Source organism: Pelodiscus sinensis, chromosome 7 (genome assembly GCF_052426305.1).
Source record: "Pelodiscus sinensis isolate ZL-2025 chromosome 7, ASM5242630v1, whole genome shotgun sequence".
Lineage (NCBI taxonomy): Eukaryota > Metazoa > Chordata > Testudines > Trionychidae > Pelodiscus > Pelodiscus sinensis.
In genome coordinates this window covers 66,582,667-66,718,430 of record NC_143058.1, presented here as the reverse complement: position 1 = coordinate 66,718,430, position 135,764 = coordinate 66,582,667, and the positions used below count along the sequence as shown (strand labels likewise).

At 64.3% G+C, this 135,764-nt stretch overlaps 3 protein-coding genes across 6 annotated transcripts; 1 reads left to right on the top strand and 2 right to left on the bottom strand.

The window, feature by feature from the left end:
* Nucleotides 1–40,838: 40,838 nt before the first annotated feature.
* COL18A1 (collagen type XVIII alpha 1 chain) lies at nt 40,839–86,068 on the top strand. Of its 3 annotated transcripts, none has more exons than XM_089779970.1 (42): nt 40,839–42,388; nt 54,182–54,726; nt 57,557–57,640; nt 58,324–58,383; nt 59,076–59,208; nt 59,457–59,590; nt 60,905–60,931; nt 61,620–61,835; nt 62,312–62,338; nt 63,023–63,085; nt 63,198–63,275; nt 63,610–63,663; nt 63,775–63,924; nt 64,809–64,871; nt 65,210–65,254; nt 65,937–66,068; nt 67,551–67,622; nt 69,961–69,987; nt 70,356–70,400; nt 71,033–71,095; nt 72,346–72,381; nt 72,835–72,924; nt 73,105–73,134; nt 73,243–73,269; nt 73,819–73,881; nt 74,406–74,480; nt 74,758–74,793; nt 75,543–75,596; nt 76,138–76,200; nt 77,244–77,309; nt 78,663–78,705; nt 79,077–79,139; nt 79,891–79,934; nt 80,694–80,825; nt 81,064–81,208; nt 81,359–81,438; nt 81,902–82,030; nt 83,290–83,325; nt 83,421–83,690; nt 84,038–84,235; nt 84,729–84,844; nt 85,132–86,068. In XM_089779970.1, the coding sequence occupies exons 1-42, from the start codon at nt 40,894–40,896 to the stop codon at nt 85,343–85,345; spliced, it is 5,523 nt and encodes a 1,840-aa protein (XP_089636096.1). In that variant the 5' UTR covers nt 40,839–40,893; the 3' UTR covers nt 85,346–86,068. The 3 variants fall into 3 exon arrangements, with proteins under 3 accessions (XP_089636096.1, XP_075790221.2, XP_075790219.2); XM_075934106.2 differs by having other exon boundaries at nt 40,843–41,518; nt 65,937–66,059; XM_075934104.2 differs by having other exon boundaries at nt 40,843–41,518.
* SLC19A1 (solute carrier family 19 member 1) lies at nt 85,876–97,592 on the bottom strand. Of its 2 annotated transcripts, XM_089779984.1 has the most exons (7): nt 97,333–97,592; nt 92,132–92,275; nt 89,970–90,275; nt 88,514–89,243; nt 87,734–87,926; nt 87,403–87,544; nt 85,876–86,904 (listed from the first exon to the last, which is right to left on the bottom strand). In XM_089779984.1, the coding sequence occupies exons 3-7, from the start codon at nt 90,144–90,146 to the stop codon at nt 86,716–86,718; spliced, it is 1,431 nt and encodes a 476-aa protein (XP_089636110.1). In that variant the 5' UTR covers nt 90,147–90,275; nt 92,132–92,275; nt 97,333–97,592; the 3' UTR covers nt 85,876–86,715. The 2 variants fall into 2 exon arrangements, with proteins under 2 accessions (XP_089636110.1, XP_075790232.2); XM_075934117.2 differs by lacking the exon at nt 92,132–92,275.
* A 6,876-nt stretch (nt 97,593–104,468) lies between these two features.
* Nucleotides 104,469–120,912, bottom strand: LOC102463243 (uncharacterized). Its single transcript, XM_089779557.1, has 7 exons — nt 120,431–120,912; nt 118,913–119,169; nt 115,979–116,092; nt 112,786–114,088; nt 112,457–112,577; nt 108,327–108,507; nt 104,469–107,536 (listed from the first exon to the last, which is right to left on the bottom strand). The coding sequence occupies exons 4-7, from the start codon at nt 114,078–114,080 to the stop codon at nt 105,981–105,983; spliced, it is 3,153 nt and encodes a 1,050-aa protein (XP_089635683.1). The 5' UTR covers nt 114,081–114,088; nt 115,979–116,092; nt 118,913–119,169; nt 120,431–120,912; the 3' UTR covers nt 104,469–105,980.
* Between the last annotated feature and the right edge of the window lie 14,852 nt (nt 120,913–135,764).

The following is a 135,764-nucleotide window of genomic DNA, read 5'->3' as shown; positions in this document are numbered from 1 at the left end:
AGGCTAGCTAGTTCGGATTAGGCTTCCGAGCAAGCCGCCCCATGGACAGGACTTCGCCCCAAGGTGCCTCGTGGGCCCCGGAAAGCGAGCTGGCAGTGGGTCTGAGAGCTGGCTCTCGCCAGGACAGAGCCCGCAGCAGGTGTGCGCAGGGGTTCACCCTGGCGGGGCGGGCTCTGGCAAGCAGGTACCTCCGCACCCCCGGAGGTCTGCCACTGCCCCACCGCCCGGGCCTCTGCGCGAACCCCCTTGGGGAGCGGGAGCCCCACCCAAATGCCCCATGGGCTAGTCTGCGCACAAAGCCTGCAGCCAGCGCAGCCCAGCCGGGGACAACGGTGCCCGAATGCCCGGCTGAGAAACCTGGGCCGGGACCTGTGGTCCTGGCCCGCGCCGCTGCTTAGCAATGGGGCAGCCCGCACGGGCCGGGACTCTCCCGTGCCGCACCAGTGGCTGCAAGTCCCAGAGGTCTGGGGTCCCTGTGGCCACCTGAGAACAAGGGGGTGTCTCAAACCAGAGCACAGACCCTCTCGGAGGCCTGGCGCGGGGTGGGGGGGCTGTCCCACCCTGCAGGGGCCCTAACCAGGCTGGGGGTGGGCCAGGCCTCCTTAAGTGGGGCCCTGTGGAGGGAGAGAGCAGTTACCCTGGAAGGAGCTGGGGGCAGTTGGACAGGGAGACGGGGGGGGAGGGGTGTCTGATGAGCGATGCCTGAGCCAGGGGAAGGGCAGGCCAGCCCACGGACTCCAGCGACCCAGGCGCAGCAGCCCCGTGCCCCTCTGTGGAGCCCGGCCGGGCAGGGCTTGGGGAAGGTCTGGCCGGAGGGCCAGGCACTCTGGCCAGAGTAGCCACGGGAAGCGTAAGGGGGGGCACTCACCTCACACGGGAGCACCCCCGTCAGGCCTGCACTGCCCCAGCCTGTTCAGCTACTCAGCCCCCCGGCCGAGACACAGGTGTGAAACCACAGCCCCGCTTGGGGCACCCCTCCAACGGGGGCGCATCCTGGCACCCTGGGAGTGGGGCCCCACTGCAGACAGGAGCAGTGCCTCCAGGGAGCCCCTCCCGGAGACAACTCCCTGCCCTGAGCTCAGGCCGTTATCCTCCAGTTCACGGTCTCTGAGCCACTCCCCCAGGATGGCCAGTTACCCCAGGGGCACTCCCCCTCAGGTCTAGGCTGCAACTGCCCTGATGCTGGCACTGCAGCTTCTTATATCATCCTTCCTGGCCCCTGATTGGCCAGTTTCTTCCCAGCCCCTCTAGCCAGCCTGGAGGACTTCTCTATGGCCCTTTCTAGCCTCAGGGCCTGGTCCAGCCTTGTATTGGGAGAAACGGAGGCACAGGAGTGGGCATGTTAAGGCAGCTGCATTGTCCCAGGGCCCTCCCTCTTCAGAGCCAAACACGTAGGCTGAGTTGTGAGCACGTCTGTGCCCTGGGTCGACAGGCTCTCCTCAGAAGAGGTAAGCACACGCAGGGCTTAGTTTGTGATGAAAAAGGTGCCGCGCTCCAGCTCTGCAGCATCTCACACACACCCCATGCCCCCCCACACCTCCATCCACACACCCCATGCCCCCCCACACCTCCATCCACACACCCCATGCCCCCCCACACCTCCATCCCCATGCCCCCCCACACCTCCATCCACACACACCCCATGCCCCCCCACACCTCCATCCCCATGCCCCCCACACCTCCATCCACACACACCCCATGCCCCCCCACACCTCCATCCCCATGCCCCCCACACCTCCATCCACACACACCCATGCCCCCCCACACCTCCACCCACACACATCCACACCCCCATACACACACACACCCACACACACTGCTCCCCCTCCCACCCCCGCCCCACACGCCCACACTGGAGTCAGCATTTCGAGGGAGTGGACGGGGCAGCAGGGGCTAGCCAGACTGGCGGCTGCTGAATAACCAGGCAAGACCCCCATGCATGTGTGTTGTTTTCAGTCCATTGTTCTGGAGAGACCCCCCCCCCGCTACTGTGTCACCCGCGGTAAGAGGGCAGCCACAGGCGCTCGGGGGTCAGATTCCGGTTGTAGCCTCTCTCGGGCTGATCCCCACTTCGCTGTCACTGGGAGGAGCAGGAGCAGGCCCTGCGCAGCCCCCAGCACCGCGCTGCTTCCTGGCATCCCACCGCGGCAGCACGGAGCCCTTTGCCCTCTCCTTCCCGACGGCAGCCTCTGGCAGCACTGCGGCCGCAGCGCTCCATCCAGCGCTGGCGTCACCCCCGGGATCCAGGGAGCCGGGCCACAGCGGGAGAGCCCAGGCTCCAAGTTGCCCAGCTGTCCATGGAGGCCAGCGGCCAGGGCAGGCTGCAGACCAGCCCTTCCGGAGCCACACCCTGCTGGTCAGCCCTTCCTCTGCCCCTTGCGTGTGTCACGGCTCAAAGTCTTGGCCCAGCCTGTGCCCAGTGTGACGTAGTGGGGGTACCTTGCTGGTTGCTATGCTGAGCAGTGGGTTGTGAGTGACCTCCACTGGCTGCTGCCTGCAGCACGGCCCAGCAGGGCAGGGGATGAGTCATTATGCAAAGGGGCTTCGAACCTGTCTGACCAGTGATCTCCCAGGGAGCGGAACAAAGGGAAGGGGAGTGGAGCCCTGGCGGGGGCAGGGCTGGAAGTGAGTTAGGGTATGTCTACACTACCCCGCTAATTCGAACTAGTGGGGTAATGTAGGCATACCGCAATTGCAAATGAAGCCCGGGATTTGAATTTCCCGGGCTTCATTTGCATAAACTGGGCACCGCCATTTTTAAATCCCAGCTGGTTCGAACCCCGTGCCGCACGGCTACACGCGGCACGAACTAGGTAGTTCGAACTAGGCTTCCTAGTTCGAACTACCGTTACTCCTCGTGAAATGAGGAGTAACGGTAGTTCGAACTAGGAAGCCTAGTTCGAACTACCTAGTTTGTGCCCCGTGTAGCTGCGCTGCACGGGGTTCGAACCAGCGGGGTTTTAAAAATGGCGGCTCCCCGCTTATGCAAATGAAGCCCGGGAAATTCAAATCCTGGGCTTCATTTGCAAGTGCGGTATGCCTACATTACCCTCCTAGTTCAAACTAGGAGGGTAGTGTAGACATACCGTTAGTTAGTTTCTGTCTGGGAACATGGAGGAGACAGCCTAGGGAAAGGGGCTGGAATTTAGGGGCCCAGTCTCCCCCATCTCAAGGGGAGCTGAGGCATCCTAGACCCGGTTCCTGTAACCAGATGATACAAAAAACAGGACTGTGTAGCACTTTAAAGACTAACAAGATGGTTTAATAGGTGACGAGCTTTCGTGGGCCAGACCCACTTCCTTTGATCTGGGCCACGAAAGCTAATCACCTATTAAACCATCTTGTTAGTCTTTAAAGTCCTACACAGTCCTGTTTTTTGTTTCAGCTGCACCAGACTAACACGGCTACATTTCTGCCACTGTAACCAGATGACATCTGTGTTGTGCTGTATCCTGGAGAAGCAATAAACTCCCACTATTCTACTGGCTGGTGGAGTCTGTTCGTGCCATTACGGGGGTGCAGGAGATGGGAAAAACCCGACGCGCCGTCACACCCGGGCTGTTAGCAGAAGCTCAGGGGTAGCAGCAGGATGTCTGAGGGGAAGAGCGGGGCAAGGACGGGCAGAGCTAGCTGCAGCGTCTGTCCTGCAGGCAAGGGGCACGGACGGGCAGAGCTAGCTGCAGCGTCTGTCCTGCAGGCAAGGGGCACGGACGGGCAGAGCTAGCTGCTGCGCCTGTCTTGCGGGCGGGGGGTACGGACGGGCAGAGCTAGCTGCAGCGCCTGTCTTGCGGGCGGGGGTACGGACGGGCAGAGCTAGCTGCTGCGCCTGTCTTGCGGGCGGGGGCACGGACGGGCAGAGCTAGCTGCTGCGCCTGTCTTGCGGGCGGGGGGCACGGACGGGCAGAGCTAGCTGCAGCGCCTGTCTTGCGGGCGCGGGCACGGACGGGCAGAGCTAGCTGCAGCGCCTGTCTTGCGGGTGGGGGGCACAGACGGGCAGAGCTAGCTGCAGCGCCTGTCTTGCGGGCGCGGATGGGCAGAGCTAGCTGCAGCGCCTGTCTTGCGGGCGGGGGGCACGGACGGGCAGAGCTAGCTGCAGCGCCTGTCTTGCGGGCGGGGGGCACGGACGGGCAGAGCTAGCTGCAGCCTCTGTCCTGCGGGCGGGGGTACGGACGGGCAGAGCTAGCTGCAGCGCCTGTCTTGCGGGCGGGGGGCACGGACGGGCAGAGCTAGCTGCAGCCTCTGTCCTGCGGGCGGGGGGCACGGACGGGCAGAGCTAGCTGCAGCCTCTGTCCTGCGGGCGGGGGGCACGGACGGGCAGAGCTAGCTGCAGCGCCTGTCTTGCGGGCGGGGGCACGGACGGGCAGAGCTAGCTGCAGCGCCTGTCTTGCGGGCGGGGGGCACGGACGGGCAGAGCTAGCTGCAGCCTCTGTCCTGCGGGCGGGGGGCACGGACGGGCAGAGCTAGCTGCAGCGCCTGTCTTGCGGGCGAGGGGCACGGACGGGCAGAGCTAGCTGCAGCGTCTGTCTTGCGGGCGGGGGGCACGGACGGGCAGAGCTAGCTGCAGCGCCTGTCTTGCGGGCACGGACGGGCAGAGCTAGCTGCAGCGCCTGTCTTGCGGGCGGGGGGCACGGACGGGCAGAGCTAGCTGCAGCCTCTGTCCTGCGGGCGGGGGGCACGGACGGGCAGAGCTAGCTGCAGCGCCTGTCTTGCGGGCGGGGGGTACGGACGGGCAGAGCTAGCTGCAGCGTCTGTCCTGCGGGCGGGGGGCACGGACGGGCAGGCAGGGCCCATTCCCGGAGCCCCTGCTGAGGGCTGGCACCAGTGCTGTGTGGCCGGCTCCGTCTGGTTGCCCTGCTGGTTTCCCCTGGCGCCGTGCAGCGGTGGCTCTCTGAGCGGTTTCCTGCACCCATTGGTCTGCCCGGCCGAGGGCCCAGATGCCCGCCGCCTGGAGCGCGCGTTGGTGATGCATGAGGAAAGCATTTGCCCTCACCACTTTCCCACGCAGCTATTTTTGTAGCCGTTCCTGTTCCGTTTGCAAAGCGGGGCCTTTTCCAGAGTGCGGATGAGTCACGGGGGGAGGGGTCACCCCTGGTGTCCAGGAACCAGTGCAAAGGGCAGTGGGCGAGTAAGGATTGGCCCAGGGACTTATGGCCTTCAAACTGTGCCCAGGGAGGGGGCTGATACGGTCCCGCCCGGAGCCCCTTCCTGACAGCCCCAGGCCTCTGCTTCACGCTGAGACACAAGGAATCCCTCCAGAAACCAGCCCCTCAGACCTGCTGCCGGGCCCCCGGCTGCTCCAACCCCTGGGCCTCACTGCCCCCCACTGCGGTGACGATCCTGCGAGGCTGGGCCGGAGCTGGTGGCCAGGCCACTTGGCAAGCCCACGCTCTCAGCTCACGGCAGTGGTGGAGAGGAAATCTGCAAAACATACAGCTGGGGGGCGCAGACAGGCCCTTCCGAGGGGAGCTCTCCAGGGCAGCACTGTCCCTCCCCCTCCGCTACACGTCTCCTCTGCAGCTGGGCTCTCCAGCCGGCCCCCAGTGCGGACGAGGCAAAACCCAGGCCTGGCGCTGAGCCGAGAGGTGGCCCACGAGGACTCCTGACTCTGCACGGGCCTCAGCCCCCCCTCTTTGCTCTCCACCAGCGTTGGCCCCTGCTGGGCTCTCGCCCTCCCACTGGACAGCGGCTGGAGCCTTCTCCATTCCCCAGGGCGCTTCTGGGGTGGGCACGGCAGCTGCCCTAGGCCTGGCACGCTGGCCGGAGGCTGCTTCTCCATCAAAGGCCGCACAAGCCACTGGCCACCCTGCGCTGGCCACGTCCGCCCTGGGTTAGCCGGGCCAGCTGGCTCTGCATAGCATGCGGGTGTGCAGCACGCAGGAGGGGGGCTGCCCCCCACATCCCGCTATCACCGCGTCCCGGCCCCCAGCCGAGGCGATTCGCGTCGCTGTTTATCCAAAGAGGATCAGTGCGCTAGGTAATTCTCTCATTCGCAGAGTGAGCTTCCTTTTGACCATCGCACTGGGCTTTGCAAATGTCAGCTACCCTTCACAGCGCCACAGGGGTTCACCACAATGCCACGGGAGGGACCATGAGTGCACCACAACACCGCAGGAGGGACCATGCACCACAACACCGCGGGAGGGACCATGCACCACAATACCACGGGAGGTACCGTGCACGGTCAGACGTACTTTCTACACGGGAAAGGCAGGTGGAGTTGCTCTGTGTGACTTGCAGTGCAAACACCCTGCCTGCACGGGGAAAATGAACACTTGCTGACAAGCGCTTTCAGCACTGGATCCGCCTGGACCAGCATCTAAGTGTTTGTGTAAATAGGACAAAATAATTGGCAATCACGAGTCAGGAAGTGAGATCCTCTCTCCACCAGCTGGTGTATAACACCTGTTTCAGAGTCGCTCCCAGCACACGGATACCTCTGCCATCCAGAGAGTGGACTCGGAGCCTGGCCACAACCCCCCACACCCTGCCTCCAGAGCCTGACCACGTCCAACCCCCTCTCTCCCCAGCCTGGCCACCTCTCCCCTTGGCCTGGCCACATCCCCCTCGCCCCAGCCTGGCCACATCCCCCTCCCCTCCCCTCTCCAGCCTGGCCACACTGCCCTGCCTAGCCTACATGAGCTGGGTTCACCAGCTAGCTCCAGTACTGTGGTCAGGCAGGCACGAGCAGCCCTGGGCTTGTGCATGAGCCAGCTACACCAACGCTCCCCCGGGCTCCCCAGCCCAGGGGATCCCCGCCCGGGCTGGCCCAGCGCACGGCGCTGCTGCTTGCGTCCTGAACCAGAGCCAGCGCCAGGCCCTGGCCTGCGGCTCCCATCCCGGCACCCCGCTGCTCCCCGCTGCAGGGCACGTGGCAGCCCCCGGGGTGGACCCAGGGCGCTCCTGAGTAGGAAGGTCTGGTTTGTGGCCAGCAGCAGCTCGGCCTGGCCTCTCCCGAGCTGTGCGGCTTCAGGCAGCCCGGTTTGAGAAACAGCCTGCCCGCAACTCGCCCCTCGCCCGGGGCCTGCGAAGGATGCCGCTCAGCCGGGTTCTTTCGGACTGGTGCTGGCCTCCCAGCTAGTCAGACCCACGCTGCCGTTCCCCTCTCCCACTAGCCCGCTCCCGGCTGTTCCCACGGCCCAGCCGCACTGTCCGGAACACCAGCGTCCGCCGGCCGTGGCTGCGCCGCCCTGGGGAGCCGCTGGGGGATGCGGTGGCAGCCGCTGCCCGAGGGATGCGGCTGCTCATTCCGGGCCGGCAGGAGCCGAGAAGTCAGCGCCCCGGCCGCTGGGCCCAGGCTGAGGTGACGCTGGCCCGGGGCGGGGCTGGCCCTCTCCTGGGGGTCAATGCCGGCTGCTCCCGAGGGAAAGCGGGGCCCCTTGTCTCTCTGCTCGCCTCCCTGACGCCCAGGGCCTCCTGCCCGTGGGGCGCCACCTTCCCTCCACGCCGCGCCCGCAACTCGCCCCTGCACCAGGGCCGGGCCGGGCCCACTTCCTCCAGCGCCTCTGGCCGGTCTAAAGCTGCCTCACGCCCAGCCGACCGGGGAGGGCTGTGTGGAGCTCGGGGAGCGAGCCTGCCCAGGGTCTCCTGCTGCCAGGGGTGTGGCGCGCCGGCCTGGGGGTGGAGGGGAGAACGCTGCTCTCTGCAAGGGGAGGCTCCCTGCGGGACCCGAAGAGGGGGAAGGAGCCAGACCGGCACTGCAGCGGGGCACTTCTCCCGGCCGCGCGGGAGCAGCAGGACTCTGCGAGCAGGGTGCTGTCCTGACACGCCGCGCGGAGGCCTCGCTGACAGAAAAATGTTTGCACTCCAGGGAGCTGCCGCTGCCGCGCTCCCGTCCCTCCCCCTGCCGCTCTGTGGGGCTGCCGCGGGGCCAGAGCCACGGCCTGCACCCCAGCAGCGGAGCCCTGTGTCCAGGCGTGGAGCTGGCAGGAGCCACTTTGTGAGCGGGGCAGACGGCCCCCGGCTGGACCCCAGGGCACGGGCTGGCAGGACGGGGGGTTCTCAGCACGGCACGTCCAATGGAGCGGAAGTGGGGGGCGGGGGAGGGAGGCACTGGGACCGGCTCAGACGCACACGACAAACTGCCAGAGTGAGGCGGGCCGGCGGGGCGCGGCTCGGGAACATGGCTCAAGCCACGGCGTCACACGAGCCCAGCCCTGCCCTGGGGCTGGTTGTTGAAAGAGCGTTTCTCTGCCTCGCGCCCGTGCCACGGCCACGCGCTGGTGTGAACAAAGGCCACCCTCTCCCGGCCACTTCGCCCCGCGCGGCTTGGAAACGGCTCCGCCAAGGGGCGCTGGGGCCAGGCAGGGGCCCAGCCAGGCCGATCGCACGCAGAGGCTGGAGGCCGGGCGCTCCTGTAAGGGGGGCGGTTCCTGAGCTTGCAGCACCTACGTGACTGTTCTGCGGCTACGCCGCCTGTCGCTGGGCAATCTGAGCCGCAGTGCTGGGGGAAATGGGGGCGGGGGGGCAAGGGGTTGTTCCACTCCTGCCCCCCACAGCACAGCCCCTCCAGCAGAGCCTGTGCAGCCATTGGCCCTAGCGATTTTTCAGAAGGGAGGGGCCTGGCCTCGCCCGGCTCGGATTGCAGCGGGGAGGAGGGGCACAGCTGGAAAGCACGGAGGGGCTTGTGACCCCGCCCTTTAACCCCCTCCCCCGGTAGCCTTCCCGTGCAGGCGGGCTTCCCCCGCGAGGGCGTGGCTCTGGCCGCGGGGCGCGTTTCGCAGGTGTCCGGCTCCTGCGCTGCTCTGAAGCGCTCTCCTGCCGGGGACGGGTTCCGTCCTGGGGCTGGGCGTTCCGAGCAGGCAGGGCAGCGGGGGCCCCGTTCCCAGAGCCATGCGGGGAGCCGGGGGTGCCCTAGGAGCCCCAGGAAGCGCCGCTCTCACCCTGCCTGGCGCAGGCCGTGCAGCCGGACCCTGGGGCGGGCGACTCGGCGGGAACGCCTTCCCCCTGCAGAGCGAGCAGCAGGCCCGCCGCGCTGCCTGGCCACACGCCAGGGTGAGTCCCCGGCGGCGGCGCATCGTGCTGCTGTGCTCTCGAGGCTCCTGCCTCTCCAGCCTCCCGAGATCCGCACATGCCAGCACCATTTTCTGCATGTGCCACAGGCTCCCGGCTGTGACTGCAGGATCCTGCGGCCGGCGGGCACTGAAGTGCTGCAGAACAAGCCAGGGCGGATCTCGGGAGGCTGGCACGGGCCTGCGCTGGAAGGGTGCGGTGGCACAAGCCGTGACCCGTCTGTGTTACGTGAGGAGAGGCGTGCGGGGCACGTGGCCTGGGAGCTAGCACATCTGTGCCCCAGCGACCGTCTGTGTCTGCGCACAAGCCCGCCCTGCGGCTGACCAGACGCACAGAGGCGCTGTTTGCGGGACGCCGCAGGCCCTGCTAAGACACAGGAGCGGCGCCGCGCTAGGAGAACCAGCTGCTTTGGGTTAGGCACAGCAAAACCAGCACGGCAGTGTGGGGAGCGCTGCTAACTGTGCCACGAGAGCAGGGCCGCGGGAAGTGTCCCACAGACCGTGGCCTAGCAAAGCAGGGGGCTGCCCAGGCCCTGCCTGCTGTGGTCCCACATGGCCGCTAGCCAGGGGGCAATGAGCGTGTAAGCCCCACGCCTGCGGGGCACTGAGACCTCTTACAGAGAGACACTGAGTCTGCTCTGCAGCCTGCCTGGGAGCCAACTGGCTTTCAGCTCCTGCAGAAGAGGCTCCTGCACCAAGCCCCAGGGCCCGGGTTCGGTTCCGCCCTCGGAGTTACCAGCACTTAGTGTCAATTGTCATTTCACTGCCCCCCCCCCCAGGTTAAATTAATGCCACGCCCCACAGAGCAAGGTCACCCCATGCACCGGCCCAGAAACACAGCCATAGAGACCTCAGCATGGCAGTGCTGGGTAAGGTACAGACTGCTCCTGAACCTAAAGGGGAGAACGGCCCCCGAATTCCTCCCCCGAGACAGCCAGGTCTGGTTCTGACGTCATATCGCCTTCAGGGGCCAGGAGAAATCGATTCCTCGCTCACCAGGCCGTGCAAGCTGATCCCCTGGGGCGAGAACAGGAATTCCCACGCACTGCGCCCCCCACAAGGCCAGTCTGGGCATGGCAGGGCTACGTGAGCAAGCCTCCTCGGCAGCTTCCAGCCCTTCTCCCCGTGCTTGGAACAGGCGTTCCAGTCAAAGCACGTGGGTGCCCCTCTCCAGAGGCCTGCAGAGCGGGTGGGAAAAGACGGCGGGCAGGTTTTGCCAGCTGGAGCTCTTCTCGGACAACCTCCTTCGCCGTTCCCCACCGGCGCCGTCCACCAGTCCATGGCAAGCCTGCGGCATTGGGATGAGTGCTCAGAGAGGAGAGAATCATCACCTTGGCCCCTTTGGGGGCACAAGTCTCTGTCGATGCTTCATCAGATGCATCCTAAGGCAGCGTGGCCGGACGGAAGAAAAGTCGTCAGTGTCTCTCTCCTCTGTCAGCGTTTTTCACGGGCAATTGTCATGAATTCAGCTCCGTCGGCAGGGTGCACTCTTCCTTCCTGGCCACGGTAACCGTTCACGGGACAACAGCTCCCAGATCGCTCTCCTACCTTCAGCGGGGGGCTAGAACGTGGATGGTTCTGTCACTTGCTCCGGTTGGCAAGTCCCCAGACCCATTCGCAAGGCGGGCAGAGCTCTTGGAATCTCTTCCAAACTCTTGCCCAGGTTCTCGGGCGACCAGGCTGTCTCGTTGTGGAGCCTTCGCAGGTGCTGGCCTTCGCACGCTGCACTCGCTTCATGCCCACGAAAAACCGAACCCGTCTCAGGACTTACCCGTCTGCTCCTGCTGAGCGCCCCTCTCGCACGCACGTGACCACCTGGCGAGTGTGAGGGATTTGCTGCTAGTGCCGGTTGTCCACGTCCATTGCACCCTGACACCACACTGGCACCATCGAAGCAAGGACAAAACTGTTGAGGTGAAGACCGGGGCAGGGAGATCTCTCAAAAGCTGCGGGCAGTGAGGCCTTGGCCGATGCCAGGAAGCCTCTTCGTGGCTTTGTCAGCACCCGAGTGGGCGCATTTTTGCTAGTCACAGCACCTCCTGGCAAGTCCCTCTGCCTGAACTGGGACATGGCCTCGCCATGTTGCTGATTATCTTCGCAATGTTTTCTACCTCCTGAAGTGGGTTATTTGCCTGGGAGGGTCAGCAGACACGCCCTGTGCATTTCAGGAGGGGCTGTCAGCACCTCGCCGGCTGCTGGGTCTCGTCCCACTGCAAACGTGAGCAGCTCGATGCAAATCCCCGAAGAGCGGCTCCGAGAAAAGGCCAAGTCCTTGAAGTGCCTGGCATCTTGCTCGTCTCTCAGAGACAACTAATCTGTAACAGAGCAACAGCGTCGCAGTTTCCGTGTTTACTCAAACCTTTGCCTCCAGGGAGCTGCTTTTGCAATTGCAAAACCCAGATTTGATAAAAACCACCGCAGCCCCCATGCCGCCAGCACTGCCATGCGGCCCCCAAGGAAACCAAAGGCGGACCAGCTCCCCCAGGGACACTGCCAGTCTAGGCCTCCCCCCCGATCTGCAAGAGCATCCCCATCTCCTGGGCTCCCGCGTGTGTTCCAGCAGCCCCCCCACCCTCCAAAAGGAGCATCTCTCTCACTTGAAAGGAACTGCCTCCTCTCCCCCTCCCAGCTGGGCCTGGCCCCACAACCTCCAGCACCGAGCATTGGCCCTGTCCCTACTGCACTGCTCTGCACCCTCTCTGGAGAGGCTCTCTCAGTCACACACTTTGTGTTACAGCCACTAGGCAAGGCAGTGCCCACCGTGCAGTGCAGTGACTTAGGCAGGGCAGTGCCCACCGTGCAGGGCAGTGACTTAGGCAGGGCAGTGCCCACCCTGCAGGGCAGTGACTTAGGCAGGGCAGTGCCCACCGTGCAGGGCAGTGACTTAGGCAGGGCAGTGCCCACCGTGCAGGGCAGTGACTTAGGCAGGGCAGTGCCCACCGTGCAGGGCAGTGCGACACCCAGGCTGGGACCCGGCTGGCTCACCTGAGGAACGCCGCAGCGCCCGCCTGCAGCCCGTGTGACGCGGTGTGGGGGTTCAGGGCAGGTGCGGCAGCGAGGCCCGGGGCCGCTGCTCTCTCGCGGCGGGGGAGGGGGTCCCAGGCCAAGCGGGGCGGGACGCTGAGGGGCGGCGCTAGGACCGCGCGCCCGCCTCCCCGCGCCGCTCTGCCCTGCCCTGCCCTGCCCCGCCGCCACACGCGCGCAGCCCGGCCGGAGCGCAGCGCAGCCCGCCATGCGCGCCAGGTGAGCGGCGGGAGGGGGCGGCGCGGGGCCCGGCCCGGCCCGGCTCGGCTCGGCTCGGCTCGAACTCTCCTCTTCTCTTCTCTCCTGCAGGTGCCCCCCGCGGCGGCTCCCTCGGATCCTGCTCGGGCTCGGAGCCCTCCTGCTGGCGGCCGCGGAGCCAGGTAGGGGCGCGGGGCCCTGCGCGGGGCGGGCAGCCCGGCCCGCGGGGGATTCCTGGCCCGGGGGCCGCTGCTGGCCCCGTTTGTGCGGCGGGGGCCGGCCCGGGGCGCCCCGACGGCGGGAGGGCGGGGCGGGTCCCTAGTGCGCGCCGCGCTGCCGGGCGCTGGGTCCCCCCCGTGCGCCGCCCCCCGGCCCGCTGCTCCCCGCTAGGAGGCCGCCTCTGCCCGCCGGCACCCCGGGCTCGGTGCCCCGCGCTTGTGCAGCACGTGCCGGCGTGCAAAGCCGGGAGCCCGCCCGTGCAAGGGGAAGTGGCCGGGGGCGGTGAGGGGCTGGCCGAGGCGGTGCTCAGAGACGTGCCCACGGAGGGCCGTGCCCACGGGGCGGGTGGGGTTTGGGCCCCCTTGGCCTGCTCACCGGGGGCCGCCCCGGGGCTCCGCATCCCCACCCGGTGTCCGGAGCTTGGCCTTGGGAGGCAGCAAATACTCGTGCACCATCCCCGGGGCGTGGGCGGGCTTGTGCTCGCCACAGCCGGGCGGGGGAGGGGCTGTGCGCACTCAGGGTGGCCAGGAGGCGCTGCCCGCAGCCGCTTGGGAGGCCGGGTTGCTTCTCCCCGAGGGGTGGAGGTGCGCAGGGGCTGGGGCTGTAGGAGGTGCGGGCGGAGCGGGGCGCTGGCCGATCTCCCTGTGCCAGGCACCCGCTTGGCGCGCCGTTCCGAGGGTCCAGGGCATTGGAAGGCTGGGCTGCAGAAGGGACAGTCTGCACCCACGGGTGCTCCGAAAGGAGAGCCGGCCCCGCCACAGCAAACCCGCCGTGTCTGTCCCCGGGACGCCAGCCCAGCCTCTCCTGGCAGCGCATTGCCCCTTGCTCTGAGGGGCGTGCGGCGGGCAGAGCACAGGGGCAGACGTGCTGGGCCTGGCTGACCACACTGCGTCCCGGCGGGGAGGGCAGCCGCGAAATGCCGCTGCAGAGCTCGGGGGGCGGCACAGGCCTCGGGCTGCTGGCTCAGAGACAGGCGAGTGTTGGCAAACGCTGGGCATTGTGCCTGAGAGCGCCCGGGCTTCCGAGCGGGGCGGGGGCGCCGATTCATCTCGCAAACCCGCACGGAGAACCAGCCCAGAGACGTGGGGCCTGAGCCAGGCACGGGCCCGGCTCCCGTACAAAGCCTCCCCCATCTCTAGGCCTTTCCCTTCCCTCCGGGCTGTCCCGTCCTGGCAGCAGGCACTGCCCGAGTGAATGACGGCTGCCCTCCCACCTCTCCGCAGGGAAGCCCTTGGCTCCTTCCAGCACTTCCAGGCAGGCCCAAGGCCCCGGCCTCGCATTAGCCGCCTGAGGCAGGCCTCGTGCAGGCAGGGGAAGCTGCTGGTTGGCCTGCTTGGGGCGAGCGCCCCGCTTTCAGCCCTGGCTGTCCTTGCTCACGCGTCAGGCCTGCGCAGCGACAGCCCGGCAGCGGGAGAGGGCCACGGCCGGTGCGCGGCCTTGCAGGGAATTCCTTTCCTAGCAGAGCAGAGAGACCTTCCTTCCACTGCCTGCTGCAGCCCCTCCCGCGGGGCAGAGCCTGCCCCGTAACCCTGCCCCCTACCGCTGTGGGCTTGCTGCCTTGGAAGGGCCACGAGCACCTTGCAAATAGGGGTTTGACCAAGCGTGGTTCCTGGTGCTGCGGCTGCCCTGTATCCCCCGGGACAACTTGTGCTTTTACCGTCTCGGCTTCCTCTGTGCGTAGCCCCTTTGGCTGTGGGGCAGACTTGCGTGTGGGGGGAGGGCTGTGCTCAGACCTCCGCGGTCCCGGGGCCAGGCCAGCGATCTGTGTGGCCCCAGCGAGCGCCGGCGGGTGAGCTCAACGCTCCGTGTGCTTGTGCGCGCGCGTGTAAAGAGATTCCCACGGTGACGTGGCTGAGCGAGTGTTCTCCAATTGGCGGCTAGCGTTGCAAAAGCACCCGGCTTGGTGACTAGGGAGAGTGGGGGGTAGCCGGTTCAGCCCGTGCGGCTCCTGTGCGCTCTGGCCTAGGGCGCCCGTGGCTGAGCGCCGAGGGCTCAGACCCAGTCCCCGAGGGCGATTCCCTGGGCTGCTTTGCGCTCTCTCCCCCCGGGAACCGTGGTCGTAGCTGCTGCTTGGACCACCGGGAGGACCCGCCAGGCTGCCGTCGGTGGGCTGCGTCCCCGTCGTCTGAGAGCAGCCCAGCATCTTCTCCCATAAGCGCCCCGCTTCGTCCCGCGGGGCTTTGTTCTGCCGCGTGCGGGCCCGGGCCCCCGCCGCTCGCTTGTCTCCTGGACCGGCATCCTGGGAGCAGAGCCGCTCGGGCGAGCGCGCCCCACGCGGGAAGCGCAGCCCGTGGGGGCGTCTCCCCACTGCCGGGTGCCAACGCCCCCTTGGCTGAAGGGATGAAGTGTCGGGGGCGGGCGACTTTCCAGAGTTGTTTAAAAACTTGTCTGTTAACATCCTGCAGCCCCAGGACGAGGGCGCCTGCTCTCACTGCCGTCTTGCTCGGCCGGCCTGGAGCGGTTCTGGGGAGAGGGGCCTGGCCTGGCAGCCCCCCCAAGAGGAGCAGGCAGGCGAGAGCAGGAAGCCAGGCAGCCAGAGGAGCTGACTTTGGACCCGCAGCAAGGCTGGAACGTGCTGGTGACTAATGATTCATGGCCTGGGGAGACGAATTCCTCTGGGAATAGCTCAGCGGGCTGGGGCAGAGGCCCTGTGCCAGGACTCAGCCACGCAGGCCAGTGGATTTGGGCCTTGGGCCAGCGTGACCCACAGGTGTAGGGCTGGTGCAGGAGGCCACGCTGCTCGGAGGGGCCCAGCGCCCCGGGGGCCTCTGCTGGGTAGACTCAGGCTGCGAGGGTCCCGCCCGGGCCCGGGTAAGGCCTTTCGCTGGCCTGCGAAGGTGCCTTGTTTGTCCAACTCCCTCCCAGCGGCTGGCCCTGCTCTCCTTTCTGTGCTGCCCCCAATCTCCCCGCCCGGGAGCAGGTGGGCTGCTCGCCGCCTGGAGAGTGCGGCCGGCGGAGATCCTCGTGTCTCCCCAGCGTGCGCCTGGCAAGGGCAGCCTGATTCTGCTTCCCCCGAGCCTCGCGGGAGGGCTAGGAACAGCCAGCGCCACCCTGGGCGTTAGTGCCGGGGGAAAGGGCAGACGAGGGCGGCCGTATGGGCTCAGACCAGTGCTCCTCGCCCAGTGCCGTGGCTTCTGACAGCGGCCGGTGCCAGGTGCCCCAGCGGGCGCGAGCAGGCCGTTGGCGAGTGACCCCTCCCGTCTCCCGTTCCCAGCTTCCGGCAGACGGAGGCTCGGGACATCCCAGCCACAGATGGCAGCCCTGCCCTGCCCTGCCTTGCCCTGCCCTGCCCTGCCCTGCCCGGCCAGGGGCCGTTGGTGGACCTTTCGGTCTCTTTTGAGCCAGTGGTACCTTTGGCCTCCACCAGCTCCCTGGGCAAGGAGTTCCCCAGATTGACTGTGCCTTGGGAGAAGCAGCACTGCCGTGGGTGTGTGTGTTTCAGCTTGCAGCCTGCTAATGTCATGGGATGGCCCCTGCTTCTTGTGCTGTCCAGTAAATAGCAATTCCGTGCTCGTTTCTCCGTGCCAGGTGCGATTGCATGGATCTCCACCGTCTCCCCCCGCGTCTTTTCCAAGTGCTCAGTCCTTGTGCCTTCAATCGCCTCCTTCCATCCCCGTCGTTTCTGTTGCCCTTTTCCGAGCCGTTCCCCTTCTGATCTCTCCAGGGGTGGGGTGAGCAGGGCTCCGGGCGGGCGGCCCCTGGATTCCACAGCAGCCGCGCGATAAGGCACGGATCCATGCCCTGGCTGAATCTCTTTTCCAGTCCCTATCCAGTCAGAGTTGCAAAACAGGTTTGTGTCTCTCCAGCTGGGAAACTCAGCATTGTGAGGGAGCACAAAGGAGTCATTTACATACAGAGTCTGCGGGGGTGTGAAACCCACAGGAAGGCCAAGCACCAGAGTGGGGGGGGTACCCTGCCTCTGGGCAAAGTCAAGGCGCTTTGCGGGGCCTCAGGAGAAGCAGGGGGGATGCCCTTTACCCCCTCCTGTCGCATTCAGGCGCGTGGGACCTCTGCCTGCCGGGGGCACCTGGAAAGGGTTGGCCTGGACCAGCCAGCCCTGCTCCCCCCAACCCCCTCCTGGCCAGCCCCGCCTCCCGCCGGCCGGTTCCCCCTCATTTCCCCCCAGCCAGCCCTGCTCCCCCCAGCCTCCTCCTGGCCAGCCCCGCCCCCCACCGGCCGGTTCCCCCCCATTGCTCCCCAGCCAGCCCTGCTCCCCCCAACCCCCTCCTGGCCAGCCCCGCCCCCCGCCGGCTGGTTCCCCCTCATTTCCCCCCAGCCAGCCCTGCTCCCCCCAACCCCCTCCTGGCCAGCCCCGCTCCCTGCCGGCCAGTTCCCCCCTCCCCGTTCCCCCCCAGCCAGCCCTGCTCCCCCCAACCCCCTCCTGACCAGCCCCGCTCCCCACCAGCTGGTCCTCCCCCGCATCTGAGATCAAGTGTGTCCAGTATTTTTTTTGAGCCATCCGGTAACCCTACGTGCCTGCCGTGCTGTGCACCACACCCCGCTGTGGACGCGAGCTGCAAGGACCCTACTTCTCCAGCCAAAGGGCGCTTCGTCAATGCCAGAAAGGTGCCGCTGAGTGTGTGCCGCTCCGTACCCGTCTGGCGTGGTTAGTGCTGCTGCGGTACCCGGACGGCAGGCGCTGGAGCTGGGCCTGGGGCAATAGCACGTGCAGAGAAACCGGGCAGCTGTCCGAACAAGTCAGTGACTGAACAGGCGCTTGGCTCTGCAGGCAGGCCCAGCCAGAGCCCGGCTTGCTTCCGGACCCCTGGCACAGGGCGGCTTCCGTAGGAGATGCCCTGCCACGTTCCGCTCCTTTCCGCGGGCGGGCCTGTCATACCTGCAGTCAATACCCGCGCCTGTATGTCCACGCGCCTTCTCTTCCAGCAGCCCCGCAAGCGCCTCTATGCGCCTCTGCAGCCTGCTTTGGAAGGAGTCTCCCGGCCCGAGGCTAGTGGCTAGTGTCCCCTTTGGCAGGTGAGCCGAGGGAGTAGGCAGAGCGTCCAGCGCCCACCTCAGCTGTACAGTGTGTACAGTGTTACCCCGCTGCACGGACTCCGCCATCCTTCCGAGTAGCCACTGCAGTGCAATACCAGCGACAGATCTCCAGGGACAGACGGTTATTCTCGTCGGAGGTCCAGGGTGCGCTATTTAAATCCTGGAGCACTTCCAAGATAGCACTGCTGACATCTGGGGCTGCGGACTGTTTTAATCCTGGGTATTTCAAAATGGTCAAGGCTCTAATTGAGTCTCTGGCCTCAGCTGGCTGAGGATTCTCTCTTCCATTTGGCTTGGAGCATTTGGTGTTAGCCATAAAGGGTTTGTGAGATGCAGAGTAGGCGGTGGTTTTTTCCGCAGCAGACCATAGATCTGCGGAACTCCTTGGTGCATGTTATTGAGGCAAGTAGCTTAGTACGTGAGAAGAAAGAGGCAAGAGGTTTCTAGGAATACAGAGAGCCTTCCAAATTGGACTAACAAGGGCGAAAGTACGAGAGCTGCCCACTTGTCTGTTCCAGGGCGTAAGTTGGACGGGAAACTTTCCACCCTAGAATGGCATGGCACAGCTCTGCATATGACAGGGTTTTCGCCTCCCTCTAAGGGTGCCCTTAGTCCTGGGGTGAACAGGGTGGATGGCTGGTCTGTTCTGCGCGATGGCTCCCAGGCCCCTCCCCTCCCCTCCCCTCCCGCACTGGGAGCTGCCGCTGCACGCCCGTGGGGGAGAATTGCTTGCTGGGCGAGGCACGATGGCCACGCCCTGTCTCAGCTCCTCAAGCTGCTCCGACGGCAGTGGGCAGGCCCCACGCTGCTTTTCTGCCCCCCCTTCCCTGGCGCACGAGGGGCTGAGAGAGTGTGCTCCCGCCGGCACCGGCATCGGCATCCCGTGGGCATGCTCTGCCGTTGCTGTGGCTGGGCTAGCGCGGTGAGCTGCGCCGCCGCTTGACGTGGGCTCCGTTAGCGGGCTTTAGACGCGCAGGCGGCGGTCTCTGAGCCCAGTGCATGAGTGAGGGCGCACGAGGGCACTTGTTCCCAGAGGCGGCTTGCGCCGGTGCCCGTGAATGGCGCCTCTGTCCCGCCCTGCCCGACGGCGGCTACGCGAGTTGCGGATTCCCCGAGGGGCCCTGAGGCCCGTCGGTGGGTAGGCAGCGCGCCCGTGCAGCGGCCGCCTGCTACCAGCCATGGTGCTTTGGCGAGTGGCGTGGCCGGGCGCTTGGGAGATGGACGGGGGTGGCTGAGGCGTCTCGGTGTGAGGGCGTACCGAGCCACCCAGCGCGGCTTTGCCCAGGCATGCCCATGTTCCAGGCGCGCTGGAGAGAAAGCCCCCTCCTCCGGGGGGCACCAGGCCCCCCGCCGGGCTAGACGCTGCATGTCGGCTGGTAGGGGCAGCCTGGGCGCTGTTGGCTTTGCGGCGGTGGGGAGGCCTCGCTGCTGATCCTCGCGCTGGGGCACAGCTCCCAGAGGGGATGCAGTCTGGGGCAGCTTGCTGCCTGCGTCCCCGCGTCCATCTCCACGCCGGGCAGCTGGCTCCCCAACCAGGCGCGGTGCCAGGACTCCCCAGAGGTGCTGCCGGCTTTGCATCGCCGCTTGGCTGCCGTCGCGCCCGGAGCCAGCCAGCCAGGAAGGCTGCTGCCCTCCCGCTCCCGTCGCCCCTGCTGGAGAGCCCGAGGAGCTGTGTCTCAGGGCCCGTTGCCCGGGCCGGTGGGAGAGCGAATGAGGGAAGCGGGTGGTGAGAGCTGGGACTCGGGCCGTGCGGTGCCCCGGCCCTGCACGCGCAGCTCCCCCGGGCCGTGGAGTAGCGCCCTGCCCGAGGAAGGACTGCTGTGGCTCCGATCTGGGCCAGCCGGCCCTGTGCTGTCCCGCCGAGCTCCCGGCAGGACCGGCTCCTCTCAGCCGCCTCCGGGGGCTGCGTTCTCTCAGGCAGGGCGGCTGAGGAGCTTGGCCTCGACCTGGACACGTAGGGCAGTGGGCTGGGAAGACCCGTTGGGTGCACGTTGGCTGGGCCCGCGGGGCCTGGGAGCCCGGTTCGCCTGCAGCCGGAGGCCGTGGCTAGCGGGACGCGCGTGGCTCGTTCGGCGGGAGACTCCAACTGGGGGAGGGCGAGGCTCTGGCTGGCACTTCCCCAGTCCCTCCAGCGCGCCGCTAGGAATGTCTGACCTGCCCCATGGCCCCGCTGGCTGGGAGGGCTCGGACACCGCCCTGACACATGGAGCCGGCTGCAGGCAGGTCGTCTGTCCGGTCTCCGGTCCCGCACGACGGCTGTGTTCCACGTGTCCCCACGCACCAGTGCGAGGTGCCTCCTTCCCTTCCAGAAGGCAGTGAAAGGCACGAGTGGAGGGCCCTCTGCGAGCACTTACACGTGCATGCCTAGGCCTCCGTGAGCAAAGCCACGCACATGTGTATGCAGGCGTGAGCATCCCGCTGCGGCTCGGTGCAAGTCCGGCTGGCAGATTGGGGCCCCAGAGTCGGCTTCCCTACAGTAGCAGGGCAGGATGTGAGTCAGGCCGCTGGCCCCGGCGTTTCCTCTGAAATCTGGCACCCGCTTGCCCGAGTGCTTTCCCAGATGGGCTCCTTTCCGGGCCAGCCTGGCTAAGCGGCTGGAGTGTGGGCAGGGCGTGGGGGGCTGGCCACGCCGGCGTGGTGGGCACAGGGCCGCTTCACACCAGGTCCCTTGGGCAGCTCCCCGCGCCCGTTTGCCTGCTCCTGTCTAGCTGATGCTGTTGGGTTTCCAGCCAGCGACGTCTGCGGAGCCCCGGGCGCTCGACGAAGAAATGCCCGGCCGTGTGTGCTGCTGTGTCTGGTCCCCGGCAGCCCCTCAACGCAGGGCAGCGTGAGCCCAGCAGTGGGCACTGGCACAGGGGCCTGCCCCCGTGAACGGGACACGGTCTGGCAAGCCCCAGGAAACATTTCCTGAGCGGCGCCAAGCCGGCCTGCGGGTGGCGCTGTGGGGGGGAGGAGCCATGGGGAAGGGAGGGGCTAGAGGTGGCCACGCGTTCCTTGTAGCGCCCTGCCCCTACGGAGCAGATTTCGTCCCAGCCTCCCCTAGGCACTGCCACAGCCGCCGGCAGCTCCAGGCGCTCCCACGGGAAGGCCAAGGCGTGGCTCGTTGCCATCCCTTGTTCCAGCCGGCAGTAAGGGCGTTGCTGACCCGCTGCCTCTGCCGGAGACCGGCCCAGTACGTGCCGGCGGGAAGGCCAGGCCCAAGGACTGGGCTCGGCAGAGGGCCAGTGCTGGCCACGGGCAGGGGCGCTGGGAGGGTGAGGCTGGCGTCTCAGGCGTGCAAGGGGCAACGTTCAACCCGTGCAGAGCCATGCGTCTGAACTGGTAACCGGTTACCTGCTTACCCGGCAAGCGTCACCCGTACCGTGGACCTGACCCGGAGCAGGCCCTGCCGCGCTGGGGATCCCGCTGGGGTTTCACAGGCCTCTGTCTGGCCCCGTCGGGCTCCACTGGGGGCTGCCCAGGGGAAGCGGCATGTAAGCGAGAGGGGCCCGTTCCTCCCCGTGCCTGGGCTGGGCAGCCTTGGCCACTCTGGGCACAGGTTTGCCGAGCGGGCGGGAGAAGGGGCCTTCCGGGGCCGTCACAGGCCCCCCCCCCCCCCCCACAGCCACTGCTCCAGTCCAGGGCTGTTCCACGGCCGCGTTCCGGCGTGGGGAGAGCCTGTCGCGTCCTTGCCCGCCTGTCGCTCTCGGCGGCGCTGTGCCGAGGCGGGGAGGGGCCCCTGCGTCCTCCCGCGCAGTCACGCCAAGCCCAGCCGCCCCAGTCCCGCTGTGAGTCCCAGTGTTCGGGCCTGCGTGGCCTCGGAGCGCGTCGGCCTGGAGTGGGTGCTTGGCACTTGGCTGCGTTACCGCGGGTTTGCGCTCCGCCCCACAGCCCTGACAATCCTGGGGCAGGCCTGGGCCTGCCAGTCATGCCCCGTCCCTGGACGGTTCTCCAGTTCTCTGCCTCCCCGGAAGCTCCTCTCCCCCTCCCTCCGTTCGGGGAGGCCCTCGCCCAGCAGCTGCAGGGAGCCAGCTAGGCCAGGGACAAAGTGGGAATGTCTGGAACACGACGCCTGTGTGCCTCGGTTTCCCCTGTATTCAGCACTGCTGCCCCGCGTGTGGGGGGTAGGGCTAGGTTTGCTTTGGGGCACGCTGGGGGCGGGGCGGTTGCCTAGCAATCTGAGCTGACTGAAGGGTCGCTAAAGGGCCTGGCTGCGGCCCCGCACTGCTGGGAAATCCCGGAGGACAATGGGAAGCCCAGTCGCCAGGCCAGGCCACCTAGCAACCAGCCAGCCGGAGGGAGGGGGAGGCCTGCCCCTCCGCAGGGAAGCAGGGCAGAGCCCCGGCCCCGGCGCAAGCCTGAGCAGTCGGGCAGCCTGGAAAGTTTTCTCAGGAGTTGGCAGGGCAGGGACCCCTCGGCTCCGGGCTCCCTGCTCCGGAGCACGGTGGGGCAAGGTGTGCACATTTGCGCGCTCCCCTTCCTTGGGGGGCAGACTAGCGGCCGCATTTCGGGGTTGGGATCAGGAAGCAGGGAGGACAGGCTGCGGTTACCTGGAGGGTGCCAGGCCCTTCCCTTTGGGACCTGTCCCCAGGGCGCGGTAGTGGCCGCCTGTTTGTACGCCTGTCCCCAGGGCGCGGTAGTGGCCGCCTGTTTGTACGCCTGTCCCCAGGGCGCGGTAGTGGCCGCCTGTTTGTACGCCTGTCCCCAGGGCGCGGTAGTGGCCACCTGTTCGGCCGTGGGGTTTGATCGTACACCTTTCCCCAGGGCGCGGTAGTGGCCGCCTGTTTGTACACCTGTCCCCAGGGAGCAGTAGTGGCTGCCTGTTTGTACACCTGTCCCCAGGGCACTGTAGTGGCCGCCTGTTCGGCTGTGGCGTTTGATCGTATGCCTGACCTCAGGGTGTGGCAGTGGCAGGCTGGCTTTGGGGGAAGGGAATTCTCCCCTCTCTTCCCGCGCTAGGGCGCGAGTGTGGCCATGGCACTCCGGGTGCTTTCTTGGCTGAAGGGCCAGGCTACCCCACCGAGGGACCGTCAGGTGCCTCCGTGTCTCCACCTGGGCCAGGCTTCAAAAGGAGGGCTTGGCTGGAGCAGTCGCTGCCTTCCTGGGCCCAGAGAACCTACGGTACCAGCCTGTGCCAAGTGCCCATCGCCCTGGGACCCGTGCCCTGCGGCTCCTCTGAGGCGGGCCTGCGCCAGCCGGGAGGGCCTGTTGCCATCGGAGGGTTGCTGTTTGCAGTGCGCGCTGGGCCGGGGTGGGGAAACGCGGGGCAGGGTGCGGCACAGCCCCCGGGCCAGAGAGCAGCCTGCCAGCTGAGCCCGCAGCAGCTGCTGAGTTGAATTTCCCGCGGCGCTGGGGGCAAGCGAGGCCCTGGCATGCAGGAGGGGCTGCCCGGCAGCGTTCCCAGGCCTCTCCCCTCCGCTGGCCTGAGGAGCGGTGGGGGCGGCGATCGCCTTTCAGCCTTGCCTTGCTAATTGCAGGCTCGACATTGTCCCCGTGCATGAAAGAGCCCTTTGTGCAGCCCGGTTGCCGGGCAAATCCCCGGCTGGCAGTCGCCTGCAAGGCCTGCGTTTCCCTGCGCACATCCCCTTCCTGGCGCAGGTAGCCTGCCCCCTGCCGCGCCCGCAGGGACCACAGGTAACCACCCAGCCCGCGGCTCCGCCCCGGCAAGCCAGGGCAAGGTCGCAGCCAGATGCTAATCTGTAAGCGCCGTGTTCCTTCCCTCGCCCGCATCCCGCCAACTCCGCCCAACAGACCAGGCTGGAGCAGGCGGCACCAGCCCTGTGCCCGCTCTGGGGCGCAAGCGGCTTCTGGGCAGAGCAGCTGGATGCGGGTCCCTCGTGCGTGTGGGGGATGAGGAGACCCCTTCTGCAGTGCTGGCAGGAGAGGGGCGCCCTGGGACCCAGGCCTTGCCTCGGGAGAGGACCCCTTGTCCCAGGACGGGTCGAGCCAGGGGGGTTCCAAGTCAGCGCGAGCCAGGCTGGGTCCGGCGCCATGGTCTGCTGCACCATGGTGCGCGGGCGTCTTCCAGGCCGTGCACCCCTCGGCTCGCTGTCGCCCAGCCTCCCAGCAGGCCGCGTGGCACGCGGAGCCCCAGCTGTTCCCTGCCGGGTGGGGTGGGGCCTGCGGTGTGTTTCGTGGTGCTGTGGTGAGCGCCAGAAGGCAGGCGGTGTTCCGGCGGCGGCACGCCGGGGTGCTCTGTACGGCCGCGTCTGAGGAGGGGCTGTGCCCGCGCTGCTCCGGGCCTTTGTGTCTCTTGGTTCAGATCACGGCTCGGGGGGCTGGGGGTGCAGTAGCAGGCGCCCTGGGAAGGGGACAGCCCCGGCCGCGTGGGGCCAGGTGAGACGCGCCGCTCCCTGGCGGGGGCAGGGACCAGCCATACTCCTCTCAGATCCCTTGTAGAGAGCTGCCCCTTTCTCCACCCCGGCACCCCCCCCGGGTTCTAGCTGTCCCAGCCCCCCGGTCCTTCTCCAGGAGACTGTCCCTGCGAGCAGAGCCCTCCCCTTGTGCTTTCGGGGGCCAGTCCCATCCCGTTGCCCTGGCGCAGCCAGACCTCCACCTGGCTTCACGTTACCGCCAGAGGAACCGGCCCGTTCTCCAGAATCGGCCAGTGCATTCTGGGAGACGTCCTTGTCCCAGTAGTGGCAGGAGGCGCAGTTAAAACATGTCGGCCAGTCCCAGCCGCACTGACTGTGCCTGCCCCTTGGGAAGGGGCCCTGCGGCTCCTGGGAGGCCAGTGGGTGGCACAGACGCAGGCGGTGCCCACGGCGATAAACGCTTGCTGCCGGCGCTGGCGCTACGGGCGGGTCAGCTGTTGGTTTTCCATTTCCTGGTGCCGCCGTGCTCGTGTGGCAGCTCCCAGCGCTAGGTCTCAGGGGCAGAAGGGTGCGGGCCTAGAGCCTGCGGGCCTCGCGCGTCAGTCTGGCTGTAGCATGCGGGGTTCCTGGCGTAAGTTACCGCCAGGCTGTAGGAGGAATCTGTCCGGAAGCAAGCAACCCTGCCGCAGCAGCCTTGCAGCACATGCGGGGCAGTGCAGCGCGTGGCCGGCGCCTGCGGGAGGGCGTCTCGCCCTGCCCCTGTGCCTGCCCGCCGAAGGGCTGTCCTCTGCCCCCGGGGGCGCTGGGTGCGAGGGGAAAGGTTGGAGCTGACGTGGCAGAGGCCTGGCTAGTGTGAATCGGGAACGGCTGGTTCGCTCTGCTCCGTCCGCGGGAGGGGACTGCAGCTCGGCCGTTCCCGTGCCCACCAGAGCCAGGGGGCTGGGTGCCATGGCTGCGGGCGGCTCTTGTCCCTGCTGGAGTCAGACTGGGCCTTGGCGGCCCGGGGAGCATCCCCCGGCATAGTGCCCCATGTGCTTTCCCGCGGGGTCCAGAGTGCGGCCCGGGGAGCATACCCCGGCACTGGGACCCTGCATGCTTTCCCGCGGGGTCCAGAGTGTGGCCGGCATGGCCAGGCCCTCCTGGCGCGCTGGGAGTTGGTAGCGTCCCGTGGGTCTAGCGTGCAGCTGTCGCTTGTCACGTCCACAGTTCCTTTCGATTAAGCCCGTGGCCCGCGATGGGCTGGCGAGTCTCAGGAGTGGTTTGCGTCGTGCAGCTGGAGACCAGGCCTCCTGCAGCTGCTGAGGAGACTGCGCTTGGCTGAGGGAACTTGCTGATGAGGAGATTGCACAACCTGCCGCCCAGGCCGGGCAAGGGGTCCCTGCAGGCTCCCGTTTTACATCCTGCTCTGAGGTCTGTCCTAGCTGCCTCCCGCTTGTGCCAGATCCTAATAAATCTGCAAGTGCCGGCGTGCGTTCCCTGCGCCTTCCGTTCCCACGCCCCTCCTGCCGGGAGCAGGGTCTCGCCTTTCCTTTGAAATGTGCAGGCTGCCCCTTGAATTGGGGGGACTTTCGAAGCCCCGAGGGTGGTAATGGCAAAGGCGAGCCTGTCCGCAAACACCTCTGCTCTCCTGCTGCGTGGTCGCCTGCTCCCCCCGCGCCCGAGTGGGGCTAGCCCTGGGGCACCTTGCCAAGGCCGGGGGGATTCTCCCTCCGACGGGATGTGGGTCCTACCCATGGGTGCTAGGAGGCTGTGGGGTGTCTCTGGCTGGCGCTAGGCTGCTCCCCAGGATTCCTTCTGACCTTGGCGTGGGAACCCCTCCCAGTCTGCTCTGGGGGCAGGGGAGAGGGGTTAGTCTCTGCAGTGGCCAGGCTTCCTGCTCTGTAGAGCAAGTGCGATTGGTGCTGGCGCTGTTCCCCGCCCGGCACCCCAGCCTGGCCCTTCCATCTCCCGCGCGGAGCCTGGCTGCAGCCCGCCCAGCGGCATGGGAGAGACGGCACCCGGCTTGCCGCCCGGGGAAGCGCCTCCTCGCCTGAGGCGGACAGCGGCTGCGCGTTCCTGCGCTGCCCGGCCTGGCGCGCTGGAGCAGGAGGGGCAAAGCGCCGCCCCAGCAGTGACGAGCCAGGCCTGGCCGTGCCGCTTGGAAAGGGGGCTGGGCGCTGCGGGAGACGCTTCCGGGCACCTCTGAAGACTCCAGCGCCGGCGAGCGGGCCTCTGGCTGGAGACCAGGCAGCGAGGCTCTGGGGGCTCTGCCTGGAGCCAGGGAGCAGCTGCTGCCCATGGGGCTGTAAGTGGCTGTGTCCCGCCTTTACCCTCGACCTGCCTCTGTGGCCAGCCCAGGCTTCTGAGTGCCAGGGAAAAGGCCACCCGGTCGCCAAGTGAGACGCTGGAGGGAAAACGGGCATGGTGTGGCCGTCCAGGCGTGGCCGCGAGGGCTGGGCGTGGCCAGGGTCCAGAAGAGCATGCCCGTGCCACACGAAAGTGGGAGCGGCTGCCTCTTGGCTTTCATCAGGAAGAGGCAGCCATAGGCGCAGTGGGCTGCGGCCAAGGGTGACTCGCTGTGGCCCCTCCCTTGCCAGCAGGCGGGCAGCTGGTTCGGTGGCTCGAAGGCTGTGCGAAAGCCCCGGGGTGCTCCGGCCGCTGCGCTGGCTTGTGTCTGTGGGGCAGCAAGAGAGGCAGAGGCGGGGATGTTTCCAGGGGTGTTTATGCTTTGTAGTGGGCTTTGGGGGCTGCCTCCTAGCATGGCAACTGCACACGGGGGGGACCAGAGGCATAAGTCTTGTCTGAAACAAAGACCCTTAATGAAGAGGGCACATGGGCCTCAGAACGTATTTGGGACAGGCACTAGCTGGCACAGCTGCGTTAGGGGCGATTTGGGGCGGGCACGGGCTGGCACGGCTGCGTTAGGGGCGATTTGGGGCGGGCACGGGCTGGCACGGCTGCATTAGGGGGGATTTGGGGCGGGTGTGGGTTGGCACAGCTGCATTAGGGGGGATTTGGGGTGGGCATGGGCTGGCACGGCTGCGTTTTGGCGGATTTGGGACGGGTGAGGTGTGACGTAGCGGGGGTACCTTGCTGGTCGCTGTGCTGGGCAGTGGGCTGTGAGTGACCCCCACTGGCTGCTGCCTGCAGCACGGCCCAGCAGGGCAGGGGATGAGTCATTATGCAAAGGGGCTTCGAACCTGTCTGACCAGTGATCTCCCAGGGAGCAGAACGATGGGAAGAAGGGGAGTGGAGCCCTGGCTGGGGGCAGGGCTGGAAGTGAGTTAGTTTGGTTTCTGGCTGGTATCATGGAGGAAGCAGCCTAGGCAACGGGCTGGGATTTAGGGGCCCAGGCTCCCCCATCTCAAGGGGGGCTGAGGCATCCTAGGCCTGCTCTGGAACCAGATTACATCTGTGCTGTGCTGTATCCTGGAGAAGCAATAAACTCCCTCTAGTCTACTGGCTGGTGGAGTCTGTCCGGGCCGTTACGGGGGTGCAGGAGACGGGAAAATCCCAACGCGCCGCCACACGCGGCTGGCCGCACACGCGGCAGACAGCAGTTGTCGTTGGCGTGCCCTTGGAATGAATCTCTGAGAGGAGCAGCAGAGGCCTCGTGTGAGCCTGTGCGTCTCGCTCTGTGCTTGGCTGGCTCGAGGGCTCCGCGGGAGCCAGCCCCGTGGCTGGAGGGGGCTCTGGATCAGAGCCTGAGAACTTCCACTTGGCTCGGGACACAGACCCACGTTGCAGCACTGCTTGTGATGTCATGCAGAGGCCAGTGGCCATTTATATTCCTGACCCATCTTCCCTTCCCTCCTCCCGCCTGCTCGCTGGCCCCTCTTTGTCATCCAGGGTCCTGTGGGGAAACACAGTATGTGGCAATGGAATTAAAGGTCAGGTTTTTGGAAGATAGCTTGAGGCTTTAATCACGTAGCAGCCATTAAACTTAAACCAGAGATTGTCTCATGAAACACAGCATGAGGGGCAGAGTTAAGGTGATATGGGCAGGCTTCATTTGGACACTCACTTCCTAACTTTCAAAGGGTTGGTATTGCAGCTTAGTCTTTCACATAGTTTTTATATGCAACTTCCGAGGGCTTTTAAAAGAAAAAAACAAAACAGCGATGTGCAGCAGTACGGGACCCTGGGACTCCCTGCCCCCCATTTAGACCTGCCTGGGCTGTTGTGCAAAGCCCTGCTGTTCCATTTGAGACAGGCGTTCTGAGATGCAGCTAACCCTGCACCTCGTTTGAGGCATGGCTGCTGCGTGCGTGGAGGTAGTGGGGAAAGCGAACCGTGATTAGACTCCCCCCCATTTATCCTTGTTAGTCCTTCTTAGTGGCTTTGGAAGTTCTCGGGGCGTGTCACCAAGAGGGACGCGGCCACAGCCTGAGGGCTCCCCTCCCCCTCCCTTTCGCTGCTCTGACAGTGCCCGGGCTGTGGACAGCCGTGGCCCTAGTAACGCTGACCCCCGCGAGGGCCCTAGGCCCAGAAAACAAAGGGCCGGCTGTGACAGGCTGCCCTGTGGGCCTCGCTCTCCTGTGCCGCCTGTGCGTCACCAGCGGGCATGCGTCACACCCGCTGAGGCTGCTCCCGGCTGCGGCCCCGGCCGGCGCTGCACAGATCTCGCGGAGAGCATGCCCTTGCTTGGGGCGCGGGGCCCAGCCCAGTAGGGGTCACTTGCTCTGTCACCACTGCGGCTCCAGAAATGTGCCCCCCACTTGCCTTTGGCTCAGGGTTTCTCTTCAGCGTCGGGTAGCGTAAGGGGCAGACGTGTCCCCTCTGTTCGTTTCAGCCCACGGCCCGTGGCACGAGGGATGTGCAATCCCAATCCGTCAGTTACGTGGTAGGTCGACCTCGTGATGTGGCTGTTCCTTGAAGCCGTCTGCTCCCGCCCCTGTGCTGGGGCTCGTCGTTGCTTAGCCAGACTCTAAAGCCTGTGGCTGCCCGGGCTGGCTCCGCGCTCCCTCTTGCCTGAGCTGTGCCCGGCCGGCCGCCCAGCACCACAGCTGTTCAGCCCCCAGGGGGCACTAGGGGAAGTGCCACGCGTGGCCGTGGGGGCGCGTGGTTCCAGTGCTGCAGCTGGCCCAGTAGGGGGCGACGCCCCGTCTGCCCGCCAGTCGCGCTGTGGGTCGGGGGTATTGCTACCGGGGAGGGGCCCTGGGAGGAGCCCTGTGCCGGCGTTGGGGCGGGCTGTGCTGGACGTTGCGGTGCTTGGGATAACACTGCCCAGCGTGCTGGGTGCAGCGTGCCGCCGGCGCTGCTCTGAGGCTGGGGAGGCCGTGGTGGGTGCCGCGGGTACGCAGCCTCAGCTGGCACACGAGCGGCGTAAGCCGGAGCCTGGCTGGGGAGCTGCCAGCTCGGCTGGGCACGGGGCGGCTCAGCCCCGAGGGGATTGATACGAGAGCCGGGGGCGGACTCTTGAGGTGGCATTCCAGGCATATCCCGGGGCTTATCTCGGCGCTGCGGCGAGCCCCGGGCCGAGCGGTGAAGCAGCACAGCACCTGCCGGGCTCCGTGAGGGCCGGGGCGCTGGTCTGGGGCAGGGCTCGCCGGCTGGTGCTCGGCCGCGCTGTGGGAGGGCGGGTGCAGCTTCGCGGGAGCAGCGCTCCCCGGTGTCCTGGCCTGTCTCAAGGAAACCTGCAAAAAAAGCTGTCGGAATCCCGTGGCCTCCCCTTCTCCCGGTGCCTCGCCTCGCCTCGGCCTGCCCCGGCTGGGACTTTGGGTCCGGGGGGAGGGGCCAGCTCTAGGCTGGGGCAGGGTTGGAGCAAAGGGGGCAGGCTCTGGGGGGGAGTTTGGGTGCATGCGGGGACTCTGGGCTGGGATGGGGTGGGGGCAAGGGGGTGGGCTCTGGGGGGGAGTTTGGGTTTGGGGGTGGCTCTGGGCTGGGACGGGGTGAGGGCAAGGGGGTGGGCTCTGGGGGGGAGTTTGGGTCCGGGGGTGGCTCTGGGCTGGGATGGGGTGGGGGTAAGGGGGTGGGCTCTGTGGGGGGTTGGGTCCGGGGGTGGCTCTGGGGTGGGGGCAAGGGGGTGGGCTCTGGGAGGGAGTTTGGGTCCGGGGGTGGCTCTGGGCTGGGACGGGGTGGGGGCAAGGAGGTGGGCTCTGGGGGGGGTTGGGTCCGGGGGTGGGCTCTGGGCTGGGCTGGGGTGGGGGTAAGGGTGTGGGCTCTGGGGGGGGGGGGGTTGGGTCCGGGGGTGGCTCTGGGGTGGGGGCAAGGGGGTGGGCTCTGGGGGGGGGGGGTTGGGTCCGGGGGTGGCTCTGGGCTGGGGCAGGGGCTGGCTGTGGGAGGGGGCTGGGGTGTCAATTCTGATCGGTGGCACAGCCGGGCTGCTGCTAAGGGGGCTCCCTGCCCGCCCCGGCTTCACGCTGCTCCCGGAAGGGGCCACCCCATCTCCAGGCTTTGCCCCGCAGCTCTCCTGGGCCCCAGTTCTCTGTGTGTGGCCAGTGGGGGCTGCAGGGCTGGCGCTTGCAGGCGGGAGCAGCATAGACGGCCCCCAGTCGCAAGGGGCGGATGGCTGGCTGCTTCTGGGGCCGGGCGGGCTCCCTGCCTTAGCACAGCCCTGCTGGAGGCACTGAGCCATGGGGAGCCCCCAGGATGGGCTGGGCAGTGACCCCTGGGGCACCTGCAGCAGGGTCCAGGATGAGGGTCACCCCGCGGGGTGCAGCTGGCCTGGGTGTGGGGCTGCTGAGGATTAGGGGGGCAGCGGCGGCTGCTGCGGTGACACTGGAATGGTCTATTTAGCCAGGAATGTGGCTGTGGGCGGCCGTTTCCGCCTCGCGGTGGGGACAGCACGGTGGAGGCAGCCCCGGGGGGCTCGGCCCAGCCGGCAGCGGGGCTGTACGTGTCTTCGGCCCGGCCCCGCTTAGCCCTTCTTCCTTGCTGAGGCCAGGCCCCCGGCTTGGCCCGCAGGCTGGTCTTAAAGCTTGGTCCCTCGGCTGCTGGGCGCAGCACGCGACGGAAGCACGTCTGCCCAGTCGCCAGCCTGCGCCGCCGAGGGAGGAGCCCTGTCCCACGGAGGGTCTGTGGGGGACTCCGGGCTGTATGGATGGGGCTGGAGCGGCCACAGCCAAAACCAGGCTCCCAGCCAAGCGGCAGGCCGGCTAAGGCACGTTGACACGGCCCGGGGGTCTCCACTGCCTGAGACGAAGCAGGGGCGGCAAAGGAGCCGGGCTGGGAGCTGCGTCGGTTGCCCGTTGACACGGCTGCCCTCTGACACCCCAATGCCGGCCGCATTGCAGTCGCTCCCCTATGTGCCCCTGCACCGCTCTCCCTGGTCGCCCGCCTCCTGCAGCGCGCCGCGGTGTCTGCACGCAGGAGGTCAAAGACCTGAGATGCAGCAACTCCCTCGGGGGGAGGAATAAACAAACAGCCCGTGCGGAGTCGGAGCAGCTCGCTCCTGGGGCGCCGCAGATCCCACACGCTTTGGCGCGAGAGACTCCAGCTGCGCCCCAGCCCAGTTACTTGCCCCCTCTCCTGCCCCCCCAGCCCAGTTACTTGCCCCCTCGCGCCCAGGGGCAGGTGGCCGGCCTGCCCTGTCTCGCATGTGCGCCCCCACTTCTGGGTGGAGCGGGGCAATTTGGGAGTGGCACGGGGGACACTGGAGCCCAGAGAGCTCCCCGTCAGGAGGAGGCTGCTGCGGCGCCCTGGCTCGCCACCCTGAGCTCTGTGGGGCAGGCGGCTCATTGCCAGCGCGGATGGGAAGCACGTTCCTGCTCGCTCGGCCCGTTGGCATTTGAGCCGGGGCGGCTTTCCCGGACAGAGTGCTGCGGACGGGCCCGGCTGGGGGACAGAGACTGGGCGAGCAGGCGCTTACGTAACTTCTGCGCGGCTTTGCCATTTCCTGTGTTACTCCGGGTTGTCTGGCAATTGACACTTGCCGAGGGGGGTGACTCTGGCCGTGCAGGGAAATGCTGCCTGCTCCGGCGAGCAGCGGGTGCTACAGGAGAGCCTGTTACTACAGCCAGCCGCTGGGGCTGGCAGGTCTGCCAGGGAACGCCCTGTGCAGGAATCCAGGCGTGTGGCCAGGCGCCTGCACGGGCGGGTCCCTGGGGTGCGACCTGCAGGGACCCCGCCCGCCAAGGGGAAGGGACCCTGGGAAGAGCTGCGGCCGCAGGTGCTCCAGCTTGGAGGTTGGATGGCAAACGGGGGCTGTGGAGGCGGATTTCAGCTCCCGAGTGGCTGTTGCACTGGTTGGAGGGGAGTAGTTTTACCCACGTCCATTAGGGCCAGGCACGGGGTGGCGCGGAGAGAACTCCTGCCGCGTTCATCCGTTGGGGGGTGTGGGGCCGGGAGCGCTCAGCTCTCTGCAGAGTGGGTCCAGGAGCCGGGCCTGTGGCTCCCTCCAGTGGTCTGTCCCTGTAGCGTCCGGTAGGGCCGGTCCCTGGACCGCATGGCACGGGGCGCCTCTGCAGCCACCCACGACCGCCCGGCGCTGCACACGACGGTGACCGGTACCCTGCGCTCCCCACCTCTGCTTGCAGAGTGCCAGCTGCCCGGAGACGTCTTGGGCCGCCGTTGGCCGTCCGCACGCGGGTCCGAGTCCGTGCTGGGCTGTGGGAGCCCGGCCTCCAGGCTGGTGCATTACGGTTACCTTCCGCGCCGCCAGCCCCCTCCCCTCTGCCCCCCTGGCACCTGCTCCCTGCCTGTCCACGCGGGCGGTGCCCAGGATGCTCCGGGGCCACGACGAGGCAGGGAAGTCACCAGGGGAGTGTCCAGCCACTGGGGTCGTGTCTCTTCCGTGGAACTTCTCCCTCACTGCCGGCCTGGCTACTTCCCTCCGCTGCTGGCGCTGGCTCTGGCGGCGCTCGGGGGCCTGCGTCCCAGCTCTGAGCCGGGGGGGGGGGGAGGCAGCGCCCAGCACGGAGGCCCTGCCGCGTTGGCCCTGGGTTCGACAGCCATCAGCAGCCTCTCTGCACGCAGCCTGGCCCAAAGCAGCTGAGCCTACGGCTGCTGGCCCCGAGCCAGGGCAGAGGTCCTAGGGCTGCAGCGGAGCCTGCCTGGGCCCAGCAGTGGGCCGTACAGCCGCCGGAGACCAGGGGCCCCCGGAGCACGGTGCTGTCGTTTCTCCCCCGGGCCCCACGTCAGCCTGTGTTCCAGGGCTGCGGGGCGCAGGCCCCCCTTTTCTCGCCCAGCCCCACTCACCCTCCTGGGGGCAGCATTTGGTCCAGCCTGCCCCTGGGCTCCTCCCCACACACCAGCGTGGCTCGCGGCGCTGCACAGAGCAGCCGCTAGAGGGAGCCCGCGGGCCTGCGAACACAACTGGCTGGGCCCGCAGAGACTCTCCTCCGTGCCGGTGTCCTGTGCCAAGGTGCTGCCCGCCAGGCCTGGGTGCCAAGCTCTCCGGGGCCGGAGCCGCCAGCTGCATGCACGGAGGCTGAGCCCCCTCTCTGTGTCCCCAGCCAGCCCTTTGGCAGCTGTGCAAGCGGCTTTGCGCCGGAGGCTGGGGCCCTTTGCAGGCAGATGGGCCAGTAACACCCCGGCACTGGTCATGGGAGGCCCTTCCTTTCCCGAGTTGCTGGGCAGAGCGTGCAGGGCGCCAGGCGTGGCCGGGGCGGGGGGTGCTGCCGAACCCCGGAGTGGGGCCAGCTGGGCAGGGCGCGGGGCGCCAGGTGTGGCTGGGGCAGGGGTGCTGCCGAACGCCGGAGCAGGGCCAGCTGGGCAGGGCGCAGGAATCGATGTGCGTGGGAAAGGAGGGCCTGGCATTCTCCCAGCGCGGCTGCCAGGTGCCCCGCCAGCCAGGCCTTTCCGTTCCCTCTCCTCTGGGGCCAGCTGTTGCGCCGAGACACGGCCGGTTAGGGACCCGATGGGAGCCAGAAGCAGCTGCCGAGGCCCGGGAAAGGCTGAGCACGGCCCCTTAGAAAGCGGAGCGCTCGCTGGGTGGGGGCTCCCTTGTGGCCCTGGCATCCGAACCTTTTCCCGAGCTGCGGGCTGGGCGGGCTCCGGGGAGCTGAGCGCTGGGTGGCTGCCAGCAGCGACCAGTCCGCTCGGCGGATTGGCAGAGCGCCGCGGCTGGCAGCAGGTGTTTCCATTGCTGGTGCGCAGAACAAAATGTGTTCCGCACATGGGTGGGAAAACATCGTGGGCGCACTGCCCCTGCTCTTAGCCGCACCCCCCATGTCCCAGTGCGCAGTGCTGACTGATATGCCTTGGGACAGGCCACGTGTGCCCCCCCCACCAGGTGACCAGTGTCTCGGCGCGTGCTCAGCTGCAGCGGAAGCCAGACCTTGCAAACCCAGCAGCTTCGGCTGCCCGCGTCCCGGAGTGCTACCGGGTGGTACCGGGGCGCTCGCTGGCCCGTGCCAGGATCCACCCTGGCTGAATGGGGGCCTGCGAGTCTGAGCGCTCCAGGGAGAGAGCAGGGCCAGGGCGCTGGGCTCCGCTACAGGGTGAACAGGAGGGCAGCGGGAGAACAGCCTGCCACGCGAACTCAGAATCTCTTTGAACAGCACCACACCAGCGCGCCGCCCGCCTCGTCCCTGTGCAGGCCCGCTGCCTCGGCTTAGCCCGTGTCTTGGGCACGGCCTTGGCACCTCCCCGCGCCGCTGTGGCCGCCATGCCTGTGCCTACCCCTGCCCCAGGAGCCGTGGGACGTGCCAGAGGGAGCTCCGGCTGCCCTGCCGCCAGTGGAGACCAGCGCGCTGGGAATGGCAGCTGGGTGGCATGGCCAATGTGAAACATCTGCTCACGCCCCGCTGGCCTGCTCTTTCTAGCAGCTTCCGGCACCCCCCGGGCTAAGCCTCTGCCAGGCCGTGCATGGCGGGTGGGCGCCAAGCCCTTCACGTGGCCCGTGGCGCTGGCCGGGCCCTTCGCCTCGCTTCCCGCCCGCGGTCGGAGGTTTGCGAGTGGGTGCCTGGGCCCTCGCTCTGGTTCCTGGAGGGGTTTCCTCGCCGTGGGAACTGGCCACTGCAGCGGAGGAGCTGGCCGGTGCGGCTGGGCGTGGGTTCGGCCGGGGAGCAGAAATCTGGAAAGCCGCGCTGGCCTGGGCTGCTCTCCATCTGGGCCATGCCCAGCGCCCTCGCGCCCCTCCCTGCTGCGGGGATGAACCAAGCGTGGTCCGCGGGGACGTGCCTGGCACCGGGAGCCGGCGGGGAAGCGGCTGAGGGGAGAGGCCGTTCTCACGGAGCCCGGCGGGGGAGGCGCTTTGGCTCCGCTCGGCCGGGGGCTCCCAGAGGAAGAGCGGGAGCCGGGTGTCAAGGCCTAGAAGTGGGGGAGGGGAGGGGCTTTGTGCCTGACTGTCTCTCCAGCAGCCCCGGGCCTGCTTTGGCCAGGCCGCTCCTGCCCTAGTGCCCGGGAGGCCGGCTCCCCGCTCAGGCACCCGAGGATTTCAGCTGCTGCTGCGCTCAGTCAGCCCTGCCCCCCGCCCATGGGGACGTTAGCGCAGCCGGGGCTGGGCAAGGGGCTGGCAGCCTGGCACGGGGGGAGCCCTTTCTCCGCGCCGTTCCCGGGGCTGTCCCCGTGCCCGCCCCGGTCGGTGGGGCCGCGCCAGCGGGCTCCTCGCTGGGAAAGGCCGGGGGCAGCTGGAAGTGACGTGCGGGGGAGGAGAGGTGCCCGGCTGGGCCGGGAAGGAGGGGGTGCAGTCGCACCCAATGGGTCTCCTGTGCCCTGGCGCTGGGCAGGGAAGAGAGTCACCGGTTACCGACAAGCGGCTGCCTACTGGTTTCTGTTGCTGGTTCATCTCTGCCCGCTCCCAGGAGCTGGCCATGCAGCTGCTGCCCTGGTGTGCGCCAGGACTGAGAGCCCAGCTGGCAGCTGGTCCGGGATGGGGCCAGCAAGGGCCATCGCGGGAGCTGGCGGGGACTCCCCTGCAGTCGTGGGTTTCATGGCTCTAGGCTCACTGCTCAGAGATTCTTTCCACCGCCCTGCTGCCCAGCAGCGGAGCCTCGGGAGAGGCCTGGCCTGGCTGACCCGGGCGCTTTGCCCAGGGGGAGGCGCTCACACTGCAGGAAGCTGGGGCGGGAGGAACATGGGGGTCAGAGGCTGCTTGCGGGGCAAGGAGCCCAAAGCAGGGCCCTGTGTGCAGGAGGTGTCCTCTGTAGCTCTGTGCCGTGGGCCTGGGTAGATCCGCTCCCAGCATGTCGCTAGAAGCCATGGGGCTCTGCCCAGACCAGCGGGCGAGCCCGAAGGATCCAGCCTTTGCGTCTGTCATGGCGCCCACGTGCGTGGCCCCCGGCGGAGGGGCGGCCCGAGGCGTGTGCCGGTCGGGGGCCTACGCCCGGCATGGGAGTGCTGCCCGTGCGCTCCCTGGAGCAAGTGGCCCTGCCGACGAGGGGCTTGTGCAAAGGGAGGAGGCGCTGCTGCGTGGGCCCAGAGCCCTTCCAAGCCTGACCGCTCGGCCCGGGGGGGCGGGTCCCCCAGGCTGTGGGGAGTCGCAGGGGGAGCCTGGCGCCCTGTGGCCCGAGGAGCAGGCCAGGCGGGGCGTCTAGCCCATCGAGCTGCCGTGTGCCGTCTGAGAGAGGCCCGGGCCAGCCTCGGTGCTGCTGCCCCTTTCGCTACTGCAGAGCCCGGAAAGCCCCTCCCACGGTGCTGCCCGAAAACGCCCTTGTCTGCCGCTCCCTGGCTAGGAGCAGTCGGGGCAGGCAGCTGCTGGAATCCGGGCTGGCGGTGCGTGTGGCGTGACTGCGGCCCCCGGGCGCGACAGGCTCGCAGGGCGTCAGGAGTGTGCGAAGCCGGCAGTGCCCGCGGGGCGCGGAGCCAGAGACTTGTTTGGCCCATGGTGGCGCGGGAGCGGAAGGCTGAGGAGAGGCCGGCTGGTGCCACGGGGTTTGTTTCCGTTTTCCCCATCGTTCCCTGCCCGTAGAAGCCCAGTTTTCCGTGCCCCCCGCACACCGCTCAGAGGAGCCCCGCCGGCGGGTGCTGGTCTGCGGGCAGCTCCCTGGCGCTGGAAGGAGAACGCCTGGAGCCGTCTCTCGGGAGCCACGTGGCTGAAGCACAGGCACTGCCGAGGGCCGGGCTGCTGTGCGCAGGCTGGGCTGGGCAGCGACCCTAGTGCAGGCCCGAGGTGCCGGCGCCAGGCTGGGCCACGAGGAACGGGTTCCTCTCCTGCTGCCGGCCGGACGCCCGCCCCGCTACTCCCTGGGGCATCCCTGGCCCCGGGCATCCCGCTGGGCTTCAGAGCGGCCCGTGCCAGAGTATCCGCCTTGTGTCGGCGGGGCGTGAGCCGTTAAGTGGCACCGTCTGTCCCTGTGGAATTGGCCTCGCGCCGGACTGAGCCCAACGCCCGTCACACACTGGTGCCCAGACTGGATCTGCTGCCCCTTCGCCCGAGCATCCAGCTCTCTGAGCTCTCCAGTGGGTCGGTGTCCCTCGTGGCGGGCGCAGAGACAAGACGCCCAGGGCCACGGGCGCTCTTCCGGCCACATCTCCCTTCCGCGTTGGCGGTGTGCAGTGGGAGCTGGCGGCGGGGGCACCAGGTCGCGCACAGCTAGCAAGGGCCTGTCTTACCTGCTGGGAGTTTGTGTCGCCCCGGTGTTGGAGGCAGCCTGCTCCGTGGCTTAGCCGTGGCGGGGAGCGTTCCCACGCAGCTCAGGCCTCTACTGGACCTGGGGCAGAGAGACGCTTGCCCAGCGCTCTTCCCCCGGGGGCTCCTGCCCGCCCAGCTGCCCCTTCGGAGACAGGCGATGCCTTGGCCCGCGCTGCACCGAGTGGTTGGGCTGCAGCAGACTGCACCAGGTGCCGTGGCTCTTCCTTCCCAGCCCCGGGGCCGGGCGTTCAGGGGAGTCAGCCGGGGCGAAGCCCGGAGCTGGGGACGGCTGACCTGGGGGCAGAGGCTGGGCCGGAAGGGGCAAACGAGGCAGTGTAGGGGGTGGGGAAGGGAGGCTGCTGCTCCACAGGAGAGCAGAGGGGGCCAGACGCGGGGTTTCGGGTTGGGGAAATCTCCCTGGAGCTCCGTCACAGGGACAGCCCCCGTGCAGGAAGCTGTGCTGGCCGGCTACAAGCCGACACGAGCCCCTGGCGCCGGGCCGGTGCCCGTAGCGCTGAGACGACCCTTTCTTGCCACGTCACCCACGGGCCGGTGTCAACAGTGTCCCCTCCGGGCTGCCCTGCCACTAGAAACAGGGCTGCCTGGGGCGCTGGGCTCCCTCCTGAGCTCTCGGCCTGGGCAGGCGGTGAGGGGCCCCAATGGGAGGAGGGAGCTGACTCCGCAGGGCCTGGGGGCAAGAGAGGAAGGCTCCCCGGGGGGGCTGCCGCCTGGAGTCGGAGGCTAATGGAGTGTGGCGGGGAGGGGTCTGTAGGTGCCGGGGGGGGGGGGGCGGCGCCCATGCTGTGGGGGGAGGGGCTGGAGAACTCGTGGAAACGTGCGCTGCAGTCCAGAGCAAAATGCTAGTGCAGTGGCCATTCTGTACAAGCGCGTGCGTGTTGGTCCCTGCACAGCTGCTCTGTGGCCCAGCTGAATACCCGATTGTCAGGGGCGTGGGCCGGCTGGGTGTGTAAAAGAGCCCTGCTTTGTTCTCCCGGCACTCGCCCTGAGGAGCTGTACTGACCCCAGCCAGACCAACGTCCACCCAGCCCCGGGTCCTGTCTGCTCACAGCGGCCAGGGCCAGGTGCCCGGAGGGAGGGAACACAACAGGGAATTCACGTGTGATCCTTCCCCTGTCACTCCCTCGAGAGAATCAGAGGCCAGGGACCCCATTCCTACCCAGCCTGGTTAACAGCCATTGATGGACCTAACCTCCATGAATCTAGCTAGCTCTTTTTGGAACCCTGTTAAAGTCCTGGTCTTCACAGCTTCCTCTGGCAAGGAGTTCCACAGGTTGACTTAGTCTCCTCCTCTAGTCTCCTCTTTTCTAAGCTGAAAAGTCCCCGTCTCTTCAATCTCTCTTCTTACGGCGCCATTCCAAACCCCTCATCGTTTTTGTTGCCCTTCTTGGAACCTTTTCTGAACAGGCACCTGTCTGGCAGGGCTGGGGCGAATGGGCAGGCAAGTGCTGGTGTTGAGAGAAGGGCGGGGACCCATCCCTGCACCTCGCCAGACAGGCTGCAAGGCCTGTGTGCCGTACCTCCACCCATGGCTCCGGAGGCAGCCACCCTGCTGGCAGGCGTGAGATTCGACAGCCGCGGTCGTTTGGACGGCCGTTAGCGGAAGGTGGTGGGGGCAGAATCCGTGGCAGGTGCGTGGGAACGTGCGACCCGGAGTGCGGGATTGGGACCCTGGTGCGTGTCGGGGGGGGTTCCGAGAGGTCCCAGACGTGGGGGGAGGGTAGCAGTGGGCTCTGCAGGCTGCTCCGGAAGTGACCCCCCCCGCCATCTCTCAAGCAAGGCACAAGTGCAGCATTGTTCGGGGCAGCGCGGCCGCGCAGCGGCAAGGCCCAGGGAACGGCAGAGGAGAATGCCGGCGGAGAGCGGACTTGTGGGGAGGGTTGCGGGGGTGCTGCCGAAAGCAGCGCCAGGCTGGGCGTTGATGTCTCAGGGGATGCTCTTAGTCGGAGCACGCTGCTGCCAGGGGCTGTGCAGGGCAGAGGCGCGGGCGGAAGGCTGGGCATGGCGTGGCGAGTGGATTGGATGGGGTCAGGGCACCACGGCGGCTCCCAGCAGCTTGGACTGGGGCCTGCACCTTTGTGGGTGGCTTTCCGAAAGTCTGAGCCTCCCATAGAGACTGTGGCTGGCTGCTGCCATAGGCGTTGGGGCTGTAGCCGGGTCTCCCCTGCGCACGGCGGGCCGGGGACGCGGACGCAGTTCCCCCGGGGCGGGGCTGAAGACTTTCGGTGGCTTCCTCTCACCTGGGGGCCACTCGCCTCGTCGGCCTCTTGCCGCAGCTGAGGCTGGCTGGGAACGCGAGGCCGGACATGTGAGAAGCTTCTGCCGCGAGAGGCCGCTGCGTGTGGGGCGCGAGGCGGGAAGGAGAGACGTGGCGCCGGAGAAGCAACCTGCTCCCATCGCGCTGCAGAACAGCCGCTAATCCCCTTGCGCCGCGGGCGAGAGGGAGCTACAGGGGCGGGGCGGGGAGTGGCTGAGGAACCCGGAGGGGGCGCAGAGCCGGCTGCGGGGTGCTGGGCAGAGAAAACCCCTTGTGTGCCTGGAGCTGGCCCCCGCCTGGTCCCTGTGGCCGCGGCAGGGACGGAGCTCTGGGGTGCCGGGTGGGCAGGAGCAGGGCTTCTGTCAGGCTGGGCCCCTCCCCAAATGTCTCCCTGGCTGCCTGGGCTGGGGCTCCGGGCGGTTTCGCTGCGGCGCACGGGTGCATTTCACACCCCTGGCCGAGTTGCAGGGTGTGAATGTCCTCAGGGGGGCGGCCTGTCAGCCGGCGTCCGCGCGGCTTGTTGTTCTGCGCTGTAGTGGCTGGCGCGTCGGGCTCCGGGGCCGCTTCGCCCCTGCCTGTGCCGTGCGTCTGGCCTGCACCACACGGCTCGGGAGCAGCCGCCACTCCCCCGACTCCCGGGATTCGGCCCCGAGACGCTGCAGGGTGATTCTCTGGGTCTTCGAAAGCGGGCGGGGCAGCGAGGGGCCCTTGGGTGGAAAGGTAGAGCGGGGGGGCACGGGCAGGGAAGGGCAAAAGAGGCTGAGTGGGGGGCGTGCACTGCACGGCAGGTGGCGGCTGCTGGGGCGCGGCGAAGGCCGATGTTCACGCCCCGGGCTGGCGGCGCGGCGAGTCCTGCGCGTCTCCGTGCCGTGACCCAGGGAGCCGAACTCTGCCCCGATCGCGCCTCGCCCCGCCCTGGGGAAGCTCTCGGCTCGCTGGCGTGGAGCCAGGCTGGACTCCCCTGGGGGCAGAGCGCTGGCTGGCGGCAGGGCACGGGACACAGCTGCCCGCACGCCCCGGTTCTCCAGAGCGCCACAGCAGCCCGCAGGGCAGGGGCCTGGCCAGCCCCCGGGACGTGCGAAGCTGCCTCGTTCCCGGGGGCGCAGAGGCTCCGAGCAGCCCGCTCCGGCCAAGCCTGCTGAGGGGGGATGCCCCAGCCAACACCTGCGGGAGCCAGGCCAGGGGTGCACCCCCGGAGAAGCGGCTGCCCTGCCCCTGGGGCGGCTCCTCACCACGGCCGGTCGGACAAGCGGCGCTGCGGGCGAGAGGGAGTTAAAGGCGCTGGGCAGAGGGGAGAACCCTCTTGTGCCCTGGAGCTGGCCCCCCGCCCGGTCCCGGCTGTGAGCAGGGCTGGGCCGGGCTCTGCCTGGCCACTCCTCCCTGGGCTGGGGCTGGGGCTGCGGAGCACAGAGCAGTGCGAGCTGTCCGGGAGGCAGGGCTGTGTCCATGGCTCCAGCCGGGCAGCGCCTGAGCCTCCTGCTCTTGCTGGCTGCCTGCGGTTCCATGGCCCAGGCGCAGCTCTTCAGCTGGCTGTGGGGGGGCCAGAAGAACCCTGCGGTGCCGCTGCCCCCCCCGGCGAAGCCCGCTCCAGGGGCACAGACAGCGGAGCCGCTGAGCTCTCCCACGGCCCCAGCAGCGGTGCCGGTGACCACGCAGCCGGGGGACCCCGCATGGAACACAGAGCCGGTCACGGGGCGGGCGCCAAGCGCTGCCCCCAGCGCCCCCGCCCTGGCGCCCCTGCCCGGGCCCCAGGAGAACATCACGGGGGTGGGGGCGGAGATCCTGCACGTCGCGGAGGGCATCAGGAGCCTGGTCCAGCTGTGGGGTGAGGGCAGCACCCTGAGGACGGGGAACACCGGGGGACAGACAACCGCGCACACCCGCCTGGCTGCTTCCAGCTCTGCCGGGGGGCCGGCCGGCCACGGGAACACGACAGCCGCCTCGCCGGGGCACGGCCAGAGCCTGCCAGGGACCGGGCCACCCGAGCCTTCGCCCGCCGGGCCAGCGAGTCCTCCGCCCGCCTGGAACGGGACTCGGGCCCCCTTGCGGATGCCAGCGGCGGCTCCTCCAGGTAGTGCGGCCTCCCCGGGCGGAGGTGACTGTGGCGAGGTGGGGTCTTCCCAGGGCCCCCTTTCGGCGGAGGGGCCGGAGGGTGCCGCCCCCCCCCAGGTGAGGGCCGCCCCAAAGCGAGGAGGAGTTTCGCCGGCCCCCGGCGCGCTGGATTGGCGGGAGCTGCGGAGCAATGTGGGTGGGCGGGCGGGTTCCCTGGACCCCCGACCCTCCCATTCAAAGCGCTCGCGCTCCCCCGGGCTTGCTGCCCGTCACAGCCGCACAAATCCCCGCGACCAATCCGGACAGAGCGCTGCCCCTGCCGCCGTGCATTCTGGGACAGCCCTGGCCGAGCCCGGTGCGAGCCCGCCCGGTGCCGCGTCTCGTGCGAATGCAACTCACTCTGTGGACTCCTTCGCTGCCCGTAACGCCGAGTCTCTCGAGTTCGATTTACTAACCCCCACTCTGCGACTGTACAACAGCGGGAGCCCGGGGCTCGCTCCCCCCTTCCCTGGACTGCCTGCCCCCGCCGGGAGCTGCCTGCCCCTCCCCGCCGGCCTGCCGGTGTGCAGCAGCCGGGCCAGACGCCGCTTCCGCCTGCCCAACTATTTCCAGCATGCCAGCGAGGTGGAGATCCGGGCGGCGGTGCATGAGTGGGAGGGGCTGCTTGCCGCGCGGTGCCACCGCTTCGTGGAGTGGTTTTTCTGCTTGCTGCTGGTGCCGGCGTGCAGCGCCTCCGTCCCCATCACGCCCCCGCCCTGCCGGGGCTTCTGCGAGGCCCTGCAAGACCTGTGCTGGAGCCAGCTGACAGAGGGGCGCCTCCCCATCCCGTGTGACTCTCTCCCGGCGGAGGATTCGGGGTATCCCTGCGTCTTTGTTAAGGTGGCCGCAGGTAACACTTCCTGCCCGGCTCCCTCTGCCCTTGCTGCCCACGCAGAGCCCCCACCCTCCTTCCTTTGGGGTGTCTGCGTGGGCCGAGGAAGGGGGGTGCCTGGGGCTGCCCCAGGCCTCACGGGGCCCATGGCTGCTCTCGGCCAGGAGCTGCCCTCCGGGGGCTGGCACCAGCGGGGAGCTCAGAGCGCCCGTCTGGCGAGGGTGCCCCCGGCCAGATGCCAAAGGAGGAGGATGGCAGGTGGAAGGGGGCAGGTGACCCCCCCCCACGAGACCTCCCACTCCTCTAGCTGTGGGCCAGAGGGGAGCCCACCCAGCAGCCGGCACTGCCCGTTCCCAGGTTAGACGGGCACCGTGTGCGCGGCAGGGCTCGTGCCTGGCCGGGTGCTCCAGGGCCAGGGAGCGCGCTGGGCCCGGGGCCGGCGACCTCGTGTGCACTCCGCTGTGCCGGCTGCCTGCGTGGAGCCCAGAGGTGTTCCCGGGGCAGCTGGCCACACTCCTCTGGCGGGGGTTAATGATTGGCCCGTCCGCAAACGTTTGGGAGCAGGTGGCGGGCTGTTTGCTTTGCAGGGGCCGCCCCAAGAAGCGTGCGTCTCCGGCCGGCCACGCGCTGACTGGGCTCCCCAGGGCGAGGGACCCAGCGAGCGTGCCGCTGGTGGGAGAGCGGGACTGCCCCGCGCGCTGCAACAGGCGCTCTCCCCACGGCGCCTGCCGGCGTGCACAGAGCGTGGCCCTGCCGCCGCCAGCCCCCCGGTCGTACGGGCTGCGGGTTTCACGCCTCTTCCCCCATTTCCTACCATGGGGGGCGGGAGTCGACTGGACCCGCTCCGGGCTCTGCCGGCTCCTTGTTCCCCGGGCTGTCGTGCCTGGGAGCTGGCTCCGGACCAGGGCTTGGGCTGCCTGGCAGGGCCGTGGGAGGCTGCTGCAAGCAATGCCTGCTTTTTTCTGCCGGGATACTGATCTGCCTGGGGAGGGGTCCCGCCAGGCCTGGCCTTGCCTTGGCCGCTGCCCCGCCATTGAAGAGTCCTGGCGTGGGGCCGGCCCTCACAGTGACGCGCTCCCAAAGCACGTGGGGGGCTGGGAGGCAGCCTCTGGTGAGAGGGCAGAGATGGGGTGGGAGTAGGGACCGCGCCAAGCAGCCGGCCCGCCAGGCCCAGACCAGGGAAAGCCAGTGCGGGCACGTTCCCTGGCTGGCCTCTGCTCCCAGGGTGCCCGAGGGTGCCGGGTCCGGGTCCTTGTGGGCTTACTCCTGTGCCTGCCTCTCCCCCCACCCCCAGGCTGTGCCAGGCAGCTGTGGGGGGCTGGCACACAACAGCGCAGAGTCTCCCCTGGGCTGGGCGGCTGCAACTCCGGGGCTCTTAGGCCAAGCCTGGGAGTAGCAGCCAGGCAGCAGGACCTTACAAATCCAGATCCTGGCTCTTGCCGTGGCCCATGGGACCGGCCAGCCGGGCTGAATAGCTGGGGGACCCCAGAGAGGGAGGCGTGGCCAGAGTGCGCCCGTGCTGCCTGGCTGGGGGGTGCAGTTCTGCAGGGAGCCACAAATCTTTCTCCACCACGTGCAGTCGCCTGTCACCATGCACAGGTCGTTAGCAGCAGCAGGGCCAGCGACATGTCTGGAAGGCCAGCCCTCCGGGGCCGGGCAGCTCGGGAACACAGTGGGGCGGAGCGGGGCAGAGTCTGGAAAGCCAGCCCCCAGGGCCAGGCAGCTCGGGAATCTGGCGCGGCGGAGTGGGGCAGTGTCTGGAAGGCCAGCCCCAGCAGCTCGGAATTGCACGGTGCCGCTACACAGGGTGTGGCCGAACACGGGGGCCGGAGGCGGGGCAGCAGGTGAGAACTCCCGGTAGGCTGTCGCTGCGCGGTGAAGCCGCACTCTAGCGCTCCTTTCTCGGCGAGGGTGGCAGCTTCCTTTGCTTCGCCAGCCCCAGAGGCGAGCGTGGCTAACTCTGTGTGGCACCGGTACGGCCTCACCGGGCGCACGCTCTCTGCTCCTGCTTCTGTCGGGCTTGGGGGCGTGGCAGCTGCATCTGAGTCTGGTGGGCAGTGGGCTGGCGCCTGGCCCCTGGCACTCAGATGGGACGCTCCCCGTTGCTGGTGCCTGGTGACCACCACACGTGGCGTTGGCCACGGAACGAGGGTTTGTCCGTGTCTCCCGGTGGCTGTCGAGGCCTGTGGGGTTTGGCGGGTCCGGCAGGCCGTGATGCAGTGGGACCCGGTGTGTACAGACACGGGTAGGAACGCTCCATGGCAGGACAGAGGCTGGATGTGCAATGGGACCGGGGAGCCGGCGCCCTGTCGAGCCGTGTCCCTGGTGCTGCGGAACGCCAGCGGGCGGAACCGAACCCACAACCCTGGAGCTTGGTGCAGGAGCCTCTGCTGCACCGGCGGGCTCCCAGCTCCGGCTGTCGCACAGACTCCTCCTCTGAGCAGCCTCAGTGCCCCACGGGCAGCGGTGGTGAGTTTCGTGTCGGGTCAGACCGCGCCGGCCCGCGCCGTTCGTCTGCAGCGTGTCCCGAGGCCGGTGTGGGCCCGGACAGGAGCCGTCCCTGGGACGTGCCCACATGCAGCGAGGCTCCGTTTCACACCCACCACGGTGCTGGGCCCTGGACCTTCGCGGCCCAGAGGCTCCGTCCTGGTGGACCCTGCCTGCCAGGGGTCCCCGCATCGGTTGTCCAGGGAGTGAGAGCCTGGAGCGGTGCCAGCTGGGGAGCGAATCGCCCGGCTCCGGGAGCCAAGTGACTAGGTGCGATCCGGGAAATGGCACATGCCTAGGCCTCGGGCGGGCTGAAGCGGGGCCGGCGCGTGCCTGAGGCGCCACAGCCCGCAGAGAAATGCAAGAGCAGAGTTTGATTGTTACGGAGCCGTGCGACCATTCGGGGGCGCTGCTTCACACTGACAGCCTGGGCGAGTTCTCTGCTGTCGCCTCTCCCCTTGCTTGTGTCTCGCAGTGCACTGCAGTTGGGAGCATCTCGTCCACTCCAACCAGGCCCGGGAGAGGCGGCGCCCCCGGTCTCGCTGCACCGGCGGGTTTTCTCCGTTTCCATGGCGCGCTGGGGGCACTGAAAGGGGGCTCAGGCTGCCCCACGAAGCGGCGTGGCTCCCCTCTCCTTGGCGCGCTGGGGGCACTGAAAGGGGGCTCAGGCTGCCCCACGAAGCGGCGTGGCTCCCCTCTCCTTGGCGCGCTGGGGGCACTGAAAGGGGGCTCAGGCTGCCCCACGAAGCGGCGTGGCTCCCCTCTCCTTGGCGCGCTGGGGGCACTGAAAGGGGGCTCAGGCTGCCCCACGAAGCGGCGTGGCTCCCCTCTCCTTGGCGCGCTGCGGGGCAAATATTTATCCTGCCTGTGCGATCAATAATTTCCAAAGGTCGACGGTTGGGATCAGAATGTGCCGGGGCGACTACCGCGCGTCCCAGTGCGTGGGGAGCACAAGGCGAGTGTGAGCATCGCACGAGCGTGTGAGCCATTCGGCCGTGACACAGGAGGCTCCCCCTCACCCTGATAACGGCGGGCGGCTTCCGTGCAAGGAAATGTGCCTTGGCTAAGCCCGGCCGCCAGCAGAGCAAGCCGCTGGCCCTGTCACCTCCTGCTCCCCAGGAACGGCCGGGTGGCGGGGGGGTCTCGATTGGCCCCTGCCGACGGGCCTCGTGTAGGGCAGAGCCAGCTCTGCATTGTCGGGGCTGCAGAAGCGGAGCAGAAGGCCGAAGCTGGGGGCGAGGTGGTGCTGCTCGTGGTGAGGCCGCCCACGCTCGTTCAATCGAGAAGGGCTGCTCAAGGGGAGGTGGAACAGCTGCCGTCCAAGGGCAGGTGCTGAGGCCTGGGACCACTCAGCTTGGAAACTGGACCCAAGGGGGCATGTTGGAGGTGTGGAGACAGTGAGGCAGGAAGGGTTGGTTGCTCCTTCGCATGACATAAGAACTAGGGGTCATGAGATGAATAGGCAGCAGGTTTGAAACAAGCACAAGGAAGCACTGGTTCACACCGCGCACAGCCAACCTGTGGAACTCCTTGCCAGAGGATGCTGTGAAGGCCAAAGCTGTAACAGGACTCAAAAAAGAGCTCGATAAATCCGTGGAGGTTGGGTCCATCAGGTGTCCCTAGCCTCTGTTTGTCAGGGGCTGGGAATGGGCGACAGGAGAGGGATCACTGGATGATTCCCTGTTGTGTTCACTCCCCCTGGGGCAGCTGGCATTGGCCGCTGTGGGCCGATGGGACCCTGGGTGAGACGGGCCTTGGGTCTGACCCAGCCTGGCCACTCTGTGTCCCTCCTTTCGGGTCCTGTTTACACAGGTGACTGCCACAGAGCCTGGCAAGCGGGTCTGCCATGGGCAGCTGCGTGAGAACAGCTACTGAGCAGGGAGGCCTGCAGAGAACAGGAGCCGAGCACTGTGACGCGCAAAGCTGTGTGTGTGTGGGCGTTCCCGGGGGGGTTGTGCTAAGCACTGCCCGTCTCTGAGAGCTGGGGGGCCGGGTTGTGCTTTGGGGGGACAGACGGGCCGGATAGTGCTTTGGGGGGACAGACGGGCCGGATAGTGCTTTGGGGGGACAGACGGGCCGGATAGTGCTTTGGGGGGACAGACGGGCCGGATAGTGCTTTGGGGGGACAGACGGGCCGGGCCGCTCTCCGGGAGCGTGTCACCTTCCAATGGCGGGCGGGTGGGCGAGTGGGTGCTGGCGTTGCCGGCACGGTGGCTGGTTAGCCTTGCGCGCGGCTCGCTATGCCAGCACGACACTCCAGGGCCGTGTGCCAGAGGCCTCCAGGTGGCCGGAACGGAGCCCCAAGCCCCCGAGTACTTGTGCCCCCCAGCTTGTGGGCCTGGGAGTGGGGGCCACACCAATCAGCTGGGGCTGTCGCTGGACACCAGCCTCGGACCCCCGTCTCGGATGGAGGAGCCGGGCGCTGCCGCTGCCGTGGGGTGTTGTGGGGGCCAGTGCTTTACAAAGGCAGAACCGCTCTGCCCCTGGGCTCTGGGCGTGCGGGAGAAACTGCGTCCCCGCCAGCTGGAGCCACGCGTCACTGCCTGCTGGGGGCCAGTGGGCGCGCTGCTGCCGGCTGCTTTGGGGGGTTACGGGCTTGCTCCTCTGGGTTCCCTAGTGCTGGGCCACGCCTGGATCCCGTGAGACGCGGAGCCAGAGCCGCCCCCGGCAGAGGTTTTCCAGCCTTGCTGGGGAGAGCGTCGGCAGCGGGGGGGCGGGGCAGCCGCTGTTCCCTTCGTGGCTCCAGCCGGGGGCAGATAGTTGCTTCGCGTCCCCAACTTCCTGGCAAGCCTTCCCTGCGCGCTGCCGGGGCTGCAGGACAATGCGCTGTTGTCGGCGGCAGCCCTGGGGTCGCAGCTGGCCTGCGGCGCGAGCCCCCATCTGTGCGGTTCTGCTGAGCGCAGCCACCCACCCTGCTGGCAAGCCCCATCCGCTTCCCCTGGCGCCGCCCAGTGCCCGCTCTGCCCTGCTGGGGCCGACCTTGTAAGCGCTGCCTCTGCTCGGCTGTGGGGCGCGCCGTGTGGCAGGAGAGCCCGGCGTGTGGGGGGCAGGATGCAGCTGGCAGCCCCTTTCCCTGCACGGCGGGGCTGGCGCTCGCGTGCTAAACGTAGCGGGTGGGCACCGTGTGGCCAGGGAGAACAGGTGGCGCCTCAGACTCCTCCACGTGACGGGGGGCTGCCTCCCTTCCCGCAGCCCCCCTCCTGTGGGCAACAGGGTGGGGGAGCCAAGTGGAGCAGCTGGAAGTGCGCCCGTAGCCCCCTGCTTCCTCAGGCAAGCCCACAGGGGAGAGCGGCACGTGGGTTCCAGCGTGGCCTATTCCAGCCGTTCCAAGGACCCCATGCGGGAGCAGGGGACGGGTTGTTTGACCTTCAACACAACCCAGGCCACAGACCCCAGAATTCACGGCTGCTTCCAGTCCAGCAGCTGCCCCTCAGGAGCGCGCCTCCCTCGGGGAAACGGCCGGGCTCGGCTTCCCGCTGCCCCGCGATGGAGAGCCCCCCCCCCCCCCGTGTCAACGCTGCCGCTCAGGCGCCCAAGCCCAGGTCTCTTGGGTCCGAGCGCCGGGAGCTAGCCTGGGCGTGTGGCCAGGGTGGTCTGCCCTGCGTGGGCTCCCCTCGGTGCATCGTGGCGAGGGGCGTGGCCAGGGTGGTCTGTCCTGCGTGGGCTCCCCTCGGTGCATCGTGGCGCTGTGGCCAGGGGCGTGGCCAGGGTGCTCTGTCCTGCGTGGGCTCCCCTCGGTGCATCGTGGTGAGGGGCGTGGCCAGGGTGCTCTGTCCTGCGTGGGCTCCCCTCGGTGCATCGTGGTGAGGGGCGTGGCCAGGGTGCTCTGCTCTGCGTCGGCTCCCCTCGGTGCACTGTGGCGCCGTGGCGAGGGGCGTGGCCAGGGTGCTCTGTCCTGCGTGGGCTCCCCTCGGTGCATCGTGGTGAGGGGCGTGGCCAGGGTGCTCTGTCCTGCGTGGGCTCCCCTCGGTGCACTGTGGCGCCGTGGCGAGGGGCGTGGCCAGGGTGCTCTGCTCTGCGTCGGCTCCCCTCGGTGCATTGTGGCGAGGGGCGTGGGTGGCGCAGGAGCCTTGCAGCTGGCCCAGCGAGGAGACGGTCGCCCGACCTGAGTGGGAACACGCAGCGCCGGTCGGAGCATGCTGGTTCAGGGCAGTTGGTTTTGTGGCACGTGGCCCCCATTGAGGGCCAGGAGGCGCTGCAGTGCTAGGTGCTGGGCCAGAGACGCCTGGTGCGCCACCTAGTCGGCGCGCGGTAGCTCTTGCCGTCGCAACTCACAGGGCGTCCCTGCCACAAAACCAGCCGCACTTTCAGAGCAGGGCCGTGCTCTCTTGTAGCTCCGAGCGCCGAAGAAAAGCACCTGAAGCCACGCAAGCCCCACGGCCCTTTGTGCCGTCGCATCAGGGACACCCCCAACACTGCATCCCGTCCGCAGCCACAGGAGACTCCGCCGGCCAGGAGAACGGGGGGTTTGTTGCTTCTCAGAGGTACCGCACGGCCCGGGTTCCACGTGGGCATCGGCGTGGGGGGCCAGCAGCCTCTGACCCTTTGGGGCAGGGACACGGGCCCTGAAGCGCCCGCACTTGCTTTAGTCCCTTCTCTTCGTGTTTGCCAGCCCAGACTCAGACTCAAAGGCGAACCCCTCGGCCCCGGGCCGCTCCCGCCTCCGCTGTCCGGCTCCCGGAGCCAAGGCGAGTCTTGGCCCCAGGGGTGAGACGCTGACACTTCCCCAGGGAGTCCTCCCTGGCCTCCCCGCTCATGCAGAGAGAGGTGCCCGCCCCACTGCAGCACCCCTGCTGCGTCACACCCTTCTGTGCAGGGCGTGTGGCATGGCCACGAGTGTCCCGTGTGCTCTGGCAGGCCGAGCAAACGTCTTACAGACGCCCTGTTCCCTGCTCCGTCGCTTCTGGCGCCAGGGGGACGCTGCAGCCACCGGCTTCGTCTTCGTTCGCTATTCTCAAAACCTCCCTGAACGGCGTCGTGCTGAGCGAGGCCTGACACCGGCGCAGCTGCCGGCTGCATCCCGGACGTCTTCCGCGGCCAGGATCCGCCTCTGCCAGCCCTGCCCCGAGTCCAGGCGCGGCTCTGTCCCTCTCGGGCGCGGGGGGATTGGTCGGGCGGCGCCCAGGGCGCTGTGGCGGGCGCTGGAGTGCCCAGGGGAGCAGGTCGCGTGGCAGGGCGGCGGGGGATCGGGGCGGTGAGCGGGGAGTTAAATGTTGGGGCCGTGCAGCCTCCTGCTCCACTGACCTAGGCTGGGAAAAATCTCACACCCGCCGTGGGCGCGGGGCGCTGGCGGAGCAAGAGCAGTGCGCTGCCAGCTGTGTGGCCGGGCTGCCAGAGCCCCTCCTGGAGAGGCGGCCGCGTGGGCCGTCCTGCAGCCGGGAAGCCCGCAGGCTCCAGGCAGGCAGTTGGCGCAGGGGCCGTTCCCAGGCAGCGGGGGAAGGGGGCGGGGGAGGAGAGGCGTTCGCGCTAAGCCTCTCGTCCATGCTGCCCCGAGCAGCCTCGCTGTGTGCTCCCGCCGGCCCTGCCCGGGGCAAGTCGTCCCTCCGGCGCCCCTCCCGCCCTGCCCGGGAGTCAGACCCAGGGCCTGAGAGCAGGGCAGACGTCCCCTGTTCCCCACAGCCGGCCCAGTGCTAAGCATGTGCGCGTTGCCCATCTCACAGGCTCTTGGCGGCCGCGGGTCCTGCCCCTTCCTGCCACAGCATCCTGCCTTTCTCACCAGACTTTGTCCTGAGCTGCCTGCCTGCCATGGGCCGGAGCTGCTCCGTCTCTGCGCACCCTTCCCTGCACCCTGAGCCCCGGAGCCGCTCCGTCTCCACGCGCCCTTCCCTGCTCCCCCAGCCCCGGAGCCGCTCCGTCTCCGCGCGCCCTTCCCTGCTCCCCCAGCCCCGGAGCCGCTCCGTCTCCACGCGCCCTTCCCTGCTCCCCCAGCCCCGGAGCCGCTCCGTCTCCGCGCGCCCTTCCCTGCTCCCCCAGCCCCGGAGCCGCTCCGTCTCCGCGCGCCCTTCCCTGCTCCCCCAGCCCCGGAGCCGCTCCGTCTCCACGCGCCCTTCCCTGCTTCCCCAGCCCCAGAGCCGCTCCGTCTCCGCGCGCCCTTCCCTGCTCCCCCAGCCCCGGAGCCGCTCCGTCTCCACGCGCCCTTCCCTGCTTCCCCAGCCCCAGAGCCGCTCCGTCTCCGCGCGCCCTTCCCTGCTCCCCCAGCCCCGGAGCCGCTCCGTCTCCGCGCGCCCTTCCCTGCTCCCTGAGCCCCGGAGCCGCTCCGTCTCCGCGCGCCCTTCCCTGCTCCCCCAGCCCCGGAGCCGCTCCGTCTCCGCGCGCCCTTCCCTGCTCCCCCAGCCCCGGAGCCGCTCCGTCTCCGCGCGCCCTTCCCTGCTCCCCCAGCCCCGGAGCCGCTCCGTCTCCGCGTGCCCTTCCCTGCTCCCCCAGCCCCGGAGCCGCTCCGTCTCCGCGCGCCCTTCCCTGCTCCCCGAGCCCCGGAGCCGCTCCGTCTCCACGCGCCCTTCCCTGCTTCCCCAGCCCCGGAGCCGCTCCGTCTCCGCGCGCCCTTCCCTGCTCCCCCAGCCCCGGAGCCGCTCCGTCTCCGCGCGCCCTTCCCTGCTCCCCGAGCCCCGGAGCCGCTCCGTCTCCGCGCGCCCTTCCCTGCTCCCCGAGCCCCGGAGCCGCTCCGTCTCCGCGCGCCCTTCCCTGCTCCCCCAGCCCCGGAGCCGCTCCGTCTCCGCGCGCCCTTCCCTGCTCCCCGAGCCCCGGAGCCGCTCCGTCTCCGCGCGCCCTTCCCTGCTCCCCCAGCCCCGGAGCCGCTCCGTCTCCACGCGCCCTTCCCTGCTCCCCCAGCCCCGGAGCCGCTCCGTCTCCACGCGCCCTTCCCTGCTCCCCCAGCCCCGGAGCCGCTCCGTCTCCGCGCGTCCCTTCCCTGCTCCCCGAGCCCCGGAGCCGCTCCGTCTCCGCGCGCCCTTCCCTGCTCCCCGAGCCCCGGAGCCGCTCCGTCTCCGCGCGCCCTTCCCTGCTCCCCCAGCCCCGGAGCCGCTCCGTCTCCGTGCATGTTTCCCTGCTCCCCAGCCCCGGAGCCGCTCCGCCTCTGTGCATATTTCCTTGCTCCCGGAGCCGCTTGCGCTCTGCGCACGTTTCCCTCCTGCCCGAGCCTCGGCTGTGGAGCCGTCCAGGCCCTGGGCTTGCTTGCACGGGCAATGCCTGGCTGAGCATCAGGGCGGCTCCCTGCCGTCCCCTCGCTCCAGGTCTCCCCCAGGCCCGTATCTCATGGCTCGAGCACAACCCTCGCTGCGACCCCTTCGCAAACCACTGCCCTTGCCCGCCACTGGCAGCTGAGTATTCCCCGGGCAGCCTCTCCCTCACGCTGCGGCGCCCGCCCCAAGCCCCCTGCCCACTGCATGGCCGGCCAGGCCCGGGGGTCACTGTGGCCCCGCCCGGGCAGTGGGTGAGAACAGCTCTTCCCGCACCGCCTCCCGGGGCATGGGGCAGCTGGGTGCGCTGGAGAACCCCCTGGCCCCGGCCCCATCACCCCAATGCTTGCGGGGCGACTTTAGCAAAGCAGCTGCCTGCTGGGCCCAGTGGCCGAGCTGTGAGCCAGCCCACGCCCCCTCTGCTCGGCCCGTCGTTTCCCAGCCCTGGGGCCCGGGTTTCTCTCCAGCCGCCTGGCGGGGCCGTGAGGCCGGAGGGGAAGGAAGGAAGGGAGCGTTGCTGCGCCCCTCTCCGCAAGGAAGAACTTTCCAGCGTGGCCCCGCGGCAGAGCGGTGAGGGGCGGCCACAGGGAATCCCAGCGCGCTGGCCAGAGGAATTCCGTTTTCCGTCCAAGAACAAATAACTGAAACTTCGCTGAACCAGGTGCTGGGGCGAACGGGTCCCCAGAGCCCGGCGGCTGCCAGGAAGCAGCAGATGCTGCTCCGCGTGAGCATTCGTAATGTGCCGTGGCTCGGGCGGGCGGCGTGCCCTGGGAGCCCGGCGGGGCGGGGCTGTCGCTGCTTTGCGACACGCTCCTCTGATGGCGTTGGTGGGGCGGGGGAGAGCACCGTGCACCTGAGCTTGCTGGGGCACAGCGGCCTCAGACAGTGAATCCAGTGCAGGCAGCCCCACGACACCGCCAAGGCTGCCGCAGCCTCTGTGCTCCACGGGGGAGTCTCCCAGGGAACGAGGCGCCTGTTGGGGCCCGCTGCTCGCTCGCCCCGGCTGCGGGGCAAGGGTAGCGGTGCAGGCCGGGTGTGGCGGGGGCAGGTGCGCCTTGGGCCCAGCCTGTGAGCTGTAAGCGCTGGCAGCCGCCCCCCGGCAGAGGAGGCAGTGGAAGCGGAGGGGTGGCCGGGCCAAGGTGGGGATACGCCCTGTCGTCCATCGCAAACACGAGCATGTCCCGCAGGCTGCCGCGCTCTGGCCTCTGGCTGCCGGCCCTGCCCGCGGCCTCTCCCCTGGGCTCAGCGCTCGGTGCCCCTCCATCCCTGAGGCCAGGAGAGACACGGGGCAGCCGGCACCCCCCGTGGCCCGGAGCAGAGTGAGGGGGAGGGCCACGGCCAGCCGTCGATGAAGGGCGCTGGCGGAAGCGAGCCCAGCACTGCCCACCGGGCACCATGCTGCGTACGGCGCTCGCTTTTGTCGTGGCAGCCCAGAGTGTAGCCGCTGGCTGGGCCCCCGTTCAGCAGGGTGAGAGCGGGGCTCCTGAAACGCCCTTCGCACCTTCCACCTCCGGGGCTTGGCCGTGGGCCTGGGCACCGCCGCGCCGGCTGCGTCCCCTGGGGTGCCTCAGGCACGCTGGCTCGTTCCTGGGGCAGGCGTGGAATTTGCTGTGCAGCGACAGGCCGGCGGCAGGGCTGTCTCCGCGGGGGCTGCAAAGAGCAGTGCTTGGAAAGAGGCCCTGCAAGCCGCCTGTCCCTCACCGATTGGGCACAGCCCTCGGGGCTCTCCGGCCGGCCGCGCACACAGCCCCGCCCGAAGCCAGGGCCGGTGCAAAGCGGAGCAGAGGGGGTGGGAGCGAAGGCCGCGATCCCCGCTGACACGTCGGCTAACCGGCCCTGCTGCTCCCCGGTGACCTGTTCTCATCCCCAGCGTGAACCTCTCAGCCGCGCTCCCAACCTGCTCCCCAGCGCTCGGGCCAGCGGGCGGCCATGCTTGCCGCAGCTAGCCCACCCCAGCCTGCAGGGAGGAAGGAGCGCTTGGGAACGGTGGCTACTCCTGGGGCGACCGGCTAGCGCTGTGCCTCCGGCAGCGTGTGGGCTCTGCACGGGGCCTCCCTGGCAGCGTGGTCCCAGCCCAGGCTGGGGGCCGTGGCCTGCTGCGTGGCACCCCGACGGGCTCGTTTTGACCGCTCCGTTGTTCCCCTTGCAGAGAACCTGAGCACGGAAGTCAGTCTCCTGCAGCTGATCGGCGACCCGCCACCGGAGGAGATAACCAGGGTCGATGGCCCGGACAACGGGTTCGCCTACGTCTTCGGGCTGGAGGCCAACACGGGGCAGGTGGCCCGGTACCACCTGCCTAGCCCCTTCTACCGAGACTTCTCGCTGCTTTTCTACGTGAAGCCCACCACCCCCAAGGCCGGCGTGCTCTTCGCCGTCACCGACGCCTCGCAGACCCTCATCTACGTGGGCGTCAAGCTCTCCGCCGTGCAGGACCGGCAGCAGCAGATCATCTTCTACTACACGGAGCCGGGCTCCGCCAGCTCGGCCGTGGCCGCGGCCTTCTCCGTGCCGGCCCTGGCCCACGCCTGGTCGCGCTTTGCCATCAGCGTGCGGGAGGACGAGGTGGTTCTGTACCTGAACTGCGAGGAAGCCCGCCGGGCTCGCTTCGAGCGCTCCCCCGACGAGATGGAGCTGGAGGATGGGTCCGGGCTCTTTGTGGCTCAGGCGGGAGGCGCCGATCCGGACAAATACCAGGCAAGTCCCCTGGCGCTGCGGTCCGTGGCCTGGGCGGGCGGGCGCGTGGGAGGGGCGGGTTGTTTTAATTTCTCTCGATCCGACTAGCATAGCAACACTGCCGGGAGCCCCGAAGCTCGGCCTGCCTGGGGCCGTGCGCGCTGGGAGTCGGAGGGCTCAGCTGGAGCGGAGGCTGCGGTGGGGTCGGCGGGATTCGGCATCGGGGCTGCCTGGCTCGTGAATGGGTGGGAATGAAACTGCCCTCTCCCTGGGAGCGCTGGCGTGAGGATAGAGCGAGCCCCCCGATCTGCAGCTCCCACTTAGCGCCTGGTCCGCGCCACGCCCTCCGGCCCGCGCACGCCAGCGGTAACGTGTGCAAAGCCAAACTCCAGCGCTGCTCCCCCGGCTGGAGGTTCGAAAGGGCCCCGCGCCGGAGGGACGGCTCCCCGGGGAAGCGGACGGCTAACGATCGGTCAGACCGGGCGGCTTGTTCTCGGGTTGTCGTGAGCCCTGCGCGGGCGTGTTAACCTTTCATCTTCAGTAAGAGCCGTGGGCCGGTGCCGGGTGATGCCAACCCGTGACCGGCGGAGAACGCCTTTGGGAAGGCAGGCGCCGGGCCACACAGCAGCGCATCTCCGAAGGGGAGCGGGTGGGGGCGGGGGCGTTGGTAGGCGCACACGTTTCCCAGCCCCTGGGCGCAGTGAGCCCTGGGGGCGCAGGGAGGTGCCGTTCGCAGGGACCCATGCCCAGGTCGTACCCCAGCTGCGCAGTGCGGGGGGGGGGGCGGTTTGCAGCGAGGCCGGGGGGATGAGATTCACCGTGAGGCCAGGGGGATGAGATTCACCCGGGCGTATGCGCCCTAGCGCCCCGTGCTGGCCGTCGGGCCCCACGGTACAAGCTGCCCCCCAGAGAGTGCGGGGCCAGGGGGCTGCTCCGGCCTTGGCGCAAGAGGCTCTGATTGCGTAGTGCGGACGTGCCCTGCACTGGGAGCATTTGGTGCGTGTATCGGGGGGGACGCGACCTGCCTGGCTGCGCCCAGGGCCCCGCCCCCCTATCCTGGGAACCGCCCCGGGGAGACTCCCCCGTCATGTGAGCGTGGCCCCTCCCCTCGTGGGATTCCACCAGGGCCACGTCCCGCCAGAGAGCTAGTGAGGACACCCTGAGTTGGGGGGCAGGGGCCGGGCGCTAGAGGGCCGGGTCGTCGCTCCAGGAACGCGGGTGGCTGGAATTCTGGCTGCGGCCCATCCCACCTTGCCTGGGCCGGGCGGCTGGGGGCAGTTTCAGGGGAGCCCATTCCAGCCATGCGGTGGCGCTGTCCCAGCGCTGGGGCGGGCGGAAGCTGGGGCCCTGCGCGCTGCTCGGGGACTGGGTGCCCCGGCGGGGAGAATTCGCCTGGAACGGCCCTCGAGCGCCCGTGTGCCTCCGTGCCGCCCCTCTCCGGTGGCTGGGCCGTGTCCTGCCAGCGCCATGCGCTCCACCCTCAGTGTCTGCTAACGCTGCGACGGCAACAGTGCCGCGGATTGGCCCCACTCTGCGCCCGCCCCCCCGCTGGTGGGGGCCCTGCGCCGCGCTCGTGGGGAGTCCTGGCGCCTTCGCTCGGTCCCTCGGTCTGCTGGTGGGCGCGCCAGGCCCCTCCTGAGGGGAGACGCCTTGTCTGGCGAGCAGAGCGTGGGCTGCCTGGCCACGTGGCTGTGTCAGGCACCTGCCTGTGACTCCGGGGGGGCCGGCAGCCGGAGCCCAGGGGCTCTGAGCTGCTGTGTGGGATGGGCCCCTGGCGGCAGGCGGGCGAGCAACCCGGAGCGCTGCCCCTGGGCTCCGGGGTGGCGGCCGCCCGGGGTGACTCTGGCGCAGTTTGCATGTGCGGGAGCCGTGGCAAGGTGCTGGCTGGCCAGCAAGAGCGGATCAAGGGCCGGCGCGGGTCAGAGCAGCAAGACGATGTGGGGGGCTGTTCGGAGACCGAGCTGCAGAGCTCTGTAAACACCCGGTTCCGGGGAGGAGGAAATCCAAGGGAGGAAGGCCCAGAGCGTTTCTGGCTCCTGAGCAGCCGGGAGTGGAAAACGAGGTTGGGGGGGCTGGGGCCTGGCTCCGTGGGCCGTGGCTAGAGGAGGATTCGGGGCCCGGGCCGGCCCATTTCTCGACCCACGGCCCCTGTGCCCAGGCTGGGGGGTTGCCCGGTCCCCACGGGCGCAGGGCGGTGGTCTGCCTCGGAGCCGTGAGAGGGGCCTTACTCCAAACAGGGAGCCGTGCGAGTGGGGAGGGGCGCTGGGGTGTCTGCCGTGCCCCCCCACAGGGAGCGGAGCCAGCGGGCACCCGAGATCTCTGCCTTGCCTGGCTCTGGGATGCTCCTTCCCGCGCCTGCCAGGCTGCGCTGCCCCTTGCTCACCCCAGACCTGCTTCTGCGGGCTCCGGGGCCTCTCGGGGCTGGAGCAGCTGCCGCCCAGAGGTTTGCTGTCTCTGGCCCTGCACGGCGTTCCGGGGGTCTCCCTGGGCCTGCGCTGCCTCGCCTCCCAGGCTCGGCTAATGGGGCTTGTGTGCCCGGCGGGGACAGACGCGTCGAACCGCCGCCTCGGGGCGTTTGCGTGGTGCAGCCCCGCCCAGTGGCCCAGGCTGTGCGGAGAGGTGGGAGGGCTGGCGAGAAGGGGTTGGGATTCACACCCGCACGCTCCCGAGGGACAGCGCGAGCCAGCCCGGAGGCAGTCTGGCGGGAGAGGTCAGAGAGCCGGGGAACGCCGTGGCCGGAGAGCCCTTGCACTCGCCAGCTGCTGGCGCCCTGGGAGCCTTTCCCACCAGGCCTGGGCTAGCAGCCGCCTGGGATGCGTGGCGTGGGGCTGACTCGGCCCGTGTCTTCCAGGGGGTGATTGCAGATCTGAAGCTGAGCGGTGACCCGCAGGCGGCTGAGCTGCAGTGCGAGGAGCAGGAGGAGGACACGGATGTGGTGAGCGCTGTCTGCCATGGGCTGGTGGCGTGGCTGTGGGGGGCTTCCACGGAGGCATGGGGAGCTCCCCGGGCAACCGGCCGGTGGCGTGGCTGTGGGGGGGCTTCCACGGAGCCATGGGGAGCTTCCCGGGGAACCGGCCGGTGGCGTGGCTGTGGGGGGGCTTCCACGGAGCCATGGAGAGCTTCCCGGGGAACCGGCCGGTGGCGTGGCTGTGGGGGGGCTTCCACGGAGCCATGGGGCGCTTCCCGGGGAACCGGCCGGTGGCGTGGCTGTGGGGGGGCTTCCACGGAGCCATGGAGAGCTTCCCGGGGAACCGGCCGGTGGCGTGGCTGTGGGGGGGCTTCCACGGGGCCATGGGGCGCTTCCCGGGGAACCGGCCGGTGGATCGGAGGACTAGGCCCCCGGCGGATGTAACCTCTGGAGCGTTTTCTCCGCCTGTGCCTGGGCGCTGGGGCCGGCCCCAGGGAGGGAACGGGCTGCTAGTGCCGTGGAGCGCCGGGCCCTGACGTCTGCGGCGCGAGGTCCCTTTTCCTGCGCCGGGTCAGTGGTGTCGGCGCCTGTGGGTGTCAGCGCGGAGCCCGGGCCGGCGGGAAGGTGAGGCCAGGCATGGCCGGCCGGGGGCACCCCGCTCCGCGGTGCTGGGCACGTTGCCGCTGACTCTCTCCCCCTCGGGTGCGCAGGCCTCTGGAGACTTCGGCAGTGGCGCTGAGGAAAGGCCCCGTCTCTCCGGGAGGGAACGGGTGAGTCGGCGGCCAGGGCTTCGCTTTTCCTTTCCAGGTGCCAGGGTGGCGGCCGGGCCTGCCTTTTCCCGTGCCCCCAGGCTCCAGGCGCTGGCAGGTGCCACCCCTCCCCTGGCAGCAGTGGGGGGCCAGCCTCCGGCAGGGCCAGGGCACCGGGTGCTGCGGGGACACACGTGTCTGGACACAGACGCTGCTGCCACCTAGTGGCCACAGAGGCGCAGGCGGGGCAGGAAGTGTTTCTCCTGCACTCGCTCCCAGCAGGCCCGGCTGGAATGGGACGGCTGCTTCCAGCCCCCAGCAGCCGCACGGGGGGGACACGGTTCAGGGCAGCCCGGGGCTCTGGCATCTCTAGTTCCTGGGGCCGGGCGCAGTGTGCCCCGGGGCCCCTGTTTGTGACTAACGCCGTGTCCCCCGGCCCCGCCCTGGCCCGCTGTGCGGTGCAGCGCTAACACGAGCACGCCTGGGGCGAGGCCGCTGCGTCCCTGGCCCTGTGCGCGTGGGGGCTGGGCTTTGCTCTGCTCCGGCCGGGGGTCACTTGGGGCAGTCCCATGGCCGGGGCTCCCCATGCGGGCAGACGGGCCCGTGGCCCCCGCTACTCCTGCCTGTGCCCCCCGCAGGCCAGCAGGGACTCTTGCTGGGCTGCCCGGCCACCCCGCTTCTCACTCGCTTCTTTCCCTGCCTGGGCCGCACAGGGGGCCCTGCCTGTCGCGCGGCTCCCGGAGCCGCCCCCCGTCACTGCGCCCCCCACCGCCGGGCAGAGAGTGGAGCCAGGCAGCACGGGCGAGCCAGTGCCCGGAGAAGGACCACCGCCCGTCCTGACAGGAGGTAACCGTGGTGTCCGCCGTGTCGCCCCGGGGCAGGGGGAGCCAGAGGGCAGGAGCAGGGCGCGGGGCGCAGGCTGACGTTGGCAGAGCCAGGGGGGCGGGCTGCCTCCATGTCGCTGCGGCCCATCAGGAAGGGCTGCCCACCCGGCACCCCAGCCCGGAGGGGCTGTGCCGTGGCCGGCCAGCCTGGGCTCCGGTTCGGCAGCCGGCCCGGGGGCACCCGTAACCGTGCCTGGCTCTTCCTTCCAGCCAGGGCTGGTCCCAAGGGGGCCAAAGGCGAGCGGGGGGAGAAGGGCGAACGTGGCCCCAAAGGGGACTCCGCAGCTGGCGGGACTCTAGCAGCTGGCGGGACTCTAGCAGCCGGTGGCACCAAAGGCGACAAGGTCAGTGACAGCTCTGAGCGTTTCTCTAGAGCACCAAGCATGTAGCAAACCTCAGGCGCCTGGCTCCCGCAGGCACCTGGCGCCCAACCCCGTCCCCCTGCCCCGTGGCACCCAGCGCCTAGCCCCCCCCACCACGTGGGCGCCCTGTGGCACCTGGAGCCCAGCCCCGTCCCCCTGCCCCATGGGCACCCCGTGGCACCGGGCGCCCAACCCCGTCCCCCTGCCCCGTGGCACCCAGCACCTAGCCCCCCCGCCCCGTCCCCCTGCCCCGTGGCACCCGGCGCCCAGCCCCGTCCCCCTGCCCCGTGGGCACCCCGTGGCACCTGGCGCCCAACCCCGTCCCCCTGCCCCGTGGGCGCCCAGCCCCGTCCCCCAGCCCCGTGGCACCTGGCGCCCAGCCCCGTGGCACCCGGCCCCGTGGCACCGGGCGCCCAGCCCCGTCCCCCTGCCCCGTGGGCACCCTGTGGCACGTGCTGTTTGTGCAGGGGCAGAGCAGAGAGCTGGGCACATCTATCCCATTACTGGCTGTAGCGCAGACAGATGGGCGGGGCGGGGTTGGGCTGGGGGTGGGAGGGGGAAGATGCAAGCCAGGCAGCGAGAAGGCAAGACCAGGACTGTGACTGGAATGAAAGGCGAAGGCAGGCGGAGGGGGCGTGTCCAGAACAGCTGAGTAGCCCCTCGTGCAACTAGCGATGGTGCGAGACGTCTCGCGCTCCGTGCACTCCGTGTCCCGGACGGCTGAGCGTGCGGCTAGCGATGGTGCGAGACGTCTCGCGCTCCATGTCCCGGATGGCTGAGCGTGCAACTAGCGATGGTGCGAGACGTCTCGTGCTCCGTGCACTCCGTGTCCCGGACAGCTAAGCGTGCGGATAGCAATGGTGCGAGACGTCTCGCACTCCATGTCCCGGACAGCTGAGCGTGCGGATAGCGATGGTGCGAGACGTCTCGCGCTCCATGTCCCGGACGGCTGAGCGTGCGGCTAGCGATGGTGCGAGACGTCTCGCGCTCCATGTCCCGGACGGCTGAGCGTGCGGATAGCAATGGTGCGAGACGTCTCGCGCTCCATGTCCCGGACGGCTGAGCGTGCGGCTAGCGATGGTGCGAGACGTCTCACGCTCCGTGTCCCGGACGGCTGAGCGTGCGGCTAGCGATGGTGCGAGACGTCTCGCGCTCCGTGTCCCGGACGGCTGAGCGTGCGGCTAGCGATGGTGCGAGACGTCTCGCGCTCCGTGTCCCGGACGGCTGAGCGTGCGGCTAGCGATGGTGCGCGGCATGTCTGCGCCGTGCCGTGATGTTTGCTCTGTTCTTCCACAGGGGGAGAAAGGCGACCTGGGCGTGAAGGTGAGTGCGGGGCTGGGTCGCAGGGGGCAGGGCCGGGGCCGGCCGGCGAGACAAGTCGCATTTCACTGTGGAGCTGAGCGGGGGTCGGCCTTGTGTCGGTAGCAGGGCTTCTGCACACCAGGGACACGGCCCCGGAGCCCGGTGTGACGTGGGGGGGGGGTGTCTGCTCTGTGACCCGGGTCCCCCTGCGCTGGGCTGTGATTCCCATGGACTCACCCACACGTGGATTGGCCCAGACACCTGGGCCCAGCCCGGGCAGTGAACAAGGCTCTTCCCGGGGAGGGGACAAAGAGGGGGGGGGGACGGCCCCTGGCTGGGGGCAGGGCTGGGAACTGGGCAGTTTTTGCAGGAAAAACATGGAGAGGAGACTAAGCTGGGGGCTGGGGGGGCTGGACCCCTCCCCAAGGGGACTGAGGCTGCCTGGCCCCGACTCCTGTAGCCACGTCACGTCTGTGCTGTGTCCTGGAGAAGCAATAAACCCCCCTGTTCTACTGGCTGGCGGAGTCTCGTCTTGCTGGATGCAGGGGGGGATCCCCAAGGCACCGCTACACCTGGCTCCAAGGGGCCCTGGGCCGGGCCCAGTGGCTGGGGCAGGGGAATCGGCCGCTCAGCCTCCGCAGAAAGCAGCGGGGGGCGAGCTGGGAGAGCCGGGGCCGAGTGCAGGAGTCACTTCCCCCTTTGCCCCCAGGGCAGTGCGGGATTCGGGTATCCCGGCTCAAAGGGGCAGAAAGGCGAGCCAGGTGCCCAAGGATCGCCCGGACCCGCCGGCCCGCCTGGGCCACCCGGCACTAGGGTGCAGCGCCCCGATGGCTCTCTGGTGGAGCAAGTGGCAGGGCCGCCCGGCCCCACAGGCCCCCCAGGGCTGCCCGGGAAAGATGGCCTGCCTGGCAAGGATGGAGAACCTGTGAGTACAGCCTCGCCCAAAGTGGGCCGGGGGGCGGGCGGGGGTGCGCTGGGCCGGGGGGCGGGCTGGGGTGCGGGCGGGGGGGGGCGCTGGGCCGGGGGGCGGGCTGGGGGGCGGGCGGGGGGGGCGCTGGGCCGGGGGATGGGTTTGGGGTACGGGCGGGGGGGCGTTGGGCAGAGGAGCAGGTGGGGGGGGGGGGCACTGGGCCCTGTCCAGGAGTGGGGGCAGCAGGAGAGGCCAGCCTGGCGGTTTGGCGCTCGCTGTGGGCGAGCCGGGCGTGCCGTGGGAAGAGGAGAGCTTGGGTCCAGTGGGGAGGGAGAGGTGGGGCTGCGTGGGTGCAGGGCTCCGCGGTAGCCACAGCTCCCCAGCGGAGGGGGCCTGTGTCCGGGGGGGAGGAGGAGCGGGGCCGGCGCGGTCCAGGTCTATCGGCCGCCTTGCGCAGCCTGTGGCGTTAACGCCGATGTCTCTGGCTTTAGGGCGATCCTGGGGAAGACGGGAAACCCGTAAGTGGCACCGTTCGCTTCCCGCTGCCGGGGGCTGCCCACACACACTCGGGAGACTGGCCGTGCAGGATTGCGGGTCCTTGCCATATCGTGCATGCGCCCTGGTGCTCCCTGCCAACCTGCCCCCCCTCCTGCAGCACGCCCCCCACCTCCCCGCAGCATGCCCCGCCCCCCCCGCGGCACGCCCCCCCACCCCACCCTGCAGCACGCTCCGCCCCCCCTCCTGCGGCACGCCCCCCCACCCCACCCAACCCCACAGCACGCTTGGCTCCAGGCCTTGCCGGCCGGCAAAGGAACACAGCCCAGAATCCACCTACGGTGCCGCCCTGAGGGTGCCTTGCCCTGCCCTGCACGGCCAGGCCTCGGCGGTGGCCGTGGGCCCAGGTCCGGGCGCCACAAGGCTGTAGGCAGGCGAGAGAGTCCAGGGCCCAGCAGCCAGCGTGAGCCGGAGCGGAGGGAGCCGGGAGAGCAGAGGGCCGGGGCCGAGAACAGTCGTCAGGCGGGGCAGGGCTGTGGGCTCCGGGTCTCTGCCAGCCGAGCCGAGGGAGGTGCGGGGCGAGGGCCAGCTGCCCGGCAGTGCGGGGGCTGTGAAATGCCCGTGGCTGGGGGTTCCCAGACCGGGCAGCCGGCTCTAGGGGGTCCCTGGCCCCGCCCGGCTCCGGCTCCGTCTCTGTTCCCTTGCAGGGTGACGTTGGCCCCCAGGGCTTCCCTGGGACTCCGGGAGACCCGGGCCTCAAGGGCCAGAAGGTGAGTTGTGGGCTGCGGGGCGGCCGGCCGGGCTCTCCCTGCCCTGCGTTGCTTGGGCAGCGTGCAGGGCAGGAACGGGCCTGTCCCCAGCTGTCACCTCTTCTGTGCCTAGGGGGAGCCGGGAGTCGGGGCGAGAGGCCCCCCTGGACCGCCCGGGCCACCCGGCCTCTCCTCCAAGCAGGACAAGCTGGTAGGTTGCTGCGTCCTGCCGGGGGCACAGATGGGCCGTGCCGGAGCTGCCGATCGCTTGCCAGTGGGGACGTGGGCGCGGCCGAGCCCTCGGGCTCACCCTGGCAGGGAGCTAGGCAGGCGTGTCGGTCGCGCGGGCCAGCGATTCCCCGTGGCTGTGGCGCCAGAGTGTGGGCTGCCTTCGCGCGGTGCCCTTGGCGGTTGCTTCCCGGCGCGCCGCAGGCTAGTCTCCCGTGCTCTGCCGGCCGGGCGCCTGGCGTTGGTGGCGCGCTGCCGACTCGGGCCGGCCGGCGGCACCGCTGAGCGCGGGGGCTGCCCGTGTGCTTCTCTTGCAGACGTTCATTGACATGGAGGGCTCGGGCTTCGGCGGCGACCTGGAGAGCCTGCGGGTGAGTGGGGGCGGGGGGTGGTGCTGCGGGGCCAGGCGTGGTGCTGGACGTGGCACCGCAGGCGTGAGAGAAGGTGCCACGTGCCACCGACCGTCCTGTTCTCTGTTGCAGGGCCCCCGAGGCCCGCCAGGGCCCCCTGGCCCTCCTGGGGTACCCGGCCTGCCAGGGGAGCCAGGAAGGTTTGGGAGGAACAGCACTGACTTGCCGGGCCCCCCCGGCCTGCCAGGCAGAGATGGTGCCCGTGGAGCCCAAGGCCCACCGGTAAGTGTGGGGGGTGCTGGGGTGCTCCAGGGCTGTGGGGGCCCTGCCGGGGTTAAGGGCAGTGCCCCCGTGTTTCCTGCCGCAGGTCTAGGGCCCGTAGGCCAGGCTGAAGGTGCTAGAGTGGGAGGACAGGGGAACTGCAGCTTGCTGGGACTTGGAGCACAGCTGGTGGGGGTGGCTCGAGCTGGTGGCGGGGGGAAGGTGTGCAGCTGGCGCAGGGCGTGGCAGGGCCGTGGCGACCCTGGTGGGAGTGGCCCATGCCGGGGGGGGGGGGGGGCGTGCAGCTGGCGCAGGGCGTGGCAGGGCTGTGGCGACCCTGGCGGGAGTGGCCCATGCCGGGGGGGGGGGGGGGGGCGTGCAGCTGGCGCAGGGCGTGGCAGGGCCGTGGCGACCCTGGTGGGAGTGGCCCATGCCGGGGGGGGGGGGGGCGTGCAGCTGGTGCAGGGCGTGGCAGGGCTGTGGCGACCCTGGCGGGAGTGGCCCATGCCGGGGGGGGGGGGGGCGTGCAGCTGGCGCAGGGCATGGCAGGGCCGTGGTGACCCTGGGGGGGGCGTGCAGCTGGCGCAGGGCGTGCAGGGCTGTGGCGACCCTGGCGGGAGTGGCCCATGCCGGGGGGGGGGGGGGCGTGCAGCTGGCGCAGGGCGTGGCAGGGCCGTGGTGACCCTGGCGGGAGTGGCCCATGCCGGGGGGGGGGGCGTGCAGCTGGCGCAGGGCGTGGCAGGGCCGTGGCGACCCTGGCGGGAGTGATCCGGGCAAGGAGATGCCATGTGGCAGCAGCCTGGCATGGCGGAGGCAGCGGCCGTTCCTCGTGCCCATGGAGCCGTGGCCGGAATGGGGCAGCTCTGGACCGTTTCCGCCCGCTGAGCGTCTCTCTGTCCTTGCAGGGTCCTCCTGGTTCCCCTGGAAGAAATGGGTCGGCTGGCCAGGCTGGGCCGCGAGGAGAGCGGGTATGAGCCCTGCTGGCGTGGCGGGGCCTGGGCCCGCACCACAGTCTATACCTCCCCGGCTGGGGCGGGGCAGAGCTGGGGGTAGAGCCGGGCCGAGTGCCCCAGGGCGGGGGGCTGGGGGTGGGCCTGGGCCAGCGGGGGCCTCCCTCAAACGGGTGGGGCCGCGCTGGCAGCTGGGTAGCCAGTGGGCACCTGTGGGGGTTGGGGAGCTGCAGACGCGCCAGCCCCAGGGTCCGGGCCCAGCAGCCTCCAAAGGGCTTGGCCCCCAGCTCGCCGGGAGCTGCCCCGGCCGGCCAGCGGCGCACTGACTACTCTCTCCCTTCCCTGCTTCTTCCCAGGGGGACCCCGGCGCCCTCGGCCTGCCCGGAGCTCCAGGACCCAAGGTACCGGAGCCCCCACGAGGGGGGGGGGGGGTCTGTCTGCTCCCGCGCAGCCCAGGCTGCGGTGTCAGGTGCTGCTGGCCAGCCAGGGCGCAGGCGCAAAGGGAGCTCGGGCAGGCGGGGGGTTGGGGACGCAGCGGTGGAGGGGAGCGGGGGGGATGTGGCTGTGGGGTGGGCAGGCGGCTGCAGGATGAGGTGGGGGCGGGGCCGGAGGACGCAGGGGACGTGGTGTGGGCTTCATCTTTCTGCCCATGAGAGCCCCACACCCGCCCACCTGCCCTCCCGGCTTCTCTGCGGCTGCGGGCAGGGGGAATGCGACTGCGGGGTGGGGCCGCGGGGCAGGGCCTGGGAGGGGCTGGGGACGTGGCTGGGGGGCTGGGGACGTGGCTGCAGGGGGGGTGCTGTGGACGGGGGAGCGTGGCTGCGGGCAGGGCCCGGGAGGGCTGGGGAGGAACGAGGACGGGAGCTTTGCAACCCCGGGCTGGTCCCGCGCTGCAGAGCGCTGGCCTTGCGATCCGGGGGCGGGGACGGTCCCGGAACAGGCAGGGGGGCAGCCGCTGGGTTTGTGTCCGACGTGCAGCTCGGGGCGGGGCGGGGGCCCCAGGCTGGAGGAGCCCGGCGCTCTGCCCAGACGCGCCCTGCGGCCTGGGAGCGCTGCATGACTGCTCCTTTTGTTCCCGCGCAGGGCAGTAAGGGCGAGGCGGGGCTGGCCGGCGCCCCTGGGGAGACGGGGCTGGCCGGCCTTCCGGGGCCCATGGGACCACGTGGGCTGCCAGGTCCCCCCGGCCCTCCCGGGCCAGGCTACGAGGTGGGATTTGTAAGTACGAGCTCGGAAGTCTTACGCTGCCATCGGTCAGCAGGTGCCCCACGGGGGCCCCTTGCCCGGTTCTCTGGGGGTCACTCGGGGTGCCCGCGGGGGGCCCTTGCCCAGTGCTCTGGGGGTCACTCGGGGTGCCTGCAGGGGGCCCTTGCCCTGTGCTCTGGGGGTCACTCGGGGTGCCCGCGGGGGGCCCTTGCCCAGTGCTCTGGGGGTCACTCGGGGTGCCCGCGGGGGGCCCTTGCCCTGTGCTCTGGGGGTCACTCGGGGTGCCCGCGGGGGGCCCTTGCCCTGTGCTCTGGGGGTCACTCGGGGTGCCCGCGGGGGGCCCTTGCCCAGTGCTCTGGGGGTCACTCGGGATGCCAGCAGGGGGCCCTTGCCCTGTGCTCTGGGGGTCACTCGGGGTGCCCGCGGGGGCCCTTGCCCTGTGCTCTGGGGGTCACTCGGGGTGCCTGCAGGGGGCCCTTTCCCTGTGCTCTGGGGGTCACTCGGGGTGCCTGCAGGGGGCCCTTGCCCAGTGCTCTGGGGGTCACTCGGGATGCCAGCAGGGGGCCCTTGCCCTGTGCTCTGGGGGTCACTCGGGGTGCCCGCGGGGGGCCCTTGCCCAGTGCTCTGGGGGTCACTCGGGATGCCAGCAGGGGGCCCTTGCCCTGTGCTCTGGGGGTCACTCGGGGTGCCTGCAGGGGGCCCTTGCCCTGTGCTCTGGGGGTCACTCGGGGTGCCCGCGGGGGGCCCTTGCCCTGTGCTCTGGGGGTCACTCGGGGTGCCCGCGGGGGGCCCTTGCCCGGTGCTCTGGGGGTCACTCGGGGTGCCCGCGGGGGGCCCTTGCCCGGTGCTCTGGGGGTCACTCGGGATGCCCGCGGGGGGCCCTTGCCCTGTGCTCTGGGGGTCACTCGGGGTGCCCGCGGGGGCCCTTGCCCTGTGCTCTGGGGGTCACTTGGGGGGCCCGCGGGGGGCCCTTGCCCAGTGCTCTGGGGGTCACTCGGGGTGCCCGCGGGGGGCCCTTGCCCGGTGCTCTGGGGGTCACTCGGGGTGCCCGCGGGGGGCCCTTGCCCGGTGCTCTGGGGGTCACTCGGGATGCCCGCGGGGGGCCCTTGCCCTGTGCTCTGGGGGTCACTCGGGGTGCCCGCGGGGGGCCCTTGCCCTGTGCTCTGGGGGTCACTCGGGGTGCCCGCGGGGGCCCTTGCCCTGTGCTCTGGGGGTCACTTGGGGGGCCCGCGGGGGGCCCTTGCCCTGTGCTCTGGGGGTCACTCGGGGTGCCCGCGGGGGCCCTTGCCCTGTGCTCTGGGGGTCACTTGGGGGGCCCGCGGGGGCCCTTGCCCTGTGCTCTGGGGGTCACTTGGGGGGCCCGCGGGGGGCCCTTGCCCTGTGCTCTGGGGGTCACTCGGGATGCCCGCGGGGGGCCCTTGCCCAGTGCTCTGGGGGTCACTCAGGGTGCCCGTGGGAGCCGTGTTTGCATCTCACGGGGGTTTGTTACCTCAGGGCGACATGGAAGGCTCGGGGTTGCCGTTGCTTTCTGCCACGCCTGGAGAGCGCGGCCCCGAGGGGCCACAGGTAGGTCCCCTTGCCCGGCCGTCAGTGGACCCCGGCTCTCCCTGCCGGAGGAGTCTTCCACCCCGCCCCGGAGACCCGGCATTGCACAGCGCGGTAGCAAGGACGCTAGCCCCCTAGGCTGCGGGCTGCGTGTCCACGGCATGAGCCAGCTCTGTGGCATGGCCACCACAGGCCGGCTTGGGGGTGCACGTCCCTGGCGGGCCACCCTGCTGGGTGAGGTCCGTGCATTCCCCCCATCCCACCCACCATGGGCAGACCCCCCGGGACAACTGAGGCAGGGAGTAAATGTATTTTATAAATACATTAAAAGCAAGAGGAAGACCAAGGACAGGGTAGGCCCACTGCTTAGTGAGGAGGGAGAAGCAGTAACAGGAAACTTGGAAATGGCGGAGATGCTCAATGACTTCTTTGTTTCGGTCTTCACCGAGAAGTCTGGAGGTGTGCCTAACGTAGTGAATACAAGCAGAGAGAGGGTAGGTTTAGAAGATAGGATACACAAAGAACAAGTTAAAAGTCACTTAGGAAAGTTAGATGTCAGCAAGTCACCAGGTCCTGATGAAATGCTTCCCAGGATACTCAAGGAGCTGATAGAGGAGGTATCTGAGCCTTTAGCTATGATCTTTGAAAAATCATGGCAGACGGGAGATTCCAGAAGACTGGAAATGGGCAAATATTGTGCCCATCTATAAAAAGGGGAATAAGAACAACCCAGGAAACTACAGACCGGTCAGTTTAACGTCTGTCCCAGGGAAGATAATGGAGCAGGTAATTAAGGAAATCCTATGCAAACACTTGGAAGGTAATAAAGTGATAGGGAATAGCCAGCATGGGTTTGTGAAGAACAAGTCATGCCAAACTAATCTGATAGCTTTCTTTGATAAGATAACGAGCCTTGTGGATAAGGGAGAAGCGGTGGATGTCATATACCTAGACTTTAGTAAGGCATTTGATACGGTCTCGCATGATATTCTTATTGATAAACTAGGCAAACTTATTGATAAACTAGGCAAATATAACTTAGATAGGGCCACGATAAGGTGGGTGCATAATTGGCTGGATAACCGTAGTCAGAGAGTTGTTGTTAACGGTTCTAAATCCAGCTGGAAAGGGATAACAAGTGGAGTTCCTCAAGGGTCTGTTTTGGGACCCGTGCTGTTCAATATCTTCATCAATGATGTAGATATTGGGATAGAGAGTACGCTTATTAAGTTTGCGGATGATACCAAACTGGGTGGGGTTGTGACTTCTTTGGAGGATAGGGACATAATTCAAAATGACCTTAGCAAGTTAGAGAAATGGTCAGAGGGAAACAGGATGAGGTTTAATAAAGAGAAATGCAAAGTGCTCCACTTAGGAAGGAACAATCAGTTCCATACATACAAGATGGGAAGCGACTGTCTAGGAAGGAGCATGGCGGAAAGGGATCTAGGGGTCATAGTGGACCACAAGTTGAATATGAGTCAACAGTGTGATGCTGTTGCCAAAAAAGCAAATATGATTCTAGGTTGTATCAACAGGTGTGTTGTAAGCAAAACTCGTGAAGTCATTCTGCCGCTCTACTCTGCACTAGTTAGGCCTCAGCTGGAGTACTGTGTCCAGTTCTGGGCGCCACATTTCAAGAAAGATGTGGAGAAATTGGAAAGGGTACAGAGAAGAGCGACAGGAATGATTAAAGGTTTAGAGAACATGACCTATGAAGCCAGGCTTCATGAACTGGGCTTGTTTAGTTTGGAAAAAAGAAGATTAAGGGGGGACATGATAACGGTTTTCAAATATCTAAAAGGGTGTCACAAGGAGGAAGGAGAAAATTTGTTCCTCTTGGTTTCTGAGGAGAGGACAAGGAGTAATGGGCTTAAAGTGCAGCAGGGGAGGTTTAGATTGGACATTAGGAAAAAATTCCTAACTGTCAGGGTGGTCAAATATTGGAATAAATTGCCAAGGGAGGTGGTGGAATCTCCCTCTCTGGAGATATTTAAGAACAGGTTAGATAGACATCTGTCAGGGATGGTGTAGGTGGAGCTTGGTCCTGCCTTGAGGGCGGGGGGCTGGACTCGATGACCTCTCGAGGTCCCTTCCAGTCCTATTATTCTATGATTCTATGATTCTATGAGTGTGCAGCCAGTGGGGGCAGGTGTTCGTGGGGCGGGGTGCTGGGAAGAGCCGTGCCCGTCGGGGGCTGGCTGGGGCTGAGTGACCGCGCCCGGGATGTGACGTCCTGCGGCCCAGGCTGGTGTTGCTGGCCGTGAGACCACAGACAGGCGCCAAGGTCGCCGGCGGGGGGGGGCTGCGAACACGCTCGGCTCCTTGGCCTGAACCCGTCTTGTCTTCCTTCACACAGGGGCCCCCTGGACTCCCCGGACTCAAGGTGAGAGCCCTGGGAACGTGGGCGCCCCAGCTCCCCAAGCTGGCCTGGCTGCGCCGCCCCCAGGCCTCTTAGACGGGCGCTGGGAGAGGGGCCAGTCCAGCCCCCGTGCTCGGCCGCACCCCCCGGGGTCCTGCGCAGGGGGTTCCCTGCAGGGCGTGCGGCTGCATGGAGTCCCTGGAGCCAGGGCGTCTCGCTGGCGTAACGCCTCTGCCTGCGAGGACAGACCCGCCCTGGCCTGGCTCTGCCCCCTCGCTGGGAACTAGCCCCCAGCTGCCTCTGTGCCCTGAGCACCCCTGCAGAGGGGCATGGAGCTCTCGGCCCTCGTGCCTGCTCTGTGCAGCTGCTCACCACCGGCCTTTCTCTTGCAGGGGGACGCCGGCAGCCCCGGCCTGCTTGGCTTGCCAGGACAGAAGGTAGAGTCACTTCACGCAGCTACACGAACTGCCCGCATCCCTCTGAGCCCTAGCGGGAGGGCCTGGGAGACACCCCCTCTGGGTCAGCTGAGGACCAGGGCGGGGATCAAACGCGCAGCCGCCGGGACCCGGGGCAGGGATGGAGGAGACGCGCGGCTGCCGGGGCCCGGGGCGGGGATGGAGGAGACGCGCGGCCGCCGGGGCCCGGGGCGGGGATGGAGGAGACGCGCGGGGGCCCGGGGTGGGGATGGAGGAGACGCGTGGCCACCGGGGCCCAGGGCTAGGGATCAAACGCGCGGCCGCCGGGGGTGGGGACGGAGGAGACGCGCGGCCACCGGGGCCCAGGGCGGGGATCGATCGCAGCACGTCCTATATGCAAGCTCTGATCACGCATTCTCCAGCTCACGGTAGCTGCGACTGTCTCTGGGGCTGGGGGGAGGTCGATGTTCAGACGCTGCCCAGTGTTGTCAGGCAGACTGGAGCGTGTGGTCTGGTGAGACTGGATGCCCCTAAACTCGCATGTGGGCCTAGAGCAAGGCTGCTCAGGGTGGCTGCTGGGGGGCCCTGTGGAGTCACACCCCGAGGAGCCAAAGGCAGGACCTCGGTGTGCTCCCACTGTCTGTGTGTTTCAGGGGGACCATGGTACTCCAGGCGTGGACGGGCGCCCAGGGCTGGAAGGTTTCCCAGGACCTCAGGTGAGTGTTGGGGGGACCCCCCTGCCCGGCCTGGCAGCTCTTAGGGGCTGACTGCTACACAGTCGGGTTGTGGGTACAGCCTCTGGTAACAGCCGGGCCTGGGTTATTCACTGCCACACCCATGGATCGCCTGTTGTGACAGTGCATTGGGGTTCCCCCGACTTCTGCACCCCCGTAATGGCACAGACAGACTCCACCAGCCAGTAGAACAGAGGGAGTTTATTGCTTCTCCAGGATACAGCACAGCACAGATGTAATCTGGTTCCAGGGCAGGCCTAGGATGCCTCAGCCCCCCTTGAGATGGGGGAGCCTGGGCCCCTAAATCCCAGCCCGTTGCCTAGGCTGCTTCCTCCATGATACCAGCCAGAAACTAAAACTCTCTTCCAGCCCTGCCCCCAGCCAGGTGCTGGTCTCTGCCCTCCTCCCTGTGTGTCCCTCCCTGGGAGGCTGAGGCTGGGTGTCTGGGTTAATCCACCTTTGGGAGAGTCAGTGAGAATCTCCCCTCCCAGCGCAGGGGGACCCCGGTCACAGAGCAGACAGCCCCCCCATTACGCCGCAGCTGTGCACGGGCAGTCAGTCGGTTCAGACAGCCGAGGCCTGGGCTGTTCACTGTCATGCCCTGGTTAGTGACCCCATGGAGCGCCTGTTCCTTGGGCAGCCGCGGTCAGGTTGTAAGTACAGCCGTCTGACAACTGGGCCTGGGCTGTTCACTGTCACGCCCTGGTTAGTGACCCCATGGAGCGCCTGTTCCTTGGGCAGCCGCGGTCGGGTGCTAAAGGCCTCGCCGCAGACGGCTAAAGCTCATCCGCGGAGCAGACCTGCGCACCGTGCACCGCCTGTCCCTGGCCATGGCCTCCACCCTGTGGGCTCAGCCCTGTGCCACGCGCCGGCCCGGCCCAGCCCCGCTCCCCCACGTACAAGTGCCGCGCTCAGCACCCCAGGGGCCCGTTCTGCCCCATGTCCCGGGGTCTTCGTGGGCTCGCCTGCGCGATGGCCCCTTTCCCTCCAGGGCTGTGCCCCCCCCCCCGCGCTCTGGGGGAACCCCGGTTGCCCCCGGAGACGTCCCTGAGCCTGCTGCGTGTCTGCTGTCTCTGACCCAGCCCTGGCTGTGCCCGTGGCAGGGCTGGGCCGGCTTCTGCACGTGGCCCGAGGGCTCGGCGCTGTCCGCCCGGCGCCAGCAGCAGTGTGGGCTAGCTGGGTGCTCTGTGCTGGGCGCCATGTGAGCCGCACTCCCCTCGCTCTTGTTGCAGGGACCCAAGGGCGAGCGGGGTGGCCAGGGGCCCAAGGTGAGTGGTGTGGGGTGCTGGTGTGGGGCTGCCGGCTTTGGGGTGTCATGGCCCCGCGTGGCTCGCTCCCTTCCCACCGGGCCAGCTGCGGGGGAGCTGGGAATAGGAGGGGGGCAGGCTTGGGGCCTGGGCCTCTGCTTGTGAGGTGGGAGCCAGCTTTGGGGGGCTGCTTGTGAGGGGGGACCCTATGATGGCAAGGGGAGCAACAGGCCCCATGGTTGCCGGGGGGCGAGCTTGTGGGGAGGGCCCATGGGGACGATGGGGGGCCGAGGGGGCGAGCTTGTGGGGAGGGCCCATGGGGACGATGGGGGGCCAAGGGGACAAGCTTGTGGGGAGAGCCCATGATGGCAAGGGGGTCGGGCTTGTGGGGAGGGCCCACGGCAGCAAGGGGGGCCATGGGGGCGGGGGCATTCTGGGCTGCGGTTAGCTCACAAGAAGGATTGACGTTGCCAGGGCGAGCGAGGCCAGGACGGCGTGGGCTCCCCTGGCCCCCCCGGGCCGCCCGGCCCCCCGGGGCAGGTCGTCTATGCGTTGGGTGAAGAGGTAAGGACACGTCGCCCCTGCGGCCCATACGCCCGGCTCTGGGGCCTTTGCCCGCCTGTTCCCTCGCGGCTGTCGTGCCCGGCTGCCCTGTGCCAGCTGGCGCTGGTGCTGGTGCCGGCGGGAGAGTTGTGCCGCCGCGGCGAGGCGGGGCAGCCGGCTGACGTGTCTGTTCCTTTTCAGGAAGCGCTCGCTGCTCTGCCGGGCCCCGAGGTAGGTAGCCCTGAGCTCCCGGCCGTTCGCCCTGCGGCCCCCTCCCTGCCCCCGGCCACGCCGATCTCCGGGCCGTGTGGGGCTGACGGTGCCTCTTTCTTTCCCCAGGGCAGACAAGGCCGCGCCGGCTTCCCGGTGAGTATCTCCGTCTCCCTGGAGAGCCGAGCGGCTGGGACAACTGCCAGCCCTGTGCGGAGGGGCCCTGCCCCCCGACCTGACGCCCCAACCCGGGCACGGCGCCCAATGGGGAGGGTCTGAGCCAGACCCTGGGGGTGTAAATCGGTGTAGCCCCCTGGACACTGGCCCCTCTCTGCTGTGATGTGGCACCAGCCCCTCAGGTGGGGGGGATGTGGGGGGCTGCCGGTCAAGCCGGCCGGGCAGAGGGTCGTTTCTGTGCCTGCCATGTCCCAGAGATGGGGAAAGCTGCTTGGGGCGCGGCTTCCCCTCCCCTCCGTGGGCAAGGCACGCGGCCGGGGCTGCCTGGCACCCTCTCAGTTGGCGGGCTGTGCTGGGCGGCCGAGGCTGCCTCTGTGCCTGCTGGTCCCCAGGCAGAGGCGGCTCGGTTCGGCCGCGGCACGGCTCTACCCGCCTGCCCTGCCTCTGGGGAGCCCCGGTGCCGGGCACGGAGCCGTCCCTGCGTGGCGGCACCGTCTCCACGGCGACTCCTCCCTGCTTCCCTTTCAGGGCCCGGCGGGACCCAAAGGAAGCCCAGGAGACCCAGGGTTCCCGGGCGCTCCAGGACCCAAGGTAGGCCGGCCCGCCGGGCCCCGCTGCACGCTGCCTGTCGGAGGGCGGCCAAGCCCTGGGCCCTGGGCAGGCAGGTCCTGCTCTCTGGCTGCCGGCCCGGTACTGCCCTGAGCTGGAGCCCATGCCCGTTCTGGGGCCGCTGAGAAGCTGAGGGGCAGGGCAGAGCCCAGGAATGGTCCGAGGGTTGGAAACCTGCCCTGGCACGGTGGGGTCCCTGGATGGAGGGGGACCTGCCCCGGGAGCAGCCAGTGGGTGGTCTGGCAGAGGGAGGGCTCATGGGCCCCCAGGGCCGGAGGCTGGCGCTAGACGCGGTCCGACTGGGAATAGGGGGACGGAGCAGCTTCCCGGGGCTGGGGGCGTCTGCGCCGGGAGTCGCTGTGCGGCAGGGCTCCCTGCTGGCTGTAGCGCTGCGGGTCGTTTGGGCCGTTCGTTAGCGGAGCCAGAGCCCGGGCGGCAGCGGGGGTTGGGCAGGGGCGGGGTGGCATGTCTCCTGACTCCCGCTTGTCTTTACCTCCTGGTGCCAGGGTGAGAAGGGGGAGCCCGGAGCCCTCGCCGGCCCAGACGGGACGCTCAGCGCAGCCGGCGCGAAGGGAGACAAGGTCACGCGCCGACTCGGGCTCCCGGCCTGCCGCGGGGTGGGGTGGGCGCCAACCCAGTGCCCTGCCAGTCTGCAGCTGCTGCGCTGCTCGCGCCAGTGACCGGCGCTGCTGTGCCACCCCTTCCACGCGCGGGCAGGAGGTGCTGTCGGTGCGGGCGTGGTTTCCGTGCCCAGGGGTCTGTCCGGGCTGTGCCCTTGGGGGCTGGCGTTTGCCAGGGGCCGCGGGGTGGCCACGTGCACATCGTGACGCTAACGCTTTCCCTCTTCTTCGCCTGCAGGGCGAGCCGGGGCTGGTGGGAGCCAGGGGCCCGACAGTAAGTGCGCAGGGACGCCTCTCTGCCCTTGTGTCGAGCGGGGGCTGCCTGTGCCTGCCGGGTGTGCACCACGGCTGGGGTCACGCTCAGGCGTGCAGGGGGCAGCTCGGGGGCCCAACGCGAGCCCGTGTGGGCCGTGCTCGGGGGCCCAGGTCTTGCCCCACCACCCGCGGCCGGGGCGGGTTGCCAGGCCCCAGCCGGCCGGTGGGCGACCACCCCGGGTCCGTGGCTGGGGCTGAGCCATGTGCAGGGCCACGTGCAGAGCGGCATGGGAGGTGGTTCTGAAATGACTGAAGCGGGGGCGGGACGAGAGGGCGATAAACTCACGACAGGCCCCCCGCCCCGCGGCCCTGTCGGTTCTTGCCGGAAGGGGGCTTGCGCCGACCCACCGCATGGCGCTCCGTGTCTGCGTTGCCACGGCGGGGTTGGCTTGGAACTTGCAGACTAACTGGCCCGCCCTGCTGAGGCTAGTTCCCCTCCCCCCACGCAGGGCCCCCTGACGAGAGGGAATTGCCCCCTCCCCGACCATGCAGCCTGACCCCTCGGGGAGCCCCGAGAAGAGCCGGATGGGGGCGGTTATCGGTTCGCATGCTCGGAGACCTGGCCCCAGCGGGAGCCCCAGGCCAGGCTGGAGGGGCGCTGGTGGTGCCTGCTGGCCAGGGCTGCGTGAGGACGAGGAGGGGCGCATGGCCGGGCCCTGAGCCCTCTGAGCCGGCACCGTCTGACTGCTCCTTCGTCTCTCCCTGCAGGGCCCACAGGGGCGACCTGGACACAAGGGGGAAATCGGCTTCCCTGGCAGACCGGTAAGAACCTCGCTTGGCTCCTGGCGCGCCGCTGGGCTTGCACTTCCTTGCACCAGAGGCCCTGGAGCCGGCTGAGCATTGCCCCCGGGGAGCAGAGCGGCAGAGCCTCTGCATTGGGCCCCGCTGCTGGGCCCGGCCAGGGAGGGTCCCGGATCGGAGAGGGGCCAGCGCCCCAGGCCAGTGGCCTGGCCACGGCCTGCAAGTTCCTCCTGGGGACCCCGGCGTCACGGCCAGGCAGTGGCGGGCCACGCGCCCATGGCTGGAAGCCGAGCCCAGAAGTAAGGTGTCAGCTTGCCCTGGGACCGTGGCGGGTTCCCTCCCCGACAGCGACTAGCCCAGCCTGGGCTCCTGGCTCCCAGCACCGGGCGCTGGGCCCGGCGGAGTTGGGGGGCTCACAAGCATTTCAGAATTGCTGGGGCGTCCCTCCGCCGTGTCTCGTCCCGCCGATGGCCGCGCAGCAGGCGTGGGCTAAGGCAGCCCGCGTAGGGGCCTCTGCCATCCATGGCCGCACCGTGACCCCCGGGCTGCTCCGTGTCTGCAGGGCCGGCCCGGCATGAACGGGCTGAAGGGCGAGAGGGGCGACTCCGGAGGGCTGGGCTTGCAGGTGAGTGCCGGGGCCTGGCAGGCTTAAGGCGGGAGGGGAGGGCTGGGCCGGGTGGAGGGAGGCAGGGCTGCTGGTCGGAGCAGCGGGGCGGAACACGGTTTTGGGGAGCCCCGCCCCCACAGCCAGCCAATGGGAGTGTAGGTGAGAGATGGGGGGGGGGGGGGCGGTCCGGAATGCGCCTGTGCATGTGGTGTTGGCATGGGGCTGGGTTTGCTTCGCAAAGGGGAACAGGCCCGGCCTGGCCCCTGCGCTGCGGGCTCCTGCTGCTGAGCCCCGGCCGACACGCCGCTGGGTGCAGCGAGCCCTGGCAGCCCGAGAGCCTCCCCCGCCCTTGGCCGCCTGCTTGGCCCAGCCCCTCCCGCCACGTTCAGGCCCCGGGGGCTGCTGCTTGTGTGTGTGACTCCCCGCTCCGTGTGCTGCTCCGGCTCCCCGCTCCCGTGTGCCACGGCCCGCCCGTTGCTCCCCGCCCCGTGTGCTGCTCCCGCTCCCTGCTCCCGTGTGCCACTCCCCACCCGGCCCCGCCCGCTGCTCCCCGCTCTGTGTGCTGCTCCCACTCCTCGCTCCCGTGTGCCACGGCCTGCCCGCTGCTCCCCGCCCCGTGTGCCGCTCCCCGCCCCGTGTGCCGCTCCTCACCCGGCCCCGCCCGCTGCTCCCCGCCCCGTGTGCCGCTCCCCATCCCGCATCCTGCTCCCACTCCCCGTCCCGTGTGCCGCTCCCACTCCCCGTTCTGTGTGCCCTGCCCCGCCCTGCCCGCCGCTCCCCGCTCTGTGTGCTGCTCCCACTCCCCGTCCCGTGTGCCGCTCCCCACCCTGCCAGCTTTGGCCCCGGGCGCTGGACGCGTGTGGTGTTCTCCCCTGGTGCCTTCCCCAGGCCCGTGTGTGGGGCTGACAGCACTGTGACCATAAGTCCTAACCCTGCTCAGCCCCCCGGGAGCCAGGCCTTTGGGTCTGTGGTGTTCGGAGGTGCGCAACCTGTGGGGGTCTCGGTTAGTCTGCGGGGTGGTGCAGCCTCCCAAACCCACTGGTGCTCTGCTCTCTCTGCAGGGTCCTCCTGGCCCCCCTGGGCCTCCCGGCGCCCCGGGCAGTGTGGTGTCTGTCTACGACAACAATGTGAGTGTGCGTGGGCGCGCCCTGCTCTGGGGATGCGTCGCGCGCCGGCCAGGCCATGCCCAGCGTCCGTGGGCGGCGGCGGGCACCCGGGCCGGGCTCCACTGCCATGCGCGTGGCTGGGAAGGGTGGCCCACGGCCCGCGCGCTGGGGGGTGGAAGGGCGAGAACCGGGGGCACGCTGGGGACTCCCTGCCCCGCGGGGTGTCCGGCGCCAGCTTGGCTCGCGGGATCGTTCAGCGGAGAGCCGGCCCCTTTCCAAAGCCCGTGCAGACGGGGCATGGCCACCTTGCCCGTCCTGCTCAGCAACTCCAGCGGAAGTGCCCCCAGCCAGGGGACCCGCTGCCCCCACACGGGCAAGTGGGAGCAGGGAGCTTGCGTCCGCCTTGCCCAGGGCTGGGGAATCCCCTCTCGGTAGCCTGCCTCTGCCTCTGCCTCTTGGGCACCAGGCCGGCCTACACCCGGAGCCGCCGATACGCCAGCTGCAGTGCCTCTCGGCCCAGACTCTGCTCCCACGCCGGCACCCAGCGCCCGCTGACTCGGCCCAGCCCGGTGCAGCGTGTGGGGCTGGGCGAGCGCCAGGGTCTTGGCCTTTGTCGGGGGCTTGTGGACCTTGCACCCACGTGTGCGGCAGCAGGTCGGAGGGGAGCCCAGACTGAGCCCAGCATGGGGAGACGGAGTCGCAGGGGGCCCCAGCAGCGGGAGTGGGGGAGGCAGGGATCCCCAGCAGGGGACACAGGGGGCCCCAGCAGGGGGCGTGGGGGAGGCGGGGATCCCCAGCAGCGGGAGTGGGGGAGGCAGGGATCCCCAGCAGGGGGTGTGGGAGACACGGGGGCCCCAGCAGCGGCAGTGGGGGAGGCGGGGATCCCCAGCAGGGGGCGTGGGAGACACAGGGGGCCCCAGCAGGGGGCGCGGGGGAGGCGGGGATCCCCAGCAGGGGGCGTGGGAGACACGGGGGGCCCCAGCAGCAGCAGTGGGGGAGGCGGGGATCCCCAGCAGGGGGCGTGGGAGACACGGGGGCCCCAGCAGCGGCAGTGGGGGAGGCGGGGATCCCCAGCAGGGGGCGTGGGAGACACAGGGGGCCCCAGCAGGGGGCGCGGGGGAGGCGGGGATCCCCAGCAGGGGGCGTGGGAGACACGGGGGGCCCCAGCAGCGGCAGTGGGGGAGGCGGGGATCCCCAGCAGGGGGCGTGGGAGACACGGGGGCCCCAGCAGCGGCAGTGGGGGAGGCGGGGATCCCCAGCAGGGAGACACGGGGGGCCCCAGTAGGGGCAGTGGCTCTGTCGGTCCTGGGGCCGCAGTGCAGGTCCCCTGCTAAGGGTGCCGTGCGCTAACCCGAACCCTTTGTGTCTCTCCAGGCGTTCAGTGACTCCGGCCCCCCCGGCCCGCCAGGGCTGCCGGGTAAGGATGCTGCCAGCAGAGCAGGAGGGGCGCCGTGCTCCCCTGTCTTGTGGGGCCCCGGCCAGCTTTGGAGAGCGCAGCGTGGCGGGGGGGGGAGGGTGGCAAGCGCCTGGCAGGCGCCACAGGAGCTGGGGCCGGGCGCGGGGCAGGCGGGGAGCAGTTGGCCCGTGGCAGCACCCCGCCCCGGGGGAGGTCAACCTCTCGGGGCGCAGGGGACCCAGAAGAAGCAGAAGAGGCGCGTGCGGGTTTGCGGCGCAGTCGGCGTTCTCTGTGGCAAGCGCCAGGCTGCTGTCCAGCCACGTCTGTGCCCTGGCTGGGGGCCTTCCCCGGGGGGCCGAGTGACGCTCTAGTGAGTTCCTGTGTCTCCTCAGGCTACCAGGGCGCGCCAGGGCAGAAGGGTGACCGAGGTGAGCCAGGCCCCCCAGGGCCGCCAGGTAAGTGAGCCGGGCGTGGCCCTGCCTCGTGGCTCTGCAGGTCTGTGCCCATCTGGCCTGGGGCAGTCTCAGCCCAGGACGGAGCTGCCCAGCGAGGGGAGCTGGACCCTGGCTCATTTGTGGTGAACGAGGCAGGGCGGCTCTTATGGGGAAGGCAGTGGAATGCTGCCCTGGAGAGCTGGGGTGTCTCTGCTACCGCGGTCCTGTGTGACGGGGGGCAAGTCATCCGGTTTGCTCCTGAATCTGGGGGTGCTGAACTTAGGCCCGGGGGCCCGAGAGGCAGAAGTGCTGAGCTCAGGTCGGAGCTGGGCCCTACAGTGCCATGGGGTCTCAAACTCGGCACTCCAACTTAGTGGGTACCTCAACCACAATCTGTGTGCCTGGCCCCCCCGTGACATGGGCGTGATGCAACCCCGTGCGAGGGGCGTGGGTGGCAGAGCGGTGGCTGCCGAGAGGCACCGGATCGTTAGGTTCACAGCCGGGTTTGGACAGCCAGCGAGGCCAGCCGGGATAGGGGCTCATGAGCGAGCACTGTCCAGCCGGAGGAGATGCCTGTCCCAGACTGAATCGCCGTGCGCACCCCACTCGCATGGGCACCCTTGCCTCTGGCTTTGCCTGCCTGCGGCGTGCTTGGCTTTGCGCCTCAGGAGCGCGCTGGTCACGTGCTCCGAGCCGCTGGGCCACCCGGCGTGGGGAGCCGGCCGCAGCTGTAGGGGGCAAGGCCCCTGACGCTGATCCTGTCTCTTCGCAGGCCCGTTCCCCTCCGAGCTCAGTGACTTCCGATCCACCATCCAGGTAAGGGCCGGGCCCAGGTGAGGGGGTGCCCCTACGACTACCGCCCTGGTGGCCGTGCCGGTCGGGGGCTGGTCGGCGCCGGGTGTGGGGCTGCCGTGCCGGTCGGGGGCTGGTCGGTGCCGGGTGTGGGGCTGCTGCTCTGGTGGCCGTGCCGGTCGGGGGCTGGTCGGCGCCGGGTGTGGGGCTGCCGCCCTGGTGGCCATGCCGGTGGGGGCTGATCAGCGCCGGGTGTGCAGCTGCCGCCCTGGTGGCCGTGCCGGTCGGGGGCTGGTCGGCGCCGGGTGTGGGGCTGCCGCCCTGGTGGCCGTGCCGGTCGGGGGCTGGTCGGCGCCGGGTGTGGGGCTGCCGCCCTGGTGGCCGTGCCGGTCGGGGGCTGGTCGGCGCCGGGTGTGGGGCTGCCGCCCTGGTGGCCGTGCCGGTCGGGGGCTGGTCGGCGCCGGGTGTGGGGCTGCCGCCCTGGTGGCCGTGCTGGTGGGGGCTGATCGGCGCCGGGTGTGCAGCTGCCGCCCTGGTGGCCGTGCCGGTGGGGGCTGATCGGCGCCGGGTGTGCGGCTGCCGCCCTGGTGGCCGTGCCGGTGGGGGCTGATCGGCGCCGGGTGTGCGGCTGCCGCCCTGGTGGCCGTGCCGGTGGGGGCTGATCGGCGCCGGGTGTGCAGCTGCCGCCCTGGTGGCCGTGTCTGTCGGGGGCTGGTCGGCGTCGGTGTCGGGCTGGGCTGGGGGCTCCGGGCGGCTCCGACTAACGTCAGTCACCTTCCGCAGGGCACGAGAGGAGAGCGGGGGGACCCTGGACTGAAAGGCGAGAAGGGGGAGCCAGGCGGGGCAGGACTATATGGACCCAGCGTCTCTGGGCCCCCAGGCCCTCCGGGGCCCCAGGGCTACCCTGGCCTTCCGGTGAGGAGGCTCCGTTGGCGGGGGGGAGGGGAAGGCTGGGCACCTGGGTGGGGGGGCAGCGTGATGGGGCAGGCAGCCGGCACCGTGGCCCTTTGCAGGGTGGGGACTCAGGGAGGGGCCCGTATCCTGGGGCGGGGGATCCCTGAGCCTGGGGGCCACCGAGCACCCCTGTAGGGAGGGGTGGGGGAGGCTGAGTGGTTGTGTGTTAACCTGAAGGAGACTCCCTTGTGCATCCCAGGGTCCCAAAGGAGACAGCATTAGAGGCCAGCCTGGCCCCCCAGGGCCTCAGGGCCCCCCTGGCATTGGGTACGAGGGGCGGCAGGGCCCCCCTGGCCCACCTGGGCCCCCTGGGCCCCCCTCCTTTCCAGGACCCCACAGACAAAGTGAGTATGTGCCCAGAGAGTCATTTCTGTGCCCCTCCCGCACACTTCTGCCCTGCATCTCCCCCTCTCCCCACTCCCTGGCCAGGCCTGAGGCCTGCCCGGTTGCCAGAGGGTGAGACGCCCGATTCCCAGCCCCTTCTTCCTTTCCAGCGCTCCACATCCCTGGCCCACCTGGGCCGCCAGGGCCACCGGGACCGCCAGGGACCAGCGGGGCGTCGGCCTTCTCCGGGGTAAGGCAGCGAGCGGTCCGCTCAGGGCCTGGCTGGGGGCAGAGGGGGCAGTGCTGTGGGGACAGTGCCTGGGAAGGGAATTGCACTGCCCCACAGATTTCTGAATTGGAAATGGGCAGAGCCAAGTGTTTCCTGAGGTAGGGGCCTGTGGAACTCCTGGCCACAAGGTCTTGCAGAGCCAGCGACGCGCGGTTACCACGGCAACACGCCAGCAAAGGGCCTCAGCCCTGGTGCCGCCATGTCCTTGGGCGCAGGAAGGGGCCGTTCTCGGAGGCAGAATCGTCCCCAGGAGTTTCACGCCGCCCCGAGGCCTGTGGGCTGGAGTCCGTGCAGCGGAGCCGGAGGCCGCTGGGCGAGGCCATGTGCCCGCTGCTGAGCCTGCGCTGCGAGAGCCGTTCCACGGTGCCCTCTGCCCCCATCCCACCCTCGCCGCGGGCCCCGACTGACCCTGCCTGCCCCACAGCTGCAGGTCCTGCCAGCCTACCAGGCCATGCTGAGCGCCGCCCCGGAGGTGCCCGAGGGCGGGCTGGTCTTCCTGCAGGACAGAGAGGAGCTGTACGTCCGCGTGCGCGGCGGCTTTCGCAGGGTCCGGGTGAGTCCGCCAGCGCCGCAAGGGCAGGCTGCTCCCCACCGCCCCCCACTGCTCCCCACTGCCCCCCGCCCCCAGCCCCTGCCGCCCCGACTGCCCCCCCTGCCAGTCCCCGCCACCCCAGCTGGGCCTCCTGAGCCAGCGTTGGCAGCCTCTGCGGCCCCCTCACCTGCTCAGCAGCCCCCTCGTCACTCCCAGTGCCCACTCAGTGGCCCCCTCACCGCCCCCCATCCACTCAGCTGGCCCCCCCAACCCCACCCGATCAGCCACCCACTCATTCTCCCAGCCCACCCACTCAGCAGCCCCCTCACCACTCCCCCACCTGCTCAGTCACCCCCTCACTCCGCCCCAACCCCACCTGCTCAGCGGCCCCTGTGGTGGCGCGTCGGGGACCCCCGAGCCTGTACCCCGTCCGCAGCAGGGTGTGACTCCGCCAGCCAGGAGAACGGGGGGTTTGTTGCTTCTCCGAGGCACAGCCCAGCCCGGATTCCACGTGGGCATCGGCGTGAGGGGCCGGCAGCCTCAGACCCCTTGGGGCAGGGGACACGAGCCCCCAGCACCCGACTTAGCCCCTTCTCTTCCTGTTTGCCAGCCCAGACTGCCCCTTCCCAAGCCACCGACCATGCCCCCCCCCCCCGGGAGTCCTCCTTTTGTCAAACCCCTTCCCCTGGCCACGTGAGAAACCTCCGCAGGCCATGGGCTACGAGCTGGGGCTCAGGGCGTCCCCGCTGGGCAGTGCTTACAGCCACCGGCCAGTAGGGGTCACCCCGGCACCAGGCACTGCCCAGCCACAAGAGCAGACAGTCCCCCCACCTGTTCAGTGGCCCCCTCACTCCCCCCCAGGTCCCACCCGCTCAGTGACCCATTGGTGGGAATCTTCCCTGCAAGCCCCCGCCCCTCCCATGCCCCACCCCCTCATTTCCCCCCAGACCTCACTCGCTCAGCAGCCTCTTGGTGGGAATCTCCGCCCATCCCATGCCCCCCCCCACTCAGCGCCCCTCCAGCAGTAAGCGCAGGCTGAGCTGCAGCTGTGTGGAGCTGGCGCTCTGTGCCGCGGGGGTCGCTGGTTCTGTTCCCTGTCAGCTGGGTGCTGGGCGGCCGCCCAGCCGATAGCTCCGAGCCCCCGGCCTGCAGCCGGTGCACATCCGCACGTGGCCGGGAAGGGTCACTGGGTGGCCTGTGGGCCACGAGCCACGTTGGAACGGTCCCGTTTCCGTGGGCTGGACGCGGCTCCCCGTAACCAGCGCCTTGCTTTGTTTCAGCTGGAGGAACGCACTTCGGTCTCCAGCGCCGGGCTGGTAAGTGAGCCCTGCCCCAGGGCACGGCCGCCCGGCCGACCTGGCCACTCCTGTGCCCCGCGGCTGGGCAGTGAGCCTCGCACCTCTCCCCGCAGGACAACGAAGTGTACGACAAGCCACCAAGTGCCCGCTACCCGCATGGCGGCGCTGCCTCCAGCTTCCAGCAGCACCCGCCCCCGCCTCCGCCCCGGGAGCTCGACCCCTACTCCACCGCCCGGCCCTGGCACGCGGACGACAGCATCGCCAGCCACCGCCGCCCCCCGGAGCACGCGCCCCACGGCGCCCAGCCCCAGCAGGAGCCCCTGGAGGGCCGGGGGGAGAGCGCCCCCTCTGCCGTTCACACCCACCACGACTTCCAGCCCGCTGTGAGTACCGCCCCAAACGCAGGCGCTGCTTGCCCCGGCCAGAGATGGGGGCGTGAGAGGGAAACGGCCCCCACGCCGGCCAAGGGTCACGCTCAGCTCCATCGGTCCCCTAACCCATCCACACCCCTAGCTGCCAGCCCCAAACCCTGGCAGGGGGCTAGCACGCAGGAGGCGTGGGGAGGGGCAGGGCTGCTATGGCTGGGTCCAGGGGGAGACACGGGGAGGGGCAGGAGGCATGAGGGCAGGAGGGGTGAGGAGGGGAAGGGCAGGCGTGCTACGGCTGGGTCCGGCAGAAGGCAGGGGGACGGGGCCGAATGGCCGCTGGACCCCTGGGACTTCCCTTCCAGCTCCACCTGGTGGCGCTGAACACCCCGCTGAGCGGCGGCATGCGTGGCATCCGCGGCGCCGACTTCCAGTGCTTCCAGCAGGCCCGGGCTGTGGGGCTGACCGGCACCTTCCGCGCCTTCCTGTCCTCCCGCCTGCAAGACCTGTACAGCATTGTGCGCAGGGCTGACCGGAGCGGGGTGCCCGTCGTCAACCTCCGGGTACGTGCGCACCCCGGGCAGAGCCGGCTGGCGCTCAGACAGGCTGGCGGAGGTGGGCATGGCCCAGGCTGCAGCTGGGCAGGTGCCTGGCCCTGCCCTCCCACTGAGGCACATGTGCGGGGCTCCCTGTACGCTGAGTGCTTGGGCCACCGCCCAGGAGAGGTTCCACAGCCGCCCCGCTGATTAGCAAGGAGCCCTGGCCAGCAGCGTGTGTTTCTACTGGTGGTGCACATCCACACATGCCTCGGTGCACACAACACTGTTTATTCCGCGCACTGAGGTAAAAACGAGAGGGACCATTGGTGTGGGGCCTGCCTGCCCCCAGACGGGTGTGAGCCCTCGCCTCGGCCAGCAAGGGCCAGCGTGCAGGTGCCACTGCAGGCGCGAGGGCTGCGGTGTTTAGTGCAGTGCCCCGTGGGCCCCATGCAACGTGCTGGGCGGCCCCCGGGGGCTGCTGCGGTCCCAGGGCAGGGACTAGCTTTTCTCCCCGCAGGACGAGGTGCTGTTCGGCTCCTGGGAGGCGCTGTTCTCGGGCACGGAGGCGCCCTTCCGCGCGGGCGCGCGCATCCTCTCCTTCGACGGAAGAGATGTGCTGAGAGACGCTGCCTGGTAGGGGCCGGCGCGGGGGGGCGGGGCAGGGCAGGCCTGCTGGAACCAGCAGCAAAGTGGGGAGGAGACCTGGGGCTAGTGCCTGGGGCTGGGCTCTGCGGCCCCAGGTTGCGTGGTGGGGAGTGCACCGGGCTGCGTTCCTCCGGCTGCCCACGGGTTGGGCGTGGCCCGCGCAGTGCATGGGCAAGTGCTGGAATCGCCGGGTTCGGTCCCGCTCCCTGTGGGGTGCCCCGGGGTGGTTCCGGTGCCGGTGGCACATGCCCATCAGCTGTTGCCGCGTGTTGCAGGCCGCAGAAGAGCGTGTGGCACGGCTCGGACGCCAGGGGCCACCGGCTCTCTGAGAGCTACTGCGAGACGTGGAGGACGGACGACGGCGCAGTCACGGGCCAGGCCGCCTCGCTGGCCTCGGGCAGGCTCCTGGAGCAGAAGGCCAGCAGCTGCCAGAGCGCCTTCGTCGTCCTGTGCATCGAGAACAGCTTCATGACCTCGTCCAGGAAGTGACCCGCCCGCTGCCCGCGCCCAGAGGCAAAGCCAAAGAGTACTGAGCTGGCTGGGAAGGCCAGCCTGGCGCTGGCCCGCTCCTCGGACTGGCCGTGGGGCTCGCCTGCCCCTCCTGCTTAACTCTGCGCCTGTGGGAACGCCCGCTGCTGGGGGTGGAGGACGGCCACAGCCTGTGCCACACGGTCCCAGAGCAGGGCTGGGGCTGGCAGCGTGCCCTCCGCTGGCTCCCCCTCCCTGTCACAGGCCAGCCCCCCAGCGCCTGTGCCAAGGGGTCCCCCGGCAGAGCCCTGCTCCCCACAGCGAGAAGGGCCTCGCCCCCGGTGAGTAAGATGGGGGGGGGGCTCTTTTGGCAGCAGCGGGGTTTGTCGAATGGAGGCCGAGTCCCCGCCCTGGCCATTCTGGGCAATGCCTTCCCCTGGCGGGTCCCCCAGCTGCCGCGTGCCTTAGTCGCGCCAGGCCCCCGGCTCTACCCTTTGCGTTCGGCGCTGGGGAAGCACTGTGGAAAGGATTCGTACTCAGTCCTGGCAACCTGAGGTGCTAAATTGTTAACTAGCTTCTTTTTATTGTACCGAGACATTCCCACAGCAGCTGGGCCAGGCACAGTTCCTGTCGTCTACTGTACTTGTGTAACGAACGCACTGGAAAGCCTGTGGATTTCTATTTTCTCAGTTGTGTTCTTTATGCTGTTTTCTAAGGCACTGAATAAAGGAGTCTCCTCTTGTACTCCCGGCTGTGGGGGGGGGCGTGGAGCCAACAGCACGTTTCACGAAGCGGCTTTTCGTCTCGCAGCACGGCCCAGCACTAAACGTGCTTCATGCTCGCCATGAGCCGCTCGTGCAAGGGCTGGCTGTGTCCACCCTGCTCAGCAGGGGTCTCGGGTGGGTCACAGTTGGTTCCCTGGGCGGCACAGGCCCTGTTAGCCACGGAGCTAGCTCTTGGCTCTCTGGCTCGGCGGGTTATGGTGGTGTCAGGCAGGCGGGCACAGGCTGCCAGCCATGGTCCCACATGGGCCAAGCTGCAGGTGACAGGTGGCTGCGGCAGCCCTGCCATGCAGGACAAGGGGCAGCCGGGGATTCAGCACTTGTGCACTGGGCCACTCAGCTGGCAAAGGAAGGGGCCCGGTGCTTACCTCTGCTGCTCTGGCAGGTGGGGAGGGCTGTCTCAGGGCCCTCAGGGAAAGCCAGGGCCAGGCAGTGTGACCGTCCCAGGGCCGAGCCCTGAGCCTGGCCCAGTGAGATGGGCCGGGAGCACCAGGCTGGGTTTGCCCGGTGCAGCCTCTGCCACCCATGCCGGCCTTCTCAGCCGCGGTGCCCCTGCGAGGACATGGGGGGGCTGGGTGTGCGCACAGCCGCTCCCTGGCATCAGCTCGCTTAGACGCGCACACTCCCTGGCTCCGAGCTCCTCTCCTGCCCTGGCACCTCTTCAGCCAGGCTGCACAGCTCCTTGGCCAACACCGGCTCCTGGGGCGCCTGGTGCCGGCGGTGCATGATGGCCACGCACACGGCCAAGCCCAGGTACACCGCCGCCAACAGCGCAAAGTAGGCAGCGTAGACGTAGAACTGGGGGGAGAGAGCAAAGGTCACAGCCTGGACCCAGCGGCGGGTAGCACCTTGCCCCCCAAGAACTGCCGGGGGAGGCCTGCACCCTGCTCTCTAACACGGACACGAAAAATTGGCCCAAACAACCTTCACTCTGCCCCTGTCTAGTGCCCTGTTTTCCCCTCAGCCATTCCCGTGACTTTCTCCTAAGCAAATACTCGTTGCTTGGGGCATTTGGCAGCCTGCAGGCTCGGACCTGGCTCGCAGGCAGCAGGAGCCCCTCCCCATGCAAGCGGGCCAGGCTCTGTAAAAGCAGGCCCTGCCGGGAGGTTAGCCCTGCCGGCCTCAGCGCCTGACTCCGCCGCTCCGGGGTGCTGCTGGGCGCAGGGCCCACCTGCTGGCCTAGGCGAACTCTGCGTGTGGCGCCACCCAGCAGGGGCTGGCCTGGCTGCGAATGGATGTGAACGGACGGGTCTAGGGCGGACGTCGGACCCAGCCCGGCTGGGGCTGCCCCCTTACCTGCGGCCGCACGGCCAGGCCCAAGCCCCGCTTGTCCGCCACGACAATGGTGATGAGGCTCTTGAGCACGGTGGCGAAGAAGGTGTTCAGGCCGAAGACCAGGGCGCACAGCTCTTTGGAGAGGGAGGCAGCGATCTGGAAACTGGCAGAGAGCGAACCCATCAGCGCGCCCGCGGGGTCCCCCGAGCCGCCAGCCACTCACCGGGGTCTGCATCCCCAGCGTGAGTGCGGGCGGCCGGCCTGGCCAGCTGCTCGCCCAGCGGGGCCGGCTGAGGGCCAGGAGTGGGACGTGCAGCTGGGACCTGCCCCCCGCGGGCAAGCTCCCACTCACATGGCAAGGGGCACCAGGAACTGGTAGGAGCCGCGGAAGAAGATGTAGGCGACGTAGCACAGCCAGATGCTGGAGGTGGTGCTCATCAGCAGCAGCAGCCCGGCCTGGAAGGCCGTCACGCCGCCGATCACCAGCGCCGACCAGCGCGCCCAGCGGATCCTCACGTAGCCCGCCGCGAAGGCCGTGATGGCCCCTGGGGAGACAGGCGACAGTGACGGCTGCCCGTGGGGGCCGTGGTTTCTAGGGGCCTGCAGTCACAGCCCAGCCTGCCCGACACGGAGCAGGGCCCAGACCACGGGAGAGCAGCTGCCTGGTGTGCAGCCCGCCCCTCCCTTCGGCCCGCCTGGGGCCGTCACGGCCACTCTGGCAAAGGGCTCCGTTCAGCCTGCACCTCCGACAGCCGCAGGCAGTGCCTTTCCAAGGGCCGCCGGCTCCTCCAGCGTTGAAGACACTCATGCGCAGTGCCCCCTGCGAGCTGGGCGCTTGTGCAGCTGCCCAGGAGAGATTCCAGCTGGGGCTCCTGGTGGTGCCCATCCGCACGTGCCTCGGTGCACAGAACAAAATTCATTCCGCACACAAGTGACAAAAATGAGAGGGACTTGGGCACTGGGCGGCCCCTTTGGGGATGAGTGTACGGCACTCGGGAGCAGGGTGAAATGCCTCTTCCCCCCACAGGGCTGGGCTGCTCGTGCACGGAGTCACTGGCGGCACGCTGCGAGGGGTGCCCACAGAGCCCCCTTGGCACAGCGCTCGCTCAGCAAAGGGGCCCAGGCCACGTACCCAGCAGCGTGGAGGCGGCGTCCACGCCCCCGTTGTAGACCTTGCTCTTGTCCACGGCCGGGTGGATCTCTTCCCACAGCAGCTGCACGTAGTAGAGCATCAGGTAGTAGCCGGCGGAGTTGAAGATCCACCAGAGGGACCAGAGGCGCAGCTGGGGCAGCCGGGCCATGGGGCCGAGCTCCCGCAGCATGCGGACCAGGGCCCAGCCGTGCCAGCGGGCGGCCGGGGGGGGCGCCGGCTGCATCTTGTCCAGCTCCGGGGGCGGGGCGCCGGCGCTGCGGTTGAAGAAGAGGCTGCGCCGTGGCTTCGCCAGGAAGAGCGTGAGGCCGAGGCCCAGGAGCATGAAGCCCAGAGAGACGTAGTTGAGCGTCATGAAGGACACCCCGCCCACGGAGAGGCAGAGCTGGCCCAGCACGGAGCTGGTGAAGACGCCCAGGAGCACGGCGGCGCGGGAGTAGCTGGCCACGCGCTGGTAGCGGGCGGGGGTGACCAGGGAGAAGATGTAGGAGGAGTAGGCCACGCGGGCCGCCATGGTGACGCCGTAGAAGAACTCCATGAACTGCATGGCCAGGATGCTGGTGCCGAAGATGAGCAGGAGCCACACAGAGATGTGGCTGAGGCTCTGCAGCACCAGCACGGGCTTGTAGCGCAGGTAGTCAGTCAGCAGGAAGACAGGCACCAGCACGGCCATGTAGGAGTAGGACAGCACCGGCGTGATCTCATTGGTGACCTGCAGGGCGAGGCAGACCCCTCAGCGCAGGGCCAGGCACCGGCACTCAGCAGGTGCTGGGGTCAGGCCCCCAGCGCGCCCCCCCCCCCCCCCGACCTCCTCCCTGCACCATCCCTGCCTCCTCCCTGGGCGCCATCGAACAGTAGGGAAGGTTCCTGTCCCAGCAGAGGGGCTGGGCTGGCATGTTCATCCCTCCCCAGCCGACGGGCGTGCTGGGGTCACCTTGCACACATGTGCGCGCGAATACACATGCACACACAGCCGCTGGCACGCATGCGCGCACACATACACACACACAGCCGCTGGCGCGTGCATGCACACACACACAGCCGCTGGCACACGAATGCACATGCACACACATACATAGCCGCTGGTGCGCGTGCACACACGTAGCTGCTGGCATGCACGCACACAGACGCACAGACAGCCACTGGTGTGTGCACACAAATAGCCGGTGGCACATGTGCGCGCACACACACACACACCCCTCCCCACTGGCGCGCGCACGCGCACACAGGCGCTGGCCTGCCGGCCCGCAGGAATCTCTGCGTACAAGGTGCACACCTGTCCCAGGGAAGCCAGCCAGCCTGCAGACTGCACCCCCCCGCCTGTCCCACCCCAGACACACCCGTCACTGGCAGGTAGCTCGTCTCGAGTGCCCACCCCACCCTCCAGAGCCTGGGCGCACGGGGCTGTACGGCAGGGGAGGCCCAGCAGCCAGCTCACCTCCTCCCTTGTGAAATTCTTGTCGGCTCCCAGCAGGTAGGGGGTGATGAAGCTCTCCCCGGGTCGGATCTGGGTCATGAAGCCGTAGAAGCAGAGGTAGCAGAGGAGGAACATCCAGCGCTGGTCCTCAGCTGGCTCCGGGGGGGGCTTCCCAGAGCCCCCCTCCTCCGCAGACATGGCTCCGCCGGCGCCCCTCTCCGCGGGGTCAGAGCCTAGGGGCCGGTTCCCGGGAGGCCGTCAGCCAGGCCGAGCCGCCGTCCAGCGGGTCTCTCGAGAAGCTCCCGGATTTCGGTGCTGCTGGAACGTCTGTGGACACAGCAGAGTTGGGCGACAAATCAAATCCCCTGCCAAATAACTGCACACACACCCCCACCCCCACCCACCCGGCACGGTCTCCCGAGGCCTGTTTCGAGCTGCACGTCGCAAAACCCAGGAGTGAGACTCACTCTCTTTGGAGAGGCGGGCAGCCCACGCCGAGGGGGAGGCCCAAGACCCACGGCAAACAGAACCGCAAACCCCAGTGAGCTTGGCTTGCAGGCTGTGCCGGCTCCTTCGCTAATGCTTGCAGATCCCCACCCAGCCCCGCCCTCCGGAAAGCGTTCCTCCCCGCGGTGCTGAATCCCCTTCGGCCGGGGGACGCGGTGCCCTGTGGGCTGGCTGCCAGCTCTCCTGCAGTCCCGGCGCGCCACTTCGCTACGTGCCCATTAGAGCACCACCAGGACGCTTCAGACTGTTCCCTCAAGATTTAATCCCTGGCGCTCTCGCAGGCCGACTGCACTAGCGATCTCACGCCCGTCACCCCACAGTGACGCAGGAGAAAAGTAGAGGCCCTTTGCTTCCAGCGGAGACAGCAGATATGGCTCGGACCGGCTTCAGAGCCGCCTAGGACTCCGGGTCCAGTCAGAGGGCTGCTGCCCGTGTTACATATTGGCCGTGGGGTGAAGGGACATTAGACAGGCCAACAGAGTTAGTTTCCCCTTTAACGATCGTCTCGTCCCTGATGTGTGCACACGCGACGCAGAATCGGTCTTCAAAGAACACTATTACGGTTGCAAAATCAAGCTCTCAGAAGTTAGGGATTAGACAGATTAAGGTTGCCTGGGCAAAAAATGAACCATGGTTAGGGATTTTCCCCTTCACTTGCTTGTTTTTCCTTTGGTCACTCAAATGTTTTTCCAATGTTAGGATGTGTAGAAGGGTCAGAATGTTTATCAAAAAGTGATAGTGAAAAAACCCCACAGAGATAATCCATGTTATTGCATTCAGTGAGAAAAGGGGGAGAGAGGAACAAAACAACCCCCCCACATTTTTGGCTTTGGAAGAAATCCAGAAAACCAGGGGAAAATCCTAAAAGTTTCTTGCCGACGTTCTGAGTTTCAAATCAAGGTCATTTTGGCTGGGAAACAATTGCGACCCCCTCTAGTTACGAGCAACGGGGGCACGCAGCATCTCGCAAGGCCTGTCGGACGAGCCGAGCGTCACGCCTCGGGATGGAAAAAGGGTTAAACGCACTCACCAGGTAACCGTTCCAACCCGTTAACCGTTTTTGCCCGAGGGGGGCAAGGGGAGGGAAGGGCCTGAGCCTCCAACTCGTCTGAGGGAGTGGGCTGTGCCCACGAAAGCGCCTGACGGCGTCGATCTAGTCTCTAGCGTGCCACGGGATTGCTCGTTTATTCTGACGTGGGCAGTCTGCCTACTCCCCAGGGAATGCACTTGAGGGGCTGGCGGCTGAGGTCTCTGCCCTGCGGAGCGAGGGGGCCAGCACGGAGCGTGGCTGCGAGTCCGCGAGCTTGTGGGCTGACCAAAGCGAGACTTCGGGAGGGTCGGGGAGTCAGGGGTTACTCGGCACCCCACGTCCACTTCAGACTCAAGCAGAGACCACTGGGAAATTCCTCAGCATCCGCAGATGCTGCAGCAAGTGTTCTGCTCAGCAGGCTCTGAGCTGGAGTACCGCCCAGAACGGGGATTTGTGAACTCGCTTCCTGTCCCAGGCCCCTGGCTCCAGCCCTGAGGACCAGGACGGGGGGAGAGACGCAACATCCCCCTACAACATATGCCCCCCCTCTCAGTCACCTGCCCGTTGCCAGAGCAACCGGCATTCCCTGGGCGACACGTCGATCAGCGCTCAAAGCTTCATCCAGGAAACCACGATCCCGTCTTACCTGCACCGAACACGTGGGTGGGAATTAACCACAGCCACTCGCGGAAGAAATCGGACGCCCTCGTGGACAGCTCTCTGCAAGCACCTGCTCTAGGGGCCAGACCGATGGGACCCATCCGGAAAGGCAGAGAGAAGGCCACGGTGCCTGTCGATAGAGCCATGGCGTGCCTACACCTCGATTCCTGCTTGCAGTCCTGGCCGCCCGTCTCGCCAAAGACGCTCCAGACCCGGGAACGGTCCGGAAAAGGGCGCTGGACACGAACGGGGTGGAACAGCTCCCGTGTGAGGGGAGACAAACTAGAGCCGGCACGCTCAGCCAGGAAGCAGGGAGGTGAAGCAAGAGGCTAAGGAAGGGATATTTGCCCCTCCACGTAGCACAGGAACCATGACTTGAGGCGGTAGCGGGTTTTTATAAAACCCAAAGGCAACGAGGAGCTACAGCACCGACAGCCAGCCTGGGGGACTGGCTACGGGGGGTGTCGTGAAGGTGAAAACACAACAACGTTCTAAAAAGACCCACATACGGTCAAGGGCCCTTAGCCAATATGGTCCGGGAGACGGCCCCTGCTCTGTTTGCCGGGTGATGGGCAGGATCAGCATGGTCTGTTTGCTCCCCCAGGCACCTGGCACTGGCCATACAGGGAAGAGAGGATGCTGAGCCAGATCCAGCATAGCTGCTGTTATGGGGCCGTGAGACTCTTCCATCTGTCCTCCCCCCCCCCCCCCGCCACGCTCAGGGCAAGCTCTGGCCACCTGCGAGCACAAAGCTGAACAAACATTCCAGGGCAATAAGCCGCCACCCCCTTCGCAGCACGCGGAGTGCGGGGCCGGCCTGCTAGAGCGGCAGGAATGTTTTGCTGCCATCTCGAGGCCTGGCCCCCGGGCCCGGCCCTGCCGCTGCTATTTACGAAGCCCTGGCGCCGCGGGCAGACCCGGCGTGTGCATGACTCTGGTAACAGCGGGGCGGCCGACCCGCGCAGCGCCACAGGGCTCTTCCAGCCGCAGCCCTTCGTTTTCAGCACGGCCTCTCGGTGCCGGCGTGCGGCTGTCAGAACGGTCCTGTGGGCAAAGCGGCACCGAGGCAGCTGGAATCAGCTTCCCAGCGGACACTCGGCCTCCCGGTCAAGGGAGGCTTCTTTCACTTTATCTCCAACCTGTCCTGCACGCCCGGTCTCCACCGGTCAGCCAGGTCCAAGCCCCAGCTTCATGTGCAAGCCCTCCGCTCCCCAGCCTCACGGCTCACTGCATTGCACCCAGCAAGGTGGCTTGAGCGACACAACCAGCCATGCTGCTGGGGCTCACACAGGGCTGGGATGACAGACCTGCACTCAGCAGCGAGCCACCCTTCCCCCTCTCGCCAGCCCGCACTGCACTGGCCCCCGAAAAGCATCTCCAAGGAGGGTGAGAGATGCTCAGACCCCAGGCCCGTCCAGCCTTCCTGCGGCCCGCGAGGGAGCACAGCCTGAGACTGCTTGGGCTAACGCCCGCCAGAGCTATGTGAGCAAACGTGCAACACTTGCACTCACGTGCACCAGTCTGTGCACCGGGGGGCTTGCTGAGACACAAACCGGCTTTGGGACTTTGCCCCGGCTCAGCCAGGAATGTTCATGCACAAAACCTGGAGAACGAAGGGAAGGAAGCCAAAGGAGCAGCTGGTATCTGGGGGCATCCTCCTTGTGGGTAATGCCAAACGGCCCCAGCCCCGCACCCGCTTCCGCACGTGGATAGCTCTGGCCGAAGTCCACGGCACCACTTGCGCAAGAGAAGCGGCTGGCTCTGCAAGCGCCCTAGCGCCGTGCTGACAAAGCAAGCCAAGGGACCAGCCGAAGCGACAGGCCTATTCAGGGCTCTCCCATCTCCTTTCGGTGTGTGCGCCCAGCACCCTGTGCTCTCATACCACCATTAGCTACTTGGCTACTGACCCAGCCACGCCACACGGCCCTTCCGGCCAGGTGGCTGGGGCAGCCAGACTCCGGCTGAGGGCGAGGGTTGCAAAGTTCTGCCAGGCAGCTGGGGGAATGTGGCCCCCCTGGCCAGGCACAGGCTGAGGGCGAGGGTTGCAAAGAGCCCCGCCTGTGAGTGTGCAAAGCGACTGAAGCCAACAGACAGGGATGGCATAGGAAGCCCCGGGGACAAGCTGGCCAGGCAGGCACTGGCGGGACGGTTCCTAGCTGCCAGAGCCACACAACTCTGGGACCGCCTCCCGCCGGCCGCTGCGGGGCAAACACTCAGGTTCGAGAGCACGGGGACAAGTGCAGGAGTGCGACTGCAGGGGTAGGGCGCCGGGCTCAGCAGCTCTGGGGTCCCTTCTGGGTCATGGCTGATGTGCCTAGACTCTCATGCATCAGGGCTTCAGCCACTGGCCGGCAGGGGCCAGGGATCCTTCCCCACCCCACGGCTTTGTGTCTTTTCCCCTGCTGGCTGGAGAGGGGCCTCTGGCCGGGGCGGCTCAGGGCTCTGCCATGGCACTGAGCACCCCAGGCTGGCTGGGTCTTGCTCACAGGCTCAAGGTCCAACTGGTCCCCCGAGAGGGGGAGGGGGAGAGGTTTTGCCCACATCAGAGTGGCACGTGGCCTGGGGTGCAGGGATTGCCTCTCTCTGCGGCACGTGGCCCCAGCGCGCTTCCTGGGAGCAGCTGGGGCCCCCTCATGCAGCCATTCCCTTGCTCTGCTGGGGCCAGGACCCGTGCAGCACCCCTGACCGGAGCCCCTGCCTTGGGTGGGGGTGGGCAGACGGAGGAGGAAGGGGCACCGGACCACCTAGCCCCCCGGCAGCCATGGAAGGGGGTTCCCATCACTGCAGGACCCCCAACACCCCGACCAGCAGCAAGTGGCCGTTCTTCCAGCGCCTTACCTGCCGTGCAGGTGAGCTCAGCACGGCCGAGGTGCTGTAGGGCTGGCTGTTTCCCTCCCTGAGCGACGCAGCGGTGAGCACCCGGCAGAGACAGGGGCTGGAAGTGAAACCTGGGCGGTACCCCAGGGCTAAGACCCCTCCGGGCCGTGCGGCAGCTCAGGCAGCAGCGGGGAGAGGTGCCTCTCCTCCGACCAACCCCAGCCTGGCGCTGCTGTGGCCACCTCTGCACTGGTGCACACAACAAAATTCATTCCGCGCAGGAATGGGAACAATGAGCAGCAGCATTGCCCTGGGGCTGCTCATTTTCGTTTTGGCTCATTGCTCCGCACACAGGCTGGGTGCCAGCCTAGCTACGGCCCATACACGGCGGGGGGCCTCGATGACGGATCACTGCCCTTGCCACCCCAGGGTGACTGAGGCAGCTGCTCTCAACATGAGGCCATCACCCAGGCTGGCTGCCAGAACCTGCAGCCTGCTCCCTCCTGCCACTTCCCCTCTCTGAGCCGTGGGTCAGCCTGCTCCCTCCTGCCGCTTCCCCCTCTGAGCCGTGGGTCAGCCTGCTCCCTCCTGCCCCTTCCCCTCTCTGAGCCGAGGGTCAGCCTGCTCCCTCCTGCCCCTTCCCCCCTCTGAGCCGTGGGTCAGCCTGCTCCCTCCTGCCACTTCCCCCTCTGAGCCGAGGGTCAGCCTGCTCCCTCCTGCCCCTTCCCCTCTCTGAGCCGAGGGTCAGCCTGCTCCCTCCTGCCCCTTCCCCTCTCTGAGCCGTGGGTCAGCCTGCTCCCTCCTGCCCCTTCCCCCCTCTGAGCCGAGGGTCAGCCTGCTCCCTCCTGCCCCTTCCCCTCTCTGAGCCGTGGGTCAGCCTGCTCCCTCCTGCCCCTTCCCCCCTCTGAGCCGAGGGTCAGCCTGCTCCCTCCTGCCACTTCCCCTCTCTGAGCCGTGGGTCAGCCTGCTCCCTCCTGCCCCTTCCCCTCTCTGAGCCGAGGGTCAGCCTGCTCCCTCCTGCCCCTTCCCCTCTCTGAGCCGAGGGTCAGCCTGCTCCCTCCTGCCCCTTCCCCTCTCTGAGCCGAGGGTCTGCCTGCTCCCTCCTGCCCCTTCCCCTCTCTGAGCCGAGGGTCAGCCTGCTCCCTCCTGCCCCTTCCCCTCTCTGAGCCGAGGGTCTGCCTGCTCCCTCCTGCCCCTTCCCCTCTCTGAGCCGAGGGTCAGCCTGCTCCCTCCTGCCCCTTCCCCTCTCTGAGCCGTGGGTCAGCCTGCTCCCTCCTGCCCCTTCCCCTCTCTGAGCCGAGGGTCAGCCTGCTCCCTCCTGCCCCTTCCCCCTTCTTGGAGGAGTGAGTGTGAAATGCCTAACCCGTGTGGCTGGAGTCACTCTCCCTGTGGTAATTGCTGCCCCCCGAGTGGCTGGCATGTCCCAGCAGCCCCTGAGAGAGGCGGGGCAGGGGGTCTCCACACGCTGCCCTGGCCTGCAGACACCCCTCTGCAGCTCCCACTGATCAGTAACGGGGACCCGTGGCCAGTACAAGCCGTGGGCTCGGGGCCTGTGGATGAGGCAGCACACGGCGCCATGGGGCCCTCACTGCTTCCAGGAGGGGTGCGGGGCCAGGGCAGGAGTAACCCCGCTGCTCCCCACCCGGAAGCCGGCTCAGAGAAGCGGTGCCCAGCCCCAGCCTGCTTCCTGAGCCCCGTCCAGCCCTGCATCCCCCCCCCCCGCACCCAAACTCCTGCCCCAGAGGTGAGTCCCGCTGCACCCCAGAGCGGGCACCCTGCCCCCCCACTCTGAACCCCTTGGCCTAAGCCCAGCGCCTGCACGGACCCCCCGCCTGCGCCAGGGAGCGAGGGTGGGAGAGGCAGAGAGGCGGAGGAAGCCGCAGGGTAGCCGGATCTTGCACTGCCCTTGGCCGCTCAAGGGGCCGGAGGCCGCCGCTCTAGGGACACCCCGCGGGGGCTGCCGCCAGGAGGCGGAGGGGAAGGCTGGGCGCACGCGGGACGCGCAAGGAAGGGGCGAGGGGCCGAGCGAGCCCGGCTCGCGCCAAGTGAAACCCCGCGCCCAGAGCGCGCCTGGGCACCGTCCCAGGGCGCACGGCGACGGGCCTGTCCCGGCCCCGCTGGGAATCGGCCCCGGGGCAGCGCAGAGCTGGGAGGGGGCATGGCACAGCCAGGGCCGTGGGACGCTGCAGAGCCGCGCGCGCAGCTGCTGGAAGGCACCCGGGAAGGCGGCGGGTCGCTGTCCCCGCACAAGCCGGCTCTGGACACGGGACCCCGGGCCGCCCGAGGGACTCTGCTTCTGCTCGCCCCAGCTGCTCCAGCCAGGAGCCGGGCGAGCGCCCCCGCGCCCCACGCTCCCCGCGAGGCGCTCACCGAGCAGCGGTGCGGGGCCGCTTCCCTGGCCGTGTTTCCCGGAGGGGCCGAGCCTCGGGCAGTTCCCGCGCCTCGACCTCTGCTGCTTCTCTCCCGGGGCCGCCCAGTCCCCGCGCAGCGCACGGCCCCGGCTGCAGTAGCGCGGAGCAGAGCGCAGGCTGCCCAGCGTGGCGAGACCGCTGGAGTGTGTGCACTACAGCCCCCACCATGCACCGCCAGAGCGTGTGCACTACAGCCCCCACCATGCACCGCCAGTGTGTGCACTACAGTCCCCACCATGCACCGCCAGAGTGTGTGCACTACAACCTCCACCATGCACCGCGAGTGTGTGCACTACAACCTCCACCATGCACCGCGAGTGTGTGCACTACAGCCCCCCCACCACGCACCGCCAGAGCGTGTGCACTACAGCCCCCACCAAGCACCGCCAGAGCGTGTGAACTACAGCCTCCATCATGCACCGCCAGAGTGTGTGAACTACAGCCCCCACCACGCACCGCCAGAGCGTGTGAACTACAGCCCCCACCACCCACCGCCAGAGCGTGTGAACTACAGCCCCCACCACGCACCGCCAGAGCGTGTGAACTACAGCCCCCACCACCCACCGCCAGAGCGTGTGAACTACAACCTCCACCATGCACCGCAAGAGCGTGTGAACTACAGCCCCCACCACGCACCGCCAGAGCGTGTGAACTACAACCTCCACCATGCACCGCAAGAGCGTGTGAACTACAACCTCCACCATGCACCGCCAGAGCGTGTGAACTACAGCCCCCACCACGCACCGCCAGAGCGTGTGAACTACAACCTCCACCATGCACCGCCAGAGCGTGTGAACTACAGCCCCCACCACGCACCGCCAGAGCGTGTGAACTACAACCTCCACCATGCACCGCCAGAGCGTGTGAACTACAGCCCCCACCACGCACCGCCAGAGCGTGTGAACTACAACCTCCACCATGCACCGCCAGAGCGTGTGAACTACAACCTCCGCCACGCACCGCCAGAGCGTGTGCACTACAGCCCCCACCATGCACCGCCAGAACGTGTGAACTACAACCTCCACCGCGCACCGCCAGTTTGCTGCAGTCGCTACAATGCACCATGGGCTGCTGGACGGGGGCGGGCGCGGGCGCGCAGGGAGACTACAGCCCCCGCCGTGCACCGCGAGCAGCAAGCGCTCCGGGAAGTGCCCAGGACGGGCTAAGGCGGGCGCGTGGCAGCAGCTGCCCCCCCCCCCTCCGTTTCCCGGCGCCCAGCGCAGCAGCTGCCGGGCGCACGCGGCACGAGCCGTGCAAAGCGCCCCCGGGCGAGCGGGGAGCAACCGGTCCTGCCCCTCCGCAGCTGCAATCGCCCGGGGCTACGGCTCACGTACCCGCTGCCCATCCCACCTGGCTCGCTCCCAGGCCCTGCCTCCACCAGCCACCCCCGGCCCGAGCCTGGCGAGCTCAGTGCGCGCAGATCCGGCTCCGTACCTGCCTGCAAAGCCGGTGCACGGGGGCCGGGGGGGGGGGGGCGCTACATTTAGGTGGGAGCGAGTTACCCCGAGTCATTCTCCGGAGTGGAGCTTCCCAGAGGTTCAGTTTCCCAGCGATCCCCTTTCCCCTGACATGCGAGTCGTTTGGGTCCCTCTCCGTTGCCACTCAAATCCTCCGGTGCTGCTCAGAGCGACTTGCTCCATTTCAGATAGGGGAGCCAGGCAGGGCCCCGCCGGCTCTGGGGAAGCTGTGCTCAGGGTTGGTATCTCATGCCAGACTACGGTGTTACTGCTTAACGTTATTAGGGCAGGGCATCTTAGAAACAAGCACAAGAGTTGGGCACGTGAAGACGCGAGTTATCAATAATCAAGAACTGGGACAGCAACGGGGAATCCTTCTGAAGTGTCTCCTTCCCATTCTGCTCTCCCTTGGCAACTGGGTCACAGACTGTTTCTGGGAGGGTTTAACCGTGTGCCGGGGGTCAAACCGGCTAGGAGAGTCTGTGTCTTTGTAAAGGGCAGGTGGGCACTGCAGTAAAACCCCCACCCAGCCTGTGGCCACTGCCTGGGAATGGGGCTGTAGGGCTGGATCCTGAGTCTGGCCCCATACATTGCAGCGTTAACTCTTAGCCCTTGTGTGCCCTAGGCAGCTAATCCAGGCCAGGCTCGGGTGCTTTGTCCATGAACGAAGGAAACGCTTGGGGTTCCCTACAGAGATATTGTATTTTCAGAATTGTTCTCAGCAGGTGTGGCCTCCTCATAGCAAATCTTACTGCTTGCTTCCCACCTCTCCTAACTGACACCGAGTGGCTCTCTCCTTCCTTCTTTTGCCCAGAAATGGCCCTCTCCTGTCTGCCATCCAGGCAAGGGCTTTGGGTGGGGGGAGAGGGCACAAATCTACTCCTGTTTTGTTTGATCTCTCCAGCACTTATGTTGGTTTGCTCCCACCTTTTCCCGGTTCTCTCGCTGAGGTTTCCTTTCTCCCCAGCATACGTATAGATTCTCTCTCTGTCCGTCCAGAAACTGGGATGGTGAATGGGAACGAGGAGGAGAATTCACAGCAGGCAGATGCTGAGCGAGTAGAATCTCAGGGGACATTAGCAGGAAAGTCCAAAGAGAAAGCTTCTTGGAGTTGTGCAGAGGCAAAAGCCTGTGAGAGTCAGCACAGGGCAGAGAAAACCATCAGTGGCTGCTCAGAGCTTATTGGCCATGCAAGAATCAACAGGAGAGAGACCCCACGCGTGCTCTGTGTGGGGGAAACAATTTACAGTGGAGTCCGCGTTATCCGACTCCCGGTAATCCAACACTCCGCTTTATCCAACCCTGCAGCTCCCGGGGACCCTGCTTGCTGCCCCGTCGCGCTCTCGGAGCAGCTGCTGCCGCTCCTGCCCGGGACAACAGGGCAGTGAGTAGGGCCGTTCTCCCGCCCCGTGCCCTGGAGCCCCCGTGCCAGGGCTGCTTCTTCCCCGGTGGCAGCAGCAGCTGTCCCCGTGCTCTCTAGGAGCAGCTGATGGGGCTCCTGCCCGGGCCATGTCTTCCCCGGCAGCAGTTCCTATCATCTGACATATTCGGTAATCCGACCATGTGTCGGTCCCGTTTACGTCGGATAATAGGGACTCTACTGTAGTTGGCGCTCAGACTTTATCACACATCAGAGAATCCACACCAGCAAGAGCCCCCTACACGTGCTCTGAGCGCGGGAAAAGCTTCAGTCGGCACTCAGACCTTATCGCACATCAGAGGAGCCACACAGGCGAGCGCCCCTGCTCTTGCTCCAAGTGTGGGAAACGTTTCAATCGGCGCTCAAACCTCATCCCGCATGAGTGAATGCACGCTGGAGAGCACCACTGCGTGCGGGAAAAGCTTCCGTCGGAATTCACACCTTATCACACATCAGAGAATCCACGCCAGAGAGCGCCCCTACCTGTGCAGTGAGTGCAGGAAATGCTTCAGTGACAGCTCACACCTTACCAGACATCAGAAAGTCCACACAGGCGAGAGACCCTACGTCAGGGTGGGCAAAACAAGCCTCTGGGCCGAGTTCAGCCCACTAACCACAGAAATCCTCTGAGCCTCTAATGTCCTGCATGCAAGGGGCACCCTCTGGCAGGCTGTCTGGCTGCTGTGGCTACTGGGGCCGCCGTGTGTGTGTCTGTGCAGCACAGCCTTGTGCGGGGGAGAGGGGCGGATCTCTGCACACGGCCACCAGTGTCTTCACAGCTTGCAGGCACAGGCAGCATATGGAGGGCTGTGGCACGCAGAGACATGTATGCTACACCCCTCCCCCAGGTCTGAATTCTCACCTACACCGATAACCCTCCCAGCCTCTGCACCACCTCTTCGAGTGACCCCCCCAATCAAAATGATTGCCCACCCCTGCCCTACATGTGTTCTGAGTACAGGAAAAGCATCAGGGTGAGTCCCTGCCTCAGCAGACACTGGAGAGTCCACGCCGGAGAGACCTCCGGCAGCCGTGCCAAGCAGGAGAAAAGCTGCATCAAGCGTTTGAGTGGATCAGAGGGGAATGCCACGGGAGTCTCTCCTGTGATTTTGAGTTCCATGATCTGGAGTATGATTTTATATTAAACTGAACATGCTTGCTACCCGACTGTGTCGTGAGGTTTTCTCCTTTCCTGAAGGTGGTTTGACCTCACAGGATATTACCTTCATTTGACAGAAAGCACCTCACAGGTATCGTGTAGCTTAATTTTGGCTGAACTGGCATTCTGCAACAAAGCAGCAGTTTGGACAACAAAGATCACAGCATCTACCTATCGTACATGAACATCAATGACGTCAGATACAGTGTAATTTACATATGCATCTTAGGGTTGCTAACTTTCTAATCGCACAAAACTGAACAGCCCTTCCCTGGGGCTCTGCCCTTGCTCTATCCCCACCCCCTTGCTTGCTGGCTGTCTCACACCCTCTCTCACTTTCACTGGTCGGGTGGGTTGGGGGGAGGGTGCAAGCTCTGGAGACAGGCCGGGGATGTAGGATCTGGGGTGCAGAAGGGAGCTGTGGGCTGGGGCAGGGAGTCACAGAGAGGGGGGTTGGGGTGGGGCGGGGCAGGAAGTTGGGGCTCTGGACATGGGTGGCTCCTTTGTTTACTTGGCATTCAAAATGAACAATGCAAAAATTAAAAGTAGTGATTTTGTTTCTATTTTTTGTTAATCAACACAAACTCTGCATGTTGCGAACAGCTTCCATTTTGGTGTTTGTCAAATCAAGGATATTTGAGGATGGAACAATTTAGCGATTCCGCTTGTGGTGGCACTTGAGGAAGGTGTAAAAGTGTCAGTGGTTTTCCCCTGTGTACTTTCAGCGTCTTCATTTGGTGCTGTTCTTTTCACAGCCAACCCCCGTTCCTTCCCTTTTATGACACATACCTGTTAGGGCCCGTTGAACGTGTATCATTTTTCCTCACTTTCTGCTGTAACGTGCATACCTGACATGACAGACGTGACCCATAAGAAGCAAGTGGTCACCATGGCACTCAAAAGATACCATTTGGAATCACGTGAATGTCTTCCACCTGACAGGTAAAAACGGAAGGGGTGCATTTTGTTTTTAGAGAATCCAAGCCATAAATCTGGTAAGTTTTCTTAGAGCGACAGTTAAACCTAACCGGCTTGACTGAACGCTTGGCCGCCCATACACCCACTGGCCATGGTGCTCCTCCCCACACATTCCCTGGGAGGTTACTACATGTTAGGTGACTCCTCCCCCTGGACTTTTCATCCAGTTTCCAGGACCTTGCTCTGGCTCCCTCCCCAACCCGCCCCACCATGTCACCTTCAGGGCGCTCTTTATCTGGCCCTCTGCTGGGGCAGCCTGTGTAGTGGCTATACCTCTGCTGCCAGAGTTGGAGGGAGGGAGGAGGACTAGAACCCACCACCCTGCCCTCACCAGGTGCACTACGCCACACCGGAACCCACCCTATCTGCTATGCAATACCTGAACCTGCCCCACTGCCTCTTCAGCCCCCAGGCCTGTGCATTTATTCTGAACCCCTTACCCTCCCCTGGTCCCTTTTGTTCTCATAGGATCCCACTGCTCCTGCTTTCTCCCTCGCTTCAGGAGCCATCTACACGGGTTTGCTAAGGATACAGCTGACCCAAATGTTTGCACCTCAACAGGGCCGTTCTGTCCTAAGCATCGTCTCCCTGCAGCAGCCTGGTGGCACCGGACTGGTCAGCATGTGGGTGGGGCGGGGGAGGGGTGGCACCATACTTTCAGGCTCAGACACAGCAGATTGTCCTAGCACAACTCCACACATGAACCCAGCCCCAAACCACCCACATCTGGTGGGAACGGCAGCAGGTAGAGAAACGGAACCGGTCAGGGCCTGCCACTGAGTAAGTGATGTCAGGGCCGGGCGATGGAGGAAACGACCTGAACTGATTGAAACACAGATCCCCCCCCCCTCCCCCCCCACCAGCAGGGTACAATACTGTCACCTAACAGCACCGCAGACTAATCACTGAGGCCGGACAGCCAGACCGTGCCAGCGACTCAATGGCTTCTTGCATTTCTCCGTCTTCACAGGACGCTGGGGAGTCAATACTGCCTCGCAGAGAGCAGGCTTAGGCTGACCGGGGAAGTGACCATGCTTACCAGGAGACAGGAAAACAATGCACTGGAGCAGGCAGGACCGGACATCACTCCTCAGACCTGAGCACACTGACATGCTGGAGGAGGCACTAGTAGGGTGTGTTGTTGGAAGTAATTCAGAACAGCGGGGAGAAGACAAAGACAAAGCCAAGGGGTGTGTGTAGAAACCAGTTTGTTCTCAGCAGCCTGGGAGAGGAAGGAAATCTGCTAATCTCTTCCTGTTCGGTCACTTTGCTTTCCTTGTGCTCCCCCATGCCCTGAAGACCCTCAGGGTGAAATGGGGAGACTTCTCCCCTGGAGGAATAGCTTTGAGTCACTTTTGCTTTGCTTCTTTCCACCTTTACCAGGGAGACGAATTGTTAAGGAGTCCTGACCTCTGGCTATTTTCATTGTTTTCTTTCTAGGTGTTTAGCCCTCACATTGGCTTTGCTAGATGGCTAATATTTAGTGGGAAAACAACTTCTTTAACGCAGAGTTAAGGTTGCCTGGTGAGAGATCCTCCCCTTACAGAATCTCAGCTTTGGAAAAACTCAAACCTCTTGAAAACCAGGAACCGCTCACATACCCTTAACTCTACCCTCAAGAATGTCCAATATGCCCCAGCAGCACACACACATTTTGCTCTGCCAGCACCACAGTGGCTGAAACGTCAAAGCTTTTCACTTCCATTTACAGCCCTTTCAAACAGCCCCAATACCCTTGGATGAGCCTGACGGCAGCATAATCCCTGGGCAAGCCAGGTGGGGTGGGACAGGTTGGGCTTAGCCACAACAGTGACCACAGAGCTGCTGCCCACCTCCCCTCAGAGAAATACCCCCTGCTCACTGAGCCCTGCTAAGCCACTCAGACAGCCTCCCTCAATGATGAAAGCCTGTGAACCCCCTGAGGTGCCAGGCACTGGATCTGAGAATGGGGCCCTACGTCAGCTGTTCACCTTGGGAAGCCAAAGGGTTAATTTTGAGGGAGCTGATTACCCTCCAAAGTGACTGCATGATCTCTACAGTCCTGGCCCCATGTTGCCAACTGAAAGAACTATGACCCAATGTCCCTTTTATGCCGTTTATTAAACTGAACAAATCAAATCAAGGCCACACACACATCACTACTGTAAACACTGCGCAGCTAACGAAGGGTTAAACAATAGAGTCCTACAGTTCACAGACACTTACCTTCCTTCCTTCCCCCCGCCCCGGCATCCCCGTCCTGTTCTGAAATTTGATTTGTCCTTTTCATATCTGTTCATTTTTTTAAATTGTATCCTTTGGTATATATGGTTGTGACAATTTTCTTCCACTATTTGATCTGAGGAAGTGGGTCTGGCCCACGAAAGCTCATCATCTAAAAAACCATCTTGTTAGTCTTTAAAGTGCTACATTGTCCTGCATTTTGCTACAGCTAAGGTCATTCAGTGACCACACAGTGTCATTGTACTGGAGTTTGGGGAAATCACCAGACTAATCCAGCAGAACAATCCTGCCTTATACATCTCAGAGCGGGAGCCCACGGAAATGGCTGTGTATTGAGTCTCAGAGGGACTGCGGTGTGAGTCTGCAAAAACAATGGAGTCGTCCCATGACCCCCTAGAGACTGACCGATTTATTGGGGCATCAGCTTTCATGGATAAAACCCACTTTGTGAGATGCAGAGAGGCTGTGATAGATGCACTAATAGATCATCCCATTGCCGTGATCCAGTCCGTGCCTCTGACAAAGGGGTTCATCCTCATTGTTTTCACTGTGTATTGAGCATAAACCCACTTGGAGACCTTCACTCAGGGAGAGGACGCCAGAGCTGGCCAGCTGTAGAGTCGGTACTGAGACCAAGTATCAGAGGGGGAGCCGTGTTAGTCTGAATCTGCATAAACAACAAGAAGTCCTGTGGCACCTTAGAGATGTGCATCTCACAAAGTGGGTCTTTGCCCACGAAAGCTCATGCTCCAATACATCTGTTAGTCTGTAAGGTGCCCCAGGACTCCTCGTTTATACTGAAACCAAATGATTGCTTACATTTAAGACTCACACTCAAAGCTGGTTAAAGCTTCCTCTTTGCATTTCACTGCTGTGGAACTAACCCTTCTCCTTGTCTTCCCTTCCCCACACAGACACAGACCTTGCTGAGACTTGGTAAGCGGCCACTGAACAATTTCTATCCAACCGCAGCACAGATGATGCATGCAGCCACTGCTTTCCAAAAGTGCTCTAAAGGGAAATCACATCTCACCTGCTCATTAGAATTCTTTGAGGGAGCCGAGAAACATGGACGGGGTGAACCAGGGGCTAAAGTGTATTTGGACTCTCAGAAAGTCTCTGAAAAGATCCCTCAACAACAGTGTTAGGCAAACTAAGCAGTCATGGGATAAGAGGGAAGGTCCTCTTGTGGTTCAAAAAGGCAGGAAGCAAAGGATAGCAACAAATGGTCAGTTTTCATTATGGAGAGAGGTAAATAGTGGGGTACCACAGGGATCTGTATTGGGACCAGCACTGTTCAACATATTCGTAAAGGATTAGGAAAAAGGGGATTGAGGACCCCCCCTCACCTCCCCTCCCCATTAGTGGCATTACTTGCCTGGGTGGATTCTCCTATGCTTGATAAAAGTTGAGCTCTTATTAAAACTTTTCCCACATTCAGGGCAGGTGTAGTTGGTGGCTCCCCTGTGGATTCGCTGATGACTGATGAGGGCTGAGCGACGACTGAAGCTTTTCCCACACTCAGAGCAGGAGCAGAGCGTCTTGCCTACATGGATTCGCTGATGCGTGATAAGGTTTGAGCTCCGATTGAAACTTTTCCCGCACTCAGAGCACATGTAGGGTCGCTCTCCTGTGTGGACTCTCCGGTGGGTGATAAGGTGGGAGCTCTGGCTGAAGCGTTTCCCACACTCAGAGCACGCGTAGGGCGTCTCCCCAGTGTGGATTCGCTGATGTTTGATCAGGTTTGAGCTGTAGTTGAAGCTTTTCCCACATTCAGGGCAGGTGTAGGGTTTCTCTCCCGTGTGGATTCGCCAGTGCTTAATGAGGTCTGAACTCTCGTTGAAGCTTTTCCTGCACTCGGAGCATGTGTAGGGCGTCTCTCCTGTGTGGATTCTCTGATGCGTGAAAAGGTTGGAGCAGTGACTGAAGCTTCTCCCGCACTCAGAGCACATGTAGGGTCGCTCTCCTGTGTGCACTCTCCGGTGGGTGATAAGGTGGGAGCTCTGGGTGAAGCGTTTCCCGCACTCCGGGCAGGTGTAGGGCGTCTCCCCAGTGTGGATTCGCCGATGGGTGATCAGGTTTGAGCTGTGGTTGAAGCTTTTCCCACACTCGGGGCAGGTGTAGGGTTTCTCTCCCGTGTGGATTATCCAATGCCTAATAAGGTCTGAACTCTCACTGAAGCTTTTTCTGCACTCGGAGCACGAGTAGGGTGTCTCACCCGTGTGGGTTCTCTGATGTGTGGTAAGAGCAGATCTCCGAGAGAAGCATTTCCCACACTCAGAGCATGCGTAGGGGGTCTCTCCGGTGTGGATTCTCTGATGTATGGTGAGGTGCGAGTTGTGATTGAAGCGTTTCCCGCACTCAGGGCACGTGTAGGGCATCTCTTTAGTGTGGATTCTCCGATGCGTGATCAGGGATGAGCCATGACTGAAGCGCTTCCCGCACTCAGAACATGTGTAAGGCGCCTCTCCCGTGTGAACTCTCCGATGTGTGACGAGGTTTGAATTCTGGCTGAAGCGTTTCCCACACTCAGAGCACGTATAGGGTCGGTCTCCTGTGTGGATTCTCTGATGTGTGATGAGGTGTGAACTCCGATTGAAGCTTTTCCCGCACTCAGAACACGTGTACGGTCTCTCTCCAGTGTGGATTCTCTGATGTGTGATGAGGGTTGAGCTCTGACTAAAGCGTTTCCCACACTCAAGGCAAGTGTAGGGTCTCGCTTCCCTGTTCATTCTTTCTTGTCCAGTAAGGTCGGAGCCGCTATTGAAGGTTTCCTCTGGCCTGGCCTGACTCTCACAGGCTTTTGCCTCTGCACAGCTCCAGGACGCTTTCCCTTGGGATCTTCCTGCTAATGCCCCATCTGGTTCTATTTGCTCAGCATCTTCCTGCTGTGGATTCTCCTTGTTCCCACTCACCATCCCGACTCCTGCGAGGACAGAGGGAGAATCCGGGTATAGGGCACCCGCTGTGCTGGGGAGAAAGGCGTTTGTGGTGGCTGCAGCTGGCCTTGGTGGCTCCTTACAGGGGGATCCCATGATCCACAGGAAGCAGGGAAGGTGTCTCATCTGGGCCTGCCTGGACAGGCCTCAGGGAAGCAGCCACTCAGAGCCCAGCAGGCTCAGATAAAAGGAGCTGCAGGGCTGCAGGTCAGTCCCTACTGGGATTGCAGAAACAAAGGGCAGGCCGATGCAGCAGGCTAAAGACTAACAAGATGGTTGGTTAGGGGTTATCTTTGTATCATGATCTTGCTAGTCTGTAACGTGCTGCACAGCCCTGTCTTTTGTTTCAGCTAGACCAGCCTAACAGGGCTGCATCTCTATCACTGTCCTACTGGGACTGGAGGAGTAAAGGGGGGGTCGCTGCTCCCTGGCCCGGGGAGAGCAGCCCCTGAGGACGGTGGCCCTGCCAGGGGGCTGCCGAGAGACGGGCCCGGAAGGGAGGCCCAGGGAAAAGCAGCAGCGGCGGCGGCGTGTACGGTCCCTGCGGGAGGGTAAACCGGGGAAACGGTGCGAAGCCCAAAGGGGCCGGGCCGAGGGTGCAGCCTGGAGGCAAAGGGCCCAGAGCGTCGCTGCTACCGGCAGGGACCCGAGACCGGGGGAGTCGGGCGGAGGCCAGCCCGGAATTCCCACCGCGCCGGGGCGAGGGGGGGCCAGAGGGGATTTCAGTGCCCCCCCCCCGCTCTTCTCCGCTGCCTGCAGCATCCCGGCCCCGGTTACCTGGCTCTGCGGCCCGGCAAGGTGCGGCAGCCGGGAAGCCCCGCTGCAGCCGCCGCCGGCCCCAGCCGGGCCCTTTGTTCTCCCGGCGCCGCCTCCGCCCGCCGCGCCCGGCCTGGCGCTGCCGCCGGCGCCCGAGTCGCTGGGCCAGGCTGGCTCCTCCTGCTGCTCGCTCTGCTGCAGCCTACCCCGGTGCGCCGCTGGGATGGGCCCCCGGGAGGAGGGGGCAGAGTCTGCAGGGGGCAGCTGGGTGCCCAGGAGGGGCGGGGGCAGGGGGTGGGAGCCGGGAGAAGATACAAGGGACCACCCGCACTGGCTGATAATGGGATGGGGACAGAGGAGGCCGCCTGGCCCCGAGAAGGGCGGCCAATGCCTGAAGATACAGCCCCCCTGCACACAGCTCTGGCCTGTAGCTGCCTTGCCCTGCTGGCTACAAGAGCAGATACCAAGGGGGTAAGCACTCTTCAGACGCTGGAGGAAGTCGATTCACTGCCCTCCCGGGAGAGGAGATATCTGCAGACCCTGGGCCTAGCTTCCAACCCAAATTTTGGCTGCAGAAGGCACATGCCTGGACAGCTATAAACACTTTACAAACAAGCTATTCATACACCTTGTCAAAACCCACTCCCAGGAGCAAACAGCCCGTGGGCTGAGCAACTGAGAGAGAGAGAGGCAGTTAGAGACAAAAAGACATCCTTTAAAAAGTGGAAGGCTCATCCTATGGAGGAAAATAGCACCAGCACCGCCGGCACGTCCCGTTTCATAGTACAATCAGGCCAGCCCAGCTGCAGCGGAAGATTGGCCAGCAAAAGACCCAAAAGCAAACAGCAGTTTTTCCTCCTGGGTGCATGAGAAGCAAGAAGCCTGCTGAGTAACCCATGGGGGCCACTGGATCATCATGCTAAAGGCACGCTCAACAAGCCAAGGGCAGCGAGGAGAAGCCAAATCAATTCTTTGCATCCATCCTTACTGCGGCGGATGGGAGGGAGAGCCCCACACCAGCGCCATTCTTTTGGGTGACACAGCTGGGGAACTGTCGCAGATTCAGGAGTCAATAGAGGTGGTTTTGGAAGAAACTGATCAATTAAACAGCAATAAGTCACCCGGCCATGATGGCTTCAGAGAAAGGGGCCAGAGACACTCGGTACAAAAGATAGGTACCCGTGTGCAACACCTCTCAAAGAACACCCGTTACAAAGCCAGCTGCTTCCTGATAACATGCATGGTGGGCAGCAAAGTTTTCCCACAGGGCATCCCAGTCCTAGGGCTACAGCAGCCCTGTGTGGGGATGGAGGGACCCCACAAGATGGTTACTGTGACTCAGGTCTGTCTGCAGTCGGGTTAAAATGCAGCGTAGAACTCCAGCCCAATGTTTTTCAGCACGTCATAGGATTCATATCCCCGAGCCTGGGATTACATTGCAGTGTAGACACACACCCCTCTGGTGCAAAGCGCCTCACGTTACATGGAAAGATTTACACCACGAGAAAACTCACCTGTAGTCTATTTTCACATTTTCTAATCTGTCCGAGCAGCAGGGATCGGATGAAGTGATACAAACGCGTAAGACACAAGAGCAAAGCTAAGCGACAAAAGCACAGAATCAGGACTCAACATTCCTGGATCCTGCAGTTTGAACCTGGAGTCCTGACCCATTCATTCCCTCATTCTCCATCAGCACGTGCACAGCATGGATGTGCTCTGTTCAAAAAGGCATCAGACTGCGATCCCTGGGGAAGGAATGTCCTCTGAAGGCTTCAGCTGTTTCTCTCTTTGCCTCCTGAAACTTTGGACCCAAATGGCAAAGGACTATAGCTCCCTCTTTAACAAGGGCAGCCTCTGGGCCCAGAGCGAATGCCACTGAACTAAGGCGCAGTGTTTTTAGAATCAATAGATTTAGCTGGGCCATAGGTCATCACAGCTTCCATCTCTGGGATGAAAATCAACCTCGGTATCTGCTAGTTCTTGCCTAAGCCTTAGAAACGTGGTTAGGGTAACTTGACATGTTCTTATGGTCACTTCTGACCTGTGGTGTGGCTTGGTAAGGTAGGAATAGCTTCTCCCTATATATCCCAGTTATTGATTGAACCTGGTGGCACAGATCTAAGATTGGGACTAGATCCAGGCCTGGCTTAGAATCCCTGTCATCCACTGAAGGCGGGTATTTACTACAAATGGTTATTTCGCCACTCTCGCCCATTCAGCACTGATTTCACATTACATACATCTGCAGCATCTTCAAGTGTTAAACTGGTCAAAAATGCCACTTCCATGTCCTCCATCTGTAGGCACGGTGGATCCCAAATAATAGGCAGCGAGCATCTGGGCAGGAAGGAAATATCTTCCAAAGTAATCGGCTATAGGGCCTGGGCCACAATTGCTCTGGGATTCAAATTCATGGATCTTTTAAGAAGCCAGAGGGGGTCAGGCCAAAGGTCCATCTGGCCCAGCAACCTGTCTGCCCACAGTAGCCAGCGCCAGGTGCCCCGGAGGGAATGAGCAGAATAGAGAATCACCAGCTGAGCCGAGTTCCAAATGACTGACTGGGGAATCCTGAAACAATATTGCCAGAAGCAACTGAACAATCGTGTGTTGACCAAACCAAGTGAAACCCCACAACCCTTGGTAACATTACCAGGCGTAACTGCGTGAACTGAACCAGTGTCCTCTCTGACGACGTGAAGGTGCAAACACACAGCTTGTAAAATCATGCCAGTGGCTACACGCGGCACGGAGTCCGCACTAGCGGACATTTAAAAATGGCGGCGCCCGGCTTTATGCAAATGAAGCCCGGGAAATTCAAATCCCGGGCTTCATTTGCAACTCCGGTTGCCTACATTACCACCCTAGTTCGAACTAGGGTGGTAGTGTAGACATACCCAGGATGAGTTAGGAGAGAAAAGTCTGTAAATCCTAAGCTGTGTCTAGACTGGCAAGTTTTTCCGCAAAATCATCTGCTTTTCCGGAAAAACTTGCCAGCTGTCTACACTGGCTGCTTGAATTTCCGGAAAAGCACTGACAATCTCATGTAAGATTATCAGTGCTTTTCCGGAAATACTATGCTGCTCCCGTTCGGGCAAAAGTCTTTTTCTGAAAGACTTTTGCACAAAAGGGCCAGTGTAGACAGCACAGTACTGTTTTCCGCAAAAAAGCCCCGATGGTGAAAATGGCGATCAGGGCTTTTTTGCAGAAAACCGCATCTAGATTGGCCACGGACGCTTTTCCGCAAAAAGTGCTTTTGCGGAAAAGCATCCTGCCAATCTAGATGTGCTTTTCCAAAAATGCTTTTCCGTTAAAAGCATTTTCGGAAAATCATGCCAGTGTAGATGTAGCCCTATAGTATTAGTCAATATTATATGTAATGTTAACATATAATATACGATCACATGTTTCTTCAATTATCCTCGTGTTAAAAAAGCATTTTGGAAGGTCGTTTCTCTATTAAACAAGGCGATAGCTGAAGTATTATAATTTCAGGACTAGGCACAAATACACCAGGTAATACTAGGCCTGGAATGTTCAAATCACACTTGATGTTTTGTAGATATGACCCTCTCTTTTTCTTCAGAGTGTAAGGTTGGTCTGCACAACTGTCAAAATGTAAATATAAGCCATAGTGAAACTTACAACATCTCTTTGACATAGAACGTGTAATGACGGTGGTCTCTGAAAAAGCGCGTCACGGCAAATAGAGAAGCTCTATTAGATAAAGTGATGTAGGGAAACAAACTCCCCCGGTTATAAATACAGGAGGGATAAGCACATAGGCTTTGAGACAGTGGGAGCTGGGGATGCTGAAATGTGTCTATTCAAGTAAATGTGTAACTGCTGAAACCATCCTCCCCCGGTGCTACTGCCTTTGATACAGGGAAGGGGGAGGCAGCTCCATGGGAGCTGGAGCATTTGTGGAGCCGGCTTAAAAGCTGTCTCCCCGTGCGTGCTGGCTCCCACCTGCCCCCCTCATTGCACGGGGGGGACGGTATTGAGGTGACACTGAGGGTTTGTCTAGACTAGAAATAATGATGTGGGGGCCTCAGGCCAAGCGCAGAGCAGACCCCAGCCACTGGAGCTGGGTAATGGCTGCTCTGCACAAGCAGAGGTGTTGCACCAAGATCGCGAAGCTGAGCAGTTACCTCCACGTGCAAAGTGCAGACACGGCACAGGTCGATTCGACCTCGCCGTATCCAGGCAAGGCCAAGCCCGTCTCCTGCACCTGGCGCTGATGGATACTGCTGGCAGGAGGAGGTGACAATCCTTGGAGATTTAAGACAAAGGAGTTGATATAACGGATCGTGGGATTCACCCCAAAGACGGAGGAAGCGGAAAAGGCAGAGGCAGGCAACCCATGCAGAGCGGAGAGACCACGTTGGAAGAAAATGGTGTAAAAACGATGAGAGAACTAGCTAATGTATTTTACCAAAAATCTTTGGCCAGCTAGATTCAAAACGTGTACAGACATTACTTGCTTGTGTGGATTCTCTTATGTTTGATAAATGTTGAGCTCTGACTAAAACTCTTCCCGCATTCCGGGCACGTGAAGGGTCTCTCGCCCGTGTGGATCCTCTGGTGTGTGATGAGGGTAGAGCTCTGACTAAAGCTTTTCCCACACTCGGAGCACGTATAGGGTGTCTCTCCAGTGTGGACCCTCTGATGTGTGATCAGGTTTGAGTTCCGATTGAAGCTTTTCCCACACTCGGCACAGGTGTAGGGTTTCTCTCCTGTGTGGATTCTTCGATGCATGATGAGGTGTGAGCTCCGGTTGAAGCTTTTCCCGCACTCAGAGCAGGTGTAGTTGGTGGCTCCCCTGTGGATTCGCTGATGACTGATGAGGGCTGAGCGACGACTGAAGCTTTTCCCACACTCAGAGCAGGAGCAGAGCGTCTTGCCTACATGGATTCTTTGATGCGTGATGAGGTTTGAGCTTCGACAGAAGCTTCTCCCGCACTCAGAGCACATGTAGGGTCGCTCTCCTGTGTGCACTCTCCGGTGGGTGATAAGGTGGGAGCTCTGGGTGAAGCGTTTCCCGCACTCCGGGCAGGTGTAGGGCGTCTCCCCAGTGTGGATTCGCCGATGGGTGATCAGGTTTGAGCTGTGGTTGAAGCTTTTCCCACACTCGGGGCAGGTGTAGGGTTTCTCTCCCGTGTGGATTATCCAATGCCTAATAAGGTCTGAACTCTCACTGAAGCTTTTTCTGCACTCGGAGCACGAGTAGGGTGTCTCACCCGTGTGGGTTCTCTGATGTGTGGTAAGAGCAGATCTCCGAGAGAAGCATTTCCCACACTCAGAGCATGCGTAGGGGGTCTCTCCGGTGTGGATTCTCCGATGTTTGATGAGGTTTGAGCTGTGATTGAAGTGTTTCCTGCACTCAGGGCATGCGTAGGGTGTCTCTCCAGTGTGGATTCTCCGATGCGTGATCAGGGCTGAGCCATGACTGAAACTCTTACCGCATTCAGAACATGTGTATGGTCTCTCTCCAGTGTGAACTCTCTGATGTGTGAGGAGGGTTGAACTCTGGCTAAAGTTTTTCCCACACTCAGAGCATGCATAAGGTCTTTTTCCCACATTAATTTTTTCATGGCTAGTAAGGTCTAAGCAGCCACTGAAACTTCTCTCAGGCCTGTGCGGATCCTTACAGGCTTTTGCTTCCGCACAACTTGAAGACATTTCCTCCTTGGATCTTCCCACTAATGTCCCATGTGGTTCTATTTGCTCAACACCATTCTGCTGTGATTGGGAACGAGAAGCAGAATCCACCATCCCAGCACCTGCAAGGACAGAGAGAATCCAGATGTGAGTCACTTGCTGGGCTGGGGAGAACAGAGAGAGGAATGGGAAAAGGTGGGCACAAACCAATATAGGTACCGGAGAGATCACACACACAATTGTTACTCGCCTTTTCGTAACCGTTGTTCTTTGAGATGTGTTGTTCGTGTCCATTCCAATCAGATGTGCGCGCATGCATCCGTGGGAACCAGAAGATTTTGCCCCACCAGCTAGCCATAGGGTTGGCCTCAGTGCCTACTGGAGTGGCACCTAATAGCAGCCCTACTGACCTCCCCCCGAACCCTGTCACTACCCATCCTTCAAGGTGAGGATCCAGTTTGCTGGATCCAGGGGTGGGATGACGCAAGCCAGGGAGACCATGTGGAACCTGAGCTCCTTCACAAACTGAGTCAGTTCTCACATGTCCAAAATGGGCCCGACACCCCCCAGCCTTCAGTATTAGGAAATGCCGAGAGTAAATTGCCGCTGTGCTCCTGAGGAGCCTCCTCCACTGCCCGAGAGATGGAGCACCTACACCTCTTGAATAAGGAGTTGCTGGTGAGAAGAGTCCCTGACGAGGGATGGAGAAGGGAATTGGAGGGCGTATCCCCTCTCAACCATGCTGAGCACCCAATGGTCCGGGTAATGCAGGGCTATGCACAGCAGAAAGGGGATAGTAAGGAAGGAGAGGTAAGGTGGCTTGGATCCTGTGGGGCATCTGCTATGCGGTCCTTGCCTGTGCCTTCCAAATGCTTCTTTCTGGCTCAAAGGAGGCTTGGACTACCAAGAGGACGGGCGTTGCTGCTTCCTACCCCTGCACTTTCTCCTGTAGAAGCAGCTTTAGCAATTTGAGGGCTGATATGCTCTTGAAGGGGGCTGAAGTCTGAAGTGCTGGCATTGGGTGACAGAGGTATGGATGCCAAGGGACCTGAGTGTCCCTTGAGTCCTTCAAACTATGAAGCCTCCTGTTTATTTTATCTGAAATTGGGCCCTTTGAAAGGTATGTCCTGCAGAGCCTGCTGGGTCTCCTGACACTTGGGAGCCAAGGACTTCCCTCATAGCTACTCCCGTGGCTACGGGGGGGCGGGGAGTGTATATAAATGCTCACACCCTTCAGAGGGTATGAAATAGCACCGCTCATTCTTTTCTGGGAGGGTAGGGACAGATGTCTGCCATCGGCCCTAGTAGTCTAAGCTACTGTTTTTATTGTAGGGAGAACAACACTGGAGGTCCCAGAGGAGGCGAGGATGTCCACCATCAGGCCAGTGTCCATGGCTACTGCCTCACTTTGGAGGCCCAAGTTTTGGGCTACTCTGCAGAGTAACAGTTTCAGAGCCCTGTTACCTTCCGGAGCTGGAGCTGCTGACGCTCCTGCCACCTCCTCATCAGGAAGAGGGCGAGGATAGTAAGTTGTGGGTGCCACGGTCAACACCAGACTGAGGGGCTGATGGGCCCACTGACACCGAGGGATCTACCGGCACCGTGTGGATAGAAGGTACCAGTGTGGATGTGTGGAGCCCCAGTGCCAGGATAGCATGCAGGATCTCTAATGCCAGAGATGCCAACCTGGCTCTGGGACCTTGGGCTGGACCCAAGGTGTCCAGAGTGGTCCCTGTGGTGTCCACTGTCCAGACAGGGGCTGACGACGGCAGCAGGATCTTGACCTCCTGGTGCCAGACCTTGCAGAGTGGCAGGAGTCAGCCTTGGACTGAGGGAGTGACAGCCAGGAGTCAGTCGGGGAGGTGGGAAGCCAGCAGTGAGATCTGCCATGTCCCTGCCTCACCTGCCGGGAACAATTCTGAATTCGTACAACTCACGAGATCACGGGAGGGAGTCCCCACTGTTTCCATTATTCTAGGGCAGTTTCCAGGTAGGTTTAGCTGAGGCCCTACCTGTCTGGGCACCTCTCTGGAGCTCTCTTTCCTCAGAACCCTGGAGATCTGGGACTCACGGCTCTGCCCCTCGCTCCAGCTGGGAGATCACATGGGGTTTGGACACTGGGAAGCCTGTGTACGAGAATGAGAACACGGGAGATCAGCTGGATCTGTGGGATACTCGTCTCAAAGAACACCCCATGATTTTACCCTCAGCTCCATGCCACGCATCCTGAGACCAACTGCCATGGCTCCACGCAGCAGGACCTCCACCTGCTGGCCCCTTAGCAATAGCTACTGCCCTTCTCCACCCCACCACTGTTCCCCGTTTCCCTTGCACCCCGAGCGGCAGCCTTCTCCACCTGCCTGTTGACAGATGGGCTCAGTGACTCCCGTCGCCCACGCCGCTCCCCAGATGTGTCTCCCCTAGACTGTATCTAGGATTCTCCCAGCTGCACCAATTGCCCTTCACATGGGAAAAGGGGAGAAGCTCTGTTTGTGCATCCAATAGGGATGAATCAGACGACATTTTATCCATCCATTGTTCTCTACGTGGCCGATAGTGAATGCCCATCCAGAAACGACTCCAGGTGGAGGAAGGGTTAGAGCGCACAAGCAGAGTGCACAGTGGAATGGTACAGCGGTGCACAGCCTTTTTCCTACCGCTACCCCTGGGAAAATTATGAGCAAAAAAAAGAAAAAGGCGCGGCCCCTTTAAATGCTGCTCCGCTCACCTGCCACTGCCCCTGACACATGTATGCCAAGCCAGGAAAAAAAATGGTGGCCAGCCCGGTGCTGCGACCTCCCCCGGAAGGCAACTGCAACCCCCAAGGAGGTCACAACCCACGGGTTGCGCACCGCTGGAATGGCAGACGGATATGATCATCCCAGGCACATCATGATACTGTTGTATCCAAGTGCGATGGGGTACCCAGCCCCCCCACCCCAGCTGGGCCTGAGAATACTACTGGGCACAGGGAGCCCCAAACCTCTGGCCCTTCACATGAGGAAAGGGGAGAAGCTCTGTTCCTGCATCCAATAGGGATGAATCAGACGACATTTTATCCGTCCATTGTTCTCTACGTGGCCAACAGCGAATGCCCATCCAGAAACGACTCCGGGGAAGGGCAGGAGGCAAGAGGAGGAGCAGGGGAGCCGGCCATGAATCTCGGGCTGAGGAAAGGTCTCGAGTTCTCACCCCGGGATGCTGTAGGGACCCCAGCACTCCCAGTAACCAGGAGCAGGGCTCCGCACCCAGCGAGGCCACAGTGGCGTGGTTCTCCTGCATCACCTCCCTGTAGAGGGCTCTCTGAGCAGGGCCCAGCAGGCCTACTCCCCCTCCGTGAAGTACACGGCCAGCTCCTCGAAGCTCACCGCATCTGAAGGAACAAGAGTCGCCCGCTCAGTGCCTGCAGCCCAGGGACTGCCCTGGGATTCACAGCAGAGCAGGGCCAGTACAATGGATGCTCTGCGAGGGACCCGATAAGAGTCCCAGCCCTGCACAGCTCAGAGGAGCCGGGAGGCATCGGGGCAAGGGCAGACGGGGAGGAGAGGGCTTTCATCTCTGCTGGCACACACAGGGGCAAGAATCGTCACATTCATCTACCAGCCAGGGGCTGGAACCACAGTAGGATCCAGGGACAGTCTCTGGCAGGATTCCCAAAGCCCTCGCCATAAAATCACAAGGGAAAGCAAATGGAGGGAAGGGGGAGTCGACAGGAAAGAACGTGACCAGCTTGGAACTGCAGAAAATCCACACGGGAAGCAAAGGGCAGAGGGGGAGCCGGTGGCCTGCAGGGTCAAGGACAATGCAAAGGGTTTGAAGTGTGTTAACAAGACAAAGACCCTATCAATCGCGAAGGGCCGTTCAGATGGTAGAAGCATTAAAACTGTTCAGCCAACATGCTTGTGTTGTACCCGCGAGAAGACAGAGGGTGCAGTCCGGTCATATAATGGTGACAAAACTCTTCCCATTCCAGCCATCACCCAGGAGGGCATTAAACAGCAGCTACTGCAGGTAGACATTTTCAAACCAGCAAGGCCGATAACTTGCATCCAGGCGTATTAAAAGAATTGGCCGAGGCGTTCGCTGGCCCATCGCTGTGGGTTTTCACGGGGTGTTGGAATAGAGGGAAAACTCCAGAACTGAAGATCGTCCTGTGCCAATATTCAGAAGGTGTAAAAGGGCTGACCCAGGTACCTGTAACAGTGCCCGTCTCGCACTTATTTCAAGCGAATGGAGCACCCGATAACTGTCTGAATAAAGGTTCAAGGGAGGCTGATACAATTAACATCAACCCACGTAGCTTCAGATCCTATCGAACCCACCGCATGTCCTTCTGGATGTGATTTGAAGTTTGGTTGATGAAGATATCATGTGGATGCAATATACACAGATGTCTACTAGGCATTTGATTTGGTACAACACAATCCTCTGATTAAACGAGAGCCTTACACAGTCGACACTGCGCACAGGAACTGCATTAAAAACCAGCTAACTGATGGGTCTCGACATGTAGCTAAGCCAGGAACCAGGGTTGAGAATGTGTCGATGGAGTCTCGCAAGGCTCGGATCTGGCTCTGAGCTCATGTTATCCACGGCCTGGCAGAGGAGATAAAGCCTCCTGATACAGTCTGCAGCGGACACAGGCCGGGGAGCAGCGAATAACGACGGGTATCGGCAGGTTGTGGCTCCAGCCTAGGGAGTCTGAGAACTTTCCCCAGTTCTGGGCAGGTGGCTTATTTCCTGTTCCCCAAACGGGACGTGCTGCTCCCAACCCCCATGAGTCTGTTCCCTATAATCAAGCCAGAGTCACCCAGCAGGATGGTCACACTGTCCCCTCCCTTTCTCCTGCCGTCTCCTCCACATCCACCATCTCCTGTGCTCCTGTGCATTTTCTGTCCCTTTGCTTCCCGCCAGAGCCCAGCCCCAGCTCCCCGACAGCCCCGTACCTGAGCCGGCTCTGCTGGCGCCATTGCCTTTTCCCAGGGAGGACAGGACGACCCGCGGCACAACACGGTGTTATTCTGCAGCCAGCAGGGCGAGATGGCAGCTGTTGCGATTTCAGGGAGGGTTGTCCACGTCACACTCTGATTCATGCCCGGCGTTCTCCCTGCACACAGCCAGTCTGGGCTCCACGGCACCAAGAGACACCTGGGATGTGTCTTGCCCTGCAGCAAAACACCCAAGCCTGGCCCGGATCAGCTGCCTGGGGCACACAAGGGCTAAGAGTTAACACTGCAATGTACCGGGCCAGATTCAGGATCCTGCCCTACAGCCCCATTCCCAGGCAGCGGCCACAGGCTGGGTGGGGGTTTTACTGCAGTGCCCACCTGCCCTTTACAGAGACACAGACTCTCCTAGCCGGTTTGACCCCCGGCACACGGTTAAACCCTCCCAGAAACAGTCTGTGACCCAGTTGCCAAGGGAGAGCAGAATGGGAAGGAGACACTTCAGAAGGATTCCCCGTTGCTGTCCCAGTTCTTGATTATTGATAACTCGCGTCTTCACGTGCCCAACTCTTGTGTTGTTTCTAAGATGCCCTGCCCTAATAACGTTAAGCACGTAACACCGTAGTCTGGCATGAGATACCAACCCTGAGCACAGCTTCCCCAGAGCCGGCGGGGCCCTGCCTGGCTCCCCGATCTGAAATGGAGCAAGTCGCTCTGAGCAGCACCAGAGGATTTGAGTGGCAACGGAGAGGGACCCAAACGACTCGCATGTCAGGGGAAAGGGGATCGCTGGGAAACTGAACCTCTGGGAAGCTCCACTCCGGATAATGACTCGGGGTAACTCGCTCCCACCTAAATGACAAACATGGGGAACGCCTCAGGGCTGGTTTTCTGGAAATCCCCAAATCTGACATGTCACATCAGTGTTCAGTAATTAAAGAGAAAGGGGCAAACACGCTCTGACTCTGACTGGTGACTAGTGGAGAAGACTGAGGGATTGTACCTCAGAGGCGGATACAGAGTAAAGGTTCTATCTAACGGATTTCACAGCAACATCTGATAATCAGGGAGGAGAAAAGGAAGATGTGCAGGGAGGGGCAAGCCAATGTGGAAGGCTGCGAGAAAGGGACAAGGTGTGAGGAGTGATGTTAACATGGGATCACTGTGGGGAGCCCAGGGGACAACACGTCACTGGGAAGAAAACTGATCGCCCAGTGTTTAGAGCCAAGGGGAAAGCGGGGCAAGACGAAACGTTTCCGAATGAAGAACAAAGAGCAGCAGCTGCGGAGAGTGGATGCGGCGGCTCTGTGGCTCCCTGCTACCCCGGCCCAGGAAGGGGGTCCCCTCTACCAGGCCCTGGGGGAGCAGCCACTCGGAGCCCAGCCGACTCGGATAAAAGGCGCTGCCGGGCAGGCCCTGGCCGCGGCTGGGGGGACTTCCCTGGCTGCCCAGCGATGGGCAAATCGTCCCTTGCCCCCAACCCGGCGCTGCCCCGGCCCGGCTCCGCGCCCCGGTTACCTGGGTCTGCGGCGCGGCAGAACCGGGAAGCCCCCGGCCGGGCCCGGCCCTTTGTTCTCCCGGCGCCGCCCCGCCAGGCCTCCGCGTGCAGCGCTGCGGCTCCGGGCTGCCGGCGCCGGGTCGGGCGGGGTGCGGGGACGCGGCTGGTGCCCTGCTGGGCCCGGCCCCAGTGCGCCCCGCAGAGCGCCCGGCCCGGGGCGGGCCCCTTGCCCCAGGGAGCCGGCTGGCAGCTCCCTCCGCGGGCCCCGGCCAGTGGGGACAGTAAGGGGCCGGGCCCGGGCTGCACTCACTGGGGAAGGTGGGATCGGCGGCGGCTCCGGCCCCGCTAATCAATTCGCTAAGGGCCGGGCTGGGAGGGGCCGTGGGGAAAGAGGTAGAGGCTGCCACGGGCCTAGGGGAGCTCAGGTTCTGGGGGCTGCAGGGTCACTCCATGGCCGGCCAGCCCTGCCCGGCTCCTGCCCGTCCCCTTGTCCCTGCCTGAGAAGCCTGCTTGTCCTGGGTCCCCTCTGCTAGGGAATAACCCACCTGCCCCACGGGGCGTGTGCCTGCGCACAGCACGGGCGGGGCGGCTCCTGTGGGCCCTTGCCCCCTGCCCCACGGGGCGTGTGCCTGCGCACAGCACGGGCGGGGCGGCTCCTGTGGGCCCTTGCCCCCTGCCCCACGGGGCGTGTTTCTGCACACAGCACGGGCGGGGCGGCTCCTGTGGGCCTTTGCCCCCTGCCCCACGGGGCGTGTGCCTGCGCACAGCACGGGCGGGGCGGCTCCTGTGGGCCTTTGCCCCCTGCCCCACGGGGCGTGTGCCTGCGCACAGCACGGGCGGGGCAGCTCCTGTGGGCCTTTGCCCCCTGCCCCACGGGGCGTGTGCCTGCGCACAGCACGGGCGGGGCAGCTCCTGTGGGCCTTTGCCCCCTGCCCCACGGGGCGTGTGCCTGCACACAGCACGGGCGGGGCGGCTCCTGTGGGCCTTTGCCCCCTGCCCCACGGGGCGTGTGCCTGCGCACAGCACGGGCGGGGCGGCTCCTGTGGGCCCTTGCCCCCTGCCCCACGGGGCGTGTGCCTGCGCACAGCACGGGCGGGGCGGCTCCTGTGGGCCCTTGCCCCCTGCCCCACGGGGCGTGTTTCTGCACACAGCACGGGCGGGGCAGCTCCTGTGGGCCTTTGCCCCCTGCCCCACGGGGCGTGTGCCTGCACACAGCACGGGCGGGGCGGCTCCTGTGGGCCTTTGCCCCCTGCCCCACGGGGCGTGTGCCTGCGCACAGCACGGGCGGGGCGGCTCCTGTGGGCCCTTGCCCCCTGCCCCACGGGGCGTGTGCCTGCACACAGCACGGGCGGGGCGGCTCCTGTGGGCCTTTGCCCCCTGCCCCACGGGGCGTGTGCCTGCACACAGCACGGGCGGGGCATTTCCTGTGGGCCTTTGCCCCCTGCCCCACGGGGCGTGTGCCTGCACACAGCACGGGCGGGGCGGCTCCTGTGGGCCCTTGCTGCCTGTCGGTGGCAGGCGGATGCCCTGGGCGGTGCTTTGAGCCATTCACAGGGCAGCCCGACTATCACCTGGAACAGTCACTGGAGAGAACGCCAGGGAGGGACGGGGAAGAGGTGGCGGCTTCACCCCATTCTCTGCTCTCGCCCAAGATTGTCAAGGGACAGCCTGTGCCCCCCATCTTTTCTGGGCAAGCAGAAGGGGGGATTCACAGCCTGACTCCCACATTGCAGCAAGGAGCCCCCCCGCCCAGGCTACCCTGTGCCCTGAGCGCTGCTATCTTGCTTTTACTGTACTTGCATTTTATTTGGCTCAGAGCAGGTAAAGCACAGACAGGCTTACGGAACAGCAGCTCTCCAGAGGGCAGAGTCAAAAACTACCCCTGCAGATTTCACTCCAATATAGACTCTCTTCCACAGCTCTCCGGCTTAGTTCTTTAAACAAACACCGCCTTGTTTTAGTTTTCAACAGGCTAATGATCTGTATAGTACTCAAATGTCTAATTTCTAACAGGGAGACCTATGAGTCCGGCCCTAAATCAGCACACCAACCTTTGCACTCAGCGAGCAGGCAGCACAAATGGAGACTCAGGGTGCTCACAGGTTGTCCACACGACTCTGCTGTAGAATTCAGAACGGTGCCTCACAAAGATCCCCCAAACAAACACAAAGCAGGCTGCTCTTTACAACACTTTACAAGAGTCACTTGATCTATTTCGCACATAGGAATCCTCGTACCAAACACAAGTTAGTCCAGACTTGATTTCTTGGGCTCCAGGAGTTAGCATGAGGGGTTTCCCATTCTCGTGTCAGTGCTCTTTGAGGACAGCAGAGAGAGCTGTTCTCACACCATATGCAGGTCTCACCACAAATCTGATAGAAATGTAGCCGTGTTAGTCTGGGGTAGTTGAAGCAAAATGCAGGACAATGTAGCACTTTAAAGACTAACAAGATGGTTTATTAGATGATGAGCTTTCGTGGGCCAGACCCACTTCCTTTGATCTGAGGAAGTGGGTCTGGCCCACGAAAGCTCATCATCTAATAAACCATCTTGTTAGTCTTTAAAGTGCTACATTGTCCTGCATTTCACAAATCTGATCTGAGGCAAAGATTCATACAGCAGAAAACAAAAGTCACAGACCACTCTCGCCTGCAGGGAGAATGGGCCCCGAGGTTACAGTTTGTATGAGTGACTCATGCCAAGGGGTAGAAGAATCTATTGAACATTTTGTCATCTGTCCTTTTAAAACTCAGCATGTTCTTCACACAAGCCTTAGCACTTGTCTGCACTAGAACATCAAGCCACTGTAACTAGCTCAGTGGTTCTCTGTGGTTCTCTGTGGGGTAAGCAAGACACCACAAGAAGGACAGAGGGAATAAGAACAACCCAGGAAATTATAGACCGGTCAGTTTAACGTCTGTCCCAGGGAAGATAATGGAGCAGGTAATTAAGGAAATCGTATGCAAACACTTGGAAAGTAATAAAGTGATAGGGAATAGCCAGCATGGGTTTGTGAAGAACAAGTCATGCCAAACTAATCTGATAGCTTTCTTTGATAAGATAACGAGCCTTGTGGATAAGGGAGAAGCGGTGGATGTCATATACCTAGACTTTAGTAAGGCATTTGATACGGTCTCGCATGATATTCTTATTGATAAACTAGGCAAATATAACTTATATAGGGCCACGATAAGGTGGGTGCATAATTGGCTGGATAACCGTAGTCAGAGAGTTGTTGTTAATGGTTCTAAATCCTGCTGGAAAGGGATAGCAAGTGGAGTTCCTCAAGGGTCTGTTTTGGGACCCGTACTATTCAATATCTTCATCAATGATGTAGATATTGGGATAGAGAGTACTCTTATTAAGTTTGCAGATGATACCAAACTGGGTGGGGTTGCGACTTCTTTGGAGGATAGGGACATAATTCAAAATGACCTTAGCAAGTTAGAGAAATGGTCAGAGGTAAACAGGATGAGGTTTAATAAAGAGAAATGCAAAGTGCTCCACTTAGGAAGGAACAATCAGTTCCATACATACAAGATGGGAAGCGACTGTCTAGGAAGGAGCATGGCGGAAAGGGATCTAGGGGTCATAGTGGACCACAAGTTGAATATGAGTCAACAGTGTGATGCTGTTGCAAAAAAAGCAAATATGATTCTAGGTTGTATCAACAGGTGTGTTGTAAGCAAAACTCGTGAAGTCATTCTGCCGCTCTATTCTGCACTAGTTAGGCCTCAGCTGGAGTACTGTGTCCAGTTCTGGGCGCCACATTTCAAGAAAGATGTGGAGAAATTGGAAAGGGTGCAGAGAAGAGCGACAAGAATGATTAAAGGTCTAGAGAACATGACCTATGAAGCCAGGCTTCATGAACTGGGCTTGTTTAGTTTGGAAAAAAGAAGATTAAGGGGGGACATGATAGCGGTTTTCAAATATCTAAAAGGGTGTCACAAGGAGGAAGGCGAAAATTTGTTCCTCTTGGTTTCTGAGGACAGGACAAGGAGTAACGGGCTTAAAGTGCAGCAGGGGAGGTTTAGATTGGACATTAGGAAAAAATTCCTAACTGTCAGGGTGGTCAAATATTGGAATAAATTGCCAAGGGAGGTGGTGGAATCTCCCTCTCTGGAGATATTTAAGAACAGGTTAGATAGACATCTGTCAGGGATGGTGTAGACGGAGCTTGATCCTGCCTTGAGGGCGGGGGGCTGGACTCGATGACCTCTCGAGGTCCCTTCCAGTCCTATTATTCTATGATTCTATGATTCTATGAATCCTCAGAGATTTCCACCCACAGGTTGATTAATGGGAAAGGGTGAACAAACAAAGGAGGCGTCATCCCAGAAAGTCAGTCCAGGTTTGCCCTCAAGCAGTGAGGTGTCTAAGTCCCTTCTGGAAATGAGATTTAGGCTCCGAAATCAGTTAGGTGCTGCACTGCTGGCCAAAGCAAAACCGTAACACCCTCCAGAGTCTGGGCCTCACTCCTTTTGCGCAAGCAGTTGTGGTTTCTGCTTTGGTGCTGCAGACCCTCACTTCAACTCCTAACAGCCGGTGGCTGGAGTTATGATGAAGACAGATGTGCCCAGTCCATCGTGTGCATTTAAGTGGTACTTTTTCACTGACAGCCTTTACTCAAGGACTGCTTTTTAACTTTCACCATGGCAACCCCTCAAAGCTAGACCAGCCCAGACCTGGCCCTGAGTTTCTATTCCTCTGTAGCGTGGCTAGCTAACTTCCCAATCCCATCGGCGGGCTCTGAGCTCGCCTGAGACTGGTGAGACCCCGCAGCAGCAGGGCTGGCCGCAAGCCACTGGTGGGTGTGGTGGTATCAAAGCACCCACACAAGAGACAGCAGGGGGCACAGGGAAATGCGGAGAGAGCGGGGAGAGGGAACGGAGAGGCAGTTTTGACTGCTATTGGGATGGGCTACCCTGAGTGGCTGGCCTGGTGTAAGTGCCTAACCCTTTCCCCTTGGCATCTCGCTCTTGCCTACCTTAGCAGCTCCCCACTCAGCTTTCAGAGGGTCCTTTCTTTTGGCACCTCATTCTCTCCTCCCTTGTGTGGGGGGCCAGGCATTGCACTCGGGGACACGGGCCAGGCATTGCGCTCGGGGCCATGGGGCCACGGGCCAGGCATTGTGCTCGGGGCCACGGGCCAGGCATTGCGCTTGGGTACACGGGGCCACGGGCCAGGCATTGCGCTCGGGCACACGGGGCCGTGGGCCAGGCATTGCGCTCAGGGCCACGGGGCCGTGGGCCAGGCATTGCACTCAGGGCCACGGGGCCGTGGGCCAGGCATTGCGCTCAGGGCCACGGGCCAGCCATTGCGCTCGGGGCCACGGGGACACGGGCCAGGCATTGCGCTCGGGGACACGGGGACACGGGCACACGGGCCAGGCATTGCGCTCGGGGACACGGGCCAGGCATTGCGCTCGGGGACATGGGCACACAGGCCAGGCATTGCGCTCGGGGACACGGGCCAGGCATTACGCTCGGGGACACGGGCCAGGCATTGCGCTGCTACGTGAAGCAGCTCCTACGTACTTTTACGGCTCTGTGACTAAGTCACTACCCAAGGTCACCGTGGCAGGGGCAGGAATTGAACTCACATTGCCTGAGTCCCAGCTCAGGGTTTTAAAGCACAAAACCAGCTCCCCGCCCTTGTTCAGAGGGGAACCTATTAAGTGGCTAAAACCTGAAGCGTTGCCATGGAGGCCACAGAGCTGCCCCAGCTGAAGGCCGAACACGTCCCACTTTCCCCCTAGCCACCATCTAACTTTAAAACAGACGGTCCCCTCAGCTGTGCCTAAGCTTTGCGAGTTCACTCTCTCATGTTAGTGAGGGGACAGAGTTACATGGGGTCACACCAGCTACCTCCCCCAGTGGCCCTTTCAAAGCTAGATTGGCATGGGATGTTTTATTTAAGGTTCTGAGGTATCTAAGGGGCTACATCTTCTCTCCCCTTTCTTGTCCACATTGCAACCGGAGTCACAGCAGCACCAGCTGTCACTGCGAGAGCCGGTGCTATTTGCCCTTCCAGCTGCTCCGAGAAGGAATGCTGACCATCTCCCAAGACAGCTTGTTCTCCTGCGGCCTCCAGCTCAGTTTTGCACTCAGGAGATTCAGATAAAGAGGGGACAACACTTAGGAAGTTTATCCAAACTCCCACCTTAACGAGGGCCTTCCATCATGAATAGACCACTTCAACACTACTATCCCCGTTACAGGCCACTCCATTTTGTATAGCTCTCTGCTACACACAGCAATAACACTCTCAGTGCCCCATTACCACGTGGGTAAATGTTCTGGTGTTCTAAAACAGAGAGGTCTTCTAGGATCTTGCATAGCTGCAAGGGACAACAAAAGTCCAGGGGCTAAGGATCTAGCGTGGGACCTGGATTTAGTTGCCAGCTTGGTCACAGACTTCCCAGGTGACTTTTGAGCAAATCTGGCCCCTATTTTTGAGAGAGAGAAGATGAGGGAGGTCATATCTTGTATTTATTTCACCAGCTTCTGTTGGTGAAAAAGACAAGCTTTGGAGCTCCACCACAGAGCTCTTCCTCAGCTCAATGGCAGTCAGTGCAGTTGTGATTCCTACCTGTCTAAATTGTTTTTGAAAATGAGATTTAGGCTCCTAAATTAGATACACGTTGCAACACTGAGCACAGCCATTTCTTGCTACCTTAAAAACATCTGGGCTTCATTTACAAATCCTCAGAAATTGAGATAATTCTACTTTACAGGACACTGAGAGGATAAACATACTGAAGATTGCTAGATGCTCTCACCCGCTAGTGTGCACATCTGAACCACAAATTGATTATTCATTTGTTGTATTTTCACTAATTAGGGCAGCAAATGCTTTCAATTAAATACCTGCCTCTTCCAGCAGTACTTGGCAGACTGTAGCTGTCATGCTCCCGTTGTCCCAAGGCCATCGTGACAGGACCCAGACTTCAAGCAAACATCATAAGTACAGGATTTGAGAGCCAAGAGCAAAGCAATTAGAGCTGCATTCTGCCCCTCTCACTCCCAGCAGCGAGGGCTGTGGAGAGAAAGGTTCTGCTTAGAAACGTTAATACAAGACAAGAAGTCTACTAGAAGCTGCGATGGGTGAACTTGGGTGCCTGTATTAAATGAGGATATTTATATAACAGACATCCCAGAAAGCTGGTGCAGAATGGCAATTAGGCCGTGTCCAGACTCAGGGGTTTTTTCGGGAAAAGTAGCCTTTTCCCGAAAAAACTTCCCCTGCGTCCAGACTCAAGCCGCGTTCTTTCGAAATTATTTTGAAAGAACGCGGCTTTTCTTTCGATGGCGGTAAACCTCGTTTCACGAGGAAGAACGCCTTCTTTCGAAAGTTCCTCTTTCGAAAGAAGGCGTTCTTCAATGTAAAGAGGCCGTCTTCGAAAGAGAGCATCCAGACTCGCTGGGTGCTCTCTTTCGAAAAAGCGGATTTCTCTTTCGAAAGATCCGCCTGCAGTCTAGACGCGATCTTTTGAAAGAGCCTCTTTCGAAAAAAGCCTGCAGTCTAGACATAGCCTTAGTGAGAAATGGTAATGCCAGGGAGTGCAATCCATAGGAATGACGGAATAGGTCATGCTGATGTGAGAGCAGCTCTGTATGTGAATGAAAGCATAACGTCAAAATGAAATGAATCAAACCGTGCCAGAGAACTGTGCCATGGATAGAAATCCCGTGCCTGAACCGCAGGTGGATAGCAGTAGGAATACACCATGGATCACCTGATCTGGTGATGATGGTGACTGTGAAATGTTAGAGAGATAAAAGAGGCTATACAAATAGAAAACTCAATAATAATTATGGGGGCATTTCAATTATCCCTATGTAGACTGCATAAGAACATAAGAACGGCCATACTGGGTCAGACCAAAGGTCCATCCAGCCCAGTACCCTGTCTGCTGACAGTGGCCAATGCCAGGTGTCCCAGAGGGAGTGAACCGAACAGGTAATGATCAAGCGATCTCTCTCCTGCCATCCATCTCCACCCTCTGACAAACAGAGGCTGGGGACACCATTCCTTACTGATACTGGCTTGTGACAGGGCTAACCTGCCCCGCACTGAGCAGGAGGAAGGGGAGCCCATTTATTGGGCAGAACACGCCCCTCCCCCACAGCCCTACTGGGCATGCTCGAAGTGCAGCCTCGCTATAAAAGACTGCTGGGCTGCTCAGTTGAGGCAGAACGCTGGGGAGGCAGGAGCTCCGGCCCAAGCTGCAGGCCTGCCGCCGGACCTGCCGCCAGATCCAGAGCCGGAGGAGGCGCTGCTGCTGCTACCACCAGCCCCGGGGCGAGCACGCCCCCAACACCGACGCCCGGTGGCCGCCCGCCCCGCTGCAGAACGCCCGGTGCCGCTGCCCCAGGGACAAGCCCGTCGGACGAAGCCGCTGCCGGCAACCCAGCATCGCCAGGTGGGACCTCCATCGGCTACCAGATTGGGGGTAGGAAGCAACCCAGGGCAAGGGGCCGGGAAACCCCCCCCCCCCCCAGTGGGCTTAGCATGTTTTGGGGGAGGACCCCCTGCTGAGCCAGTGGTGGGAACCACCCACCACTACCAGGGCCCTGGGTTGGGGTCCGGTGGAGAGGGAGGGCCCGGACCCCCCTACCCCACCCCACAGTGCTGGACTAGGCCGCTGGGCCCGCTGCGAGTGCTGGACTAGGCCGCTGGGCCTGCTGCGAGTACTGGACTAGGCCCCCCGGGCAGGGGGTTAACGCTTTGTTCCCCAGGGGGAAGGGAGCGGAGGCGGGGGGTACCCCGCCACATGGCTAATAGCCATTTATGGACTTAACCTCCATGAATTTATCTAGTTCTCTTTTAAAGCCTGTTATAGTCCTAGTCTTCACAACCTCCTCTGGCAAGGAGTTCCACAGATTGACTATACGCTGTGTGAAGAAGAACTTCCTTTTATTTATTTTAAACCTGCTGCCCATTAGTTTCATTTGGTGGCCCCTAATTCTTATATTATGGGAACAAGTAAATAACTTTTCCTTATTCACTTTCTCCTCACCAGTCATGATTTTATAGACCTCTATCCTATCCCCCCTTAGTCTCCTCTTTTCTAAGCTGAAAAGTCCCAGTCTCTTTAATATCTCCTCATAGATGTTATCTCAGGAAGGGATGCAGACACAAAGTTTCTAGACACCATTAATGACTGTTTCTTGGAGCAGCTAGTCCTGGAACAGGCAGGAAGAGAGGCAATTCTCGATTTAGTCTTACGTGTAGCACAGGAACTGGTCCAAGAGATGAATATAGATGAAGTGCTCAGTAAGAGTGACCATAATATGATTAAACTTAGTATCCTTGCCAGGGAAAAATACCAAAAAGGAACCCACACAATCATACCTAACTTCAGAAAGGGGAACTTACAAAAATGAGAGAGCTACTTAAATGGAACTTAAAAGAAACTGTCACAAGGGTGAAATACCTGCAAGTCACGTAACATTTTTTATAAGCACTGCATTAGAGGCTCCGATTAAATGCACACACCACATGAAAAGGAAACAGGAAGCTCATTTTTAAAGAGATGATTTTTAACCTGATGAAGGCAGGTCTCAGATTCAAAGCGGTGGGCTTCCCAAGGAAATGACACCTGCAAACAGCGCCGAGTTGCACCCCATCTTCCCTACTAGAGGGTTCAAGTGGTTGGCTACTACCAGGTCTCAGGAACACATTGTAGCATGGTGTCTGGTCTTAGCTGGGTCAGAGGCACAGGGTGACTGAACCTGGTATTAACACACAGTGACATGACTTTCCTTATCCTTTAACATGAATTGAAACACAGCACTTACATGTGTGGCAAACATCGAATCAAGGTGGGCAGGGATCGCTCACCCCCATTTTATAGACCAGGGCACAGAGGCACCAGGTTAATCTCTGGAGTTTGATTTTTTTTGATGAAAACCTGGAAATGTTCACTTTTATCTGTTTTTTTTCCTGGGGATGGGAGAAGAAACATTTCTCAATCGATATTACTTCCAGCTTAGTTTGAGTTTGGCTTGGTGCTCAGAGCAGATCTTATTTTACCTGGGCTCGTCTCTTGATCCCTTGAACAAATATCTGATACTGCATTTGGCTAGAGGTCAACCCCGAGACAAAGAGCTGGGCCTGACTGTTACATATTTCCTAGGCATCCGGAGGCAGCTGCGTAAACAACAGGAAGATGCTAGAAATGAGGGCGAATGACAGGAGGGCCTGAGGGGAAAATGCCCAAACAGCCATATTCCTCTTAAAGTTTTTTTCAGGACTGACCCTCTTGCCTAAATGCTTCACTTACACACACAAATCCTCTGTGCTCTCTGCTCAGACAGGCATCTGAGCAAGTGGGTCATTGCTCACGAAAGCTGATGCTCCAATACATCTGTCAGTCTATAAGGTGCCACCGGACTCCTTGTCGTTAGTGCTCTCTGCTGTTTCTGAAGCTTTCTAGAAAGTTCACACCTGTTTTGCTTATGCTTCAAGGCTTCAAAAGCTCTGGTGCTTTTGGGTCTTAGCGCAGTAGGAGTTGGGAAGAACTGGAGCCTGGAGTCTGAGCAGGGAAGGTGTGCCCTGCAGAGTTAGGGTCGGACTGTAACGCATGCACATGCTGAAGGGCAAGAGGCCAGAGCTCAGAGCCCGCCGATGAAGCTCGTGTGCACAAACCCCTCGGAAGCTGAGGCGTGACTTGAAAGGACTATGAAGTGAATATGGGCCCGGGCTCTGAGACAGACCAACCAGTACAAGCCATGCTTACATGCACATGTCAGGGCCTGGCTGATTTCACATCGCAGAATGCAGTCCCCTCGCCACAGTCATCTCCCCAATTCCTTCAGCCACTGCGGAGCTGTAAACCGGGAGCATGAGCATCCTATGGCAGGAGTGCACTCAGCTGGACGGTGGGGAGCACACAGCCGCATACAGTTAGCGTCAGCTGTGGTTACCAACGTCAAATGAACCTGTGGCACTGGAAAACCGTACCCCTGCACCCTCCTGGTGCCTCCCCCTTCCCCACTGCCCCTGCCCCCCCTTGCCCTCTTTCTCCCTGATGCCCATCCCCTCACACTCTCCCCCAGTTCCCCTCATGCCCCTCTGTGCCCTCATACATCCCTCATGCATTCCTGATGCCCTATCAACTCGGGCCACGGTCTTGTATGCATTGTCAGCCCCTCTGGCTCTTTGGATGGGAGCTGCAGTGATGGGCATTGGCCAACAGTAGGCGCTCTTTCTTTACTCAGGATCATTCCGTCCAAAGAGGATTGCGAAAAATTACAAAGGGATCTCAGAAAGCTGGGTAACTGGGCAACACAATGGCAGATGAAATTCAATGTTACTAAATGCTCAGTAAGGCACAATGGAAAATGTAATCCCAACTGTACATACCTGGAGTCTAAATTAGCTGTTAACAGTCATGAACTTGAAGTCATTGTGGATAGTTCTCTGAAAACATCCAGTCACTGTGCAGGAATGGGCAACAAAGCTATCCATTACAAAGCCATTACAATTAGGAACTATTATGGAAAGAATAGATAATAAAACAAAATATCATAATGCCAGAATATAAATCTCTGGCACGCCCACACCTTGGATACCGTGGGCAGCTCTGATCACCCCCATCTCAAAAATGAGAAAATATGATCGGTGGTTACAATAAATGAATTACATTGAGCTTAGCAATTGAGCTCAGTGTTTCTACCACAAACCTGATGTACTTCCTTTTGCAAAATTAAATGCAGCAATTAGTACATGAGTCATCCTTCCCAGTCTCCATACATGAAAAAATAAGCAGAATTGTATACATGACTCAAGTAGAAAGTATGCCCAATAATGTAAATGGAATCTGATTTTAGCACTCTTCTCATTCCCTTGAATGGGACTGGTCTGAGACATCTTAATTCACCGCCCACCAACTATATTAATTTCAAACCCTCCAATACTTGTACCTTTCTGTAATTAACAAAGATAGCACCATGTTTATTGAAAGAGTGATTCACCTTGTCAATACAAATCACTCTCTCAATGAAGATGTACAATTGTCAGCTAATACACAATTAGTTCCCAACAGCTTATTTTTCTGTTGCTCTTCTTTGCTTTCTACTGCCCATAAATGTGAAATATCACATTGGCCAGTCAGGTCACATTTTGATTAGTGTGCTGCCAAGGCGTCAAATCAAAACTAAGTGACCTGACTGTAACAGGAGATAACTTTCTTTGGGATAGGCAGATGAGCTAATTATAAAACAAGGAATGTTAGTGGGTGAAAGGGAAATGAGTCATTGTGGATGGTTCACTGAAAACATCTGCTTGACATGCAGTAGCAATGGAGAAAATAAACAAGATATTAGGCTGGATTAAGACAAGGAGAGATAATGATACTGGAACTGTACTAATTAATTAGTATCCCCCTCATCACAGTAAGAACATGGCATAAATGAAAGATGTCCTGAGGAAGGCTACAAGTATGGTCAGAGGTAGGGAAAGACTTCCAGCTGAGCAAAGACTAAAATGGTTAGAAATACTTTGTCTGGAGAGGAAATGAATACCAGGTAAATAAAATAATGACTGCTCCGACAAGAGTGAATGAGGGTGATCCAAAAACTCTCATAATACTAGGATAAAGGGACACCCAAAAAGACAACAAATTTAAAATTGAAAGGATTATTTTACATACAGTTGCCTGGTTAACTTGCAGGACTCACTGCCACAGGATACTGAGGTGATGAATTTAATAGTACTCAGAAAAAAGATTAAGGGCAATATTTTCCCAAGGGATTATTAATTTGGGGTGCCTGACTTGAGGCACTGATGGGGACTCTAATTTTCATGAAGTGCAAATAATCAGGACTTTGGGGTGTCCCAGACTGGGCCTCAAAATCACTAGCTTCTTTTAAGGATCTTGGTCTAAAGACTTCTCTGAATAATAAGAATATCTACAGTTCCATTAGATAAGAAAGTGACATGGGATCTGAACTCGTGTTTCAACAAATAACACCACCATGAATTTGCCTGAGAGTAAAACAAACCTCTGAGCATGTCTCTGCACAGGTAGCCATAGTGTAGGGTTTGAAACTAGCCTCTGAGTCACCTGCTACAGGTTATCATCAGCAGGATCCTGGGCTAGAGGAACAGATCTGGTACGTCCACTCCTGGGGAAGCACAAAAAGGCTCTATATAAAACACGCATTGGGTAAAGAAAGATTTCAGTATATGGCCTGAATTCATATTAACTTCTCTGCAGCCCTCCCACATACTCCATTGTAAGGAGAGCTCAGGGGATCATATCTGCATGGGAGACCTATGATGTGCTGCAGGAGGAAGGGCTATTGGGGTGAGTCAGTAATGGTTGTACTTTCCTCTGCACCAGGACGGAGCCAGGTCTTGATGTAGCAGGTGCCATGGTCTTTTGGAACAGATGCAAAGAGCAGGTTAAAGGAATAGGTGCATTCCAGGGATGCCAGATGTTTCTGCAGGCGTTTCAAATTTATTTTGTAATGAAAATCCATCAGTCAGATACTGCCTAAGCTAGGAGAACTGCAGGAATTCCCCTGGGTATAAGAGGAGGAAGGTTGTTTTCCATTAGGGCCCCGTGCTTCTGGAACCAACTTTCCCCACTAGCGCCATAACAGCTCAAGTTTGTTAGCAATCGGACCATGTTGCAGTTTATGCCCTGGCCTATGCGGGAGGCCGGTGGGAGTTACATTATTGCTGCGAAGATGGTGTTACTTGGGGAGCAGAGTCTCTGCCTACATGAATGTGTTTTTCAGGGTGTGGTGAAGGGCCCAAGAGATTAGCGCAGGTGCGCTTATTTATTCTGGTCTAACATAAATCTGAATAAATCTCAGCTGAACCTGGTTTGAGCTGGTAGCCAACAGGAGGCGAGTGTGTGGAGGTCTAGGTCTATGACCCATTGCCAACCCATTAATCCTTTTGCTTGTCTGTCTAGCCAAGCATGGCTCTGAAACACCCTGCCTCAGTTTCCCCGTCCCTCCAGGTGCTTTACAAATTTCAACACAGTCTAAAGGCAAAAGACAAGATTCCCTCTCTGGGGTTCAGTTTTATGAAGTCCACCCAAATTTGCAACAAAGTCTCTCCTGCCGCGACTCCAGCTAAAGTCCCCCTGGCTTGTCAGCTCTCCTTCAAGTTCAAGGTTGCATCGCTCTCCTCCTTTGGCTCTGTGTTTCTGGGCTCCCAGTGGCTTCTGGCGCCTCCCAGCAGCTTCCTGGCATTCTCTCCCTGGGCTGAGAGAAGGCCACAGTAACAGCCTAGCCCCTGTTCTGGCAGAAAAGGCTGACTATGCATGTTGTCTTCCCACAGCTTGTTCTGATTGGCGGGGAAAGAGGGAAGCCCTGCCCCACGCATTCTATAAACCTCTTGGTCCCGGGCAATGCTCCCTCATCTTTTCCCATGCTCGTGAAGAATTAATTTTGTTACGTGTGCTGTAGCGGGAGTCGACTCCCTGGCATGGTGCCTCCTGCTGGTCTCCTCAGGAATTAGCTCTTCATCCTCAGAGCACCTTCTGCTGGTCAGCGTCTTGTCCTGTTCCCTATCTTCGTCTGGGCTGGTTCAGGCCCCATGTCCCTCCTGGCCCCCACGCCCTTTCCTCATGGTATTGCCCTGTGGCAGTGCCTGCTCTCCTGGGGTCCTCCCCTCCCGGGGAACCTTAATCCTCTATATCTACCTTGTCGCAGTGTCCCACTGCCAGTCAGCTCCTAGCCCCTACCTCAGGGGCACATTGCAGCCTGACATGGCCACTCAGCATTGGCCAGGGGGTGTGGGCCTGCTGCCTTCTGCTGCAGCCCTCGTAACCTTGAGAGCAGGGCTCAGCCTGGGAGTTTCCTGGCCAGAGTGCCCCAGCACGGCTTTGCCTCAGGAAGTGGCTGTAGCTTCCCTGGCAGCCAGGTCCCTCCTGCCCCACCGCTGGGTTACCTCAGCAACGGGGTACAGTGTCTCTCTCAGACAGCACAGGGGTTACCTCAGCAACAGGGTACAGTGTCTCTCTCAGGGTATGTCTACACTACAAAGTTAATTCGAACTAACAGACATTAGTTCGAATTAACTTTGATAGGTGCTACACTAGCAAACCGCTAGTTCGAACTTAATTCGAACTAGCGGAACGCTTAATTTGAACCAGGTAAACCTCATTGTACGAGGACTAACGCCTAGTTAGAATTAAGTAGTTCGAATTAAGGGCTGTGTAGCCACTTAATTCGAACTAGTGGGAGGCTAGCCCTCCCCAGCTTGCCCTGGTGGCCACTCTGGGCACCACCAGGGAAACTCTTCTGCCCCCTTCCTGGCCCCGGAGCCCTTAAAGGGTCACGGTCTGGCTACCGTGTCCGTGCCAGGTGTAAGCCTGCCAGCACCCAGCCA

Coding starts and splice junctions, on each gene's coding strand:
- COL18A1 (XM_089779970.1), top strand. CDS start 40,894: ATGGCTCCAGCCGGGCAGCGCCTGAGCCTCCTGCTCTTGCTGGCTGCC. Junction 62,339..63,022: donor CTGGGGAAGACGGGAAACCC/GTAAGTGGCACC, acceptor GTTCCCTTGCAG/GGTGACGTTGGCCCCCAGGG. Junction 80,826..81,063: donor AGGGCTACCCTGGCCTTCCG/GTGAGGAGGCTC, acceptor TGTGCATCCCAG/GGTCCCAAAGGAGACAGCAT.
- SLC19A1 (XM_089779984.1), bottom strand. CDS start 90,146: ATGTCTGCGGAGGAGGGGGGCTCTGGGAAGCCCCCCCCGGAGCCAGCT. Junction 89,244..89,969: donor AGAATTTCACAAGGGAGGAG/GTGAGCTGGCTG, acceptor CTCGCCCTGCAG/GTCACCAATGAGATCACGCC. Junction 86,905..87,402: donor GCCTGGCCGTGCGGCCGCAG/GTAAGGGGGCAG, acceptor CTCTCCCCCCAG/TTCTACGTCTACGCTGCCTA.
- LOC102463243 (XM_089779557.1), bottom strand. CDS start 114,080: ATGGTGGATTCTGCTTCTCGTTCCCAATCACAGCAGAATGGTGTTGAG. Junction 108,508..112,456: donor TCTGCACTTTGCACGTGGAG/GTAACTGCTCAG, acceptor GCACCGGGGTAG/GCTGCAGCAGAGCGAGCAGC. Junction 107,537..108,326: donor TTGCCGGGCCGCAGAGCCAG/GTAACCGGGGCC, acceptor CTGTCCTCGCAG/GAGTCGGGATGGTGAGTGGG.